Genomic DNA, 144,179 nt, shown 5'->3' with positions numbered 1-144,179 from the left:
AACCGGAGCTCACCCGAAGTCACAAAAGAAGATCCCACGACGCCGGAGGACAACTCAGGAGGTTGTGCACTGCAGGTTAGAGTGTCGGGGACCCAGGCTTGGCTGTGCACAAACGAAATCCTGGAATAGTGCACAGGAGCTGGAGCAGCTGCAAATCACACGGTACCCAGCAATGCAGTCTAGCGTGGGGAGGCAAGAACTTACCTCCACCAAACTTGGACTGAAGAGTCACTGGACTGTGGGAGTCACTTGGACAGAGTTGCTGAGTTCCAGGGACCACGCTCGTCATGCTGAGAGGGGACCCAGAGGACCGGTGATACAGACTTTTGGTGCCTGCGGTTGCAGGGGGAAGATTCCGTCGACCCACTGGAGATTTCTTCGGAGCTTCTAGTGCAGAGAGGAGGCAGACTACCCCCACAGCATGCACCACCAGGAAAATAGTCGAGAAGGCCGCAGGATCAGCGATACAACGTTGCAGTAGTCGTCTTTGCTACTTTGTTGCGGTTTTGCAGGCGTCCAGAGCAGTCAGCGGTCGATTCCTTGGCAGAAGGTGAAGAAAGAGATGCAGAGGAACTCTGATGAGCTCTTGCATTCGTTATCTAAAGAATTCCCCAAAGCTGAGACCCTAAATAGCCAGAAAAGGAGGTTTGGCTACTTAGGAAGGAGGATAGGCTAGCAACACAGGTAAGAGCCTATCAGAAGGAGTCTCTGACATCACCTGCTGGCCCTGACCACTCAGAGCAGTCCAGTGTGCCAGCAGCACCTCTGTTTCCAAGATGGCAGAGGTCTGAAGCACACTGGAGGAGCTCTGGGCACCTCCCAGGGGAGGTGCAGGTCAGGGGAGTGGTCACTCCCCTTTCCTTTGTCCAGTTTCGCGCCAGAGCAGGGCTGGGGGATCCCTGAACCGGTGTAGACTGGCTTATGCAGAGATGGGCACCATCTGTGCCCATCAAAGCATTTCCAGAGGCTGGGGGAGGCTACTCCTCCCCAGCCCTGACACCTTTTTCCAAAGGGAGAGGGTGTAACACCCTCTCTCTGAGGAAGTCCTTTGTTCTGCCTTCCTGGGCCAAGCCTGGCTGGACCCCAGGAGGCCAGAAACCTGTCTGAGGGGTTGGCAGCAGCAGCAGCTGCAGTGAAACCCTAGGAAAGGCAGTTTGGCAGTACCCGGGTTCTGTGCTAGAGACCGGGGGATCATGGAATTGTCTCCCAAATGCCAGAATGGCATTGGGGTGACAATTCCATGATCTTAGACATGTTACATGGCCATGTTCGGAGTTACCATTGTGACGCTATACATATGTAGTGACATATGTATAGTGCACGCGTGTAATGGTGTCCCCGCACTCACAAAGTCCGGGGAATTTGCCCTGAACAATGTGGGGGCACCTTGGCTAGTGTCAGGGTGCCCACACACTAAGTAACTTAGCACCCAACCTTTACCAGGTAAAGGTTAGACATATAGGTGACTTATAAGTTACTTAAGTGCAGTGGTAAATGGCTGTGAAATAACGTGGACGTTATTTCACCCAGGCTGCAGTGGCAGGCCTGTGTAAGAATTGTCAGAGCTCCCTATGGGTGGCAAAAGAAATGCTGCAGCCCATAGGGATCTCCTGGAACCTCAATACCCTGGGTATCTCAGTACCATATACTAGGGAATTATAAGGGTGTTCCAGTATGCCATTGTGAATTGGTGAAATTGGTCACTAGCCTGTTAGTGACAATGTGGAAAGCAAAGAGAGAGCATAACCACTGAAGTTCTGGTTAGCAGAGCCTCAGTGAGACAGTTAGTCATCACACAGGGAACACATACAGGGCACACTTATGAGCACTGAGGCCCTGGCTGGCAGGGTCCCAGTGACACATACAACTAAAACAACATATATACAGTGAAATATGGGGGTAACATGCCAGGCAAGATGGTACTTTCCTACAACGATTAGTTGTAAGAGATTTAGCATGATTCAAAATAGTTGATTCTGGTCTGGAAATTGCATGTACATCAGGCAAAAGTATAGTCTGTCCTACTTGGATGCAGTAATCTTCATGGTTTTTGTAGTGCAGTCACAGATGACAACTAATTGGGCATGTCTCACTCTATTAACGTCAGGTTTACAAGATCTTTTAAGAAAGGATGGATTGCCATATTCCAGCTCCCTTCAATTATAGCTCTTGTGGTACCGAATGATGCAAGTAGTTTTCTGATGTTGGAAAGAAATTTGAACTTCTTGTCTATCAAGGCATAGAGGCACTATTAGAGGCACTGTGTATTTGTAGTTGAACAAAAACATACCTCTTCATCTGACCATTTAGTGGTGTGAGAAATTTGGTTGAAGGTTGAATACGGTGTGAGCCCTGGTCAAGCAGCAACCACAATGCTTGTCAGGGTAAGGAACAAGCAAACTCCAAATTAACCTATGCTCACCCTCTGGTAGCTTGGTACATAGCAGTCAGGCTTAACTTAGAGGCAATGTGTATAGTATTTGTGCAACACTTCAAATAGTAAAACAGCGTAAACACCACACAAAAAGGATCCCACACCAAGTTACACAAATAAAACAAGACCAAAATGAAAAAAAATCCAATAAGTAGAATTTGAGTTATTAATTTTCAAGGAATAAACCATAAAATAGAGCTGAAAATCAAAAAGTGCCTGTAGCATTTTCCCCAGCCTTGGTACCCCTCAATGTCAATGCCAGACACAGAGCTGTAAATCACACACTTTAATTCTTCTGCGTGCACCAGTGAACTCCTACATTCTAAATCAAACTTTCTCCACACTCTATACTAGCGATTATGTCACACTGCTATGGAGTCCATTCGGAACCAAAAGTGTTCCATTGTAAAACTTGCAAGACATTACATCCCCCTTTCTGTTAAATGAAAAATTAAATTATTACAAAATCAATGGACACACACACACACACATATATATATTCACTTAAAAAAACAAAAGGTTACAGGGATGTTACAGTTAAGCTCACATTTTAAACATACAACAAAATAGAAATTCACCTGTTATCATTAGAGTTATCTCAAGTAACTATAACTCATGCCCTAAGGTAATTATAACTTGGGCCTCCGCCATGCAGTTTCTTTGTCAAAAATTTTACTGCAAATATTACATTGATATTATCAATGATGTTATCAAAGGTATCATGAGTGCCAGAGTTTGTGGGGTAATTAGCAGTGCATGATGTTTTAACCTGGGAGGGGGGCTAAGGGACCCCAGCACCAGAGCTAAGAAATCAAGGTGACTCTACTCTGGCCTCTTTTCTTATTTTCTCACTTTTTTTCTGGGACATGGCTGCCAACACTTCCTTGTTGAAGTGTTGCCAGCCAATCAGATCTCAGCAAAGATTGGGAGGGTTTGCGGAGACTTCCCGCCTCTATATATACAAACATGGATGCTTTCTGGATGAAGCTACCTTTCTGCCAAATTTGGTGTAATATAGTCCAGTGGTTTGGGCGCTATTGCTGTTCAAGATCAGGTTAAAACGACAAAGATCCAATAAGCACAAGTTGAAATATTGCTCTTGAAAGGGTTAAAATAGTGTCAATCCTTAGAAATAAGCAGTTGTCTCTTTGTTACATACAGTACCAGGTATGTGTCAAAAATAACGATACACGGAGACCGCAGAGGAGGAGTTTGCATTGTTTTTTGGCGCGCAGTCTTGGTTCCTCACTGTGATGCAGGAATACTTTGATGCCCAGGGACGATGTGTGAAAATTGTTGACATGCTGGAAGAAGGCACAGGCTCTGCGTCAATCCCGTAGGCGATGCACCTAATTTCCAGTCTGGAAGTTGGGCTGCATCATTCCGGTTGGCTGTGCAGCGATTTCTCAGTCGCAATGCAGGCTTTGCGTCAGTTTCGGCATGCGTTGCGTAGATGTTGGACACACAAAGAGTTGCTTGAAGAGGTGAAGTCGTTGTTGGCCCTGAGACTTCAGAAACAGGAGGCAAGCTTAATCCAAGCCCTTGGAGAGCACTTTTGGGGGAAGGCAGAGTCCTTCCAGCAAAGTCAGAGGCTGGCAGGGCAGCAGTCCTTTCCAGCAAAGCAGTCCAGATGAGTCCTTTTGGAAGCCAGGCAGCTGCTCTGACAGGGTTCAGGTGTAGGTCCAGAAGTGTCTGAGTTGGTGGGGTCAGCGACCCAGTTTATATACCCAAAAATTCCTTTGAAGTGGGGGAGGCTTCAAAAAGTGGTTTTGAAGTGCACAAGTTCCCCTTTCAGCCCTGTCCTGTCTGCCAGGGTCCCAGTGGGGGGGGGGTTATCGGTCTATTGTGTGAGAGCAGGCCACTGGCCTTCGAAATGTAAGTGACAGGTCCTCTACCCTTCCAGATCAGGAAGATCCATTCAGTATGCTGATGTGACTGAGTGTCCTGTGTTTGTGGTTGTCTGGGTGAAATGCACAAGGGAGCTGTCAAACAGCACAGACCAGATGTTGATAAGATACAGGCTGTAAGGCACAGATGGTTTTAAGTGCAGAGAAATGCTGACTTTCTAAAAGTGGCATTTCTAAAATAGTAATATTAAGTCCAACCTCACCAATAAGCAGGATTTTCTATTACCATTCTGGTCATACTAAATATGACATGGTTACTCCCTTCAAATCAGAACATACCACTCAAAAAGTATATGAGGGCAGTCCTAATGCTAGTCTATGAAAGGAGAAGGTCTCACAGTAGCGGAAAACACATTTAGGAGTTTTCCACTACCGGTACATATAAAACAAATATGTACATGACCTGCCTTTTAACTACATAGCACCCTGCTTATGGATCACCTAGGGCTTACATTAGGGGTGACATATATAGAAAAAGAGGAGTTTAAGGTTTTGTACTTACTTTTAAATGCCAAGTCCCAGTGGCAGTGAAACTGCACACAAAGCCCTTGCAAAGGCAGGCCTGAGATATGATTAAGGGGCTACTTATGTGGGTGGCACAATCAGTGCTGCAGGCCCACTAGTAGGATTTAATTTACAGGCCCTGGGCACATGTAGTGCATTTTACTAGGTACTTATAAGTAAATCAAATATGCCAAGTGGGGATGAACCAATGCTACCATGTTTAAGGGAGAGAACATATGCACTTTAGCACTGGTTAGCAATGGTAAAGTGAGCAGAGTCCAAAAAAAACAGCAAAAACAGTGTTAGAAAAGTGGAGGGAGGCAGTCAAAAAGTTGGGGGATGACCACCCTGAGGCTTTTATATATGTGTGTGTGTGTGTGTGTGTGTGTGTATATATATATATATATATGGAAAATGTCACTTACCCAGTGTACATCTGTTCGTGGCATGTAGAGTTGCAGATTTACATGCTATGCATTATTCCGCCATCCAGTGTTGGGCTCTGAGTGTTACAAGTTGTTTTTATTTGAAGAAGTCTTTTCAGACTCATGGGATCGAGTGACTCTTCCTCTCGGTCATACTGTGCATGGGCATCTACTCCACTGTTAGATTGTTTTCCCGCAAAAGGGTGTAGGAAGGAGGGCTAGAGTGTAAGAATATAAATGTTCTATAAAAATAGTAAGTAAAAGTAGATGTCCATTCAAATGCAAATATATATACATATGAACAAATAATAAAACTGCAATGACTACAGGCTTCACGGGAGGAGGGAGGGTGCATGTGAATCTGCAGCACTACATGCCACCAACAGATGTACACTGGGTAAGTGACAGTTTCCATTCAATTGCATGTGTAGCTGCAGATACACATGCTATGCATAGACCACAACGCAGTTACTCTCCCAAAAATTGCAGTGGCTAGCCTGTAGGAGTTGAAGTTGTTTGAAATAATGTTCTTAAGGCAGCTTGACCATCATTGGCCTGTTGCTTTGAAAATACATCTACACAATAATGTTTTGTAAATGTACGAGGAGTAGACCATGTGGCAGCTTTACATATGTCTGCCATTGGTATGTTTCCTATGAATACCACAGATGCACCTTTCTTTCTAGTGGAATGAGCTCTAGGTGTGATCAAGAGTTGTATTTTTGCCTTAATGTAACATGTTTGTATGCATTTAACAATCCATCTTGCTAATCCTTGCTTAGAGATAGGATTGCCTTTATGTAGTTGTTGAAAGGCAACAAAACGTTGTTTTGTTTTTCTAAAATCTTTGGTTCTATCTACATATTACATTAGAGCTCTTTTGAGGTCAACAGTATGAAGGGCTTTGTCTGCAATTGAGTCTGGCTGTGGAAAGAAGACTGGCAATTACATTGTTTAGTTTATGTAAAAAAGTGATACCACTTTTGGCAGAAATTTGGGATTTGTTCTAAGTATAACTTTATGTTTGTGTACTTGGAAAAAAGTTTTTTCAAGAGTGAATGCTTGTATTTCACTAACTCTTCGCAATGAAGTAATGGCTACTAGGAAGGCGACCTTCCATGTTAAAAATTGATTCTCACAAGAATGCATGGGTTCAAAAGGTGGGCCCATGAGTCTGCTGAGTACGATATTTAGATTCCAAGTAGGAACAGGTGGTGTTCTAGGGGGAATAATATGTTTTAATCCTTCCATGATGGCTTTTATAACTGGAACTCTGAAGGGAGAGGTGTGTTGACTAGTCTGCGGGTATGCTGATATTGCAGTAAGATGGATTTTAATGGATGAGAAATCTAGATTTGATTTCTGCAAATAAAGTAGATAGCATACAATATCTTGTATTGATGCTGTAAGTAGATCAGTATTTTTAGACTGACAGTAATAAACACATATTTTCCATTTGTTAGCATAGCATTGCCTAGTTATAGGTTTACATGCTTGCTTGAGCACTTCCGTGCATTCTAATGGAAGTTTTAAGTATCCAAATTCTATGACTCCAGGAGCCAAATTGCTAATTTGAGAGCACTGGGGTTTGGGTGCCTGATTTGTCCTTTGTTTCGCATTAACAAATCTGGTCTGTTTGGAAGTTTGGAGTGAGGTACTACTGACAGGTCTAGGAGTGTTGTGTGTCAATGTTTTCATGCCCACACTGGGGCTACGAGTATCATAGTGAGAGAGGTGTGACGTAGTTTGTTGACCAGAAAGGGAAGTAGTGAGAGAGTGGGAAAATTGTAAGCAAATATCCCTGACCAGTTGAGCCATAGAGCATTGCCCTTGGATAGAGGATGTGGGTATCTGGATTCGTAGTTTTGGCATTTTGAATTTTTGCTTGTTGCAAATAGGTCTATTTCTGGTGTTCCCCACTTTTTAAAGTACTTTTGAAGTACTTGAAAGTGAATCTCCCATTCGTGTGTCTGTTGGTGGGTCCTGCCTAGGAGATCCGCTAGCTGATTGTGTATTCCTGGAATATATTCTGCTAATAGATGAATGTGATTGTGAGTTGCCCACTTCCATATAGTTTGAGCTAGAAGGGACAGTTGAGATTAATGTATCCCGCCTTGTTTCTTCAGGTAATACATGGTTGTCATATTGTCTCTTTTTATCAGCACAATCTTGTGTTTGAAAACGGGTTGAAACGCTTTTATAGATCAAATCTGTTTATTGGCTTTCAAGTATAGAACATCGCATACGCAACACATCAAAATATTAGCATTACATTAAGAGACAGCTTACTCCATGCACAGCGGTAAAAAAAAAAAAAACTTAAATAGAAAATACAACTTTGTTTCCCCACTGCTGGCTCATAATACAAGAATCAAACGGTCCCAGGCCCCGTTACAGTATAGTCCCGGTCCTATATATACATCTCCACTATAGGCTCGCCCCCATGCACTCAGTTCAAGTTCAGAACCCTCAAATAAGTCGGACATGTCAATTCTGAAAACTCCCCAGACAGAATTTGTAAATATGGTTGCCACAGTTCTTTAAAGTCCCCACCCCACTGCTGAGAAGTCAGGGTAAGCTTTTCCATAGCGAGAATAAACCAGAGCTTGTGTAGCCATGAAACTACTGTCGGAATCTGGTCAGTCCCCCACACTGCTAACAACAACTGTATTGTAGCATTTAAAGCTAAGGCCATCTGACCTCCTTTCAATGATCTCAGGGGGAAAGTGAGAGGGTTAGGAAGGCCCAACAAGATATACGCAGGGAATCTAGGGACCCGAGTGTTAAACGCTGTGTCGATAATGTATATTATGTTCTCCCAATACCAATGTAATTTGGGACAGTGCCATAGTAAATGAACAAGCGACCCCCCTCACCCACACCCCCTCCAGCAGAGACTAGATTTAGCAGGATCCCAAGCAAGGATCCTTGTTGGGGTGTAGTACCAGGAGGAGGCCACTTTATAGGCTGTTTCGGTGCCTGCTGCGTTGTAGGCTGTGTGGTGCACCCTATAGAAGACACTCTCCCATTCCTCTTCTGATAGGTCTCTCTCCAGTTCCCTCTCCCATCTCAGTTGACTCTTAGTCTTGGGCGGATAGGCCTCCCCTGCAGGAGAGTGCAGAGCTCTGAAATCGCGCGCTTATCATCCTTTTTCAATAGAATCCATTTTTCAAACGGTGTTAACGGCCTGCCTATTAATATCCTATTGGCTGGAAGCAGGGCCCAGTGTCGTATCTGGTAATACATCATCCTGTCATCCTCAGTCAGGCTAAATGTCTCCCTCAGCTGGTCAAAGGGGATCACCCCCTGCTCATCAAATAAATATCCCACCCTTTTACAGCCCCCCTCGTACCATCGACGCAGAGCCTCTAACTGGAGGCCCGGACCAAAATCAGGGTTCGCACCCAGGGGAGTCATTGGGGACGGGAAGGTCGTCAAGCCCACCCTGCCAGCCACCTGATCCCACACCTTCATCGAAACCTCAGTGATCAGGATACATACAGCCCCGCGCTCTGTGACGGCGCATTAGCCAGGGTTCCTTCCATATATGAGAGCCAGCCCCTGCCTGGTCCATGAAGCACCAATGTTTCTCGGGATACGGCTGGCTCCATTCCAAGAGAAAATGCAACTGTGCTGCTTGGAAGTATCGAAGGAGGCAGGGGACTGCCAACCCGCCCTCCTGCTTAGGGCGGTACAGGACCCGTCGCGCTATCCGCGTCGCTTTCCCTTCCCATATAAATCTTAGAACCGCAGTTTGGAGGGTCGCTATCGTTCGCAGCGGGGGCTCTAGCGGAAGCGCCTGAAACAGATACAATATACGTGGCAGGATGGTCATCTTCACTGCCGCCACTCTGCCCAACCAAGACAATTTGAGTCTTCCCCATGTCTCTAAGTCACGCTGCACCTCCCGGATTAGTTTTGTGTAGTTCAGCGACGCCGTGCGGGCAACCGTGGAGCCCAACTCAATCCCCAAGTATGGAAGCCCAGAGGAAGACCATATAAAATGGAATCGGGCCTTCGGGTCCCTTTCATGTTCATCCCTGATGAACTTGCCCATAGCCTGCGATTTTTGCATGTTCATTTGGAATCCCGATACCTGTCCAAATTCCTCTAATACATCCATTAGCAACGACAATGAGGTCGTGGGATCCGCCAAAGTAAGAATGACGTTGTCCGCATATAGCGATATAAGATGCTCATCCCCCCCAAACTTCACGCCCGTGATCTGAGGGTTATCCCGGAGCCTCTGCGCCATAGGCTCCATATAAAGCGTGAACAAGAGAGGAGAAAGGTGGCACCGCTGCCGAGTCCCCCTTTGGACAGGGAATGGCAAAAAGAGTGTCCCATTAACTCGGACAGCCACCCGAGGCTCCCGATAGACGGAGCGAATCCATGCCATGAAACCTGGACCCAGTCTGAAGCGCTCTAGTACCCTGAATAAATATGGCCAGTAAACCCTATTGAACGCCTTTTCAACATCGATAGATAGAAAGAGCACTTCCCTATGAGAGTGTTCAGTTTTGTCCAGTAGATAAAGCAATCACTTGGTATTATCACTACACTGCCTATGCGGTATAAATCCCGCTTGGTCGGGATCCACAAGACCTGACATGTAATAGTTGAGACGGTGTGCCAAAATGCCAGTAAATAATTTGACATCGATATTCAAGAGGGAGATCGGCCTATAAGAGGTGCAATCCTCGGGGTTCTTCCCTGGCTTCGGAATAACCACAATAGTAACATCTAACATGCTAGGTGTGAGGGTGCCAGTGTGACGAAAGGAGTTAAAGAGTCGCACTAGAACGGGAACCAGTTCCATGCAGAAGGATTTATAAAAAAGCACAGAGAAACTGTCAGGGCCAGGTGACTTCCCAGTCTGCAGCCGTGCGATTGCTGATATAACCTCCTTTGCCCTTTCAGGTTGATCTAACGAGGTCGCCTCCCTCTCAGTCAGGGGAGTAATACCCTCTAAGAAGGATTACGGGGTTAAGGTGCCGGGCTCCTCGGCCCCGTATAATCCTCGATAGAATTCCGCAAAAGCCTCTGCTATTTGATCGCTCGTACGCGCTTCTACTCCCGAGGGAGAGCGAACCAGTTTTATCATTGACGCAGCGCGCTGCGCTCTCAACCTATGTGCCAGTAGCTTCCCGCATTTATTACTTCCCGCATAGTACTTATGTTTAAGGCGGACTACCGCATACTCTGCCCTGTCCCAGTCCAATCTCCGCAGCTGCTTCCTCACTTTCTCAAGCTCTTGCCATGTTCTAGGTGCGCCGATATGCTTATGTGAACCCTCCAACACCCTCACTCGCTGCTCTAAGTCCTCCCTGAGTCGTCTCCTTGCCTTATTGTCCCTAGCAGAAAGCGACATCACCTCGCCCCTCAGCACAGCCTTCAGTGCCTCCCACAGCGTCGCAATGCTTGTTGTCCCATCATCATTAAAGCTGAGATAATCTATTATTACCCCCCGAATCGCCTCTAACGTAGCGCCATTCTGAAGCATTGAGTCCCTAAAACGCCACCCCGATATGCCTACTCGCTCCGTGTTCATATCAATCGCAACTGTAACCGGGGCATGGTCTGACAGGGCTTGCGGCCCAATCACCGAGTCCCCAATCTGGGAGAGAAGCTCCTGCGTTGCCAGAAAGAGGTCCAATCTAGCGGATGTTTTAGTTGCTGCTTGTTAGAAATGGGGTTTTTGGTTGGCAGTCAGGTTGCCCTCTGTCCAAGCAAGAACCCTCACTCTAGTCAGGGTAAGTCACACACAATCCAAAATCAGCCTGTGCTCACCCACCGGTAGCTTGGCACGAGCAGTCAGGCTTAACTTAGAAGGCAATGTGTAAAGCATTTGTGCAATAAATCATACAACACCATAGCATAACACCACAAAAATACACCACACAGTGTTTAGAAAAATATATAATATTTATCTGGGTATCTTCAGGTCAAAATGATCAAAGTTGCAATACGAATTTGTAAAGATATCACTGAAAAGAGATATAAAGGCCCTCATTCTGACCTTGGCGGGCGGCGGAGGCCGCCCGCCAAAGTCCCGCCGTCAGGTTACCGTTCCGCGGTCGAAAGACCGCGGCGGTAATTCTGACTTTCCCGCTGGGCTGGCGGGCGGTCTCCTTCAGACCGCCCGCCAGCCCAGCGGGAAAGAGGCTTCCACGATGAAGCCGGCTCGGAATCGAGCCGGCGGAGTGGAAGCTGTGCGACGGGTGCAGTTGCACCCGTCGCGTATTTCACTGTCTGCGCAGCAGACAGTGAAATACATGTAGGGGCCCTCTTACGGGGGCCCCTGCAATGCCCATGCCAGTGGCATGGGCATTGCAGGGGCCCCCAGGGGCCCCGCGACCCCCCCTACCGCCATCCGGATCTCGGCGGTCCGACCGCCGGGATCTGGATGGCGGTAGGGGGGGTCAGAATCCCCGCGGCGGTGCAGCAAGCTGCGCCGCCGCGGAGGATTCAATGGGGCCGCGGTACACTGGCGGGACCCCGCCAGTGGTGCCGGTCCGACCGCGGCTTTACCGCCGCGGTCGGAATCCCCATTGGAGCACCGCCGGCTTGTCGGCGGTGCTCCCGCGGTCCTCCGCCCTGGCGGTCAAAGACCGCCAGGGTCAGAATGAGGGCCAAAGTGTCTTAAGTCTTTAGAAAGTAAACAAAGTCTCTTTCAAACACAAAGTACCTGGTTTCTGGTGGAAAATCTCCTCAGAGGGCCACAGGAGAAGAGGTACGTGGAAAACTGGTGTGTGCGTCGATTTCTCCTCAGCACACACAGACTTGCGTCGTTATTTTCCACGCGGGGAGTCGTGCGTCGTTTTCCGGCGCGCGGACAGTCTCTTACTGTGGTTTGCGGGGAGTACCAGATGTCCCGGGTCTGTGCGTGGATTTTCCTGCTTGTTTTCCGGCTGCGCGTTGTTCTGGGGGGCTGCGCGTCGAAGTTTCGATCTCACAGCAGGCGTTGTGTCGATTTCTCCCGGGAAGTCGGGCGGCGTTGTCCTTGTGAGGCCGTGCGTCAAAGTTTCGGTCGTCCCGAAGGCGTTGCGTCGATCAGCGTCGGTGTGCGGCGTTTTTCTTGCCGCGGAACAAGCTCTGCGTCGAAAAGTTCGGCGCACGGAGCGTCCAAGAGGAAGAGAGAAGTCTTTTTGGTCCTGAGACTTCAGGGAACAGGAGGCAAGCTCTATCCAAGCCCTTGGAGAGCACTTTTACAGCCAGACAAGAGTTCAGCAAGGCAGCAGGCCAACAGCAAGGCAGCAGTCCTTTGTAGAAAAGCAGACAGGTGAGTCCTTTGAGCAGCCAGGCAGTTCAGCAAGGCAGCAGGCCAACAGCAAGGCAGCAGTCCTTTGTAGAAAAGCAGACAGGTGAGTCCTTTGAGCAGCCAGGCAGTTCTTCTTGGCAGGATGTAGTTTCTGGTTCAGGTTTCTTCTCCAGCAAGTGTCTGATGAGGTAGGGCAGAGGCCCTGTTTTATACTAAGTTGTGCCTTTGAAGTGGGGGTGACTTCAAAGAGTGTCTAAGAAATGCACCAAGCCCCCTTTCAGTTCAATCCTGTCTGCCAGAGTCCCAGTAGGGGGTGTGGCAGTCCTTTGTGTGAGGGCAGGCCCTCGACCCTCCCAGCCCAGGAAGACCCATTCAAAATGCAGATGTATGCAAGTGAGGCTGAGCACCCTGTGTTTGGGGTGTGTCTGAGTGAATGCACAAGGAGCTGTCAACTAAACCTAGCCAGACGTGGATTGAAGGGCACAACAAGGTTTTAGTGCAAAGAAATGCTCACTTTCTAAAAGTGGCATTTCTAGAATAGTAATATTAAATCCGACTTCACCAGTCAGCAGGATTTTATATTACCATTCTGGCCATACTAAATATGACCTTCCTGCTCCTTTCAGATCAGCAGCTGCCACTTCAACAATGTATGAGAGCAGCCCCAATGTTAGCCTATGAAGGGAGCAGGCCTCACAGTAGTGTAAAAACAAATTTAGGAGTTTTACACTACCAGGACATATAACCACACAAGTACATGTCCTGCCTTTTACCCACACAGCACCCGGCTCTAGGGGTTACCTAGGGCACAGATTAGGGGTGACTTATGTATAGAAAAAGGGGAGTTCTAGGCTTGGCAAGTCCCTTTAAATGCCAAGTCGAAGTGGCAGTGAAACTGCACACACAGGCCTTGCAATGGCAGGCCTGAGACAAGGTTAAGGGGCTACTGAGGTGGGTGGCACAACCAGTGCTGCAGGCCCACTAGTAGCATTTAATCTACCTGCCCTAGGCACATGTAGTGCACTCTACCAGGGACTTACAAGTAAATTAAATAGTCAATCATGGATAAACCAATCAGTAGTACAATTTACACAGAGAGCATATGCACTTTAGCACTGGTTATCAGTGGTAAAGTGCCCAGAGGTCAAAAGCCAACAACAACAGGTCAAAAAAAATAGGAGGAAGGAGGCAAAAAGTTTGGGGATGTCCCTGTCAAAAAGCCAGGTCCAACACGACCCCCTACCAGCCTAAAGCCAGGGGAGAACAATCACTATCCTGATGTACTTCCCTGTTTGAGGCGACAGAACAAGGACCCAGGCCCACAACAGCAGGGGCATGCTCCAGTTCTTCGCCTTCCTGACTCCAATTGGATCCCTCTGTCCATACTCTCAGGGCCCACTAAGCCAACCCATGGGGAACCTTTCTCCTTACCTGCGGATCCCATCTGTGCAGCACCTAACCTTACTTTGCTCACAGATGTATCCCAGGAGCAGGATAGTACCACCATGACCAACACAGTGGTGTTGCCCACTCTACCCCCGGGGTGCGTCACTTGTCCCCTCCCCAGGGATAACTCTGTCCACCCGGACAGCAAGCAACAGTGATTACTGACAGCTGCCAGGGATGAGAGCCAGGCCTCTCAAAGCTCTCCAACCACTGTGGCTGTGGAGAGTGGGGGGCGGTAGCCCCAGGTGCTGGGCACCCTTTAACCACTCTCCCTTCCACCAGGTCAGGAATGTCAGCCTGAACCTGGTCCTCCCCTCTGGGGCTCTGTACCCTCCCTCCTGGAGCGGTACCCCCAGAGTCCAACATGGTCAGGGTGCTTACAGAAGTCGCCCTGTACCATTCCTCTACCAGTGCAGGGCTGTTAACCTGCAACTGGCCCTTCAACCTGGGGTCTGTACCTTCAGGTTGGACTAGGGCCCGGGGTGAGGCTTCCCTCCCCCTGCCCTCCCTTCTGGGGTCCAGCACCCTCCAACTAGGAGTGGCCTCCTCAGAAGACAACATGGTAGGGGCACTGTTATCAGTAGCCCCTCCCTCCAGGTCCGGGGGGACACACTGAACCTGGTCTTCCAGCCCAGGGTCTGTACCCTCAGACTGGATCACTGCCTGGCAAACCAGGACTTTCTGGGAGGCACACCTACCCCCCACCAGGTCAGAGTTTAACCTCTGCACCTGACCATTCAACTCAGAGTCACCACCCTGAAGTTGAACAATTGCCTGGCACGCCAGGACTTCCTGGAGGGCACACTGATCCTCCACCAGGTCAGAGTTTAACCTCTGAACTTGGCCATTCAACTCAGAGTCATCACCCTGAAGTTGAACAATTGCCTGGCACGCCAGGACTTCCTGGAGGGCACACTGACCCTCCACCAGGTCAGAGTTTAACCTCTGAACCTGGTTCTCCAACCTAGGGTCACCACCCTGAGGTTGGGCAACTGCCTGGCACACCAGGACTTTCTGGGAGGCACACCTACCTCCCACCAGGTCAGAGGTTAACCTCTGAACCTGGGTCTCCAACCCAGGGTCACCACCCTGAGGTTGAACAATTGCCTGGCACGCCAGGACTTTCTGGGGGACACACCTACCCCCCACCAGGTCAGAGTTTAACCTCTGAACCCGGTTATCCAACCCAGAGTCACCACCCTGAGGTTGAACCTTTGCCTGTCACGCCCGGACTTTCTGGGGGGCACACCTACCCCCCACCAGGTCAGAGTTTAACCTCTGAACCCGGTTATCCAACCCAGAGTCAGCACCCTGAGGTTGGACAACTGCTTGGTACACCAGGACTTTCTGGGGGGCACACCTACCCCCCAACAGGTCAGAGTTTATCCCCTGAACCTGGTTAGCCAACCCAGAGTCACCACCCTGAGGTTGAACCATTGCCTGCCAGGCCAGGACTTCCAGGGAGGCACACCTACCTCCCACCAGGTCAGAGTTTAACCTCTGAGCCTGGTTCCCCAACCCAGGGTCACCACCCTGAGGTTGGGCAATTGCCTGGCACAGCAGGACTTCTTGGGAGGCACATCTACCTCCCACCAGGTCAGAGTTTAACCTCTGAACCTGGGTATCCAACCCAGAGTCACCACCCTGAGGTTGAATCTTTGCCTGGCATGCCAGGACTTCCTGGGGGCCACTCTCACCCCCCACAAGGGACACACCGTCCCCAAAGGCCACACAAGAGTCTGGTTGGCGCAGGTCTCCCGACCTCTGCCCATCCGGCAGAGTCTGGGTTTCCCCCAAACCAGAAACGGTTTCACCTGGGTCATTCCTGGGGGGCTCTGCTCTCAGAGCTGTCCCCTGACTCTCAAGGTCATCCACTGAGGTCTGCAACGCCCTCTCAACCCTATGTCTGGACTTCTGCACCCCCTCACTAGGAGGGGTACTGCCAGACACCAGAACTGTTGGGATGCTGGCTACAGTCACCCCCCCAAGTTCTTCTGACACTGAGGGGCTTCCCTCAAAAGGTGGCCCTACGGTACAGGCTAGGCTTCCCTCCTGGTGTTCCCTCATGGAACCCTCTAGGACCTGGGACCTACCAGGGACACTACAATCCTTTCCCACCTCACTCGGTTGGGAACCACCTAGACCACTCCCTTCAGGAGCACCCCCAAATGCCTCTTCAGACTCTCTGGTACTCACCCAGAAGTCTGTCTCCATTGTAAGTTCCCTGGGGTCAGAGAACTCACACTCCACCTGGTGTTGGCGTAGCTCTGGAAAATAAGGACCGGACATATGCTCTCCAGTAATTACATCATTCTGTCCTTCACATGTATTAACCACAGTACCCTTCACCCAACCACCCAGTAACTCAACCTTGGAAAAGCACTCTACCTCACCCTCCTGAGACTGGTGAGACAGTATCTGTCTGTCCCTGACACTCAACCCATACTGTTCTGGGATGTCTCTACACTCTATATCCAGGACGTCCACCAGGGGGGAACCCTTTTCTCTGTCACTCTCTGCTAGAGTCAGTAAAGTGTCCCTCCCCCCAGTAGGAATATGACTCCCTGTGCCAGTTCCCCAATCCTTCTCAGGGACCCTGTGCATAACGGGAACTACCTCATACCCTTGAACCGCCTGGGGTGTGTCAACTCCCTTCTTCAAGTTGGGCACCACATCTCTGGGCTTGTGCCCTTCTTCAGCAGTACTAGATGCAAGATTTTTGCTGCCACCATCTGAACTGGACTCAGCCCTTCCGGCCTCCAGTTTCAGCTCTTTACAGCTCAGCTCTTGAGCTGCAATCTTTTCTTCTTCCAGGGCTAAGAGTCTTTTTGCCTCAACCCATGCAAGATACTCCTCTAATTGTTGCTCCTGTCGCCTTTGACTTCGGAGCCATTCATCTATCTCTGGGTCTCTTTCCTCATCTGAGTAGTCTTCCTCCTCATGTGAGCAGTCTTCCTCCTCATGTGCGTAGTCCTCCTCCTCATCTGAGGGGTACTTAGTCATTTGGTTTCTTGCTGCCTCTCTCTCTGCCCATCTTTCCTCCCCCCAGACTATGTAGTTATGTAGCATCTCCGCTTTAGTAGATCTCCTTGCTACAGGAAGGCCCCATTTTCTGCAAAGCTTCCTTAGGTCAGCCTTAGTGAGGTGGTCAGTACGAACAAAGAATGAGTAGGTAAGCAACCCCATTTTGATAAGATCTTACCAGTAAAAACCAAAATCCAAAGCCCAAAATATCAATAGTATATCCAGGAGGACATCAGAGAATCAAAAGCCAAAAAAGATGAAAAATCAAGTTGACCTTCAACTGTGGGTAGGTAGTGAAATACTTAGCTACTGTATGTCACTGCACAAACACAAGTCCTATCCTCACCGCTGATCACCAATGTTAGAAATGGGGTTTTTGGTTGGCAGTCAGGTTGCCCTCTGTCCAAGCAAGAACCCTCACTCTAGTCAGGGTAAGTCACACACAATCCAAAATCAGCCTGTGCTCACCCTCCGGTAGCTTGGCACGAGCAGTCAGGCTTAACTTAGAAGGCAATGTGTAAAGCATTTGTGCAATAAATCATACAACACCATAGCATAACACCACACAAATACACCACACAGTGTTTAGAAAAATATATAATATTTATCTGGGTATCTTCAGGTCAAAATGATCAAAGTTGCAATACAAATTTGTAAAGATATCACTGAAAAGTGATATAAAGTGTCTTAAGTCTTTAGAAAGTAAACAAAGTCTCTTTCAAACACAAAGTACCTGGTTTCTGGTGGAAAATCTCCTCAGAGGGCCACAGGAGAAGAGGTACGTGGAAAACTGGTGTGTGCGTCGATTTCTCCTCAGCACACACGGACTTGCGTTGTTATTTTCCACGCAGGGAGTCGTGCGTCGTTTTCCGGCGCACGGACAGTCTCTTACTGTGGTTTGCGGGGAGTACCAGATGTCCCGGGTCTGTGCGTGGATTTTCCTGCTTGTTTTCCGGCTGCGCGTTGTTCTGCGGGGCTGCGCGTCGAAGTTTCGATCTCACGGCAGGCGTTGCGTCGATTTCTCCCGGGAAGTCGGGCGGCGTTGTCCTTGCGAAGCCGTGCATCAAAGTTTCGGTCGTCCCGAAGGCGTTGCGTCGATCAGCGTCGGTGTGCGGCGTTTTTCTTGCCGCGGAACAAGCTGTGCGTCGAAAAGTTCGGCGCACGGAGCGTCCAAGAGGAAGAGAGAAGTCTTTTTGGTCCTGAGACTTCAGGGAACAGGAGGCAAGCTCTATCCAAGCCCTTGGAGAGCACTTTTACAGCCAGACATGAGTTCAGCAAGGCAGCAGGCCAACAACAAGGCAGCAGTCCTTTGTAGAAAAGCAGACAGGTGAGTCCTGTGAGCAGCCAGGCAGTTCAGCAAGGCAGCAGGCCAACAGCAAGGCAGCAGTCCTTTGTAGAAAAGCAGACAGGTGAGTCCTTTGAGCAGCCAGGCAGTTCTTCTTGGCAGGATGTAGTTTCTGGTTCAGGTTTCTTCTCCAGCAAGTGTCTGATGAGGTAGGGCAGAGGCCCTGTTTTATACTAAGTTGTGCCTTTGAAGTGGGGGTGACTTCAAAGAGTGTCTAAGAAATGCACCAAGCCCCCTTTCAGTTCAATCCTGTTTGCCAGAGTCCCAGTAGGGGGTGTGGCAGTCGTTTGTGTGAGGGCAGGCCCTCCACCCTCCCAGCCCAGGAAGACCCATTCAAAATGCAGATGTACGCAAGTGAGGCTGAGTACCCTGTGTTTGGGGTGTGTCTGAGTGAATGCACAAGGAGCTGTCAACTAAACCTAGCCAGACGTGGATTGAAGGGCACAACAAGGTTTTAGTGCAAAGAAATGCTCACTTTCTAAAAGTGCCATTTCTAGAATAGTAATATTAAATCCGACTTCACCAGTCAGGAGGATTTTAAATTACCATTCTGGCCATACTAAATATGACCTTCCTGCTCCTTTCAGATCAGCAGCTGCCACTTCGACAATGTATGAGAGCAGCCCCAATGTTAGCCTATGAAGGGAGCAGGCCTCACAGTAGTGTAAAAACGAATTTAAGAGTTTTACACTACCAGGACATATAACCACACAAGTACATGTCCTGCCTTTTACCCACACAGCACCCGGCTCTAGGGGTTACCTAGGGCACACATTAGGGGTGACTTATGTATAGAAAAAGGGGAGTTCTAGGCTTGGCAAGTACCTTTAAATGCCAAGTCGAAGTGGCAGTGAAACTGCACACACAGGCCTTGCAATGGCAGGCCTGAGACAAGGTTAAGGGGCTACTGAGGTGGGTGGCACAACCAGTGCTGCAGGCCCACTAGTAGCATTTAATCTACCTGCCCTAGGCACATGTAGTGCACTCTACCAGGGACTTACAAGTAAATTAAATAGTCAATCATGGATAAACCAATCAGTAGTACAATTTACACAGAGAGCATATGCACTTTAGCACTGGTTATCAGTGGTAAAGTGCCCAGAGGTCAAAAGCCAACAACAACAGGTCAAAAAAAATAGGAGGAAGGAGGCAAAAAGTTTGGGGATGTCCCTGTCAAAAAGCCAGGTCCAACACGACCCCCTACCAGCCTAAAGCCAGGGGAGAACAATCACTATCCTGATGTACTTCCCTGTTTGAGGCGACAGAACAAGGACCCAGGCCCACAACAGCAGGGGCATGCTCCAGTTCTTCGCCTTCCTGACTCCAATTGGATCCCTCTGTCCATACTCTCAGGGCCCACTAAGCCAACCCATGGGGAACCTTTCTCCTTACCTGCGGATCCCATCTGTGCAGCACCTAACCTTACTTTGCTCACAGATGTATCCCAGGAGCAGGATAGTACCACCATGACCAACACAGTGGTGTTGCCCACTCTACCCCCGGGGTGCGTCACTTGTCCCCTCCCCAGGGATAACTCTGTCCACCCGGACAGCAAGCAACAGTGATTACTGACAGCTGCCAGGGATGAGAGCCAGGCCCCAGGCCTCTCAAAGCTCTCCAACCACTGTGGCTGTGGAGAGTGGGGGGCGGTAGCCCCAGGTGCTGGGCACCCTTTAACCACTCTCCCTTCCACCAGGTCAGGAATGTCAGCCTGAACCTGGTCCTCCCCTCTGGGGCTCTGTACCCTCCCTCCTGGAGCGGTACCCCCAGAGTCCAACATGGTCAGGGTGCTTACAGAAGTCGCCCTGTACCATTCCTCTACCAGTGCAGGGCTGTTAACCTGCAACTGGCCCTTCAACCTGGGGTCTGTACCTTCAGGTTGGACTAGGGCCCGGGGTGAGGCTTCCCTCCCCCTGCCCTCCCTTCTGGGGTCCAGCACCCTCCAACTAGGAGTGGCCTCCTCAGAAGACAACATGGTAGGGGCACTGTTATCAGTAGCCCCTCCCTCCAGGTCCGGGGGGACACACTGAACCTGGTCTTCCAGCCCAGGGTCTGTACCCTCAGACTGGATCACTGCCTGGCAAACCAGGACTTTCTGGGAGGCACACCTACCCCCCACCAGGTCAGAGTTTAACCTCTGCACCTGACCATTCAACTCAGAGTCACCACCCTGAAGTTGAACAATTGCCTGGCACGCCAGGACTTCCTGGAGGGCACACTGATCCTCCACCAGGTCAGAGTTTAACCTCTGAACTTGGCCATTCAACTCAGAGTCATCACCCTGAAGTTGAACAATTGCCTGGCACGCCAGGACTTCCTGGAGGGCACACTGACCCTCCACCAGGTCAGAGTTTAACCTCTGAACTTGGCCATTCAACTCAGAGTCATCACCCTGAAGTTGAACAATTGCCTGGCACGCCAGGACTTCCTGGAGGGCACACTGACCCTCCACCAGGTCAGAGTTTAACCTCTGAACCTGGTTCTCCAACCTAGGGTCACCACCCTGAGGTTGGGCAACTGCCTGGCACACCAGGACTTTCTGGGAGGCACACCTACCTCCCACCAGGTCAGAGGTTAACCTCTGAACCTGGGTCTCCAACCCAGGGTCACCACCCTGAGGTTGAACAATTGCCTGGCACGCCAGGACTTTCTGGGGGACACACCTACCCCCCACCAGGTCAGAGTTTAACCTCTGAACCCGGTTATCCAACCCAGAGTCACCACCCTGAGGTTGAACCTTTGCCTGTCACGCCAGGACTTTCTGGGGGGCACACCTACCCCCCACCAGGTCAGAGTTTAACCTCTGAACCCGGTTATCCAACCCAGAGTCAGCACCCTGAGGTTGGACAACTGCTTGGTACACCAGGACTTTCTGGGGGGCACACCTACCCCCCAACAGGTCAGAGTTTATCCCCTGAACCTGGTTAGCCAACCCAGAGTCACCACCCTGAGGTTGAACCATTGCCTGCCAGGCCAGGACTTCCAGGGAGGCACACCTACCTCCCACCAGGTCAGAGTTTAACCTCTGAGCCTGGTTCCCCAACCCAGGGTCACCACCCTGAGGTTGGGCAATTGCCTGGCACAGCAGGACTTCTTGGGAGGCACATCTACCTCCCACCAGGTCAGAGTTTAACCTCTGAACCTGGGTATCCAACCCAGAGTCACCACCCTGAGGTTGAATCTTTGCCTGGCATGCCAGGACTTCCTGGGGGCCACTCTCACCCCCCACAAGGGACACACCGTCCCCAAGGGCCACACAAGAGTCTGGTTGGCGCAGGTCTCCCGACCTCTGCCCATCCGGCAGAGTCTGGGTTTCCCCCAAACCAGAAACGGTTTCACCTGGGTCATTCCTGGGGGGCTCTGCTCTCAGAGCTGTCCCCTGACTCTCAAGGTCATCCACTGAGGTCTGCAACGCCCTCTCAACCCTATGTCTGGACTTCTGCACCCCCTCACTAGGAGGGGTACTGCCAGACACCAGAACTGTTGGGATGCTGGCTACAGTCACCCCCCCAAGTTCTTCTGACACTGAGGGGCTTCCCTCAAAAGGTGGCCCTACGGTACAGGCTAGGCTTCCCTCCTGGTGTTCCCTCATGGAACCCTCTAGGACCTGGGACCTACCTGGGACACTACAATCCTTTCCCACCTCACTCGGTTGGGAACCACCTAGACCACTCCCTTCAGGAGCACCCCCAAATGCCTCTTCAGACTCTCTGGTACTCACCCAGAAGTCTGTCTCCATTGTAAGTTCCCTGGGGTCAGAGAACTCACACTCCACCTGGTGTTGGCGTAGCTCTGGAAAATAAGGACCGGACATATGCTCTCCAGTAATTACATCATTCTGTCCTTCACATGTATTAACCACAGTACCCTTCACCCAACCACCCAGTAACTCAACCTTGGAAAAGCACTCTACCTCACCCTCCTGAGACTGGTGAGACAGTATCTGTCTGTCCCTGACACTCAACCCATACTGTTCTGGGATGTCTCTACACTCTATATCCAGGACGTCCACCAGGGGGGAACCCTTTTCTCTGTCACTCTCTGCTAGAGTCAGTAAAGTGTCCCTCCCCCCAGTAGGAATATGACTCCCTGTGCCAGTTCCCCAATCCTTCTCAGGGACCCTGTGCATAACGGGAACTACCTCATACCCTTGAACCGCCTGGGGTGTGTCAACTCCCTTCTTCAAGTTGGGCACCACATCTCTGGGCTTGTGCCCTTCTTCAGCAGTACTAGATGCAAGATTTTTGCTGCCACCATCTGAACTGGACTCAGCCCTTCCGGCCTCCAGTTTCAGCTCTTTACAGCTCAGCTCTTGAGCTGCAATCTTTTCTTCTTCCAGGGCTAAGAGTCTTTTTGCCTCAACCCCTGCAAGATACTCCTCTAATTGTTGCTCCTGTCGCCTTTGACTTCGGAGCCATTCATCTATCTCTGGGTCTCTTTCCTCATCTGAGTAGTCTTCCTCCTCATGTGAGCAGTCTTCCTCCTCATGTGCGTAGTCCTCCTCCTCATCTGAGGGGTACTTAGTCATTTGGTTTCTTGCTGCCTCTCTCTCTGCCCATCTTTCCTCCCCCCAGACTATGTAGTTATGTAGCATCTCCGCTTTAGTAGATCTCCTTGCTACAGGAAGGCCCCATTTTCTGCAAAGCTTCCTTAGGTCAGCCTTAGTGAGGTGGTCAGTACGAACAAAGAATGAGTAGGTAAGCAACCCCATTTTGATAAGATCTTACCAGTAAAAACCAAAATCCAAAGCCCAAAATATCAATAGTATATCCAGGAGGACATCAGAGAATCAAAAGCCAAAAAAGATGAAAAATCAAGTTGACCTTCAACTGTGGGTAGGTAGTGAAATACTTAGCTACTGTATGTCACTGCACAAACACAAGTCCTATCCTCACCGCTGATCACCAATGTTAGAAATGGGGTTTTTGGTTGGCAGTCAGGTTGCCCTCTGTCCAAGCAAGAACCCTCACTCTAGTCAGGGTAAGTCACACACAATCCAAAATCAGCCTGTGCTCACCCTCCGGTAGCTTGGCACGAGCAGTCAGGCTTAACTTAGAAGGCAATGTGTAAAGCATTTGTGCAATAAATCATACAACACCATAGCATAACACCACACAAATACACCACACAGTGTTTAGAAAAATATATAATATTTATCTGGGTATCTTCAGGTCAAAATGATCAAAGTTGCAATACAAATTTGTAAAGATATCACTGAAAAGTGATATAAAGTGTCTTAAGTCTTTAGAAAGTAAACAAAGTCTCTTTCAAACACAAAGTACCTGGTTTCTGGTGGAAAATCTCCTCAGAGGGCCACAGGAGAAGAGGTACGTGGAAAACTGGTGTGTGCGTCGATTTCTCCTCAGCACACACGGACTTGCGTTGTTATTTTCCACGCAGGGAGTCGTGCGTCGTTTTCCGGCGCACGGACAGTCTCTTACTGTGGTTTGCGGGGAGTACCAGATGTCCCGGGTCTGTGCGTGGATTTTCCTGCTTGTTTTCCGGCTGCGCGTTGTTCTGCGGGGCTGCGCGTCGAAGTTTCGATCTCACGGCAGGCGTTGCGTCGATTTCTCCCGGGAAGTCGGGCGGCGTTGTCCTTGCGAAGCCGTGCATCAAAGTTTCGGTCGTCCCGAAGGCGTTGCGTCGATCAGCGTCGGTGTGCAGCGTTTTTCTTGCCGCGGAACAAGCTGTGCGTCGAAAAGTTCGGCGCACGGAGCGTCCAAGAGGAAGAGAGAAGTCTTTTTGGTCCTGAGACTTCAGGGAACAGGAGGCAAGCTCTATCCAAGCCCTTGGAGAGCACTTTTACAGCCAGACATGAGTTCAGCAAGGCAGCAGGCCAACAACAAGGCAGCAGTCCTTTGTAGAAAAGCAGACAGGTGAGTCCTGTGAGCAGCCAGGCAGTTCAGCAAGGCAGCAGGCCAACAGCAAGGCAGCAGTCCTTTGTAGAAAAGCAGACAGGTGAGTCCTTTGAGCAGCCAGGCAGTTCTTCTTGGCAGGATGTAGTTTCTGGTTCAGGTTTCTTCTCCAGCAAGTGTCTGATGAGGTAGGGCAGAGGCCCTGTTTTATACTAAGTTGTGCCTTTGAAGTGGGGGTGACTTCAAAGAGTGTCTAAGAAATGCACCAAGCCCCCTTTCAGTTCAATCCTGTTTGCCAGAGTCCCAGTAGGGGGTGTGGCAGTCGTTTGTGTGAGGGCAGGCCCTCCACCCTCCCAGCCCAGGAAGACCCATTCAAAATGCAGATGTACGCAAGTGAGGCTGAGTACCCTGTGTTTGGGGTGTGTCTGAGTGAATGCACAAGGAGCTGTCAACTAAACCTAGCCAGACGTGGATTGAAGGGCACAACAAGGTTTTAGTGCAAAGAAATGCTCACTTTCTAAAAGTGGCATTTCTAGAATAGTAATATTAAATCCGACTTCACCAGTCAGGAGGATTTTATATTACCATTCTGGCCATACTAAATATGACCTTCCTGCTCCTTTCAGATCAGCAGCTGCCACTTCGACAATGTATGAGAGCAGCCCCAATGTTAGCCTATGAAGGGAGCAGGCCTCACAGTAGTGTAAAAACGAATTTAAGAGTTTTACACTACCAGGACATATAACCACACAAGTACATGTCCTGCCTTTTACCCACACAGCACCCGGCTCTAGGGGTTACCTAGGGCACACATTAGGGGTGACTTATGTATAGAAAAAGGGGAGTTCTAGGCTTGGCAAGTACCTTTAAATGCCAAGTCGAAGTGGCAGTGAAACTGCACACACAGGCCTTGCAATGGCAGGCCTGAGACAAGGTTAAGGGGCTACTGAGGTGGGTGGCACAACCAGTGCTGCAGGCCCACTAGTAGCATTTAATCTACCTGCCCTAGGCACATGTAGTGCACTCTACCAGGGACTTACAAGTAAATTAAATAGTCAATCATGGATAAACCAATCAGTAGTACAATTTACACAGAGAGCATATGCACTTTAGCACTGGTTAGCAGTGGTAAAGTGCCCAGAGGTCAAAAGCCAACAACAACAGGTCAGACAAAAATAGGAGGAAGGAGGCAAAAAGTTTGGGGATGTCCCTGTCAAAAAGCCAGGTCCAACACTGCTGAATAAAAGGAATAGTCTCCTAACGTGGGGTGCACACTCCTCCACACATCCACCAGACCACATTCACTCAGCCACTGCTGACCAGCCTCTGACAAAGACCCCGTCTGCCCGTACCGGTGACCTGAACGGTCCAGGTCCCCGTCCATCACCAAATTAAAATCGCCCCCCAGCAGGAAGGCACTATCAGGGGATTGGAGCAGTGGAGTCAAAGCCTGTCTTAGAAATATTTCTTGCTGGGAGCTAGGCGCGTATAGGGAAGCAATCGTGAAGGAGAAAAACCCCAGTCTCAACCTCATAGCTAAGAGCCTCCCTGGAACCTCGTGCAATATTGATATCACTTCCCCGGGAAATGAGCATGCCAGAAATATCGCCACCCCTGCATGCTTTGAGGGTAACGAAGACCAGAACTGCCTGGGGAACCACTTAGAGCGCATACGATAAGTATCTTTTGAGACTAGGTGCGTCTCCTGCAGAAGGCATATATGACTCTCCGATCTCTCCAAGGCAGACAGGATGGCTAGCCTCTTGGTGGGGTTATTGAGCCCCCGAACTTTCAAGCTTAAACATTTAATAATCATATCCTATAATGAGGGCGACAAGCAACAGAGAAGGGAGCACGCCAGAGGGCCACCCTAGCATAAAAATCTAGACCCCCTACCTCACCCGGGCCTGGGAATATCTACAAAGAGCCAGTATCGCAGACCCAACAGCATTCAACTAACACACACAACAGGTGCATAGAACACAAAAGTCCTCGATCGTCCATCTTCAGGAGGTAAAGTCTCCACGGGGCATTATATCCAACCATGTCTAGTAACCAGGTCCATCGCCCCCGCCACCCCGACCCTCTTCAAGAAACAGCATGTTGTTAGCAGCGCGGCCAAAAGCAGACCGGGGCACCCCCGACTACCCATCCTAGGCTGAAGTTCCGGCGGCCGCGCTGTTCAAAACAGATTCTTTCTCAGACCTCAGCTCCGAGGCCGTTGGGTGTTGCAGCTTCCTTCTTTTCTCTTCCCGCTGCCAATGGGGAGGACACCCCGCAAGCAAGGTCACTTCCCTGCTCGCCCCGCGGCCTACGTCCTCCAGAATATGCCTGGCTTCCAAAACGGATTTCACCTGCTGGAGATGGTCCTCCCAGCGGAACGGGTGGCCCCAAGAGTAGGACACACTGTGCTTGAGACCATTGCTGTGAGAGGCACTGTTGTAGTGTCCTCGTGTTGAGTCTTGCAGGCAGTACTATTGCTATGCAGGATGCCATCATTCCTAAGATTTTCATGATAAATCTTACAGTGTATTGTTGATTTGAGTGTATTTGTGGTATGAGATTTTGGAAAGCTTGTATCCTTTGTGTATTGGGATAGGCTAAAGCTCTTTGCGTATTTAAAATAGCACCTAGGTAAGGTTGTACCTGTGCTGGCTGAAGATGAGACTATTGGTAGTTGAGAGTGAACCCTAGTTTATGTAGGGTCTTTATTAAGTATGAGTGTGTTGTTGGCATTGTATAAAATTGCTTGATTTTATTAGCCAATAGTCCAGATATGGAAAGACATGTATGTGTTGCCTTCTTAGGTAGGTTGCCACTACCATTAGACATTTTGTGAATAACCTTGGAGCTGTTTTTATGCCAAATGGTAGAACTTTGAACTGATAATGTTTTCCTGCTATCACAAACCTGAGGTATTTTCTGTGAGTTGGATGGAGGGGAATGTGGAAAGAGGCATCTTTGAGGTCTAATGCAGTCATGTAATCTTGTTTTTGTAGTAGTGGAATGACATCCTGCAGAGTTACCATGTGAAAGTGTTCTAACAGTATATATAGATTTAGAGATCTGAGGTCTAGGATGGGTCTGAGAGTGCTATCCTTTTTGGGAATGAGGAACTATAGTGAGTATACTCCTGTTCCTTGTTGAGAATGTGGAACCAATTCTATTGCTTGTTTTAGTAGTAGCGATTGTACTTCTTGATGTAATAGAGCATTGTGTTCTGGGGACAGCTTGTGGTAACGTGGAGGAATGTTTGGAGGGGTAGAAATCAATTCTAGTCAATAGCCATTGCGGATAAATGACAATACCCAATGGTCTGTGGTGATGTCTTGCCAATGGGGGTGGAATTGCTGCAGTCTTCCCCCCACAGGAAATGTGTGTGGTTGTGGGGTGGCAAATAAGTCACTGTTTAGATGGAGTAGTGGCTTGTTTTGAAGTTAGGAACTTGCCTCTGTATCTACAGTATTGGCCTCTGTAAGACCCTCTAAACCCCCTCTCTGGTATTGCTGCTGCTGTTGTCCCTGCTTTGCCTGGGAGGTAGATGCCTCAGTGGATTGTGGCTTGAATCCTCCTCTGAACTGTTGTCTGCGAAAAGAGCCTCTATAGGGTGTTGTGTATAATAGTCCCATTGCTTTGGCAGTGTCTCAGTTTTTCTACGGCCTTATCTACTTCAAGGCCAAACAAATGCTCCTTATACAAAGGCATGTTGAGCACTGCCTGCTGGATTTCTGGTTTAAAACCAGAACATATCCATGCATGTCTACGTATAGTAATGGCAGTATTGACACTTCTAGCTGATGTATCTGCAGCATCAAGGGCAAACCGTATCTGATTATTGCTTATGGTCTGACCCTCCTCTACAATTTGCTGTGACCTTTTTTGGTGTTCCTTTGGGAGATGCTGTAGGAGTTCCTGCATCTCGTCCCAGTGGGCTCTATCGTATCTCGCTAGCAAGGCTTGCGAGTTGGCAATTCTCCATTGGTTGGCCGCCTGTGTGGCTACTCTCTTGCCAGCAGCATCGAATTTCCTACTCTCCTTATCAGGGGGAGAAGCATCCCCTGATGACTGGCTGTTAGCCCTCTTTCTAGCCACATTTACTACCACTGAGTCTGGAGGAACTTGGTGTGTAATATACTCAAGGTCTGTAGGACCAGGTTCATACTTTTTATCAATGCGTGGAGTAATTACTCTAGCTTTGACTGGCTCACTAAATATTTGATCTGCATGTTTAACCATGCCAGGTAGCATAGGAAGGCATTGATATCTTGAGTGGGTGGAGGATAGAGTGTTAAACAGAAAATCCTCTTCTAGGGGCTCAGTGTGCTTAAGCACCCCATGGTATGCTGCTGCACTGGAAACAACCTGCGTGCATGCAGTAGACTCCTCTGGTGGAGAAGGCTTGGAAGGGTATAAATCAGGGTCATTGTTAGGAATAGGATCTGGGTCATATAGATCCCAAGGATCCACTGTACCACCATGTGAATACTGCGAATGAGCTGGTGAAGAAAAAGGTAGTGGGCTAGTGGGTGGAGGCAAAAAAGAAAGTTGTGGTGAATAAGGGGGAGAAGTATGGGCAGGTGTTGGCTTTTCCTTCTGTTTATAAATGTTTGCTGGTGGTTGAGCAGTGTCTAATTGTTCCTGAAAGGCCAGCTTCCTTTTGGATTGCAGAGGAAGTGCAGTAACTATTCTGCCGGTCTCTTTGTGGATGTGAATCTTGAACTGTCTTTCATCCATAACCTCAAGGATAGGCTGAATCTCAGTGTCCTTGTCAGAAGGTCTAAAAGATTGTTCATGCAGTGATTTTGAGCTCTGTCTAAGATGGCTCGAAAGTCCTTGCTCCTCTGAATAAGAAGATTTTTTTGGATCCAAAGATGGAAGCTTTTTGGGTCCCGAAAATGGAGTCGGTTGTTTCGGCTCCGAAGCAGGGCGTCGAGGCTTCGACTCCGAGGAGTGAGGACGCTTGCTCGAGTCCGCAGCAGAATTCTTCATGGACTTACCTGACTCTGATACCCACGGAGGAGTGGCCTTTTTCGGTGCCGAACCCGAAGGTCGGTCGACGATAGTCTTATTTCAGGTCAAACCATGGGTCTCTGGCAGTGGTGTATCCAAAGCCTTTGATGGTTTTTTATATGTGGGTGTAAGGGCAAACATACTCATGTGCTGTCCAGCAGTGATAGGCCTATCTTCTTCCGATTCTTGTTCGGAGTCGGTGTCTGTGATGGAGACCGCTGTCTGCGCCTGTTCTTCCTCATCATGTCGAGATGTTCTGTACTTTTCAATGCCATTTCCAGGCTTCTGGCTCTCCGATCATGCAGGGTCTTCTTGGATCGAAATCATCGACAGGCCTCACAATCTTCTTCTTTGTGATCGGAAGAAAGACACAGATTAAAAACAAGGTGTTGATCTGTGTGGGGAAATTTACCATGGCACTGAGGACAAAAACGAAATGGAGTCCAGTCCATCAGGCTTCAACGTGGTAGGCCCAAACGGGCCCGAGTCAGGCGCACGCGCCAAAAAGTGCGAAATCTAGTTTCCGGAGGTACTATCGGTTCGAGGCTAGGTGAAAGCGCAATATAAACTATACCGAAGATTAAGGGAGTTTTCTAAAGTTTCCGATTCGAAATCTTGGAGCGAGAGGAAACGCGTCCGAATCCGGCAGCTATACCTCTTCGATCAACCTTTTTGGCACGTTGATCGCTTGACCCAATCTGGTTACTGGCATCTGTGAGCTTCAGTGGCAGAGATTTCTAAGGATGAGGAAGAAATAACAGCAGTCACTGAGTTTTCAGGATTAGTCTTTGTTTCACCATTTTGAGTTGAAAAGCGATGATTCACCGGCCAGAAGTGAGAAGAGTCTCTGGTAACAGATTCCCCAGGGCACTGGGCAGTCATCATGTGTCTTTTGGTAGACACCACTTGAAACGGTTCAGCATCATATGGAGCATCAGATTTTCTTTTGTGCATCTGTCAGGTGATCACACAATCACCTTTTCTAAATGTGATGTTTTTTGCATGTCGCCTCTCGTCAGCATAAGCTTTTGTTTTCTGCTTGTTAACCAAGTCCCTTGTATGTATCATTTTCTCACTCTGGTCTCTTTTGGTGGTCCCTTGAGATATCTTTGTTGTCATTGCTCTTCCAGACATTAAAGTCGCAGGACTTTCGCCTGTGGTCGAGTGGGGTTTTGAATGATAAGCTTGTGGAGTAGAATTTAGTACTGTTGTCAAATTGAGCTTCTCAAGAGTTGAACGCTGAACTGCTTTTTTTAGTGTACTCATAAAACGCTGAACAAATCCACTGGCCTACGGCCAAAAGGTGTACTCTTTTCATCCTTTATGTTCACATACTTCAGAAATTCTTTACTGTTAAAGGGAGGGCCATTATCAGACTTCACAATGGCTGGAATGCCCCAAATCGTAAAGAAATTGGGCCTTTGGTTGGCAGTTGGGTTACCCCCCTGTCCAAGCAAGGATCCTCACTCTAGTCAGGGTAAGTGACACACAATCCAAATTATCCTGTGTCCACCCTCTGGTAGCTTGGCACTGAGCAGTCAGGCTTAACTTAGAAGGCAATGTGTAAAGTATTTGTGCAATAAGTTATGCAATAACACAGTGTAACACCACAAAAATACACCAGTGTTTCGAAAAATATATAATTATCTGGTTAAATGCATGTCAAAACGAATAAGATTCAAAACGTACACATTGAGATATCACTTAGAAAATGATATAAAGAGTCTTTAGTTCTTAAAAAGCAACAAAGTCTCTTGCAAGCATAAAGTACCTGGTTTGAGTTCAAATGCTCCGCAAGGGACTGCAGAGGAGGAGTTGCGTGGAAAACAGGGAGGTGTGCATCAATTTTTCCGGCACACACAGGCTATGTGTTGTTAAGTTTTCATGCAGGGCAGGCTTTGCATCGATTTACAGCGCGTAGACTGGGATCGTCTTCAGGTTGCTGGGTTTCGGACGCCCCGGCGACGATGCGTTGAAATCCTAGACGTGCAGGACAAACTCACTGGGGCTGCGTCGATCTGGTAGGCGAAGCGTGGAAATTACTGCTGCATGGCAGCCGCTGCGTTGATACCTCTCAGGAAGTCGGGCTGCATCGTTCCAGCTTGGCTTTGAGTCGATCCAGTGGGCCATGCGTTGAATTTCCAGTCGCAACGCTGGAGCTGCGTTGTTCTCCTCTTCGGGAAATCGGGCTGCGTCAATCCAGTTCGCCGTGCGGTGATTTTCTCACTGCGATGCAGGCTGTGCATCTTTCTTTCAGGCTGTGTGTTGGTTTTAGCCACACAAGGGGTTCTTTTGCAGAAATGAAGCCTTTTTGGTCCGGAGACTTCAGAGAACAGGAGGCAAGCTCTACCCAAGCCCTTGGAGAGCACTTCTTAGCAGAGCCAGAGGACAGTAAGGCAGCAGGGCAGCAGTGCTTTGCAGAAAAGCAGTCAGGTGAGTCCTTTGGGCAGCCAGGCAGTTCCTCTTGGCAGGTTGCAGGTTCTGGTTCATGGTTCTTCTCCAGTGGTGTCTTGTCCAGAAGTGTCTGAGTTGGTAGGGTCAGAGACCGTGCTTAAAACACCAAATGTGCCTTTGAAGTGGGGGAGACCTCAAAGAGTGGCTTAGAAGTGCACAAGATCCCCTTTCAGTTCCATCCTGTCTGCCAGGGTCCCAGTAGGGGGTGTGGGAGTCCTTTGTGTGAGGGAAGGCAACTGTCCTTGGACATGCAAGTGTCAGGCCCTCCATCCTCCCAGCTCAGGAAGACCCATTCAATATGCAGATGTGTACAAGTGTGACTGAGCATCCTGTGTTTGGGGTTGTCTGAGTGAATGCACAAGGGAGCTGTCAACTAAACCTAGCCAGACGTGGATTGTAAAGCACCGAAGGATTTAAGTGTAGACAAATGCTCACTTTCTAAAGGTGGCATTTCTAGAATACCAATATTAAATGCAACTTCACCAATAAGCAGGACTTTCTATTACCATTCTGGTCATACTAAATATGACCTGGCTACTCCTTTCAGATCAGGAACTACCACTCAAAAAGTATATGAGGGTAGCCCTAATGCTTTCTCATGAAAGGAGCAGGCCTCACAGCAGTGTAAAACAAATTTAAGAGTTTTACACTACCAGGACATATAGACCACACATTCATGTCCTGCCTTTTACCTACATAGCACCCTGCCCTAAGGGCAACCTAAGGACTACCTTAGGGGTGACATATGTAGAAAAAGGGGAGCTTAAGGCTTGGCAATTACTTTTAAATGCCAAGTCGAAGTGGCAGTGAAACCACACACACAGGCTCTGCAATGGCAGGCCTGAGACATGGTTGGGGGCTACATATGTGGGTGGCACAACCAGTGCTGCAGCCCACTAGTAGCATTTAATTTACAGTCCCTGGGCACATGCAGTTCACTTGACTAGGGACTTACAAGTAAATTAAATAAACCAATTGAATATGAGCCAATCTCACCATGTTTTAAAGAGAGAGCATGTGCACTTTAGCAATGATTAGCAGTGGTAAAGTGTGCAGAGTCCTAAAGCCAGCAAAAATAAGGTCAGAAAAAGAAGAGGAGGAAGGCAAAAAGTTTGGGGGTGAGCCTGCAGAAAGGCCATTTCCAACAGATGCCTCCAAGATTTTCAATTACTTCTTTGTAAGTAGATGAGAGATTTTCAACTAAAGGGAACCGTGAGTATTCCTCAACAATCACCATCAGGAGATACCCTTTGTCTAGTGGGACGAAGAAATCAATGGCCATTCTCCATGCATGCTTATGGAGTTCTGACATGTTCAGAGTATGTTGAGTAACATTGGTAGAAAAGCAGAGACATATATGAAGGCCATGAGTTCCTTTTTAACTCTTTCATCTAAGTACAGAAATCAAATTCAGTTTTGGAGAGCGCTTTTATGTCTCAATGATACTACGATGTTCTTTGTGAGCCACTTTAATTACTTTCTGTCATAGACTCTTCGGAATCAGGATTCTTGACATTCGTAGCATGACTCCTTGTTGAGTTATGGACAATTTATCCTTGACATTTTTGTATTTTTGATATTCACTATCATAGCTGAGAGGTTAAGTGTGTCAGTTCCATGACTGATATGTAATTATGTCCTTCAACTTCAGCATATCACTATCATGGCTTGTGGGAGTGATAACCTGAGCTAATGAGATATCACCTTGTGTATTTGACTTGAAGAGGGTCAGGCGTCACAGCCTCATCAGAAAAGATATGGCCAAAGAATTCTAGTTTTGTCTTGTTAAACTTACACTTGTCTGCATTCAAAGTCAATTCTGCATCCCTGAGTAAACAACATAGTTGTGTGAAGGCTGTATTGTGGTCCTTCTGTATAGATCCGAAAACTAATATGTTATTGCTATAGTCAAACGCTTTCACAACAGGCTGAAGGATACATCGAATGATGTCATGAAAAAGTTCTGCAGCCGATGAAACACCAAAACGAAGTCTTTGTTATCAAAACAAACCAACATGTGTAGAAAAGGTTGTAACGTAACTGCAACTTTCTTCAAGTTCCAACTGATGATAATCTTTATTAAAACCAAAGCAAGAAAAGATCTTTGCACCATTCAATTGTATTATCATTGTGTGGACCTGGATATCATTCTCGTTCAATTGCCGAGTTTGCCCGACATGTCAACGCAGACTGTCAACGCACTGTCCTTTTTGAGCACTACCACTATGGGAGAAGGCCATGATGTTTAACCAGTGGAGCGCACAATAATGTCATCTTTAAGTAGCAATTCGAGTTCTTTTTCAATAACTTCCTGTAAATGAAAATCAATTTGTCTATGTCGCTGAGCAGGACGGACGGACATTCTCATTATTATGCACTTTTACTTTCATAGTCCTAAGCTTTCCTAAACCATGAAACAGCAAAGGGAATTGACTTACTATTTTGTGAGGAGCATTCAGGTTGTAATTCACAGAATTCAGTCCCATATCAGCAGCCATATTCTGTTATCAATCTCTTCAAGTGCATCAATAAAGTCCTAAATGTCTCCAACCAAGCAGTCCACCTATCGCCAATGTTTTGCTCTTTAGGAGTTTTGAAAGGTGGTGGTTTCAAGAAGGCAGCAGCATTGTAACTGTTCACCAGATTATCTGACGCGGCGATTGGTGCTCTATCTGGCTCTCCTTGCAGGAATTCAGGATCTGTTTAATTCATGTCCCCTACCATTGGCCCTGCAATTTGTCTGCCTCAGGTTGGTCCTTGATGGGTCCCATCAGCAGAACGATTTTCTGCCAAATGTCTTGCCGCTACAGGTATGGCCAGCTTTGTAATCACATCCCAGGCACTTCACTTGGAGCCACTCTTAGCCACAGTCTGAGGACTCTGTTTAATTGGTTCAGGTAAGCAGATGACCCTTTTATGTACTTCATGTATCCTGTTTTCAGTCTTTCTTTTCACACCAGAATCATCTCGGCCTTGCAGCGCTTATGTTAGCAGCATTATTATGCAAATTATGATTATCTTTGACTGTGTTTTATTAACGTAGTTGTATCAGCCTTCAGAATTGATGTTCCGAACAATGTGTAACTTTATTTCATGTTAATTTTTAGCATGCCTTGGTCATATTTCATTGACCAATGATGCACAGACTTCTTTCACATGCTTCAAACTGGCTGGAGTTGCGCTTTGACTCTGTACTTTGACGCAGGCACACGTGACATGCACAAGTAGTTTGCTTGGACCACAGCAAACACTCCGGGAGAGCACCATCTTCAGGTTACTTATCCCGTTGCCAGTTGTAGCGTCCTCCTCAGCCTCAGTACCCTCCAATGTTGTAGCGTCCTCCTCAGCTTCAGTACCCTCCAATGACCCCTCACACAGAGCTGCAAATCACACGTCTTTATTCCTCTGTGTGTACCTTTAATTCCTACATTGTAAACCAAACTTTCATTCCATTCTATTCTACCCATTACATCACACTGCTATGGAGTCTAGTCAAAGCTAAAAGGGTTCCGTCCTAAAACTTGCAAGACATTACTGCGCCAACCAGTGATATCTGCTTGCACCAGAACAGGACAAAGCCAGAAGTTCAGGCTGACCACGATGGAGCGTGGCCTGGCTACATGGAACTCGTTAGGCCAGCTGAACAAAAGTACCTTAAATCAAGGTTGCAGCGTATCCACACATCCATAATGGTACTGCGTTAGTTGTGTCAGAGATAAAGTACATATACCTCGTTGGGCCTCCAAAGTAAGGTAGACTTCAAAGACATGCCTTTGAAGTGGACATAGATCCTGCCCACACTCACTGCAGGGAGTTTTGCAGCCCTTTGTGTATGGACAAGACACATTCTATTCAAGCGTAAGCAAGGCTGTGCCCAGCTCCACCCTCCTATCATACCCAGGTAGGCCCATCAAGTCACACCTTAGCTCCCAATGTGAATGGCAGTCTAGGAGGACTACACAAAGCCGAGCTGCCACCCCAGACGTGATCAGAGACAGGCAGAAAGCACCAAATGGTGAAAAAGGGAAGAAAAAAAAAGCCAACTGCCTAAATGTGCCATTTTCGGAATTGCAATTTCAAATCAGACTTCAAAATAAGTTGTGATTTTAAATTGTGATTCCAGTGACATCAAACTTGAAAAGTCTATCTCTGCCAGATTGTTAATTACACTTACAAGATGTTATGAGTTAATCCCAATGTTAACCTATGGGATAGACAGGGCCTGTAGTAGTGAAAAACCAGTTTAAGACCTTTTCACAAGCCGGACATGTAATACGTAAACGTACATGTCAATCTCTTTAGATATACTGCACCCTGCCCTTGGGACTGTCTAGGGACTACCTTAGGGGTGCCATATGTGTTAAAAAAGGAAGGTTTGGGCATGTCAAAAGATCTACTTTGCCAGGCAGGCATGACAGTTTAAAACTGAACACACAGGCTCAGCAGTGCTGGCCTGAGACAAGTTTAAAGGGCTACTTAAGTGGGTGGCACAATCAGTGCTGCAGAAGCACTAGCAGGATTTAATTTACAGGCGCTAGGCACATGTATTGCACTATACTAAGGATTGTAAATTTAGCATGCCAATTGGGAATAAGCCAATGTTATCACATTTTAGGGAAAGAGCACAAGCACGTTAGCACTGGTAAAGTGCACAGAATCCTAAGGCCAGCAAAACAGTCATTAAAATCAGGTCTGAAGGCAAAAAGTTAGGGTAAACCACGCCAAGGATGCCAAGTCTAACACACAGTTTAAAAAGGGAGTGATTTGTGTAATAAGATTGCCACAACTTTTTTCTCTGGGACTGTGTCCCCTTGGGTGCTGCCATCCTCATTTACATCACAAGCATACAGGACCAGGCCTACCCACTCCCACTTAAGCTTACATTCTTTTCTAACATAAGATGGGTCTCCTGTAATAGCTCTATGTCTGGTTTTCTGTGGCTTAAGAACATGATTTTTTCCTTTTTGTATAATCTGGTAAGCCATTGGCATTAATGGACAGTACTCCTAATGATTTTCATGGGTGGGGAGGCATTCTATTGCGTGGATTAAGTATGTGGCTCAAAGAGCCAGCATCAGGTAGCAAAACATTAAGGGGGTCATTACAACATTGGCGGTAAAAGACGCTTACCGCCGTGCAGAAGACCGCCAACACACCGCCACGGCCGCGGAATTCCGCCACGGTCATTATGGCCCACAACTGGGAATCTGCCAAAATCCAGACACCCACACAAGTCCGCCACACCAAAGGTCAGTGATAAACTGGCAATAACAAAACCTCCACCGTCACGGCAACAGGAATACGCCCACACTATCACGACCCATGAATCCACGCAGCGGTCTTTCAACCGCAGAATTCCATTGGTGGTACACACCGCCGCGCTCAAAATACACACTCTTACAAAACACTACCACATTGGACATTTCTAAATACACACACCTGATACACATACACACACCACTCCCACACACCCAATACAATATAAAACACATACCCACATCACCCACAAACCCTTACGTCAACAATTGCGACTGAGGACCAGAGAGAGACACCACCATCTACAAGCTAGCATCCACAGGCACTCCACGCCATCAATCACACACCATCCACGCACCTCACACAACACACCTCTAAATATCACCCCACACATCACAACACACACGACCCCACACATCACCCACACCACCCCATGGCCCCGCAAAGACACCCCAGGTTCTTTGAGGAGGAGCTCAGGGTCATGGTGGAGGAAATCATCTGGGTAGAACCACAGCTATTCGGATCACAGGTGCAGCACACCACCATAGCTAGGAAGATGGAGCTATGGCGCAGAATCGTGGACAGGGTCAACGCAGTGGGACAGCACCCAAGAACTAGGGATGACATTAGGAAGAGGTGGAACGACCTATGAGGGAAGGTGTGTTCCGTGGTCTCAAGACACCACCTTGCGGTTCAGAGGACTGGCGGCGGACCCCCACCTCCCCCCCCAGAACTAACAACATGGGAGGAGCAAGTCTTGGCTATACTGCATCCTGAGGGCCTCGCAGGAGTAGCAGGAGGAATGGACTCTGGTAAGTCAAACCTTTAACTACTTTATCCCCCACCCATCTGCATGCTATCACATACCCCCACCCTCGCCCTCACCCCCATCACTCCAACTCCTCACGTATGTCCCAATATCACAAACCACACATCCCAAACACAAGCCCTGCATGTAACACCAAAGCATGGACAACCATCACCAAAGCATGGCCACTACACATACCCATACACCCCCCTAAACCATTATCACACAAGGTCCTACACAGGAATGCAAGCACTGGGGTACACGGTCACCCACCCACTGCACACCATGGCACACACAGATGCAATAATCAAGCCTTTACATCCCTGCAGGACCCCTACTCAACGTCACAGGACAGGAGGGTCCAGATATGTCCACTCCACCCACAGAAGAGGCCCACAGTGTTGACAGCAACTCTGTCCAACTGGATCAAGATGACCAGCCCGGCCCACCTGGGACCTCAGGACAGTCGGTTCCCGTCACACTGGCACAGGCCACTACAGAGCTTGCCCCCTATGGAACCACCAGCGCAGCACCCACCCAGCGGGCCTCTGTCCCCAGGACACGTCAATCAGCAGTGTGTCCACCACTACAGCGAACCCAGGCTAACCCACCACCCCAACAACACCAGGGACCTGGGGGCAGTGGTAGTGGGCACACGGTTCAGGGGACAGAGGCCCAGGGAGACAGGGTAACTGGGAGGGCTGCTGTGCGACAGGGGGAGGACAGGCCCAGCGAACCCACTCTCCACGAGGCCCTCTCCAACTTCATGGGAGCCTACCACCATTCCCAGGAGACGATGGCAACGGTACTAGCCAAGTTTCAGGAGACCCAGCGGCTGCAGGAGGAACAGTATTTGGGGTTCAGGGAGGAACTCAAATCCATCAATTCCACCCTGGGCACCATTGTAGGGGTGCTGAAGGAACTCGTCAACACCAGGAGGGACCCTGTGGCACAACAAGGGGCCCCTGACACTAGCCTGGCCGATGAACTGCCCACCAACTCTGCCGGCGCTAGTGGACAGGAGGCACCGCCACAGGACCACCACACCAGCACCCCACCCCCTGCAGATGGAGAACCACCCCGCAAGCGGTCCCTGAGATCCAGGACAAAGACAGAGAACAATGCCAAGACCCCCGCCAAGAAATGAGACCACCCTGATTGTCATCCTTTTGTCCCACTTTGTCACCCTGTCCAGCCATCAACTGCCCCAGCTCCACTTCCTATGCCCCTTTGGACAATGCACCTGTGAGACTATTAGACTGGACTCTGCCAGGGACATTCCTCCACCATCACCCCTGACCATTTTACAACCCCCTCCACTATTGAGCACTTAAATAAACACCCTTAAATCACAAAACAATCTGGAGTCAGTCTGTGCTTTCAAAAATGTGTGTTTGCAATAACAGTGGCAAAATGCTATATCAAATGTAATGTCAACATACCTATGTCACAGGCTCTAGTCCATGCGGAAACAAAGCAGATGTCACACAGTGGGACCCACATCTGTGAAATCGTAAGGGAAAGTGACAACTCAGTGACCATACACTGGGTGAAAATGACAGACAGATGAGGTAGTAGAATTAAATCAGATGTAGCAGGCAGTGTTGTCTTCTTACCTGTGTCTCACTGGAAGTATTGCAGGATCACCGTGTTCCTGTTGTCTATGTCCTCTTCTTCTGCTTCCTCGTCTTCACTGTCCACAGGCTCCACAGCTGCCACAACACCTCCATCTGGACCATCCTCCTGCAGAAATGGCACCTGTCGTCGCAAAGCCAAGTTGTGAAGCATACAGAAGGCCACGATGATCTAGCACACCTTCTTTGGTGAGTAGAATAGGGAACCACCTGTCATATGGAGGCACCGGGACCTGGTCTTCAGGAGGCTCATTGTAGCGTTCCTCTGCCCTTGTCCTGGGATTCCTCACTGGGGTCAGTAGCCATGACAGGTTGGGGTAGCCAGAGTGACCTGCAAATGTCGAGGGAAATCTGTTAGACACACACTAACTCTTGGGGACACCCCTAGACACCTAGTCACACTGTATAGGCTCCATGTCCTCATCTAATAGCCACACACGGTGCCTCTGGAGTTGGCCCATCACATAAGGGGCACTGCTATTCCTCAGAATGTAAGCGTCATGCACTGAGCCAGGAAACTTGGCGTTCACATGAGAGGTGTACTGGTCTGCTAAACACACCATCTGCACATTCATGGAATGGTAACTCTTCCGGTTTCTGTACACCTGTTCACTCCTGCGTGGGGGGACCAAGGCCACATGTGTCCCATCAATGACACCTATAATGTTGGGGATATGTCCCAGGGCATAGAAATCACCTTTCACTGTAGGCAAATCCTCCACCTGAGGGAAAACGATGTAGCTCCACATGTGTTTCAGGAGGGCAGACAACACTCTGGACAACACGTTGGAAAACATAGGCTGGGACATCCCAGATGCTATGGCCACTGTCGTTTGAAAAGACCCACTTGCTAGGAAATGGAGTACTGACAGCATCTACACTTGAGGGGGATGGCGGATAGCTGACATCAGACCTGGCTCCAACTGGGCACACAGTTCCAGGATTGTGGTACGGTCAAGTCTGTAGGTGATGATCACATGTCGCTCTTCCATTGTCGACAGGTCCACCAGCGGTCTGTACACCGGAGGATGCCGCCATCTCCTCACATGCCCCAGCGGACGGTGCCTATGGAGGAGAACAGCGAGCAGAGAGTCAACCAACTCGGAGGTACGTAAACACAGCTTAATCAGAAAATATTTGCAAATCGACATATGCCTGTATCAGTGTTTAAGCAAGGCCTAGATTTGTGTGACGCAGTCCAAAATAATGCCATGTGGGCCCATGAAATGGCGGCTGCCTGACCTGTAAAATGGGACAAGGGGATATGAGGTAACTGCGCAGGCGTTGTACACCGTCACGGTAGGCGGTTGAAGACCGCTGTGCAATCCTGCATTGGTTAACATTGGACCCTATGGGTCCCAGGAGCCAATGACGATGTACGCCGGCGGTGATGGTACGCACCGCCGCGGATGTGACCGCCATTTTCTATCTGTTCACTCACTTGATACCTGATCTTCGACAGGAGAGGACCTGCACTGCAAGTGCTGCTTGGACCTCAGTCTGGAAGAGACAATGGCTCGTGTGGCTGGGGAAAGGGCCCCTGCCTTCAGCACGGAGGAGTTGGAGAGACTAGTGGATGGGGTCCTCCCCCAGTACACGCTACTCGGTGGTCCTCCAGACAAACAGGTGAGTACACTGTGAGCATGCTGTATGGGCAATGCCAGTGTGGAGTGGTATGGATGACAGATGGGGGGGGTGAGAATGAGGCGTGCATGAAACAACGGTGAGTGCATGTGCGTCATGGCAAGGGTAAGGATGCGGGCCAATGACTGTGACAGTGCGGACAGTAGTATCTTCTCCTTTTCCCCTGTACCATGCCTGTAGGTCAGCGTCCACCAGAAGGACATTTGGTGTGCCATCGCCAAGGAAGTCCGGACTCTGGGGGTCTACCACAGACGGAGCACCCACTGCCGGAAAAGACGGGAGGATATTTGCAGCTGCAGCAAGAAGACGGTTGAGGCCCAGCTGGGGATGGTCTCCTAACGTGGGAGGGGTGCCCGTCACACCATGACCCCCCTGATGTTCAGGATCCTGGCGGTGGCGTACCCGGAGTTGAGTGGGCGCTTGAGGGCATCACAGCAGCCACAAGGGGGTGAGTACACTCTCATTCTGCTGATTCAGAGTGCATTGTAGGTGACTGGGTGGGGGAGGTGGCCTGTGGGTTCCCCTAGGCCAGGGCGAGTTTAGAAGGCAAGGTCCATTCTTAAGGCAGGCCCTGTGGCACCCCACCCCACCTGTGTACAGTGCCAACTACACCTAGTCAGGATCCTGTGACATCCATGTGTGCAGCAATTGGGCATAGCCTTGCAACCCATGTCCCTGGGATTGATTAGGGAACTTCAAGTGCACTGCGTAGTGCAGGGGGCTTCTGTGTCTGTAGTGTCCTCCAACGGTAGCGGTATTGCATGCACTGAACATGTCTTTCTTCTTTCTTCCCCCGCCCCTTTTTGTGGTCTCCCTGTTCTTGTGTGCATTAGCATCATCAGGCGGAGGAGCACTGGCACCGGAGCAGGAGGGAGCTGCATCCCACATGGCCCTGGAGGGTGACACAACGGAGTCAGAATTCACCAGTGGGACAGAGGGCGAGGGGAGCTCCACGGCAGGGACAGGAGCTGAGACCAGCGACACGGACTCCTCCTCTGATGGGAGCTCCCTTGCGGTGGCAGGCCCCTCTGTGCCCCCGCATCTACAGGTACAGCAGCCAACCCCCATACCAGCACCGCCCTCCCAGCAGCCCCTCAGCGTTTGGCCCGTGCCCGCTTACCCAGGAGGGTGGGCATCTCCTTCGCCCCAGGCACCTCAGCCCCTGCCCTTGTCACCCCTGCTGCCCTCAGTGAGGAGGCCATTGACCTCCTCAGGTCCCTCACTGTTGGGCAGTCTACCATTCTGAATGCCATCCAGGGTGTAGAGAGGCAGTTGCAACAAACTAATGCATACCTGGAGGGCATTCATTCTGGTCAGGCAGCCCATCAGCGAGCTTTTCAGACTCTGGCCTCAGCACTGATGGCAGCCATTGTCCCCGTCTCTAGCCTCCCTCCTCCAAATCCTTCCACTCAGACCCAAACCCCTGTACCTCAGCCTATCCCAAGCACACCATCAGACCAGCATGCACACACCTCAACACACAAAGGAAGCGCTGGCAAACTTAAGCACCACACATCCCACAGGCACTCATGCAAGCATCACACACATGCAGACACAATGACATCCACTGCCTCCAGTGTCCCCCTCCTCCTCGTCTCCCTCCTCCCTCCTCCCTCCCTGTCTCGTCTCCACTCACACCTGCGTGCACTACATTCTCAGCCACTACGCCCATCACCAGCACACCCACCACCAAACCCCGCTCATGTGCAGTCACCACCCCCACTACCATTCACACGTCCCCTGTTTTCTCTCCCAGTGTGTCTGTGAGGCCACATCGCAAGGTACACAAACGCAGCCACAAACCCACCCAACAGCCATCCACCTCACAACAGCCTCCAGCCCATGCACCTTCACCCAAAGTCACCAAACGTACACCTCCTACAACCACTACCTCTTCCTCCACTCCCAAACCCCCTCCATCTACCCGTCCCAGTGTTCCTAAGAAACTTTTGCTGTCCAACCTTGACCTCTTTCCCTCACCTCCCCCACCCCTTCAGTCTCCTAGGGCCCGACTCTCCAGGTCCCAACCCAGCACCTCAGCCACAACATCTGCGGGACCAGTGGTGCCAGTAGTAACCGGCTTCTGGAGTGTTCCAGGCAGCAGGGCAGCCAGTGTGGCAAGGAGCCAGAGCATGGACAGTCCCCCACCAGTAAAGCATAAAACGTTGGCCAGTGCCCGGCGGGAGAGGGGAAAGAAATCAGCCACCAAAGCCGCTCCCAGGGGTACAGTTGGGGCTGTGGAGACAGCTGCGCCACCATCCAAGGTGGGGAAGGGGCACTGGAAAACCAGCAAGTCTGGGAAGATCTGCACGGCAGACAAGACCGCCAGCAGCACCACTGCCCAGGACACCGCCGCAGGCAGCACCGCTGCCCAGGACACCGCCGCTGCCCAGGACACCGCCGCCACCAGCCCCGCTGCCCAGGACACCGCCGCCAGCAGCACCGCTGCCCAGGACACCGCCGCCACCAGCCCCGCTGCCCAGGACACCGCAGTAAGCAGCACCGCTGCCCGGGACACTGCCGCTACCAGTCCGGCTGCCCAAGACACCACCGCCAACAGCCCCGTTGCCCAGGACACCGCCGCCACCAGCCCCACTGCCCAGGACACCGCCGCAAGCAGCACCGCTGCCCAGGACACCGCCGCCAGCAGCCCCGCTGCCCAGGACACTGCCGCCAGCAGCACCGCAGGCCAGTGAGTGCCAATGATTCTGACGCTACTGAGGCCACCACGGGCAGGATGAAGCACTCTGGGCACAAAGCCCCCTCCGGAACCAATGGAGTAAGGCATCCACTACCTCAGTCCTTGGCAGGATGAAGCACTATGGGCACAAAGCCCCCTCCAGAACCAGTGGAGAAAGGCATCCACTACCTCAGTCCTTGGCAGGATAAAGCACTCTGGGCACAAAACCCCCTCCAGAACCAGTGGAGTAAGGCATCCACTACCTCAGTCCTTGGCAGGATGAAGCACTCAGGGCACAAAGCTCCCTCCAGAAACCAGTGGAGAATGTTATCCACTTGAGAGACTGTGGCTTGGCACTCCCCAGGATTGAACAGTGGGCATGGAGCCCCCTCGTGGATCTGGCGTCGTGCACTCATCCGGCTGAGGTGCCCCCCCTCTTCCCTTCCCCCTGAGGTGCCTGTTTTATTTCTATCTGATGCCCCAGCAGTGTTCTCTCCATCTTGTTCGGGTATTGAGTGTGGGCCTCGCCCATGCCTTTTGGGCCCAGTGGTCCACAGACTAGGAAATAGTGAAATACCTTGGACTTGTATTCTTGGTGTATATATTTGTGTATAGTGTGAATATCTTAATATATGTATATATTTTTTATTACTGTCTTTGAATATATTACAATCATTCGACTCATTTCCTTTAGTCCTTGCATTCTTCCAGTGGGGATTGAGGGGTGTAACTGTGATGTATTAGTGAGTGTGTTGTGGTGAGTGAGGGTGGGGGTGGGAGTGTTGCGTCTGTGTGTCACTGTTTTTACCCTCCCCTTTGTCGTAGGTGCAGTACTCTCTGTGGTCTTCACCGCCAGCGTTCGCGCTTCTGGTAGAGGAGCAGGAAGATAAAGGCTGGAAGAATCTGAAGTTCCGGTTCCATGATGTCCTGGTTCCTCGTGGGGTGTGTAGAGGTGAGCGTTTTCCCTTCCAAGTCCTGTTTCCGACGTGTTTTTGTTTACGATGAATCTGCCCCGGAAAAGGTGGCGGATTGGCCTGTTGTGATTCCGTGGGTGGTACATTGTCTTCCGCCTGTCTGTTGGCAGTTACCGCCGCAGTGTTTGTTTGTTTGTACCGCGTTGGCGGTCGGAGTGTTAAAGTGGCTGTCTATGTTGACGGTTTTCGCCACGGTCGTAATTCAATTTTTTCCGCCGGCCTGTTGGCGGTTTTACCGCCGCTTTAACACCGACCGCCAGGGTTGTAATGACCACCTAAATATCTATGATCGTGGTGACAGAAGATATTATTGTCAAATGTTGGGTGTATTTAATCAAAAGTACCACACTCTAGAGTTGGGAGAATGGGTGGCATACTAAATCGAATGATAGCAGGTTAGATCTCAGAACTCACCAATCACAAAGCGGAAAGTGGAGGCCCAACGTTGTGATGAGGTCCAATGATGATTGTGACCAAGAATGGTCAGAGAATGTAACATAGAGGCGGTGCTATGTGGTTGTCTGATTCCATACTCTAACATCCTAGCACACACAGAGCTCAATGGTTGGGCGTCTAACTCCTTTGTTTTGAGGATTGGGGAGGTGGTGGATAAAGGTGATCGCAGGTCTGCAGTGCCCATGTGCAACAGTCTGTGTACTAACAGCCATTAGAAACATTAATATAAGAGAAATACATAAAAAGGAGTTCAATTGGGAATCAGGTGCCCTATGATGTAGGTGAAGGAGGTGGGAATCCTAGTAGGGGCATTGACACTAAACTAGAGGCAAGACCTTTCAGTGTATACTCCAGTCTCAATAAAACCTCCACTGGAAATGTAGATCAAAAAGATAAGGTAAGCTAGGTACATGAAAAGTCCCTTAAAGAGACCTTGATCAAGTGTTGGGGGATGATCTTGACTGGTCTCTCGCAGCCGTTGGTTTCCATGACTGTGGTTTAGTTCCCTGGGACCACTTCTATGTGACTGTCTACAATCAACTGTTCTTCCGGATCCCCCTCGGCCCTGGTTTCTAGACTGTTTATTCAGGTAGTTAAGAGTCCTCTTTGTGTTATGTCTGTTGTGCTATTGTCTAACTTATCCACAAAGGATTCCAGCGCTCCTGGACCCAAGAAGTCCACGGAACAGGATTACAATGTGATTATCATGATTGCAGGCTCTAAAAGTCTGTATTTATTCTTTTTCTTTCGGAATCTAGGTCGCACTGCTAATAATGGTTTCCTTTTGATGTTCATAGCAGTCAGTCGTCAGGACAACTTGGCTGTTAACATATTGATACATACCTAGTTTCTTCAGCATTAGGATAATCTGACTTGACTGATGGTGCCTTAAACAGCAGGCCAAAATATGTTGGGAATGGGTACTTCAGGAGGGAGTGCCGTACTGGGCTCAGTGTGCCCTGTGAAACTTTAGTCATTGATAAAATGTAGTATTTAGCAGGGTTGGGATCGGGTGCCCAGATAGGCTATCATGTCATCTTTTTTGGTGTGTTTGAGATCCCCATGATCCTTAGGTTGTCCTGTTGGTCTATGGTTTTTTTATGTAGATGCCCTATGTCTTTTTCCCATTCCAGTTGGTTATCTATTTGTTGTAGTAACTATTGAGTTCACAATAGCGATTTAACTCTTACTATCAACCAGTTCTTTCATAAGCATTGTTAGAGCCGAGTTGTGGGGTTCAGGAGAATTTGACACATATGATGATGTAGACAACTTGCAGTCGTTCTGTCATGGCTTCCAAAAAATTAGCGCTGTCATACATGCTTTGTCTTCAACATATGATGGTGTCTGAGAACCCAAATGAGAGGAGCCATTGAAGTGAAGCACAGTGTTAAAAGGACTTCTCAAGCTGATTCCTACCAGAAGAGGTCACAGTCATTTTAATAGTCTATGTACCTAAGCAGACAGCTATTATCCCCACAATTAGTGGCCTGACTCTGGAGTTTGTCTCTACTTTGTAGGTTATACAGTATGTATTCCTAATGACTGTGGATGAAGATGGGTATTGTGTGCAGTGGCCTCTTCAAGAAGGCTGCCGGGATGAAGTGATCACACAATGGCATCACCTCTGTCTTCTCTGATGTTAATACAAGTGCTAGCCACTTGGCTGGTAGACTCAAGGCATTGGAGCAGTGATAGTCAGCCGCCTTGCTCAGGGTGTGACACAGTTGTGAATTCTACAAGTCATTTTATCAAGACCAGGGCTAGGTGAACACTATGTAATTCTAATATGGGCATGTGGGGGTCAAGGTCATAACCCAATTATTGGCCCAGTTATAGAAGAAGCCCATGATTTATTAGTTTGCAGCACATGGGTCCCTTATAAGAAAGCATCTGCCAATGGATGTTTGTCATGACTCATAGGGTTAGGATTTTCTAAGATGGCCACTGGATTGGCAGCGTCTGTATTTTTGCAATGGTGGATCAAGTACCGGTCACCTGTACTACCGCTGGTCATTCCCACCACTGTTCTGATTCCATTCTCTTCCTGCCTGTGGTGAGTAATGCAGTGAAATATATGGCGTTTGGCATGTTGTTGCGAGGAATCTCCTGAAAATCACAAAGGAGGCCTGCAGCCTCACTTCCTCGCAAGTGCTCTAGAGATATTCCGTCATACTCGCCTGTGCCGAGTCTCGCCGCAGCCTCCCCCCCTCCACATGCTCCCACCCATGGTGCCATTTTTAATGGACGATATGGCAGAATGCTGGATGACAGGAAATTAGTGGCTTCCCACAGACTTGAGATCTTTACCTCACAGAAATGTGACGAAAATGAGTTTTCCAAAGCTTGAGGTTTGTAATGGCTTCTACGAAAGAAAACCTTGTGCGAGCTGCGAAAGTCATGCTACCCTGAACTTTCTCAGGTGTCTAGTTTTCAGACAATTGTGTGTTTGGTAGCTTTCCCTGGATTCTACGTGAGCTAGGGCCCAAAATCCACAGCTTCCCAAAATTCAAAAAAAGCGTTTTTTTAGTGGAAATATTTGATTTGTCTATGTAGCCTTTCAGGCCCTTTCCTGCTGCGGGCTCTAGGATCACCCATGTGAGAGGTACCATTTTTTATCGAAAGGCAATTGGAAGGGCACTGGGTGGTAGGAGACATTGTCTCCCGCAGCTTCCAGAACTTTCCTTCATAGAAATGTGATGTAAATGTGTATTTTAGCCAGAGATTAAGGTTGTCAAGAACTTCTGGGTAGGATAACCTTCTGAAAAGCATACAAGTCACAACACACTGATCTCTATCAGGTGTATAATTTTCAGAAATGTGAGGGTTTTGTAGGTTTCCCTGGGGCGTCGCTGAGCTGGCGTCCCGAATCAACGCGTCCCAAAATGCAAAAAAGGGTTTGTTTTGAGTTGAAAAATGTGATCTATGTTGCATTATGGGCTCTTTCCTGTTGAGGGTACTAGGCCTAACTGCACAAGTGAGGTATCATTTTTATCAGGAGACATGGGAACGCAGGGTGAAAGGACATTTGTGGCTTCCTGTTGATCCCTGTACTTTTTTTTCACAGAAATGTGAGGAAAATGTGTTTTGGGCCAGTGTGAGGTTTGCAAGGGCTTGTCAGTAAGAAAACCTTGTGATAACCCCACAAGTCACACCACCCTGGACACCCAGGTGTGTAGTTTTGAGAATTGTTCAGGAACAGTCAGTTTCCCTAGGTGCTGGCTGAGAAAGGGCCTAAAATACACAGACACGTTATAAATAATGTTGGTTCTGCTGCTTGAAATATGTAGTCACCAGTTCAGGCTTTGGGGTGCTTTGTCGCAGGTGCTAGACACAGCAGCACAAATGAGGTACTGTGTTTAAGCTGGTGGATGTGTGGAAACTCAGAATAGCACATTTAGGGGGTCATTCTGACCCTGGCGGCCGGTGACCGCCAGGGTCACCGACCACGGGAGCACCGCCAACAGGCTGGCGGTGCTCCCGAGGGCATTCTGACCGCAGCGGTTCAGCCGCGGTCAGAAAGGGTAAACCGGCGGTCTCCCGCCGGTTTACCGCTGCCCCATTGAATCCTCCATGGCGGCGGAGCGCGCTCCGCCGCCATGGGGATTCAGACACCCCCTACCGCCATCCTGTTCATGGCGGGAAACCCGCCATGAACAGGATGGCGGTAGGGGGTGCTGCGGGGCCCCTGGGGGCCCCTGCAGTGCCCATGCCAATGGCATGGGCACTGCAGGGGCCCCCGTAAGAGGGCCCCGCAAAGTATTTCAGTGTCTGCTTTGCAGACACTGAAATACGCGACGGGTGCAACTGCACCCGTCGCACCCCTGCAACTACGCCGGCTCAATTCTGAGCCGGCGTCCTCGTTGCAGGGGCATTTCTGCTGGGCCGGCGGGCGCTCTTTCGGAGAGCGCCCGCCGGCCCAGCGGAAATGTTTAAATGGCCGCCGCGGTCTTTTGACCGCAGTGCGGTCATTTCACGGCGGTACCTTGGCGGACGGCCTCTGCCGTCCGCCAAGGTTAAAATCACCCCCTTAGTATTTTCAATTGGATTTCTCTGCATTTGTAGCTTCAAAATATAAGCCAATGTGCAAGAAGAACAAGTTACTTACCTTCGGTAACGCTTTTTCTGGTGGATACACTAACTACCTGTGGATTCCTCACCATATGAATTCGATCCTTGCGCCAGCATCCGACGGAAAGTCTTCTTCCTAGCTGTCTACGTCGATGAGGACGTCATAATGGCACGGCTCCACGTGACTCCGTCTGACGTCAACGTGCCAATAAGAGGTCCTCGTCGGCGTACTGATGTCAGTTTCACCTCATTTTTTTCGTGCTCTTAAGGCAAACAGGTGTAAACCGACCATGAAAAATGATATTTAATATAGAAAGATATACGCACACAAAAACCTTGTCCATTTAAACCATATATCCTTGTTAAGAGCTTAAACACACGAATATACAAAAATATGTAGAGAAATATCACTATATATATATACACACACACACACATGTATATATATATATATAAATATAAGAAGAAATATTAAACCAAAAACTGCAAGATAACTGTGAAATCAGGCAGGCAATGGGGAGGCGGGAGGGACCGTGAGGAATCCACAGGTAGTTAGTATATCCACCAGAAAAAGCGTTACCGAAGGTAAGTAACTTGTTCTTCTGATGGATACTACTACCTGTGGATTCCTTACCTTATGAATAGAGTCCCAAGCAGTACCGCACTCGGTGGTGGGTGCCCGCCTGATTACACTAAGAAATATTGCAATACCGAGCGAGCAAAATGACCGTCCCTCCTCATCTCAGAGTCTAAACAGTAATGTTTCACGAAAGTATGGAGGGACGCCCAAGTTGCCGCTTTACATATATCTATTAATGGAACTCCCCTCGCCAGAGCCGAGGATGCAGATTTAGCTCTAGTAGAGTGGGCCCTGATACCTTCAGGAGGGACCTTTTTTGCCAAAGAGTAACAGATTTTGATACACAAGATGACCCACCTGGAGAGTGTTCTTTTCTGAACCGCTCTTCCCTTTCGCTGACCAGCATATCCAACAAACAGTTGCTCATCTAAACGAAAGTCCTTAGTCCTTTCTAGGTAAAAACACAGGGCCCTCTTAGGGTCCAACCTATGGAGTCTCTCTTCTTCTTTAGACGGGTGGGGAGGAGGGTAAAACGCAGGAAGAGTGATAGTTTGCCCTATATGAAAAGGGGTGACAACTTTCGGTAGAAAAGCAGCCCTGGTTTTTAGAACCACTTTATCAGGGAAAAACATGGTGAAAGGAGGCTTAACGGAAAGTGCCTGAAGCTCTACAATCCTTCTGGCAGAAGTAATTGCGATTAAGAAAATAGTCTTCAAGGATAAATATCTCAATGGACATGAATGCATGGGCTCAAAAGGCGAACCTATTAAGAATGTTAAAACAAGATTTAAGTCCCACTGAGGCATATGAAAAGGAGTAGGAGGAAAGCTATTCACCAAACCCTTAAGGAACCTACGTACAATTGGAGACTTGAATAAAGATGGCTGGTCCGGAAGGCAAAGGAACGCCAACAGAGCTGCCAAGCAACCCTTAACTGTAGCTATCGCACAGCCTTTCTTCGCCAAACTAAGAACAAACAAAAGTACATCTGAAAGATGGGCCTTTAAGGGATCTTTTTGGTTCTCTCCACACCACAGCACAAATTTTGCCCACCTTCCGGCATAAATAGATTTAGTGGAGTGTCGCCTGGACGATAGTATAACATCCACTACATCCGATGGGAGAGAAAAGGAATTCAGATTGCCCCGTTCAATCTCCAGGCATGAAGGTGCAGGCTCTGGAGGTGGGGGTGTAAAACCTGCCCCTGCGATTGAAAGAGGAGATCTGCCCTGAGCGGGAGACAGAGCGGGGGGCACTGAGAGAGTTGAAGCAGGTCTGTATACCATACCCTTCTCGGCCAGTCTGGTGCCACCAAGATGACTTGGGCACGGTCTTGACGAACCTTCCTCAAAACCCGAGGAATCAAGGGTATGGGGGGAAACGCATAAAGCAACTGGCCGGTCCAGGACATCTGAAACGCGTCCCCCAACGCCCCTTGCATCGGATACTGGAGGCTGCCGAATAACAGGCAATGCGCGTTCTCCCGAGTGGCGAATAAATCCACCTGAGGAGTACCCCACATCTCGAAGATGTGGAGGACTAGATCCGGATGGAGACGCCACTCGTGATCCAATGAGAAGTGACGACTGAGAACGTCCGCACGTACATTCAACACTCCGGCCAAATGATTTGCCATCAAGCAAATCTGATGGTCCTGAGCCCAGGACCAGAGTCGGAGGGCTTCTCGGCAGAGAAGATACGACCCCACACCTCCCTGCTTGTTTATATACCACATCACGGTAGTGTTGTCCGTCAGGATCTGAACTGACTGACCGCGTAGGGAAGGGAGGAAGGCCTTGAGTGCCAAACGTACCGCCCGCAATTCCAACAGATTGATATGCAACATCTGTTCTGCTGGAGACCAATGACCCTTAATCTCCAGGTCCCCCAGATGAGCTCCCCACCCTAGAGTGGAAGCATCCGAAATCACTGTGGCCACTGGAGGAGGCAGTGAAAACGGTTTCCCTTGGGAAAGGTTGCTGTCCTCTGCCCACCAAAGAAGATCCGCTACAGCGTTCTTGGAAATCTTTATTGTGTCTGAGATCCCCCTTGTGCTGGAACCACTGTCTGCGGAGGCACCACTGAAGAGCCCTCATATGCCAGCGAGCGTGAGTGACCAACAGAATGCAAGAAGCATACAGACCTAGCAGGCGTAAGACCTTGAGGACTGGAACTGCTGCTCCACTTTGAAACAAAGGAATCAGCGCCTGAATGGCCCGAACCCGCTGAGGCGGGAGGTAGGCCCGAAACATTGTTGTGTCCAGTACTGCCCCTATGAACAGGAGGCATTGAGAGTGCTCCAGGTGAGATTTGGGTACGTTTACCGAAAAACTCAGATCGAACAACAACTGGGTTGTCATTCGCAGATGAGACAACACAAGCTCTGGAGACTTGGCTTTGATCAACCAATCGTCCAGGTAGGGAAAAACCGCTACTTCCCTCTTTCTGAGATGTGCTGCAACAACTGCCATCACCTTTGTGAAAACCCGAGGTGCTGAAGTAAGTCCAAATGGAAGGACCGCAAACTGGTAATGTTGCGATCCGACCACAAAACGGAGATACTTCCTGTGCGACTTGATTATGGGAACATGAAAGTACGCGTCCTGCAAGTCGACAGACACCATCTAGTCTCCTTCGTTCAATGCCAATAGTACCTGCGCTAGGGTCAGCATTTTGAATTTTTCCTGCTTGAGGAACAAATTCAAAATCCTCAAGTCTTGGATCGGCCGCAACCGACCGTACACTTTGGGAATCAGGAAATATCTCGAGTAACACCCCGGACCCCTTTCCTGCAATGGCACAAACTCTATAGCGCCCTTTGCCAACATGGTTTCAACCTCCTGTTACAACAACAGAAGATGGTCTTCTGAACAAAAGGAGGGACGGGTGGGGGGAGGGAGGAGGGAACTCCTGAAAGGGGAGAGCATAGCCCTTTTCCACAATTCCTAGCACCCATGAGTCTGTTGTAATTGACCTCCATTTCTGTAGAAAAAGACTCAATCTTCCCCCTATAGGAGAAGTATGGCTGATAAAGTGGGGGAAACTAGGGCTGCTTCTGCTGTTGTCCACCAGAGGAGGATGAAGAAGAAGAGAGCTGCTGGGCTGGACCTCTAGCCCTACCCCTACCCTGCCCTCTAAAGGCACGATAGGGCGGATTGGCAGGTTGCTGGGCATAAGATTGGGACCTTCGAAAGGCAGAGTCTCTAACAAATCCTCGAAACCTACGAAAAGGTCTGTACGATGTAGTAGAAGGAGCCTGTAAACCCAGGGACTTGGCTGTAGCCCGACAGTTCTTAAACCGTTCAAGGGCAGAGTCTGCCTTGTCCCTAAATAGCTTTTCCCAATCAAACGCAAGGTCCATTAAAGTGGATTGTACATCTGATGAGAAACGCGAAGACCTTAACTAGGCATGCCTTCTCATAGCCACCGATGTTCCCATGGCCCTGGCAATAGAATCCGTTGTATCCAGGCCAGATTGTATAACCTGCTGTGCAGCAGCTTGTGCGTACAAGAAAAGGGACCCAAAAGATTTTTGCATTTCCTGTGGCAGATCTTTTCCCTCCTTAGCAGAGTCCATTAGGGCATGGATGTATCTGCCTAGCACACAGGTGGAATTGGTAGCTTTTAGGGCCATGCTGCATGAGGAGAAAATTTTCTTTGAGGACTGCTCCATCCTCTTGGATTCCCGGTCAGTCGGAACACCTGGGAATGTACCGGGGGCAGACTTTGCAGAACATGATGCCTGAACCACCAAGCTCTCCGGAGTAGGGTGACGAGACAGAAAAACTGGATCTCCTGGGGCACTTCTATGCCTCCTTGCCACTGCCCTGTTCACAGCAGGAGACGTAACAGGCTTTTTCCATAGGTCTAAAATGGGCTCCTTCAAAGCCTCATTAAAAGGCAGCAAAGGGTCAGCACTGGAGGAAGATAGATGAAGAACCTCTGTAAGCAGGTTAGTCTTTACTTCTGCTGTGGACAAAGGCAAATCCAGATAATCAGCTGCCTTCCTCACCACCGCATGGAAGGAGGCGGCCTCCTCAGTAAACTCCCCCGGAGACGCAATGTCCCACTCCAGGGAAGTATCCAAACCACTTGCAGTGGCAAGACCCTGGAAGTCATCAGAAGGCTCTGTCTCACCTTCCTCAAGCCTTCTGTATTCTTCCTCCTCCAGCAGTCTCAATGCCTTCCTACGAGATCTAAGATGAGTTTCCAGAGCGGGAGTCGACAAGGAATCCCTCGACGCCGATGATCTCGAACCCCGAACCGGTTCAGGAAGGCTCCTAGATTCAACCGGCGTCGGTGCCGGCGCCGACCCGAAGTCAGCAGATGACCTTCTTGAAGCCGAATGGACGGAAGGAGATGGAGCCGGTCTGGATGAGGCCATCAATGACGCCGGATGGTGCGGAGAAGGAGTCGGTTGACATGCCGACGGATCCACGGTCCCAGGCGAAGGACTCTTGCCAAGGGAGACCCCAGGCACCGAACCACCAGTCTCTGCAGGGCAGAAGGGCATGAATGGAGCAGCCCTGTACGACGCCGGCGAGCCCAAATTGAAAGCCAATGGCCCTGTGGGACCCGCCGGTGCACCAGCAGGGGCCATGGATTGAAAAACAGCATACATCGCATTCAAAAATGCGGCCGGATCCGTCCTTGGAGTCAGGAAAGCCGGGTACTGCTGTGCAGAGGTCTGCTGAACATCAGGATCCCTCAGCGCCGGTGAAAGGTGCGGACTACCTTGAGTGACCTCATAAACTGAAGGTGCCGGTGACAACCCCGGACTCTCCGGCTGAGGCGTGACAGTAGGACTCATCTCCCACGTCTTCTGGTGCCGTGATGAACGAGACCTCGACCGACTCCTCGATCGGCTCCGCTCCAAACGGCGCCGAGAGTCATGACGGCGCCGAGAGTCATGATGACGCCGCTTCTTATGTTTTTTGGGAGAAGCATGGGAGGAAACCTTCTTGTGTTCCTTCTTCTTTGCCTTGGCTAAGAAGAGCTTTGCCTCGCGTTCCTTCAGAGCTTTCGGATTCATGCTCTGGCACGAAGAACAACCTTCCACATCATGTTCGGAGCTTAAACACGAAATACAGTCCGAATGGGGGTCGGTCACTGACATCCGACCCCCGCATTCCCTACACGGCTTGAAACCGGACTTCTTCGGAGGCGACATTGTAACTTCGAGAAATCGTTACAGTTACCAACGGGCCAGGAAGAAAAACCGTTGGCGTCGAAGCACGGAAAAAAGGAAAACTGACGTCCGTATGCCGACGAGGACCTCTTATTGGCACGTTGACGTCAGATGGAGTCACGTGGAGCCGTGCCATTATGACGTCCTCGTAGACAGCTAGAAAGAAGACTTTCCGTCGGATGCTGGCGCAAGGATCGAATTCATAAGGTGAGGAATCCACAGGTGGTTGTATCCATCATAAAGAAGACATTTTGCAAAATGCCATCTGACTCCTGATAGTATAGGTAACCACAAATTCAGATTGTACAAATAACCACTGAACCTAAACTCAGTTACTTGTGTAAATTTCAGAAATATATAGGTTTCCTTCATACCCACTATTCATTATTTAAATTTTACCTTATGAATTGCTGTATAGAACTTAAACAATGAAAAATCATTACAAGGTGCAGCTCAGTTCATGACTCTGGGTATCATGTATGTTTTTGGGGAATCTAGAAAACCACACATGGTTAGGACGAGAAGGATCTGTCGGACGTAAACTGTGTATTGTTTTTGTAAATAGCCATCATGACAAGACATTACAGATAAAAACACTTTTACTAATGTTTTTCCTACCAATTTTCATTATTTGACCCCTTGCTGAATCTAGAAATTTGTCTACCTTTAAGAATGTACAGTTGTCTAGGCTCACCCTTGTGTTTCGCACCTGTTCCCTCCTCAAAACTGCAAGTATGTTGAAACCACCAAAAATAGGAAAAATGGGCTACCTCTTAGAAAAATACACATTGGGGGTAAAAACATTGTTTTCAGTACACCTGGGCTTGTTGCAGAAAGTTGGGATTATGGTGGTCCAAGCACAGAAAACCTTTTATGTAATTTTGAGAGAAAAAAAAAAGATTCTTTCTTGTGCAGTACTTTGTGAAATTTTTCCGAGGAAAAAAACAAAATGTAGGTACATTTTGGCTACTTCCTTGGTCCCTTCCACGGGATCCACAAAGAAACCCCATGATTTGAGGAAAAAAGGATGAAAGTTTGGTGTGAATACCTTATATGGAAAAAGGTTACAAAGGCATAAGCATGAAGTACGCCAAATAACAAAAAAACAGCTTAGCACTCTAGATGGAAAGACTTAACAGCCAATGGGATAAACCATTTAATAGAGCCTGCTTCAAATTTTCTCCAATAAGTGGCATTAAATGTAGTTCTGAATATGGATATTCAGTATGTGTTTACCTATCCTGAAACAGGTAAAATATAGGTATTGTCAGGATGATAACATGATCTGCCCGAAATCACATAAGAGAACTGTACACAGACTTACTTAGCCTTGGCATGCAAGTAGATTGATAAATGCACCTGGGTCCTTCCTGTATATGGTCCTATTTTCATTTAGGTGCTCTATGTCTGACTTTCTTTGCATCTGGATGCTATCTTATAGGAAGGTACTTGTATGCAGTCCTACTCTGCACTACAGTGCTGGCTATAAAGAGCATTACTTTGTACATCGATGCTACCTCTAAATAGTATAACATGCATTCAAGTTCTATATGTATAACTTCAAACATTTTGTCTGTGGGTATGTATTCACTACTAAAATACCACATATATACATCTATTCATCTGCTGTAGAATGCGAATCTCCACTGAAAAAATTAACCTTCTAACCATGATCTTCCTGCTTACCTATTACCGTCTCCCCGTCACTCTTCTTTGTAGAACCTCTGTTACTGAACCTCTGCCATTGTTCTTTACCATCCTGATCCATGCCTTATAAACTTCTGAAACTATAAGGTTTTGTTTGATCTTCCCAACTGTGCTCTGGACCTAGGCATATCAGCAGCATGTCATCAGGGCAAATCAATCGGCAGGACATACTTCGGATAACATCTTCTTTGAACTTCACATCAATCATAGTTTGGAAGCTTTACACTTTTCTAGAGTGGCCACCTTAACTTTTGGTTCATTAGCCAGAGGTCTTCTTCAAATACCCTGCCTTTGGCCAGCTCTGTTGGTAATTATACCTGACCATGGAAGAAGGTATAGCACTCCAAACTCAAGGTCTTCGACAAACAGCACATCACAGCTCAATTCTCAGGCCCGAGAACAAGTGTTATTAAAAATAGATTACTTCACAAACAATATTATTTTCTTCACACAAATAGCACACCAGAGACCTCTATCAAATCTCAAAATCATCACACCAAAATTAACGTCTTCAACATGACCTCTCGCATGCTATCCTGTAGGGATCTGCCATTGTTGTATGCTATCCAAAGTATGTCTAAAGCGTTGCTACAGACTGGATATTTTGGTTTGATCTACTATAATTATGCTAAATGGTCTTAGACTTATAACTACGGTTGGACCTTGATTCTTCAGTGTTTGGGTCCCATCTCATCACGATCAACAACTGAATGACCTGAAACCACATGAAGCTCAACACTAGCAAACCTGAACTTCTGACTGAAGGAATTTAGTAGTTTAGGCTGGCTGTTTCAGCGACTAGCGGGGTAGGGACCCTATCTTCACATGTAAAGTCAACTGTATTGAAGTAATCTTTTAAACTGAGCTGTCCCTTTGACTTCAAATTAACTGGTTGCCATGCTTTCCTTCTATCATGCTAGATGGATTTTTTTCCACTTTTTTGTTTTAAGTTACAGGAGGCAAGAGCCATTCTTGCAGGCTGCATTGATGGGCTTGTATACAAAACAATACTTCTAGCATTAACTTCAAATGATGCAGAATATACCACCAAGACAATGTGTTTAAGCAGCTCAGAACCTTTGGCAGGGTTGGCAAAAATGAAAAGAATAAAACAGAGATCATAGGTGGCTTCACTAACAGGAAAGGTCTACAAACAACCTTGTTATGTCCCTTGGAAGGTCAGATTGGGGGGGAGGGGGGGCTCCTAGATATAAACTGCAGCACCTAAACAGTTATTCTTATATTGTAGTGGAGCCTTGAAAGACAAATGGTGTGATCTATGACAAGAATATGGCTTTGAATAGATGGAATTGTATAGGTTAAAGAATGTTTGATGACTCAAGTTAGATGGTGAGCAATTGCTCCATTTACACAGGACCTGCCTTCAGTTAAAGGGGTTAACCGTAAACATGCCTCGATATAAACAAGGAACAATGAAAGGTACATGAAGTATGTGAAAAACGTAATCAAATGAATTTTTGGACCTTCCTTGGTAAGTGTACACACTGAGGTTAGGTGAGTCAGCTCTTTATATAATGCCATGGCTTCTGTTGCAAGAATTCTGCATTTTGCAACATTGGCTACCCGATTTCAAGAAACTAGAAGAACTAAGTAAATATTAGCAAAAGGATGCAAAAAAAAAAAAAAAAAACGTAAGTGTTCTGTGCTACATAATATATATATATATATATACTGTTGTTTTCTTGTGATCCTGCATCTTCCAGTATATATATATATATATATATATATATATATATATATATACATACACACACACACATACACACGTATATACGTGTATACACACACACACACATACTCACTGATTCTGTCCATACTAAATCAGATCCATAACTCAAAGTTTTCTACTTGGAATTATAAGGAAGACGTTTGGTATGCACATTATATTTATTTTTGGAAGGCGCATACATGCATTCATTTTAGTCAGCAGTAAATAACTTAAAGTTATGCAAAAATGTTCACAAAAAAATGCAGCAACAATTCAAAATTGAACCAATGAAATGCCTACATATTGTATAGTGAGGTAAAAACGTTTTTCTATTATCTGAAATTTTAAAGCCACACGTCTCCTGATCTTAATACTGCGGGTTATGATTACATTATTCATCATAACAGTTCTGTAGGTACACTTCAATGGAATAGAATGATTTAACGTTTGACAAGTATAAAAGTATATTTCAATTTCTCTTTCACAACCATTGCATAGAAGCAATAAAAGTATTATCATAATAAATATTACAAATTCTTGGATAACAACCCATGTAGATTGTAAACCATTACATTGGTGCCAAACCCCCCTTTCAAAATGGGCATATCCCATAATTCAGCATATTTACCCAAAGAAGCTGTGAACTGCAGAGACCAGAGACCCAAGTGCCACTTGAAATATTTTTTTTAACCAAGTCTGCATTGAGAAGCATGGAGAAAAAATAATAAAATTTCTGTTAGGACGGCTCCAGTGAGAGGCTACTGCACTCGCGAGGCAAACCATGACGGCAACACATGCCATAACACAGTAATACCAATTTCACTTGATGAATCTCACTGGAATAATGGAATGCGAGGATACTATAACTAGACAATAAAAAATGCTGCTAACTTTGCAAGTAATCACAATCTCATTTTGAGAATAAGGCATTAAAATATTGTTATGTACAAAATTTTGCAAAGCAATAGCTGGGGAATCATAAAAAAAATCTCTGGTATTTGTTTTCAATAGAAACACACAGCATGTAAACACTTTAATGTACATATTCTTCTTTACACCTAGTAAATCGACCAGAAAATAAAAGTCAATATCAAAACTATTTCAATTTGTTAAGGCACGTAAGTGTTCAACACAAAGATGGTGTCCGGGCATGTAGGGGCAATTATCCACTACGCAGTATCCGACCATCGTTAGCACTTGGCAGAAAACAAATTAACTAATTTGTTCATACAGTAGATCAGTGCACCCAGTCTACAGGATGGCGCAGGACTTCAAGAATTTCAGCTTCCTTTGAATTCTTTGGTGGTATGTGCATGTACTCCCATCTACAGAGAAGACAAATAAATGAAAGCATACAGGCATGTTAATAAAAACTCCAACTAAAACGATTGAAAAGTCATTGAAAAGGAAAACTCATCTACTTCAGCCAAAGACATAGGTCACAGAAAAAAACAATGTATACATTTAGAATTAATGTTTTAGCAAGAAATTAGATTAGGGTTCCACAAAATGGTACAGGGTTTTGCAACTTCCATAGCTTGTAATCAATATAAAAAAATGCATGGACTACAGGGCGCTCTTGATTCTGTCACTGGCTCTGCAAAGTAACAAAATTCAATGATGAATAAAAGAAACTACAGGCCAAATAACAATAATTGCTGGAAACAAGCCCTGATGATAACCCCTCTTAAAAAACCTACAGCGATTTCTTGGTCCTAAATGTTTGACCAATCTTGCTTCAACTGACAGATTAAAACATAATTGTTAGACCTGGCAGCTTTTTGGCGTGTCTCCCCTGTCTTTTTGCCTTTTGACCTCCTGGTTTTGGACTCAGTTTTTGCTGGTTTATTGTCTCTGTGCACTTTACCACTACTAAATCAGTGCTAAAGTGCAAGTGCTCCCCATATAAATTGTACTGTGGATTGGTTTATCCATAATTGGCATAGCTGATTTCCTAATAAGTCCCTAGTAACGTGCCCTAGAGGTGCCCAGGGCCTGTGAATCAAATGCTACTAGTGGGCCTGCAGCACTGTTTGTGCGACCCACATTAGTAGCCCTGTAAACATGACTCGGACCTGAGATTGCAGTGTCTGTGTGTGCAGTTTTAAACTGTCAATTCGTCTTGGCAAGTGTACCCACTTGCCAGGCCTCAACCTTCCCTTTTACTACATGTAAGGCACCCCTACGTTAGGCCCTAGGTAGCCCCAGGGGCAGGGCGCAGTGTATGTTTAAGGTAGGACATTTACTAGTGTGTTTATGTCCTAACAGTGAAATACTACCAAATTCGGTTCTCACTGTGCAAGGCTCTCATAGGTTAACATGGGGGCTGCCTTTAAATATCCCTAAAGAGCAGATTCCCTTTGAGATAGAAAAAATGTGGAGTTTGGGGTCTTCAAACTCACAATTTAAAAATACATCTTTTAGTGGAGTTGGTTTTTAAATTGTCTGTTTGAAAATACCACGTTTAGAAAGTAGGCATTTTCTTGCTTATACCATTCTCGGACTCTGCCTGGTTGTGGATTCCCTGTCTGGGTCAGTTTGACAGTTGGGCTGTTCACACCTCTCCTCTAAACAGTGACACAAAAGGGGGAAGGGGGTGTAGCCTGCATATCCTGATGAGCAATCTGAGCTAGAGAGGAGGAAGGAGTGGTCGTTCACACCTGTTAGGACTGTGCCTGCCCTCACACAATGCAGTCTCCGACCCCCTGGTGTGCATCTGGGGCCTGGCCTGGACAAGGAAGTATCTTGCAAACGCTTGAGACTTTGCTTTGAAGTTTGCCAACTTCAAAGGCAGAACTGCGTATAATAGACCCAAAACCCCAGACTTTTAGAATCTTTCTGGAATCAAGAGGAACCTCTGCCCAGGAGAAGAGCTGAAGGAGGAGTACTGCCCCTTTGCTGTGTTGCATTGCTGGACTGGCCTGCAGTTGCTGCTTCTGCCTGAAAAGAGCGCAAAGGGTGAACTTTGCTGTATGTCCTGCTTGAGAAAATTCTCCAAGGGCTTGGAGTAGAGCTTGCCTCCTGTTGGAAATTTCAGGGACACCAAAGACTTCAGTTTCCTCGACCTGCAGCAGTGGGAACTGTGTGTTTTGTGCTGTTCAAGAGGAGAAACCACTGCAACGCCGACAAAGACGCCGCTGGGCTGCACCGTGACCTGCCGATGCCACACGGAGTCGCATTGCCCCGCGACCCTGGTCTCCCCGACGCCGTCATCGGACGACTTCACTGAGCCGCTGCTCGCACCTCGACCTGTGGGACCCGCACTCCAGCATCGCCTGCTCACACCGCAGCATGGGCATCCCCAACGACGCCGCTCCTGTTGACACTGGCGCCGCTGCCTGCACCGTGGCCTGTGGACACCGCTCGGGAGGTACACGAAGCACTGTCCCATCCTGCACCGCAGCCCCGGTCCACCGATGCCAGCATCATCGACTCCTGTGTCGTCACCAGACATCCTGCCAGCACCGTGGCCTGTGGACACCGTTCGTGAGGATCACGAAGCACGTTCCATCCCGCACTGCTGGCTAGGGCCTAACGATGACAGCGCTTCAGCAACGACGATGACGCTGCCTGCACCATGACCTGTGGACACTGAACGTCGCACCACCCCGCAGCCCTGGTCTCACCAACACCGCTGGATGCCATCACCGAGCCGCTGCCTGCACCGTGACCTGTGAACACCGCACATCGCATTGTCCAGCTTTGCAACAAAGCCCCGACGCCATCCACGCCGGCGCACCTGACTTCATCAACCTGGAGTTCGATCTGCAACACGTGTGACCTCAAGGGCCCGACGACTCCTGCACCGACTGCGGAACCGCAACATCAGTGACGCCGCTCTCCGGAGCTCACCGCAAGGATCACGACACCATGCAAATCCAAGGTACTGTTTGCGGGTCTTCCAGACACCGTAGCTGGCCCGCAACGCCACGGCCGGCCTGAACTGTTGGTTTTGTTGGTCACAAAGCCGTGAGTAAATCTTGCAGAATTCATATTTTTCTTACTGTATGTTGGATTTTTATCATATTTGGCCTTGTTTTATATAGATAAATACTGGCTATTTTTCTAAAACTGGTGTGGTGCCCTTTTGTGGTGTTTTCACTTATTACTGTGTGTTATGTGCAAATGCTTTACACATTGCTTCTGAGATAAGCCTGACTGCTCGTGCCAAGCTGCCAAGGAGGTGAGCAGGGGTTATCTGAGCAGGTATCTCCCTTATCCTGACTAGAGTGAGGGTCCCTACTTGGACAGAGTGCAAACCGACTGCCAACTAGAGACCCTATTTCTAACAATAATCAAATATTTTGTAAACATCCAGCTCTCTTCTCATCTAAAAGCTATAGCAATCTTAAATTGCTACCAATCAAATGTCAGAGCTCAGTTATGCACTGAAACCATTCTGGTGTTAATCCTCAACAACATTTTGATGCAACAAGATGCAGTACAGTGCTGTTCTATTATTACTTGACCTCTCTGCAGCTTGCAGAAAACTCCATTCTGACTGATCGCCTGCATAACACCAGAGAAGGAGGCAGGGTCCTGGAGTGCTTTAAATCATGACTAATCAATTGTTTCTAGGGAGTATATTTGCCATCTTTTCATTCTGAAATCAAACCAATAATATGTAGAGACTCTTAGGGCTTCTCACCAAGTCCAACCCTTTTCGATCTGTATGTTGCACTGCTGGCTTCTCCCATTTAGTCCTTAACTTTTTTTTTTATCTTTTGTTTGTTGATGACATGCAATGTATTCTTAGTTTTGCTGGCAACAGCTCCATCCTGCAGGATCAGTTTAAACCTTTTATAGTAACCATTGCCTATTGGATAAATGCCAACCATCTCAGACATGACACATCCAAGACTTAAATACTAATTTTGGGTCTTGTCGCCTCACGAATACTTATTAGTGTCGCTGAGAATGAAGATCCCCCATCACCTGCGTCAACAGCCAAGAATCTTTGTGTCCTCTTTGATACACATCTTTTGTCTAAGCTTTACATTTCTAAAACTCATTCCCTCTTGTTTTTTCTACATCACATCTCTTAAAATAAAAAAAAGCTCTTGCTTCTTTCCCATGTACACTGTAAAACCATAGTCCAGCAGACCGTAATGTTTTGACTGGGTAATTGTAATTCTCTTTTCATCAGTCTTCCTAAGGCTCCATCAAATGGCTTATGTGGATACTGAATGTGGCTGCAAGCCTTATTGTTAACAAGAAATTTTACATCTTTCCCCATCATCCCGCCCTTCACTGGTATCCCACAGAAAAAGTTTGCTGGTGTAGGGCTGTTTTCCTATGTCTTAGGGCCGCTCACCCTTCTGGTTTGGCTCATATACAAAATCTTCACACTAAATCGCCCCTGCAAGACTTCTACGCTCTGCCACTGTCAACCTTCTAGTACTTTACTATATTTAATGTGCCAGAAAAGATGACTGTGCTTCCCAGTTTCTCAATTAAAAATTCTTGTAATACTTCCCAACCTTTCTTCTGGCTACTGCGTCATATTGCATCATCAGGAAACTGCTGAAAATGTGGTCTTTCTTTACCTTTCCTCTTTTTTACTGCTACTAGACAAAGTAATCTTCATCGCCAGGACACTCAGGACTGGGTAACATGACAGTGTGCTTTATAAATTAAACTAATCCATTCGTTCAAAATAATAAAATGATACAAAACATTTGATGAATAAGGGCTTTAGAGGCTGACAGACCTTATGTATTTTGACAAAGTGACACAAGCACATACACAGTTTGAATAAGTGCTTAATCTGATACCCTTCAATAGCTCAAATAGTTAGTCATTAAACCTGTTGTCCAAAGTCTGTTTCTGGTCTCCTCTTGGGACCCATTACACAAAGTCCAAAGCAACAAGCAAACACTGAAGAACATAGATGTAAGCTGTGGAATATGGGCTTTGAACGTATTGATAACATTTGTTGTCAGAGCTTAGGTGGATACTGTGAAATATGTTTATGCATGGCTATCAAAACAACAAATATAGGTTTATTGCTTCATTAGCTAGATCTTAAACATTGGTTTGGCTAATGAAAATTCTAGAAAAAGCAAACGGAAATAGGTGTAGCCGTAAAACTATGTGTTGGATATAATTTCAGTTAACAACTACTGAATCTTACCTTGCAGTCAGTGGCAAGGACATAAGTATACTTTCAATCCTAGATCCTGGAGTTGCAAGGCCAAACTTAGTACCTCGATCATAGACCAGATTAAACTCTACGTACCTGGAAATGAGAGGGTTAATTGTTAATAAGAAACACACCACAACAAACATAAGAGCCAATTTCTGATTGTCCAAGTCTTAAAATGAAGAGGGCAGCAGAACATTGGGTCGTTTTGTAATCTCATTTAAAATACCTTATTTGTGACGTCTAAAAATAAAAATTGGTTACATTAACCCAGATAGAGTGCATTAAGGGACATGATATACAGAGGACCTTTTTTGATCGCACAGCATTCGATTCAAAACATCATAGGTTTGCAGGCGTAAAATACATTTTTGCCATTTACAAAAGCTCTTTTGTGAGTAGTAAAAATCTTTCTGATCCATAACACAGGTTTTGGGGCCTGGTATGAAATTATGTATCAACGGTTTGTCACAGCAACTGCCATCACAAACTACTGATTAAATAGACACCTCGAAGGGGATGCTATCTGATTCACAAGGAGCAGGCTGCCTTTGTCTTCCTTTAGGGGGAACAGTGTTGGCCACTACCTAGTCCACCCAATTTCTTCCCAAATGGGAAATTGTTTTCCTTTTTAAGGAAAAAAAAAAAAACACCACTAGTTACTTTAACTTTAACTAGCTGCTTAAAAAAAAAATTGTTAGGGAATTCACATGGAGGGATGGAAGTCTGCTGTCCTCTGGAAGCATTCATTCCATGCATCGGCAGCCAATCACAGTGGGTCACAAACTATGACGTGCAATTGAATATTCAACGGGCAGTATATTGAGACCAAGTGTAGGTCACAGCGCAAACTGCATTCCCGTCTGAAAATCAGTTGGTGGGCAAACTGTAAATCCCTGGTCTGCGAATGGGATGAGCACATCAGGCCCTAAATATATTAAAAGACATGTTCACAGAGAAAACGCCTCATCAAGTAAGGATGCAGTAGTATTGGATAAAACGGATGAAAGCAAGTTTCTATTTTCAAAGCACATTTCATTGTAAGATAGAAACTCTTGATACAGCCACACGTATTATTCAATTCAATGTCGTCCAAAATACGTATTTTCAAAATTTGTGAACGGCAACTCTAAAAGAGAGGAACATTATGTCTGGAGATAAAGTTTGGAAGGTTTTGTGGGACATTAAAAGGGAGTCATCTTGGTATGTAGCTTTAAAGTAGATAGCATCATGAATGGAACTCAGAGTACAACGATGGAGAGCAGAAATGCAGATCGATGCACATTAAAAACAGTAATCACCTACGAAAGACAAAGCAGAAAAATATTTTCACCTTAAAAGATAATACATACACTTATGTTATTCTTTCTCAGTCCAAATCTAAGATCAATTGTGTTAAGTATTTCAAATACTCTTGTGGAGGTTTATTTTTTCATATGTCCCCTCAACCAGTAGTTTCTTCCCCCTGAAGAACCAGTTACTCCTGAACTATGTGAATATCACTAAATGATCTTACATGAGGAACAAAGATAAAGTTAATAACCTGTAACACAACATCTCAGTGATAGGATTTCCCTCTGGATTCAAGAGTAGAGTGATTACATATATACTATATAAACTATTCACTTAAAAAAGAAATGTTACAGGGACTTTCTAGTTAAGTTCTGAATTTACTCACACCAAACCACAGAAATTCAGCAGTTATTTTAAGTAACTACAACTCGTGCCCCAAGGTAAATAATACTCACACCCACGCCATGCACAGTTTTTTCTTCAGTAATTTGACTGTTAATGTCTCATTGATATTTTTTTATTGACGTTATAAAAGTTGTCATGAGTGCTGTAATATCTGGGGTAATTAGCAGTGCATGGCGAGGGTGCGAGCTATAGTTACCTTAGGGTGTGAGTTATAGTTTCTTGAAATAAGTAACTGCTGAATTGCTATGGTTTTGTGCAAGTAAATTCAGATCCCAACTATTAAGTACCTGTTACCTTTGTTTTTTTAAGTGAATCTCTATGTTTTAAAAAAATTCTGTTTCCTAACTATAACATCCCTCTAACGTTTGTGTTTTCAGTAAATTTCTATGTTTTTGTTAAGGCAAAATACTTTGAATTACTATACGTTAATCCAACCACTGCTGTGCACGTCCACAGCCAGGTCTTGCAGCCAACGCGCTATAACTACCCAAACCAGTGCCACAAGGGCTGTCCGCAGGGCCTAGCTTGTGGCCAGGCCCTTCGACAACCCCCTATACCTACACAACCCCACATGCATAAGTCTGAGTGGGTCTGAAAGTGTGTGCGTGAGTACCTCAGAGGGTCTGTCAGTAGGAGCATGGGTCTTTGAGTAGCTCTGTGAGTGGATGTATGACTGAGTGGGTATGTGAGAAGGTAACGCGATTGTCTGAGTGGGTCTGTGACTGGGTGCCTGAATGTCTGAGTGGGTCTGTGAGTGGGAGCGTGAGGGTCTCACTTGGTGCGTGAGTGGGTCTGTGAGTGAGTACATGAGTCTATGAGGGGGTGCATGAATGTCTAAGTGCATCTGTAAAAGAGGGTGTGAGTGTCTGTGTGGGTGCGTCAGTAGCAGTGTGAGTGACTCAGTCACAAAGAAACCTCACCACCCTTTTAGCCAACAAGAGTCTGCAGTTTTGCACAAAATGTCTACCCAGGTGTTTTTTCCTGCCTTATTGGGTAAGTGTCCAGTACGTATTCTACATTACAGCTGCATAGTGTACCACAAGGAAATAACTCCAGCGACCTTGTGTGCGTTTGGCAATGTGAATGGGACTCTGACTCGTGCGTCTTTCTGCAAAATTCTGTGATAACATGAATCTTTCTGCAAAATACAAAGATATACATCTCCAGCAAACCAGGTTCATTTCTTTTATCTATTTGACGTAAGTGCTTATTTGTTTTGTGGATGTGTTCTCATATCCCTAGGCATCAAGATCGTGCCACCAAAATCTGCAGGAGATGCACTGGGGGGGGGGATCCTTTGGTAAGCTGTCCATCCTGGCAAAAGGCGGCATGACCTTTAATTATTAGTAGAGTCCGTGCAGCCTCCTTCTCCCCCCCCCCCCCCCCCCCCGGGCAATTTCAGCCTCTGGGACCCCATCCCCTGGGGCCCGGTTATGTCTTCTTGGGTGCCCTGGAGCCTACCCAGGGCACCCAATGCGCATTGGGACTGAAAAGGGGGAGCCTCATGGCCCCTGTGGTTCCAGACGGCTCTCTGTCTCCTGCTGGAGGCATCATTGCTATTGCACACAAGGAGCTGCTAAACATGCAGCTCCCAGTGTGCAAGAGAAATAGTTTCATCTCTTTCCCTGTCCACGGACATGCGGGCAGGGAAAGAGATTAAACCTCTGCTTCCAGCCCTTGGGAGCATTTTGACAGCTCCTGCCCACTGGAGCAGGAGTGTTTGCTTGTGCTTGGTGGGAGCTGCCAGCTCCCACCAAGCAAAAGCAAACAGTTAAATCCCAGGATTGGCACCCCAGGACATAGCAGGAGTTGGGCTGGGGGGGGGGGGGGGGGGGGGTGGGGGGGGGGGGGTGTTGGCGATCCCATGGGCCATTATTGGCTCCAGGAGTGGGGCTACTACTTTTCAGGGCCGGAACTGGGGAGGTGGGGGTCCCTAGGCCGTATGAGGCCCAGGAGGGGGAGAGGTGCACAACCCTAGGGAGGTGGTAGGGAGTCCCTGAGCTTGTAGAGCCTCAGGAGGGGGGTCCTCACTTTGGGGCTCTTCTCAAAACAAGCACAGGAGCCCATGCTTGGTTTGTTTTGTTCTTTTTTCGCATTTGCGCCAGAGTCGCAGATTCGTAACAATTCTAAGCAAAAATGAAAAAACAAAAAAAATGCTTTTTTGCCATGGTGGGGCCCCTCTAGGACCCACGCACTAGCGATAAAGCATCAGAGTGTCCCTACCCTGGCCCCTTTTATTTTTAGCAGAGTCCCAAGATGGCTGCCAACACTTTCTGGTTGAGGTGATGGCAGCCAAGCAGATCTCAGCACGAGATCAGGAGGGTTCGTAGAGCCTTTGCGTCCCCACATATACAAATCTGAATTTTCTTTAATATCTCAAACTACTGAACAGATTTAAACCAAATAACAAAAAAAGGTGTTTGCTGGACCAAACACTACCTTTTTGCCAAATTCGGTGTAATTCCATCCAGCGGTTCAGGCTGTAGTCATGTTCAAAAACCCTATGGGAATGAACATGGAGGAAACACGTTTTGGGATCCTCACCCCCAGCTTTATGGATCACACAAAAAACAAAAAAAAATGTTCAGAGCGCTGATGAAGTGAGCGTCACATTTTTTGGGAACATTATGAAGAATTATTCATAGCCGCCAAAGATATAGGCAAGTCAAAAAACACTTAGAAACTAGGTCCTAAATGTTGAACCTGGCCCGGTTTGCAAGGTTATCCCCAAACTTTTTGCCTTCTTCCATCTAATTTTTCTGACTTGTTTTTGTTGGCTTTAGGACTCTGTGCACTTTACCACTTCTAACCAGTGCTAAACTGCCTGTGCTTTCTGTCTAAAATGTATTGATGATTTTTTTCCATGATTGGTAAATCTGATTTACTAGTAAGTCCCTAGTACAGTTCACCGGGGGTGTCCAGGACCTGTAAATCAAATGCTACTAGTGGGTCTGTGTAGGAGGCTGGACTGGTTTGTAGTGAGTACCAAGGGGTACTTACACCTTGCACCAGGCCCAGGTATCCCTTATTAGTGTAGAGGGGTGTCTAGCAGCTTAGGCTGATAGAAAAGGTAGCTTAGCAGAGCAGCTTAGGCTGAACTAGGAGACGAGTGAAGCTCCTACAGTACCACTAGTGTCATATGCACAATATCGTAAGAAAACACAATACACAGATATACTAAAAATAAAGGTACTTTATTTTTATGACAATATGCCAAAGTATCTCAGTGAGTACCCTCAGTATGAGGATAGCAAATATACACAAGATATATGTACACAATACCAAAATATGCAGTAATAGCAATAGAAAACAGTGCAAACAATGTATAGTCACAATAGAATGCAATGGGGGCACATAGGGATAGGGGCAAGCCCTTGGGAGCCCAAACCTATGTGACCTTGTAGAGGGTCGCTGGGACTGTAAGAAAACAGTGAGGGTTAGAAAAATAGCCCACCCCAAGACCCTGATAAGTGGGTGCTAAGTTCCCCAAAGAGCACAGAAGTCGTGATATAGGAATTCTGCAAGAAAGACCAACACCAGCAATACAACAACCATGGATTTCCTGACGAGAGTACCTGTGGAACAAGGGGACCAAGTCCAAGAGTCACGATCAAGTCGGGAGTGGGCAAATGCCCAGGAAATGCCAGCTGTGGGTGCAAAGAAGCTGCCACCGGAAGGTAGAAGCTGTGGATTCGGCAAGAACGACAAGGGCTAGAAACTTCCCCTTTGGAGGATGGATGTCCCACATCGGGAAGAGTCGTGCAGAGGTGTTTTCGTGCAGAAAGACCGCAAACAAGCCTTGCTAGCTGCAAGGGTTGCGGTTAGGGTTTTTGGATGGTGCTGTGGCCCAGGAGGGACCAGGATGTCACCAATTGCATGAGGAGACAGAGGGGGCGTCCAGCAAGACAAAGAGTCCACTCAGAAGCAAGCAGCACCCGCGGAGGTGCCGGAAAAGGCACTACGAAGTGGAGTGAACCGGAGCTCACCCGAAGTTGCACAAGAGGGTCCCACGAAGCCGGAGGACAACTCAGGAGGTTGTGAAATGCAGGTTAGAGTGCCGGGGACCCAGGCTAGGCTGTGCACAAAGGAAATCCTCGAAGAGTGCACAGGAGCCGGAGTAGCTGCAAAACACGCGATTCCCAGCAATGCAGTCTAGCGTGGGGAGGCAAGGACTTACCTCCACCAAACTTGGACTGAAGAGTCACTGGACTGTGGGAGTCACTTGGACAGAGTTGCTGAGTTCAAGGGACCTCGCTCGTCGTGCTGAGAGGAGACCCAGAGGACCGGTGATGCAGTTCTTTGGTGCCTGCGGTTGCAGGGGGAAGATTCCGTCGACCCATTGGAGATTTCTTCAGAGCTTCTAGTGCAGAGAGGAGGCAGACTACCCCCACAGCATGCACCACCAGGAAAAGTCGAGAAGGTGGCAGGATCAGCGTTACAAGGTCGCAGTAGTCGTCTTTGCTACTTTGTTGCAGTTTGGCAGGCTTCCAGCGCGGTCAGCAGTCGATTCCTTGGCAGAAGGTGAAGAGAGAGATGCAGAGGAACTCTGATGAGCTCTTGCATTCGTTATCTAAAGAATTCCCCAAAGCAGAGACCCTAAATAGCCAGAAAAGGAGGTTTGGCTACCTAGGAGAGAGGATAGGCTAGCAACACCTGGAAGAGCCTATCAGAAGGAGTCTCTGACGTCACCTGCTGGCCCTGGCCACTCAGAGCAGTCCAGTGTGCCAGCAGCACCTCTGTTTCCAATATGGCAGAGTTCTGGAGCACACTGGAGGGGCTCTGGGCACCGGGGAGTGGTCAGTCCCCTTTCCTTTGTCCAGTTTCGCGCCAGAGCAGGGCTGGGGGATCCCTGAACCGGTGTAGACTGGCTTATGCAGAATACCCTGGGTACCTCAGTGCCTTATACTAGGGAATTATAAGGGTGTTCCAGTATGCCAATTTAAATTGGTAAAATTGGTCACTAGCCTATTAGTGACAATTTGGAAAGAAATGAGAGAGCATAACCACTGAGGTTCTGGATAGCAGAGCCTCAGTGAGACAGTCATAACACAGGTAACACATACAGGGCACACTTATGAGCACTGGGGCCCTGTCTGGCAGGGTCCCCGTGACACATACAACTAAAACAACATATATACAGTGAAATATGGGGGTAACATGCCAGGCAAGATGGTACTTTCCTACAGTCTGCAGCACTGATTGAGCCACACACGAGAAACCAATAAGGTAAACACAAGGCAGCCCCATGGGCAGAGAACACTGTATGCGCTGGTGTGTTTTACATCTCCCGATAGTGAAATACTGCTGAATTCGGTTTTAACTACTGCACGGCCTATCTCTTCCTTAGGGTAACACGGGGATTGCCTTGAAGTATCTTTTAAGTGTAATTTCACATTGGGAGCACAGAGGGAGATGGAGTATGGGGTCTCTGAACTCACACTTTAAAAATACATCTTTTGGTGAAGTTGGGTTTTGAATTTTAAGTTTGAAAATGCCACTTTTCGAAAGTAGGCATTTTCTTGCTTAACCATTTTGTGACTCTGCCTGTCTGTTGACTACACGTCTGAGTCAGTATGACAGTTGGGCTGCTTGTGCATTCACTCTATACAGCCACACAAAGGGAGCTAAGGTGTTCCCTGCATATCCAGATGGGTCAGGCTGATGGGTCTCCCTGAGCTAGAGTGGTGCGGGGTGCAGACACTTGCACCTGAATAGGGCTGTGCATGTCTTCACACAAAGAAGTTCTCAACCCCATGGAGTGTGTCTGGCCCGGGGCAGGGAAAGGCAAGGTCTTGTGCACTACAAATACTTCTCTTTCCAATCTGCCTACTTAAAAGACAGAAATGGGTATAAGTAATGGACCTCTGACACCACACAGTTAAAATGCTTCTGGACGGAGAAAACTCTTCAAGAAAGTAGAGCTGGATGCTGTAAAATGGACTACCACGTTGCCTGTTGCTTTGTTGTTCTGGCCTGCTGCTTCTATCCTGAGAGTGAAAGGACTGGATTTGACTTTCGGCATCCTGCTTCCAAATGTTCTCCAAGGGCTTGGACCGAGCTTGCCTCCTGTTAAGGAGTCTCGTCTCAGGGACATCAAAGACTTCACATGCCAGTGTCTGGGCTCTCTTCCTGAGAGTCCTGACCTGTCAAGTGGTGCCAAATCCAGTTCCTGGGCCCTTTTGAGTGAGTTCTGGTGCTACAAGGAACAAACTAGTGCATCGACTTCCAGAATGACTTTGGAACTGGCACTGCCCTCTGACCACCACTTCCCCCATGCTGCTACCTGCACCATAGCAGTGGTCCTCACTGAATGCAACGACCGTGACCTACAATGCAGTCCGACATGCTGCAGCACCTCCGACAGCTCACCACAGAGGGAGTCCAGTGAGCCATGTCACTGACACCTGTGGCACCCGACTGCACCGCAGCACCTGTGGCGATAGAGACACCACAAAGTCAACGCCTTGTGTCTTGACCTGCTGGACTAATTGAACCTGCATTGTCGTTGCATCACTGGGCTGTCAACACTTCATTTTTTTTTTGTTTTTTAAAAGAAAACGGGTCAGGGTAGGAATACCCCAAGCCCCCGGTCGGACCCCGCCAGGGCAAAAAAGCATTTTCTTTTTTTTATTATTCACCGCGAAATTTGAAAATTTCACAGAATTTTTTTTTTTAAACATGCATGTGGTCTCACGCGCTTGCTTTTAATTTTGCCCACAAGTTGGCCAGTTTCTGGGTGCATATATATGTTCCTGGAGCTGTTAAAAACCCTGGGTACCACCTCCTCCCCAGCTACGTTTAAAAACTAAACCTCAATGGGAAGCATTTACAGATATAACCCATTATGTCACGTAGTGACTGATCTGTGGGTTCTTTCTTTCACGTCAGCTGCGGAGTACACATATTGTGTTATCTCTTTTCAAAGGAAGATAGCTTACTAAAAGGATCCGCCCCAAACTCGTTTCCCACCGATTTTGGAGACTTGTTCTTTATGAACAAGAATATGAACACACCTCCAAACAAAGAAGCACTTCATGAGTGCAAAGGGGTTGCAGGACCTTTGGCCACACCCCACTGCGCACGGCCGAAAGCCTTGCGCAGTGCGGATTGGGTGGTTAGGGAGTTTGCTGTAGGGCCTAGATGTACAGCCAAAGGCCGTGCATGACGCAGGTCTGGGTGGTTACAGGGTGTTGGCTGCAGGTCTTGTGGCCAACTCCTGCCATGCCATGCGTGGCTGGGCCCTGCAGCCAACCCCCACTGCACAAGGCCGAAGGCCGTCAGCAGTGGTGGTTAGATTAAAATACAGTAACTAAATTACTTTAAGTTAAAAAAAAAAAAACATAGGAATTCACTGAACAACCCAAAGGTTACATAGGCATTATTGTTAGGCTCGTATTGTAAACGTACAAAACCACAGAAATTCAGCAGTTATACTTAGTTATTTCAAGTAACTATAACTTGTGCCCTATAACTCACGCCTTCGCCATGCACTAATTACCACAGATATTACAGCACTCGTGACTTCTTTTATAGTATTATTGATAATATCACTGCAACATTTGCTGTAAATTATTCATAAAAGAAATTGTGCATATATGATTATGCATGAGGGATATTTATGAAAGAAAGTCGTTTTGGGGCCTAATGATATGGATATAAAAAATGGAAAGGCCTATTAAGTTCATATTGTTTTTTACATGGATGTAATATTTGATGCAGATTGCATGAGACTGTCAATAAATACGGATTACTTTTATAGATACCAAAAGTATTTTTTGTTTGTTTGGACATATATGGTTTAGAATTGTTTGAGCATTTTCATCATTCCCCAATATGTAGAATAAACCCCGATCTTCTAAAGAAAGAATTTTAGGACGAAAGGGAATTCTTTTTTGGTTTCCGTAGTCTCATTACAACCAGTGTTCTTCCTCAGTAAAGTCAAGTTACTTTATTGTATGGTTAATATAAACCATTACAAAAACAATTTCTTAAAATGTGTAAAAACACAATGTGCAATACATACAAAACTGTACTTGAACCACTCTTATGGCTAAACGGTCTTCATATTTATTTACATTTTAACTTAAGGGCACTTTAATGATTTTACTCCGTTAAATGAGATAAGCCACTGTGCTAATTCTTGTGTCTGTTCATCCCTTTGCAAAGATCAATACAAATTAATAGGTAACTTCCCACTGCTCATGATGATTCTTTTATATATATGTGTTAGCAATGGCCAGTAGCTATGTTTCACTCGTTGGTTAAATGACAGGTGCATGTTTGAGTTTCACTTTTTCATTTCTCTGTGGTGCTGGCTGCCCTTGTCCAGCTTGTCCAACTTGTGATGCACCATCTTAAAAAAATAAAAATCCACTTGCCAATTGCATAGGTCTTAAATTGAAGCATTCTTTTACTGCTAGTGTGGATGATCCCATCACTAAGCGACTAGAATATGGTACTAGAATGTTAACCACTTTGCTTTAAAGTCTTGACAGCTGCAGATTACATGAAAAAGTGATTCTCTTCAGTATTGACAAAGCATTAATTTTGCAGTTGGCGGGTGTAATTCTAGGTTTCTTGTATCTCTCCTATGTCAAATAGACTGCAACTCAATTCTAGAGCCTTTTATTTATGTTTTGTTTAAAACGGTATTGTGGTCAACAGGTAATGTGGAGTTTCATTTAGATTGTAGGGGTTCAGTAAAGAGGCAAAGTGTGTTCTTCGCATGCACAAATGCTCATCAAGTGCATAGGGGCATAGATGTTGCTATCCTTTTTTCACTATTGCTTTGAACTAGCTCCTAGCTCTTTGAAAGCTCAAGAGCCCATATATGTGACATCTGGAAAAGGGTAAAGGATTCTTCTATATTCTTCTGGTGTTTTCTGTTACAAAATCAGACTTCTTTCTATAGTGCTCCACTAAGTTTGTTCTGAGGGGCTTAGCTGCAGTTGTACCAAAATTTTAGAAAGCACTGAGCTTGATCTAGAAACTGATTTAATAGGATGGTCAATACTGCCATCTTGAAAACACCATGTTGCATAGTGGAGCGTAGCTTCTTTGCTTGGGATGTTGGAAGTCCCCCTGGAATTGGAGAGATTTAGTCAAAGCTCCACCAGATGCTCCATATCTACAATAATGTGACATCCCAAAAAAGATACCCATTGGCCAATAAGGAGACAGCAGCATGGAGCTTGGGGTGTAACTCACATGACCTCATCCCTATAGTTTTTTTTAATCAAGCATTTAGCCTGTTCAGTCTAAATATAGAAAGGGCAAGAGTTATTTAAAACTCTGATTAAAAACAATGGAAAGAAAGACAGTCGTGTAAGTAAAATGAATGACTGAACAGGGAGGTGAAGGGAACATGATCTGAATAGGAAGTGCTGTGATTCTACATTTAGGACACTTATCTTTTGACTTTGAGCAGCACAGAACCTTTTGGTAGATATGGGTTTCATAGTCCAATCTGCCTACATAAAGGGCACACATTTTGGGACTGCAGTGGCCCTTTCATTTTGAAATATGTGATCAGATTTAGTGTATGGCAAATGGAGGGGTTGGCATATATTATGAGGGAAAGAAATTTGGAACCAATAGGTGATACATACAATCTAGTGTAATATTTGCCTTTTCCAGTCTCCTGCTTGTTGTGAGCTTTTCTAGAAAACTGGTGTAATTCTGACACTGGTGTTGGCGAGGTTTGTTTTGATCATTATTTCAACTTGATTACCTAGAGATGGACTTCCCCGCAGTAAGACCGGTACACCTTTTTCAGTTCCTGCAAGGTAATTATTGATATAGAACTGATTTTGAAGTGTACTGTTGAGAGTTTGCATATGACCCTTCTCCAGCCAGATTATCTTGCATATTTGAAAGATTGTGCAAAAAGGTTGCTTTTTTTCTTATTGATTCTGGGAAATGATCTCCCAGCAGATACTGGTTTGACTCTTCATATTTCATGATATGTAAAGATCTCATCTCATACTTGAGTAGCTCTTTCCTTTCATCAGCATACGTGGACATAAATAAGTATGCTTTCTGGAATATTTGCCTTTTCATATTATGTCCATCACTTTTTATTCTATTGTATTTACCATGTTCGTGTTGGGAGACGTATACTTCATTCTCATATCTGTATTTGGAGTGTATCTAAGGTACGCCAGAATAAAGTACTCAGGAACTAACTAATGTGTTTTAAAGATTTCCCCCATCTGGAAATTTCAGTTTAACAATATGATCTTGTTAGAGTGAGATTCTCAGCTGCTCCTACTTCTTGGCTAGTATAATCTTTGTCTGCGACAGAGGTGAACTGTTCCTAACAGACAATATGGTTCCTGTGAGAGGCTGAAAACATTAGCCTATGTTACCTCAGGGCCTGTTTTCGATTTTATTGCTTGGTCTAAGACTGCTTTAATCATACCCTTTGTCTCTGAACCACTTATTTTGCATAGTACTGCACTGTGAATTTTCTTGTTAGGTATTCCACTTTGCAATGTGCACAGTCATCCGGAGCACTTCTTATGCCTTTGCCCAGGGCTAGTGTAAGAGCGTAAAACTTTAGATTTATTTTTCACATATGTAACAATACTCCTATTTGGATATATTAATCATTAAATATTAATTTTATGTAAACCCGAGATTTGTGATCGACTTAATGGCCACCATCTTATATAAAGGCCTACTTTTTGTTTTCCATGCTAACTTAAGCTGATGAAATGATTCTGTCTTTTCAAAAAAGTGTGTTTCTTTACTAAAATAAATGTCAGAATTAAACGTGTATTTAGTGGCCCTTGCTGGACTGAAGTATTAGCAGATGCAAGGTCACTGTAAAATGTTATCTGTATCAAATGTTTATAGTGAGTTCTGTTTCCTTTCTGCATTTCCAGAGCCTGACTGACTTAATTCATTGTATTCATATATTGTGCTTGTAGTTATGTTTCTAACCTATATTCTTTTCCTCGATGACAGAATGGCGCGAGGAGAAAGGTTTCCATAATTTGTAATCACTATCTGGTGTCAACGGAATTGGAGTTATAGAACAAAAGAGTCTACAGATGCAACGAAAGAAAGGAAGAAGAAATAACAAATGTATTAGTTTGAGTTTCGTCAATGGAGTAACAGCAAATAGAAAAGCTTAGATATTAAAATGTATAAAATGTTAACTCTATTAGAGTTCTGATCGGACATAATGATCTCTCACTATTTCGCTGAACCAATCAGTGAGTTTAATAGGTTTAATTTAATTTTCAGTCACCACTGATTAGGGTAATTTATTCTCTGTTCGTGATTTGATGTGTATCCTGAGTTCCAGAGATCCTATTCTTTATGATCGGTCACTTTGACATTTCGTACTTTGCCAGATAGTCTACCGACAACAATGCTGGTGTTCGTTATTTTCTGAGTTTACCTTGTCTGTTCATTATTGATCAAATACATTAATGGTTTAGTAATCTTAACATCCAAATTCTGAACCATCCCCCTTACCTTATTCCTGTACTGATCTTGATGTCCCCTTAATGAAGCAGACGTTGTTGCTGAATTCCTTAGTGATTGGGTAAATGTATGCAATGCGTATGGTTATTTGTCTTTTGTTTTTCAGGTACCAACTGCTGATATTATAATACTGCTGCTATTCTTTTATAGTGCCTTAAGCTAGATGTTTTCTAAATTTAGGTTACTAAATTATTTTTACATGAACTCCAACATGTTGATGCTAATTAGTTGTTAGTGAGGTGTTATTATCATATTTCTGGATGGTTATTGATGTCCTTTCTTTATTAAATCAAATGTATTCAATTTCTCTTGCTCAAATTCTATTGCTATGGTTTTGTGTAATAATCATTGAGATATTGTGTTTGTTTGCGTTGCTTAAACTGAGATTCATGCGCCGACTAAATCAGCCATTGTTGTTTCTAAATAAATAGTTAACTTCTTAATAAACTGGTGTGGTTATTAACGTACTAAATGAATATTATATATTTTAATTTGTATTGCCTATGACGTTTTATTGAGATGTTTTCTTTAAAGTAAATTGAATTCGGTTCATCGGCCTAGAGTATGAAATCCGCTATATGGTCTGTTATGACTGAATAGTTAGGATTTTCTGCTTTAGCACTAGTGAAGTAATGTTGTACATAGTCCTCTTGGGGTTACACCTGTTGATTGACCTGGGCTTCTCATGGCTATTGTTCATATTATATGATTAAAACCATAGATCTATCTGCCGCTTTTTTTTTAAAGTTTCTTGTACGATGGAATTATGTTATTTCTCATAGCTAATTGATGGAGATGGATAATATATATTCCCCATCATTTCATTAATTACCTTCTCACCTACCCCAGCTGATATCAAGGATTTAGGCCCGGGTAGTGGACTTCAAGACCTTATTTCAACTTCTTGGGTCTACAAGCACCTTATATGAGACTCATTTGAAGTGATGTGTCCGACTTATATGTCTTTTCTATTATTATCACATTTTCTATGTACCTCTAAAACGCTATTGTTTCAAAGAAAAAACCTGGGAATTATATACGTTTTCAGTTATTGCCCAGTAGTTTTTATTATGTTATTTCTCATAGCTAATTAATGGAGATGGATAACCTACATTCCTACCATTTCATTAAATACCTTTTCATCAACCCCAGCTGATATCAAGTATTTAGGCCCAGGAGTATTTAGGACCTTATTTCAGCTTTTTGGGTGACCAAGCAACTTATAGGAAACTCATTCGAAGTGGTGGTCCCAACTAGATTAAAACCATGTTTTTATGAAGTATACATCTTCTCTAGGAAATACATACAATATCCCTTCAGTATTAACCTCATCGCTTATCCACTCCTGGTATTACTCAAACTGTCTGAAACTCACTCAGTTTCCTATGAGATAGGAATCACTTTAATAAAACCATGTCTCCTACTCGTAGCCTTCAGAATCCCATATGGCCCAGCTCAATTCTTACTCATGACGGGTATGTTCTATCTATAGAGATCACATAAGATATATCTTCAAGGATGGAATCATTATGCATTCTCTCCAAATATTACCCACGCTGTCTAATACTCACCCCACGTCAATACTTGTTTGGATCACTTAGATAAGGCAGCGCTTCCTACTCATTTCATCCACCACTAACTGTTGCCAAATTGAATTAGGTTAGTATGCCCTTTCTTTAAATTCGAGACACTCTGCAACATTTTCAAATTCTTGTGAACTACATATATACATACTTTTGTGATAATTTATATTATGTCTGAATATAAAACTGATAAGTTGCATCTGATCTTTTGTTTTTTAGATATGTGTATTATTTTAATGTATCTTTGTGGCCTAAGGAAGGTGGGGTGCACCATCGCAAATACCTCCGAAACACCGATGTCAACCGTAATTTTGATAGTGCTTTGATAGCATTTTTCATAGTGTTCAGACACGTGTTTTATTGTTTTTAGATATATGATTATGTATGAGGGATATTTATGAAAGAAAGACTCGTTGTTTATGGGCCTAATAATCTAGATATAAAAAGGAAAGGTCTATTATGTTTATATTGTTTTTAACATTAATGCAATATTTAAAATATTTAATGCAAATAGCATGAGATTGTGATTAAATACAGATTATTTTTTACATACCAAAAGTATTTTTTTGTTTGTTTGGACATACATGGTTTGGAATCGTTTGTCCATTTTCATCATTCCCCAATAAGTAGAATAGTCCCTTGTCTTATTAAAAAAAAAAAAAAAAAAAAAAAAAAAAAAAAAAGTTAGGACACGGTAGGGCATTCGTTTTTGGTTTGCTACACATTGACCCTGTCCCTTTCAGCTGAACAGGGCACCTCTCTTCTTTTTAGTTGGTGTAATGAGACTACCATAGTGATTCTAAGTGGAGGGGATTAAAAACCGCTGAGGAGGTGCACTCCTGTGCAACTAGAGGATGCAGACTACTGTTTCAGCTTGGCACATCACACCTCAAGTTTGGTGGTGCCTGGAAAATGTTTAATCCCCCTGTTATCCCTCACCTTACTGCTGACCAATTAGCCGTTCTGCCCAGACTGGTGCATGCTTACTCTTGGGAGGAAGTGGGATGTGATCTCATTGGCGCATTATACTATAGGTAGAGGTTGTGTGATGCATGACACAATCCAGAGTTCAAAAGCTGGTCATGAACAAGGGGCGACTCAGAAAGATCCCTATGCAGATGTAGCACAAGTTGGCAGTGCGTTAACTCAATCCTGGAACTCAAAGCTTTTGCTCTGTGTCCATTGGTGTGGAAACCTTTGAACTAAGTCCAGAGAAATCCTGGCAGAAAGATTAGTGGTTTCTGCCCAACAGACTTCTACATAGTCCTTCCAGACTTGTCACGCCACAGTCTTTGTCCTCTAGTGTCAGCACGATTGTGGGAGAAGACTGTGAGCCCCCCTGTCAGGATAGACCAAAAACAAAAGCACAAAAGAGTGAAAGACTTCCTCACTCAGTCTCCTCACAGTCTATTGTATGGAACACATCTTCAGAAAAAAACAGATCAGGAAGGGGGGAAAATTACTACCCCTAGGGACCTTCTGTCTCCATGCGCTAGAGTCTGTTCCACTACAAAGGACCTTAGGAATAATTTAGAGAAGCCATGCTTTGTGACAGGATTTCAGCACTCTATTATATTAACATCATTTGAGTGTAGGAAATTAAGAGAAATTCATTTAGCTGCCACAGTCATGCGCACTCAACTGCACATAAAGATAGTAATCATACCTAATCCAAGCCCTCTAAAGATGGCATAAAGGACCTGGTTGTGGAGCTTAAACAGACTATTTTTAAAAGGGAGGAGTTAGGAGGCAGAACTAGTGGGCAAGTTACTCATTTCAGCATGGAATGCAAGTGATCAGACTAGCTGGCAGTAAAAAGATGATCTTTTAGGCACCATGCCACGATGGAAAGGATATGTGAATTCAGAATATCTATAAATAGGTATACACGCACACACACACAAACATATTTTTATTAACTGAAAAAGAAAGGTTAAAGTAATGTTATAGTTAAGTGAACTGTTGAGTAACAATGTAATGATTTAAACTTCACAAAACACAGAAATTTGTCAGTTAAAGGTAACGATGTAATGATTTAAACTTCAAAAACACAGAAATTAATCAGTTAAAGCTAACTCAAGTAATTATAATTTGTGTCCCCTGCACAGTTTTCTTAGTAATAATTCCACTGCTAATGTTGCAGTGATATTATCAACAATGTCATAGAAGATGTCACAACCGATGTAATATGTGAGGTAATTAGTAGTGCATGGCGAGGGTGTGAGTTATAGTAATCTTGGGCCACGTGTTATAGTTTCTTGAGATAACTATAACTGCTGGATTTCTATAGTTTTTGTGTGTGTAAATTGTAAACCTTATTATAAAGTCCCTATAAACTTTAGTGAATTTCTAAGGTTTTTTTTTTATTTATTTTTTATCTATTTCCTAACTTTTATTTATTTTTATCTATTTCCAAACTATAAAGTCCTTGGTTTATTTTCAGTGAATTTCAGGTTTTTTTTTTGTGCGCAGTGTGGGTTGTTCCCAGGGCCTAGCCTACAGCCAGGACCTGCAGCCAACTTACCGCATGGGCTTCGGAAGGGAGGATGGCCGCATGTGGTGGGGGGGGTTGGCCAACACCCCAAAGGCAGCCAACTTGGGAGGGGGGGCATGCAGCTCCCTCCCCAGGACCAATTCTGTGCCTGGGGCCCCAACCTCTGGAGCCCACTATTTTTTTTTAGGGGAGGGGAGGTACCCTTGGCCATTGGGACCTCATCTCCAGGGGCCCGGATCTATTGTAAATGGTGAGGGGACATCCAGACCCCCCCTCCCTGGGCTGATTTCTGGCCACAGGGACTCCATCTCCTTGGTCCCAGCCTTATTGTAAATTAGGAGGAGGCATGCAGTGGGTCTGCATGGCCTTCCTCCCATTTGTTGACAAGGTCGGGCCCTGGGGCTTTGGATTCCGGGTGACACAAACTGCCCAGGGAAGGGAGCCGCACAGACCACCTAACCCTTTTTGTCCATGGATGGGTCCAGGGGGGATGTTGAAGCACAATCTGCCTATAATTTGTTTTGCATGTAAGCAACAGATGTGCAGTGGTTTCTAGGTACCATGCTCAGACCTAGACTTTTTTCACGGTTATGATTTATGCCTTCCTTTGCTGAAGCTGTTTTTGTTGGCTTTTGGGACTCTGTGCTCTCTCCCTTGCTATGTGCATTTGTAAAGTGCACCATCACCCTCAAGGGTATCCTGGCACTGAGCAGGTGTTTGTGCTTAGTCTTGCTCATTGTAGGTTGGTTATTTGAAAAACCAGGTCTTCAGCTTCTTGCTGAATTCAAGATGAGAGGAGGAGACTCTGATGTGGAGTGGGCGGCAGTTCATTGCTTTAGGAGCGATGTTTGAGAACACCTGTCCTCCTCATCTGGTTCTGTGTATGAGTAGGATGTGTGTGAGTAGGAGTCCTCAGCGGCAGACGTTTCTGAGTGGTTGGTGGAAGGAGATGTGACTGTTTAGGTAGGTGAGGTCTAAGTTGTGTAATGCCTTGAATATGTGTTTGTGGAGTTTGAAATGATTGTGGGTGTGCACCAGGAGCCAGTGGAGCTCTCTGAAGTGTGGTGTCATGAGAGTTCTGTGTGGGAGGTTGAGGATGAGTCTGGCTGCCAAGTTCGGGATGGCTTTTATGCTTCTAGTAAATGTTTTGTTGATACCAGCATAGAGAATGTTAACATAGTCCCAACTTGCTTCTGACTAGGGCTTGAGTAGCAGTCTTTCTAGCTTTGGTTGGAAGTAATTTGATGATCTTCCTCAGCATCTTCAAGGTGTGGAAGAAGGATACATGGATGGCACCAGCTTGTGCAATCAGGTCCAGTTTGCTGTCCGTGATTATTCTGAGGTTCCTGGCATGTGTGCTGCATGTGGGCCACAGCTCATCCAGCCACCAGTTTCAGTCCAATGAAGAAGTGTTCTTGCAGAAGATCACTACTTCTGTCTTGTCTGTGTTGAGCTTGAGACAGCTGGCTCTCATCCAGTTAGCAATGTTGGTCATGCAGGCGGTGAGCTTGTTTTTTACGCTAGGTGTCTTGTCCGAGAGGGAGAGCAAGAGTTGCATGCAGCCAGTGCAGGAGAGGAAATGTCATGCATGCAGAATATGTTGGCCAGGGGGTTCTTGTATGCTTTGAAGAGGGTGGGGCCAAGAAATGAACAATGCGGCACTCAGAGGAGTTTGGGGGGCTTCCTCTGTGACAGCAATGTTGGCTGTTTCTGCACTGTGGCTGGACCTGAATCTGGGGTGTGAGGCATTGAAGATATAGTAGCTGCTTTGTGGGGCATTGAAGTGTCGGTTGATTAGTTTCTCTAAGTCCTCTGCCAGGCATTATAAGAGGGAGAGAAATCTGTGGTTTTAAATTGCAACGTGTGCCTGGGGTCAGTGGACGGTTTCTTGGGCAGGGGCATGACAGTCGCATGGTTCTAGGTGTCCGGGAAAATGGGTAAGTCGATGGAGGCACTGAGAATAGGTGCTATTTCTTTGCTGATCGGTAGGAGTCCTTTGGTAAAAGCGTGGTGGGGGCAACTTCTGGGCTTGTGCAGACGGTGTTGCCTGGGAATCTTGTATCCGGTGGGGATGGCTGTAGTGATGTCCAGTGCAGAGGCTGGGTTAAGCCATGTTTCTGTGAGAAAGAGCAGGTCTTGAAAGTGGTTGTGCAGTACTTTTCACATCTCTGTGGTGTGTTTGGTGAGAGTGCAGGTGTTGACGAGCATACATGCAAGTGTGGCATGTTGTGTGTGTGGTGTATGGTCTGTGGCTGGCTTGCATGAGTGTGAGCAAGTAGGATGCTGGGTGGTGCTGCTACATGAGTGGTGGGTGTAGGGTGCGGAAGAGTGCATATGAACTTGCAGGATGCACATGTGAATGCTCCTTCCAGGTTGTGTGGTGTGCTGTAGGTAGCAATGCGTTGAGCCACAGCAGGCAATGTACAGACAGAAAAGAGCAGCAGGGAAGAGGTGGGGAGGGGGAAAACCCTGCCGCTGGCCTCTGCTGGAATCTTGATCCCCCTCCCCAAGAGGTGCCTCTCCCAGGTTTTTGGACCACTGGCTGGTTTCAGAGTGTACTCATCCCACCTCACAAATCCAGGAACTGGACTACAGGTCAAAATCCAGAGGTTCTGGCCTCTCCGCTTTAAAAAGAACTTTCCCCAGTCTCCTAGTGACTGTGAGTGGACTTCACTGAGGCCAACACGGGACCTGCATCAGACTGCTGACGCAACCTCCCCAGCTACAGACTCAACGCTTCACCCACATAGTGTTATTTGTGTCAGCAATGGGAGCCAGATATGAGAGGTCCAGGAAGGTGCTGTGAGGGTATGACTATGAGCTATGCTGTGCAGTTAGTAATGAACCACACAGCCTGGCGATCAGAGCAGGATGTCTGGAGGTGTATTCCTCACAGGTCCTCCTTAGTAGCTTTTTCCTGCTCTGTATGTCCTGGCCCCTGTTTCCTTTCTTGTATACATTGAGCATATGCACTATCTTATCTGCTTGACTTGGTGCAACTACAGTTCATTTCAACCCTGCTGCTAGGAGCACGCAGCTGCAGGGCAACCCATCTTTTGCTCTCTGACTGATGACTGCAATCTTCTGGTCCTGGATCTTTTAAAAGCTTGCCCAATCAAAGAAAGAGGGAGTGGGGCAACAGAAATTGGGAGTTCCAATGCCAGTGGAAGGATTTTCTAATTCCCATGCATGATCATCGTTCTCAGTTATCCGTTGGCAATGGCCAAGATCAGCTATTCCTCTTGCTACAAGTAGTCTGAAACATCTACATTATCTCGCAATTAATGGCAGTATGCACCATTAAGGTCAAGCCTTTAGTTTGACCTTAATGGCGACTTGCCTTGGTGATCTGTATATTTAATGACAAATTGACAGGTGCTATTTACCACTGAAATCAGCAGACTCACTGTTGCTCTACTATGGTATCACCAGATAAAGGGGCGTTTGGTAGTTGCTGTGATGTACTTACCTCCCTCTGCGAAGCTGCTGCCATAACTTTTCCTCAGGTGTAAAGGAATCATTGCGATGCTTTTCGACAATAGGAATGTAGCAGGGCACAATGGCTTTAGCACAACTCTGGACAAACTCGAAGACTTCTTCTTTCGATGGTGAATCTAGGTCATCAAAGAATATTCCACCCAGTCCTCTTCGCTCTCCTCGATGCTTGATAAAAAAGTACTCATCGCACCTACAAGGAAACAAACGGGATTAAACCAAAAATGAAGAGCGTTATTAATAGGAAGGTGCCGCATTCAACCAGTGAATAAAATGAAATATGTTGACAACAGTGACTATTATCCATTTTAAAACAGTGTAACGGTAGACTTGTTGCTACAGCAACTGCACCGGAAAGTCCAGACGCATGTGAGGCGCATGTTCCCTTCTTTTCTACAAGGAACGTGCTATATTTACGGGCACAGAGAGGGGAATTAGGTGATGCTGTAGTCACAGCATTTGCCACATAAATCTGGTTTTGCCTCACGTGCTTCACAGTCAATCTGGTTAACAATTTGGAATGTAACAAAACAAGTTTTAAATAAAAAAAAGACATCTACAGTTACTTAGTACTTTCGAAGTGGGGTACAAAGCCGTGCTAGATTAGTGACAAAAACTAACGCTTGGCCTTTCGTAAATTGATTGCTGTAGTCTGGATTCTGAAGAGGTGACAACCATAGCAGACAACTAATAGTTTCTGGCACGCGCTTTTGAGTGCAGCTAGAAAGAAACATCGTACTTACTTCAAGATAATTCACAGTGGAAAGAACGATTGTTCTTTACAGTTGAACTGTTTTCTTACACGGTTTATTAACTATTTACACTGCAGGTACTGTTCTAAAATCATTACTTATTTCAAAGGGGGACTCTGCGTTTAGAAGAGTCCCAGCCTAGTGTCAAATTCAACAGTACTTCGAGTGAGAGATGCATAATAAATATGAAATGTACTGCATTGTTCTGCAGGGATATTTACCTCGGTGGAGAAGGGCTTCTAGAGGCCCTCAAGTCTAGATTTAAAACGTAACTTGGGTGTATGGAGTAACAAGAAGCCTGTGGATGAACGCATATTTTCTGCCGAGTACCACACTGCACATATGTAACCCAAACTAGTCAACTTTCAGAGGCAAAAAGTCCGGTTTTAATGAAATAGCGTTCCTGTGCTTCATTACATAAAAAAATCTGGTTTTCTTTTGTTACATAATTCCGACGTCTCTGGTCAAGCGTTCTGTCAACTTGATGGAAATTAAAGTTAACTTTTAGCAAAACTTACATGAGGTGCCCGGCTATTGCGCACTTTGTTGCTTTAACGAGTTTCTCTATGGTGGGATATGTCAGGTAGGGTACAGTAAAACAATAAACATGATCAAAATTCGAAAAACAATCGTTTAGATTAAGGGATTTATTCTGCCAGTCACCAGGGGCGTAGTTTGGAATAGCAACATTTAAAAGTGCGTGGGTGTGGTGGGGGGGGGGGGGGGGGGGGGGGGCGACGAGTTGAGGGTTGCGACTTCAGATTTTCCGACAATCAGAGGGGCATATGTTTAAATACATTATACCACAAGCAGGGTGTATGAGAGGGGCTTAAACGGCAGTAAAAAGGGAGAGAAATGCGGATTGGTAGGCATAAAAAGAAACAAGCATTTGCAATGCAATGGGTCTCGCTTTTGCTCGAGTAGAAGCTATTAGAGTTGAAATTCCTAACTTGACTTTTCTTTCCACGTTAAATGAAAAGGAAAAAGGAAAATAGTTGACATAATCTGGTAAATTCAAAGCACCATAGCTGCCATGAGCGTGAGTGACACACAAAAGGAAAAATGCATAAGTGGACTTTTCTTGCCACAAAAATTGGTCAACCATGTTGCATAATGTGGTCCTCCTCTCTGCCAAATAATTCTAGTGGTCTTGCATATAACTAAAGCACTTCCATTTACCGTCTTCCTCTATCTGCAGCAAACAAATGAAAATATTGTATTGTTTATTATATTTTGTTATATTATTATTTTGTGTTTTTTCACAGTACTCCTCAGATTAAGTTTTCAGACTAACTGTTAATGTAGGTATACAGTATATTAACATGCTTACAGCTGAACACGAATAGACATGGTGCCAATAAGAACAAAAACATGACCAAATATAAACCCTAATACCTCAGCCCATCTACCACGTCAATCGCATGCATACACTGTCTCCCTATCTCATCACTGGTAACACTAGCTGCAACCAGGGACTCCCCTGTTCCATAGAAGAGGGCAGAAAATAATAGTTATTTATGTTTATATGATAGTCTTGTTTTGAAGCTCAGTACTTAAAATAGCAGAATTAAAATAAGCACAAGCTAGGATGTTAACTCCACTGCGACTCATAATTGGCTATAAAATGACATCTTGTTAAAGCAAGACAAACATGTCTATTTCATATGAATAACGCCATTGTGAATGGTGACAAATCAATGGTGACTCATACTTGAACACGAAGATTTACAAAAAATAGTGGCGACTACACAAGGTCTAAAGGAATCACATTTTGCACACTGATCTGCATGGAGGAAAAAAACGACTTGCAATTTTTGCCTACAAAGTGAAATGTACATTTTCAAGTAACAGATTAAAGCAAAGTTTGTTCTCGCCTGTTGCACTCGGTGCCATCCAGCCATAAAAGTCAAACAAACAAGTAAATGGTAAAAGCTGAAGATCGACTGGGTATGGGGGGCCGGTAGCAGCAGTTAATTAAGCAGATTTTATCAGATGTCTGCAGGTTTGTATTACAGCACGAAAACGATAATGCAAGCATTTGCTCGAGTTAGAGCTATTAGCGTTGTAAATTTCGAACTGGAACTTTCTTGCCACACAGACTGAAAATAAAAAGTAAAACAACTGATATAAGCGTGCCGATTCAAATTGCGTTTGCGCAAAGAGAGACACAAAAGTAAAAAGAAGTTAGCTCACAGTCAAAGTTCGGCAAATGTGCAATTATCCATGTAACAGGGGCGATAGCCATGGAGGTGCTATGCTCAACCTAAAAAGTAGTCCAGAAACCATGCGGAAAACAAAGAGCCTCGTATGTATTCAGTAGTTGGTCTGTGTGCTCGAGGAAGGCTAAACACCAGAAAAGGCATGACATATGCATGCCTTTTACAAATTAAATCAAGCAAACTTTAAAAGGCAAGCCCAGGAACCAAGTGAGGGGTGTGACGTGGGGGTGGTTAAAAGCCCACAGAGATTACAGCAGGCAAGAGCGCTTGCGCGCTGAACCCTAAAGAATAAACTTTTATCTGTGCCATTCCTGTCCAGATACACTATAAATCGAATAATTCCCTTATATGCTACATTCCATGCTCCACTCATAGCTTAGCAAATGACATAATCACACCCCTCTTATTGAGGTCATGACCGCCATTAAGAGGACCAGCTGCTCCACAGAGGCTGCATTCTTTGGCCTTTTGTCTTATAGCTGCAACTCAGAGGTACCCTCCTTTAGCAAACTCGAGTATTCTATTGCCGCAATTACCCTTTGGAAGTTGTGGTCCTGGCTGCCTTCATTCACTCTAGTGCACAGAGATAAGAGTTTTCCTTCGCTCGTGGCCATTGCCACTATTCTTTGCAGGGACGGGTTGGCTTCTCAGCTGCCAATACCACCCGTAACCCGCATGTGACTCGCTGCCATCCCAAATCTCCCCGCACTGAGTGTGGTTCCCTTTTTTTCCTTGTGAGGCATCACCAGGAGGGCCAGTGTGCTCCATGGAAGTTGGTTTTAGACAGACTGCTGTGCCTGTAGGCACTCTGCCCTTTGCCATGAGGGCTACAATAGTAGGAAAGCCAAATCGAAACACTCACCATGCACGACAACCCAAAGAGTCATAGTCTGTCTTTTGCGGTGACCATTAAGTAAAGGGCACTAATACTGCACGTAGACCGTGAATACGCTACACTATCCTATGGAAACTGCATTGGTAGCTAACAAAATAAAGCTGTCCTACAAATATATATCGCACATAAATCATCAACAAAACAGACAAGCGAAATCACGCTGCGAAAACAGAGAAAAAGTAGTCCACAAACCTGACAGGAAACAGCGAGCCTCACATGTTTTCTATACTTGGTCGCTGAGCTCGAGGAGGGCTAACTACCGGAAAAGGTATGACGTATGAGTGCCTTCCACTAATGAAAGCAAGCAGATTTTAACAGGCAAGCCCATGAACCAATGAAAGATACTGACGTGACGTGGACGGGGCTCCGGGCCCTTTTCTAATTCCTAAAGTGTCTCGCAAGCGATACGCATGCAACGCAGGCTCGACCCTAATAACACAATATTTTGTAAAATAACCAATATTTTTAAGGACTTTAAGGGCAGAAGGTGAGAGAATGTGTTCGCGTTTTTGTCTGTGTGTATGTACAAATACCTGCTGAAATTCGAATGACATCTCACAATACCCGACTGAAAGCACCTGTACCCAACTATTTGTCAGCAAATACATTTTATGAAGGGGAGTAACACCCCAAACAGTCCCCTGAAGCTACGCCCCTCCCAGTCACTACCTACACTGTACAATATAAAAATAAAAGTTGCAGTACATTCTGGGAACAAACAGTTTGAAAATAGTGTCTAAAAACAAAAAACGTCATGGCAAGAACGGCTCTAAATGCATAAAGCAAAACGGGGCCCACTTTTTTCCAGTTTGTTGCCTCAAACGCATTTCGAGAGAAAATGTAGTTACGGGTACTCCTTCGAATCACTGAGCCCAATTCTCCTTTGGGTTTTGGCTGGTGCCAGTATCATGACATAAACATCATTGTGGAGGGTGGGCTTCAAGAGGCAAGGGATGCGTTGAACAAACGTGGTACAGATGCGTTTTAAAACACAGTACTGACAGGTACGGTCTCCGTGGTGAAAAAAAAAAAGGAAACTGATTTGCAAAAGATCTGATACATCACGAATGGCATTGAAATGTGACCCTAAAAATATTTATAGTCACCAAACACACTGGGTGTGGTTTAATAAGACTTCCAATTGACGGTTTTTACCTCTATCTCTGCGAACCCTTTCCAAATGAGATGTTAATTTCCTAAAGATTTCTGCAAAAAAACTCAAAATGACAATGCAGACTTAAAAAAATGTCCCGGCAGGAGACACGGAACTCGTTTCAGGTTACTGGTGTGTCCCACTGTCTGCGCTCGATAAGAGCATACCCGGACTTGCCCTAGCGCCATGGGCTGCTCTTTGAATTACGCCACCCTCGTTATCTCTCAAATTCAGACAAATGGGCGGGAGAGCAGCCAATCCAATCTTACCAATGAAAGAAAGGGCATATTAGTCGACAGGGAACGTGACATCTATGAGATAAACGGCACAGGGGGCAGCGCCACGAAGACGCATCTCCGGACGTCAGCATTACCTTTGAAGTAGAAAGATAATTTACTAAACGTCTCCCCTTATCTAGAAAGAACATGTTTTCCTCTTTTTGCGACTATGGTGGCAAACGTTATTAGTTCGTTTATGCCTTACTTGCCAAGGGACGTCTTCAAGGCAACGTGGGGCTTTGAAGAAAAGTCCAAACCCCCGTTTTAAGCGTTGTCGAGTTAAAAAATATTAATCTATAGTATAAAGCACAAATAAAACGTACGGAATTGAAAATGTAGTCCTCCGTAGCCTCTCACAATTAAATCGCATTCCAGCCACCCCCCAGCTCCATTACCTCAAAGCATCAGTAGTACTCAGCCAAAACATACACCAAAACATACTGATTACAATCTAGGGCTACTTAGTGAAACCTGAATTCGTACTCTTACTTAATCAATATTTTTCTAGCCACTCTTTTCTTCCCCCAGCTGCCCAGGACCTTCTGCTGCAAGCAGGGCCGGCCTTTGCACGTGCGAGCTGGGCCCACGCCCAGGGTGCTGCCCTTAAGCAGGTCGCAGGAGCTGCCTGCAATATCCTCCCTTGCTATTAGCCCCAAAGAGACTTGTGCTTAAACACTTTTTAGGACGGCTTCTGGTTACAGTGTCCTTATTTGGTTTGGATTTCTCCTCGCGGAGATCCTTAACCTTCTACGCCACCTTTTACCCCTCCAAAGGTTTTAACACACGTATAATTAAAGACGAGTGAGAGAACACAAAATTTAGTTAAACCCAGGGTGCTAGTTAAGAAAACTGTCAAACAAGCGAAGCACCATGATTATTTAATTCCTCCATTTCGCTTTAGCTTCGCCTCTGAAATCGAGGGCGACGGTCTGGCTAATCTACCATATTTGAATGTGCTGATCTGAAGGCCCTTCTAGCAGAACTGCTTAACAATATGGCCCCAGTTTCTAGAGATAAAGGCTTATTTTTCATCGGATTTAGACATGCAGCAAGTGAGAGAAGGCAGGAAAGGGAGAAAGGAAGTCGATTAAGACAGAAAACAGACACAAAGTGAAAGGAAGGTCGAAACAGAAACTTCAAGATTGAGATAAAGAGACTAAGGGGGTTATTCTAACTTTGGAGGAGGTGTTAATCCGTCCCAAAAGTGACGGAAAAGTGACGGATTTACCACCAGCCGTTTTACGAGTCCATTATATCCTATGGAACTCGTAATACGGCTGGTGGTATATCCGTCACTTTACCGTCACTTTTGGGACGGATTAACACTCCTCCAAAGTTAGAATAACCCCCTAAGTAAAGGTTGGTGGAAGAAAGAGGCACAAGGTGGAATCAAGACTAGGCAACCTTAGATTAGGCAAACCTGGCATCCCACCGTGCTGATTGTGGGTTTAGGCCTCTTCACATTCCTTTAAACAAATTAAGCACTGAGTACAAATGAACAATGTAGGGTGGGTGTTAAATGGAGATTACACGATTAGAGCATAATACTTTTTCAGATAGACTCTTGTACACTGTACCTTTTCAAAGACCCTACTTTTGAATTCAGAAGAATATAATCGTAGCTGATATTGCAATGTATCACAATCCATTATCTCTATAGGCAGAACATTCATAACATCCAATCAGAATTAAACTACGAAAGAACATTTAAATTCAAAACCATTTCATTTTAACTGATGACATTAATAAATGTTACAAAAATACATTTTTCATAGTGGACTGGGCCTGCAATTCAATCTGAATATTGCTGAAAGACAAAACCTAAAATATGTTGTACTTAATAATTTGCACTGTATATACCCACCATTTTTTAAACTTGAAATACAGTTCAGGCCCATGTTTATCACAAGCTTCCTTTAAAGTTTTATGGAAATGAACAGCATCTTCTTCGTTTAAGTAGGTTGGAGTGAGATCCGTTCCACCACCAAACCACCACTGCTTGTTACCTGTGGAGGCAATCGTGAGTGAAATCATAAAATGTAGATATATATACAGTTAAGAGCCAGTCAGTATCGCATTCCTTGTCTCTCATTAACAGATCTTTGACAGAACAAGAACATGTATATTTGTTTCACCATATCAAGCACAAAAAACGATTCAAGAAATTAGTCACAAAAATTGCTAGTAAGGAAAACTTACTTGGCAGATATACATGCCAAAATTCTAAACAAGCAAAACAAGGGATCCCCGGCACTCTGACCAGCAAATCAGAAATGTGCTTCTTGAACCTGCATATTTTCTATGAGGTACTTATAAATCATAAGATAATCAATGAAATAACTAGTTATACCTTCTTTTGTCTGCGTCAATGCAGCATGCATTTGAACAAACTCATAATTTGAGTTATAAAAGTATGTATTCATATACTATTAGAGTTAACTTTCCAATGTATCCGGAATAAACAATTAACTGATGGAGTTGGCATTAGGTGGCAAATCCACTAGTGTGGGTGCCATGCATGCAGCATGTGTCACTAGGTCATCACTATTATTATAAATATTTAAAATGATGGGATGTTTAAAAACACATGTAAACACACAAGTGGGTTATGCACATTTATGTGCCTGCCTCTAACCGGTGCATTCCATGTGCCTCTTCTCATTCGCTCTGGGGTGGATCCAATGGATATTTGTCTAATAGTCAGTAATCACTACCTGCCATGTGCTGCTCCTCTGCCACTCCTGGGTTGACTCCAGATAGTTTACTGGCGTTTTTACAGCCACTCCAGAAGTTGGATTCTAATCATGCCTGAGAGGACTCCTTAAAGTGATTTACTGAGGTTTAACAGTGCCTCGAGAAGATGGACTTCATATATGGTTCTTTGTGGAAACCCATTTCTTGAACTGCCATGCAAACCATGTAACTCACTCTCATAAAGAATTAAGGTTGTCAAACTCCCTGGTACTCAGGTCACCAACAACGGCTTAAAAACTGACAGTCTGAATATGCTGTATATGTTAGGAGCATACTCTTTTGGGATAGCACGCACATGAAAACTCTACACTTCAGCTGAAACTGCAACCTATACCCTTCTAAATCTATGCTCCGTTAGATTTGGTTGTACCTGTCCGCACACTTAGATAGCGATTTTAAGCATCAGCAAAGGGTATGGAATGTTACATAGAAATGCTACAGTACAATGCAATACCAGCGACTGACCCCTGTCTGAAGCATCTAAAGTTCTCAGAATTTATGTCACATGTCAAATTCTGGCAACCCTGCGACCTATGATACATTTTTGGCTTGTACTTCAAAATTGACTCTTGTCTCCCTCCCCATAAAGTTGTCTTCCTTACCCTCAGTGTCCTCAATTTCGAAGTATCTGTAGTTGAAGTGGATTGTTGGAATGTGAGGATTCTTAGGATGGATAACCGAGCTCACTCCCATGGCACAAAAAGGCAATTTACCTATAAAAGAAAAAAGGACAAAAAGCCACATAAATAAGGTGTTCTTTAAATTAATAAAAACAAATGCCAGAGGACAAGCTAATACAATTTTAAAAAATGTTGGTATTCATAGAGACAGAGACTTGCACTGAACAGCAATTGAACACTATGATCAGCAAATGGATAGCAACAGTTGACATGCGTTTCTGGTGTGGTAGGTAGGTGTGTGGAAAAGAAGCAATTCACATTGGAGAATAATCTGTTATGTGCAAATGTCCGTATCACGCAGGTTGTTGCAATACAGATTTAAAGTCAATAGTATAGTTTCGGAGCAGAGCTGCAGCATTTTGGTGCACTGACTGCAGCCCCTTGGACTAGTCATTTCTTTTTTCATGGATGGTAGCAGCCAGAAAGCCAGGTTGGGAATGGAGGTAGTTCCAGAGTTCGGAGGTATAGACTAAGGCTTCCTCAGAATTTTTAGAGTTCTCTTGTGTAATCCATGACTTGAAGCCCATCTTGAAAGTAAAGAGAATAATGTTCTGTTTTTTGCTTTGCCAATGCTGACAATTCTACAGGCAAGGGCAGTGGGTATGGAGAGACAGGGGATGGAAGAGAGAGACCAAGCCAAAGCAGTGATCTATGTCAGGGAAGAGGGAGCGAGCGGTCTCAAGACACTGGGTATCGGGGAGTGGGTGATGGACAGGAATGGCTGCTAGTGTATGGAGATAGAGACGGAGACGGAGGAGAGTGGAAAGGAATCAGAGAGAGAGAGAGAGATGGAGATAGAAAGTGAAACAAGTTGGTAGCACTCAGTATGATACATCTTTAACGGCACAGAAAAAACAGGAAGAAAAATACTTGATGCTAGCAGTGGAAGGATACACATAAACCAATCAAAAAAGCAGAGAGAAACCTAAACTCTACACAGACAGGACAAGCACAAGAATAAGGAGGAAAGCCACTGAATCAAGAGCAGGAAACTGAAATAGTCAAGAAAGTCATCCAATCATAAGCAAGGGGCAGACTCAAAACCCATGCTAAACATATGTCTGAGTGTTAGTTGCAATGCTGTTTGTGAAAAACATTTAAAACTGTCTGCAGAAAAACCACAAAAGGGTCAAATTCTCAAATTAACATCATTACGTAGTTGTGTTGGCCTTCCATTTATAAAGTAGGAGCCTTTTTGACGGGACAAGCCAGAAGTTAAAGGGAAGGGTGAACAGACCCATAATGACAACATAGGATTGTTGACCTTCAGAAAAGAAGCTCAGACACTGGACACTGTGCCCAGTTACAAACTAAGTATTTGCATTTAAACCCCCTCTTTTTAGCTTAAAGGGTTTTTAACAATCAAAATGGCATGCCAGGGTTTATGGGGGTCAATAAACTGAAATTTGGATATGCCTTTATAGCTGCAGAAATGGATGAATGGAGGCAGGCAAATTCCTTTAAAGGCATTTGAGCAAGTAGAAATGTAGGTAAGGTACTTCCGACATGTAGTTCAACAGGAACTAACACAAGGCGATTCTAACAAGGCACAACTTTACGCATATCAGGAAAAGACAGCATGGTGTCTTGCTTATGTTTTGTTGCTTTAACTGTCAGGCAAAGTCTCAAATATGAAACGGAAATATCACACCTAATCATATTACAAATGGGAAAAGGCCGCAGAAACTGAAAACTTGGCAACTCTCAACTGTATTTAACTCAGCTTGACTGAGCCATTATGATCTATATTGTGCCCGACCTTCCTTCCAAGTCCTATTTGGTGTAGTACTTTAATAGGGAGTACAATGCAATTGTGTACATTTTTGTTAAGTGCTCGTGAAAGTCTGCGTTGATAGCACTGGTACAGAAACAGTTTTCAGAGCAGAGTTTTGGACAGAATTGTCAATTTGCCAAAATTATCAAGGGCTGGAAAACCCCTTGCATTATCGATTGAGCAAACCTAGAAATGGAGTAAAGTGGGAGCATTCAATTTTTGTGTATGGTCTCTTGCAGCAACCAGAGATTGTTGACTCCTGCTCCAAGGGATCTTCAGGCACCAAGTAGCCCCAGTCTTGAGCACTTTATTCTTCCAAGGACAGTCTCCTCTCTGCTTCTCCAGGGACATTTGACTCCTCTCAAGGTGTGCTTAGTGGGCCTCACTGAAACTTACTGTGCCTGCTGGCAAAGGGTTGCCTGTGGGGGGTTGGGGGGTTACAATTGCTTCTGCTGTCTCTTCTGACTGCTGAGGGTGAGCCCAGACTCTCCTCCAAGGTTCGAGTCCCCTGGGCCTTGTTGGTCCTCTTCTGCTCTGCAAATCCTCCCCTGTCCAGCTTTGCACTTGCCAAGGCTTATTGGTGGTCCTCCTGTCTACTGACCAGCCTGCGACCCGGTGACTGGTGTGGGACCACTTCTGCACAACTTCAGGGACTTATCTGCAGCTCCTGGGCTCCACAGCTGATCTTCATCTTCCACTGTCGACCCAGATCTTCACCCACAGAAGGGTGACCAGTGGCTTCTGCCCCACCTGGCCACTCCTGGGTGGACTGGACTCTGTCCTCTTCTTTTGCAGGTCCTTCTCTTCCAGAATCCACCACTGGGTTCCAGTGGGCTGGTACTGTTCTTGCAATCTTCCTTTTCCAAGTCCCCTTGTTAGTCTTTGGGAAGACCAGGTAACTTACCTCTTCTCTCCAGGCCCCTGGGTGTCATCTAGGTACTCTCCTTTGGGGGTCCAAAGTTCTTCCAGCTCCCTTCTAACTATTCCACACCCTTGGGTGGGGGGACTTCATTTCGCATTCCACTATTTTAGTATGTGGTTTAGCCCCCCCTATGTTCTGCTATTTCTTGCCAATGCCTGTTGTTTCTCTATGCTAATTCTTAATACTTATTGTCTATATATAGTGTGTACTTACATCCAGCTGGGGGACTGCATATAAGTAATACAGATCAGTGTTACTGTAATAAAGTACCTTTATTTGTGCAACACTGTGTGGTTCCTTTCATGTGAGATATGTTACTTTGTGGCTACTGTGGTATTGCAAGTGCTTTAACCTCCTCCTACATAAGTCTTGGCTGCTCACCACAGCTACCAGTAGAGAGTCTTGGCCTCCTAGACACTGTCTCACTAATAGGGGCTGCCTGGACCTGGTATAAGGTGCGAGCACTGGAGGTGCCCCCTACATGCCAGACCAGCTTTCTACACCAACTGTGGAGAAGACAATTTTACCATGTTTAGCGTACGGGGGCACCTGCACTTTAGCACTGGTCAGCAGTTGTTAAGTACCCTTAATTCTCACAGCCGTCAAAAATGAGTCAGAAAAGTAGGAGGTCAGAGGGCAAAAAGTGAAGGGAAACCACACCAGAAACAACACAGTGGCAGTCATGCAGACAATCCACTTAGGGGCCCCAAGGTAACCATGCCCCCACCACATCTACAAGCTAGGAAACATCTCCAATCAGCACCATCCTGACCCACATCATTAACACCTCCATCATGTCCACCACCTTCCCAGATGAGTAGAAACTTGCAGATAACAACTCCCTCAAGTAGCCTACAACTGACCCAAATTAACTAAGCAATGTCCGACCCATCTCCCCACTTCCGTATCCAGCCAAAGTGATTGCTAAGGCCACCAACAAGCAACTCACAAACCACCTCAAACTTCCCCAAATTCTGGACAACACTGAATAAAGATTCATGAAGAACCACAGCACCGAAACAGCACTCATCACAGCCACCAGTTACATTAGAATCATCCTAGACTGAGGAGAAACATCAGCCATCATCTTGCTCTACCTTGCTGCGACCTTCGACAATGTTACTGAATGCACATAGGAAAATGTTACTATTACTTGTGCGTTTTTCCTGCCATACAGTAGTATGCTCGTGAGTTATAGCTAGGTTGGATACCTTATTTACCTGAATTTACGCTTACCAGAACCTCAGACTTCTAGGCTCCAAAATATCCAATATCTGTAAGCAAAACTTGTCTGTAAACTAAACAAAGTATGAACATGTGACAACTGTAAGGCACAAGCTTCACTGATTGTCCTTGGACCAAATCATCAGGTTTAATCCTTCTACTTTACTCCTACTCCTAAAATCTGCTACAATAAAACACCATCGGACTCTGATAACGGTCTAATGCACTACTATCCACAAAGGCCACCCAGATCCTCTGGTAATTCTCTTTTTCAGATTCCCAAAATAAATAAAGCTTGCAGTTGGGTGCTGGTCATTTCATTTTCAGGACCTTAGGCTTTGGAATGAACTTTAATCAACCAAGCCTTTCCTATTTAAATAACTGAGGCACTGTTTATTTCCTTTACTTTCAGTAATGCCTGCTTTGCATCAACATTTTAGGTTTAGTTCCCAAACTATATTTTTTGGAGTTTAAATTATATTGCATATTTTGAGTGAGGTTTGGACAAGATGATGAAAGCAAGGCTAGGCATGTGCCAGAGCGCATAATGATGGGGTGTAGTAGAGCGGGTGAGAACAGACATTTAATTATCAGCTTTTGTGTAAAAAAAATTAATAATAATAATTCATATGCAGAGCAACAGAGTGTCCGCCCAATGGAGACGATGTTAAAACACCAAGGACCTAATACAGTGCAGGGGGACATACCACATTTTGTGGAGAAAGCTTCTCTTTAAGTACTGTTATTTTTATGTATAAACAAAGACATGACAGGCATTTTTGTCGGGTGTTCATTCACGCCGAGTACGCCTGTTGGCACTATTGAGAAAAAACAGACGTTGTTTCCCAAGTCAATGTTACTCATTTTGTCGTCCTCAGAGGGATGAAAGGCTAAGCGGTACAACCAGGATTTGAAAATATGACTGTGGCATTAAACACGAATTCCTGAAGTGGATACATAAGCCCACTGGACTACCATGTATGGCTGTTGTGGTCTCTGTACTGTATCCATCAGTCTAATCGTTTTTTTTTTTTTTAATAAAACAAATGTATTAAAACTTGAGTTTTATGCATCAGTTGCTATAGAGGATGTTGTCATTTTAGCTCTAAAATAGCAAATTTCCATCATCTCCCAGATACCGATTTCATAATTTTTAGGATCAAATGTTGAGACGCCTTTCCTACTATTCAGACCCATTTCTGCCAGGTTACATACACATCGATCACTGCATGAAGCACAAAACTAGCACACAAATCCAACTATATCCACACATATATTGTTTGCACTAAATAGAACTATAGAATTTGATGCCAGAATTCAACATGTTTTGCTTTGCGTTTTGAAATTCTTCAAAGCACTATGTACATAACACACTTCTCCTAAATAAAGAAGGCCAGAAATGTTATTTATCTTTTACTTTGATAGATAAAATTGTTCTCCTCTCCTAAATAAAGAAGGCCAGAAATGTTATTTATCTTTTACTTTGATAGATAAAATTGTTCTCCTCTTGTTTCGGTTTCATCTCTATCTTGTTATTTTAACAAGCTGATGAGAGTTTATACGTCTGGCTGTGGTTGTACTCAGAGCAAGCGTGCAGGGCACCGCTGCTGTTTTTGTCTTTTATCTATCCTGGTCTCCCTTGAATATGGTTACCTTGCAAGAAGACTGACCAGGCTGAGAGCAGGGAGGTAGGAGGCACAAAAGCCAATGATAAAATGGCCCCCGCCCCCCTTGTCCAGCTTTAATGGACGTAAGAACGCTGGAGGAATACTTCATGTGAGACTGACCTTCAGCCTGGCAGCTCAGCTGCAACCTAGCCCACGGAGAATGACGGGGCGGGGGACCTTTGCCCTTTTAGACCAATGGCTGTTGTGCTCGGTCGACCGTGGATATATTTCGAAGGCCATATTGCAAAACACGTCTAAAATGTGGTATGGTAATGTAAGATCATTTTAGTGGACATGTTTTCCTTCTCAACGATGTCTTGGTGCTGGTAAAGAACCATGCGACTCAACCTGAGAACAGCTGCTTCAGAGCCTCGCTTTGGGAAGAGTTCTTTCTTAAATAGTTTAGTTGTGTGGAACGCGATAGTGTGTATCGGGATCAAGTGCTAAGAAAACGTTGTTCTTAATACTGGCGCCAGATCACAGTCACATTACTGGGCCACAGAATTTGGGTTCACAACCATGTACAATTAATTAAATCCATTTCAAAGTTATCGAGTGAACAAGGCTTTAGCTCTGTACCTGTGTTATAAACTCCAACAGGTCATTCAGTTGGTGATTTCCTGCTCTTTTATACTGATGTTTAGATAAATGGCAAGTCTCTGCAAGGAACCACACTATAAGCATATTATGTGTATTTGTTCTTTTGGATTTAATGATTTGGCCTAAAAGAAGCTACTCAGTCAGCCTGGAGCAAAACTATCACATTTGTTCTAAAAATTAAAAAACTTTAGACATCTGGTAATGATAACACCTCCTCACTCAGAGTTGTGTTTTCCTAATATATCCCAGGTTCACATCACCCAAAGTCACTCAAAACTATCTGATGGATAGAACTCTTTGCGAATCTGATTGATAACACCAAATTATCTGAATTCAGCGGTATGTGGACTAAATAACTACAATGTGGAGTTAATGCTTTTGACAGTATCCAGATTAATGATTCTTGTGAGCTCTGACCTCAATTGGTTACAGACTCAACCACAGCTCTGTTCTTAATTGTAAGAGGCTGGACTGGCTTGTAGTGAGTACCAAGGGGTACTTACACCTTGCACCAGGCCCAGGTATCCCTTATTAGTGTATAGGGTGTCTAGCAGCTTAGGCTGATAGATAATGGTAGCTTAGCAGAGCAGCTTAGGCTGAACTAGGAGACGAGTGAAGCTCATACAGTACCACTAGTGTCACTTGCACAATATCATAAGAAAACACAATACACAGATATACTAAAAATAAAGGTACTTTATTTTTATGACAATATGCCAAAGTATCTCAGTGAGTACCCTCAGTATGAGGATAGCAAATATACACAAGATATATGTACACAATACCAAAAATATGCAGTATAGTCTTAGAAAACAGTGCAAAGAATGTATAGTTACAATAGGATGCAAAGGGGACACATAGGGACAGGGGCAACACAAACCATATACTCCAAAAGTGGAATGCGAACCACGAATGGACCCCAAACCTATGTGACCTTGTAGAGGGTCGCTGGGACTGTAAGAAAACGGTGAGGGTTAGAAAAATAGCCCACCCCAAGACCCTGAAAAGTGAGTGCAAAGTGCACTAAAGTTCCCCAAAGAGCACAGAAGTCGTGATAGGGGAATTCTGCAGGAAAGACACAAACCAGCAATGCAACAACAATGGATTTCCAGACAAGAGTACCTGTGGAACAAGGGGACCAAGTCCAAAAGTCACGATCAAGTCGAGAGTGGGCAGATGCCCAGGAAATGCCAGCTGTGGGTGCAAAGAATCTGCTACTAGGCAGTAGAAGCTGAGGATTCTGCAGGAACGACAAGGGCTAGAAACTTCCCCTTTGGAGGATGGATGTCCCACGTCGTGAAGAGTCGTGCAGAAGTGTTTTCCTGAAGAAAGACCGCAAACCAGCCTTGCTAGCTGCAAATCGTGCGGTTAGGGTTTTTGGATGCTGCTGTGGCCCAGGAGGGACCAGGATGTCGCCAATTGCGTCAGGGGACAGAGGGGGCGTCCAGCAGGACAAGGAGCCCTCTCAGAAGCAGGCAGCACCCGCAGAAGTGCCGGAACAGGCACTACGAAGTGGAGTGAAACGGTGCTCACCCGAAGTTGCACAAGAGAGTCCCACGCCGCTGGAGGACAACTCAGGAGGTCGTGTAATGCAGGTTAGAATGACGTGGACCCAGGCTTGGCTGTGCACAAAGGATTTCCGCCGGAAGTGCACAGAGGCCGGAGTAGCTGCAAAAGACTCGGTTCCCAGCAATGCAGTCTGGCGTAGGGAGGCAAGGACTTACCTCCACCAAACTTGGACTGAAGAGTCACTGGACTGTGGGAGTCACTTGGACAGAGTTGCTGGATTCAAGGGACCTCGCTCGTCGTGCTGAGAGGAGACCCAGGGGACCGGTGATGCAGTTCTTTGGTGCCTGCGGTTGCAGGGGGACGATTCCGTCGACCCACGGGAGATTTCTTCGGAGCTTCTAGTGCAGAGAGGAGGCAGACTACCCCCACAGCATGCACCACCAGGAAAGCAGTCGAGAAGGCAGCAGGATCAGCGTTACAGAGTTGCAGTAGTCGTCTTTGCTACTTTGTTGCAGTTTTTCAGGCTTCCAGCGCGGTCAGCAGTCGATTCCTTCGCAGAAGGTGAAGAGAGAGATGCAGAGGAACTCTGATGAGCTCTTGCATTCGTTATCTAAGGAATTCCCCAAAGCAGAGACCCTAAATAGCCAGAAAAGAGGGTTTGGCTACTTAGGAGAGAGGATAGGCTAGCAACACCTGAAGGAGCCTATCAGAAGGAGTCTCTGACGTCACCTGCTGGCACTGGCCACTCAGAGCAGTCCAGTGTGCCAGCAGCACCTCTGTTTCCAAGATGGCAGAGGTCTGGAGCACACTGGAGGAGCTCTGGGCACCTCCCAGGGGAGGTGCAGGTCAGGGGAGTGGTCACTCCCCTTTCCTTTGTCCAGTTTCGCGCCAGAGCAGGGCTGAGGGGTCCCTGAACCGGTGTAGACTGGCTTATGCAGAAATGGGCACCATCTGTGCCCATGAAAGCATTTCCAGAGGCTGGGGGAGGCTACTCCTCCCCTGCCTTAACACCTTTTTCCAAAGGGAGAAGGTGTAACACCCCCTCTCTGAGGAAGTCCTTTGTTCTGCCTTCCTGGGCCAAGCCTGGCTGGACCCCAGGAGGGCAGAAACCTGTCTGAGGGGTTGGCAGCAGCAGCAGCTGCAGTGAAACCCCTGAAAAGGCAGTTTGGCAGTACCCGGGTCTGTGCTACAGACACGTGGGATCATGGGATTGTACCAACAATGCCAGGATGGCATAGAGGGGGCAATTCCATGATCTTAGACATGTTACATGGCCATATTCGGAGTTACCATTGTGAAGCTTCACATAGGTAGTGACCTATGTGTAGTGCACGCGTGTAATGGTGTCCCGGCACTCACAAAGTCCGGGGAATTTGCCCTGAACCATGTGGGGGCACCTTGGCTAGTGCCAGGGTGCCCACACACTAAGTAACTTTGCACCCAACCTTTACCAGGTAAAGGTTAGACATATAGGTGACTTATAAGTTACTTAAGTGCAGTGGTAAATGGCTGTGAAATAACGTGGACGTTATTTCACTCAGGCTGCAGTGGCAGGCCTGTGTAAGAATTGTCAGAGCTCCCTATGGGTGGCAAAAGAAATGCTGCAGCCCATAGGGATCTCCTGGAACCCCAATACCCTGGGTACCTCAGTACCATATACTAGGGAATTATAAGGGTGTTCCAGTATGCCAATGTAAATTGGTGAAATTGGTCACTAGCCTGTTAGTGACAATTTGGAAAGAAATGAGAGAGCATAACCACTGAGGTTCTGGATAGCAGAGCCTCAGTGAGACAGTTAGTCATAACACAGGTAACACATTCAGGCACACTTATGAGCACTGGGGCCCTGGCTGGCAGGGTCCCAGTGACACATACAACTAAAACAACATATATACAGTGAAAAAATGGGGGTAACATGCCAGGCAAGATGGTACTTTCCTACATTAATACTCCAAACCACTTAGATATCTGCTCCTTATGATAACCAGACTTCAACAGAGCTCTGCACTTGATAACAAGGACTATTCAGAGCTCTTTATGTAATAATACTTAGCATAACTCCTTTATCTCATGATATCCAGTAACAATGAGCTCTTTTCAATCGTGACCCTGCACTTGAGAACACAACAGATGCTTTCAGAACTCTTCAACTGATGTTACATTATCGTCCAAAGCTCTGATCCCTACAATACCAAGACTACCTTAGAGACCAAGCCCTTTGGTAGAGGAGTATCCCAATGTCAGAATAACCACTGTGCAGCAACTAGATATACATTCAGGCTTCCCATACATAGAATCACTTGAGTGATTTTCCACGATAACAGTATTCTAAATCAATGTGGAATCAGCACAACTCCAACACCGCTACTGTTTGTTTTGTATAACAAAGGTAGGATTGGTACCCCTAGGTGTCTACATTCCTTGATCAGGGCTATATGTGATACGCTTAGAGACTAAACCTATGGGTGACATCCATAAGGGCCCACAAACGTTTTTAGGAATTAATCAAAGGCACTGTGTATGTTATCATCCAAATAACGGTGGGGTTATTTTAAGTTGAAGCAAAGAACAAAATAGCTAACAATCCAATTGACAATTTATTCTTGTAATCCTTAATGTGTATTAGGCATTGTTGACAGCTACAGAAGTTTGTGAAACAAAGCCAAGCAACATGTGTTTTATACACTCCCCACATCCGCTTACACCCCTACCCCCACAATGGTGCACAGGCCTGGAGATTTTTAAAGCCAAATTTACCCATGGATTTGGAGACATATTCCAGGGCAGGGCCTGGAGTTGGTAGTGCAGAGTCAGCCTGAGAACTGAGAGATAGTTTTTAAGTGTCCGAGGCAAGAAGGTCTTCGTGAGACAAAGTCTAATGCTGGTATGTCCGGTCTAGGCTGAACAGGGAGCAGACCTCGGAACGGTCACCTAGATTTAGCAGCTATTGCTACCTTGGTTGTCTAAAAGACGCAATGACATTTCAGAACTCTGCTCCTCCTCCACCATAGACCGAACATACCAGCATTACCCTACCCATCTTGGGCATTAATATGGCTAAAGTCTTTGGCTACACTTAACATGGGTTCTGAATATATATATATATATATATATATATATATATATATATATATATATATATATATATTAAATCTAGTTTTAGGCAGTTCCTGTGCCCCCAGAGTCAGATGTCTGGCAAAATTAAAGCTGAGCTTCCAGCAACCAGACAGTGGATACACAGAAAGTGTTTTGGCATTTGGTTTCCCTCTTTTGAAGTGCATCTTAATGTTATATGTCAACCCAGCAGGCCTGCCGAGCCGGAGGTGACACTGTAATGTCAAAGAGAGTCCCACTATGACTGGGGCCAGACTTACTGAGATGACAACAGAAGGTACCCATCAAAGTGCCAGCTAACATTTTCCTGTGGCAGGGGAGCCCTCTTACAAGTGTGTCCCAATTATCACAGAAAAGCTCCAGCAGACCCGTCAAGCAGGATGTGACAATCAGGCAGGATGGGCATTTTAAAGACAATAAGAACCCTCCCAGTACCCTCTTTCATATTTGGCCAGGCTCAGAGCAGTCATCTCAGATCATTCAGGTCACCTTATTTATTGTTTTGTTTCTGGGAGAAAGTTCACACCTATTTAAATGATAATTACTGGCTGAAGTGAGGGAACAACATGCAGAATATGTTTCCAGGGACTTTAGGCTGACCAAATCCAACTTCACTATTGAACTTGGTTTTTAACAACTATAAAAAAAATATATATTATTTTTCTAGCTAGTTCCATTACTGATGTACCTGATCAGTGTTTAATAATGCATCCCAGTGTTTTTATATGTAACACTAAACCTGCTACAGTGAAAATAGCTTTGAGGGCATTTTTTCTATAGGAACATATTGAACATTAAACTTCTGTATGTTCTACTTTTAAATACCATGCACCCTGCCTTTAAGGAATAAGGTCTACTTTGGGCTGGCTTATAGCTAATTAAAAGTATAGCTAACCTGCCAAATGGGGTTATATTAACTGTTCATATGTTCACAGCCAGGCTACTGGTGGCAGGGCTAAGATCACGCTTGTATTGTCAGTGCAGTGGATACCATAATGGGTGCTGCAGTCTACTTGTTCTATACTAATTTCATCATGTTTAAAGGTGAAGCAGAGGAACTTTATCAGGGGTAGGCAGGGGCAATGTGGACACCCAGCAAAAAAATTAGGTTCAGCAAAAAAAAAAAAAAAATGAAAAACCCAGGTGACCCTGCAGAGAAGGCAAATTTCCAAACAGCCACCTGGTGAGAAAGGGGAGAATCAGAATAAAACTGCTGCCTTAATACTCATTGACTCACTGAGGCAGCACAACAGGATAGAATTAAACATGCTGTCAAAAGCTGGTGAACAATCATACAAGATGACACTGTTCTCGGACTTGTCCATGATTTTGCTATTAGCACTACGGGACAGAACAATCCATTTTTGGTAATAGTTCAAAAGGCTATTCTGTTTGGTGTACACAGGGAATTGAGGGGAAACCACGGTTTCTAGAATTTCGCCCGTGGATGACAGTCTTGACAGGTATCTGTTGTAAATGGTGTGCTTTTTATGCTGCAAGATGATGGGTTTGTAGGTAATGACCCTTTCCCTAGGTTAGATGAGATGGAGAAATCAGTTGAAATGATAGCAGGGTGAGGCTTCTTGTATATCTTTGAGTTGTAGGAAGAAAGCGCCATATGTTTGTAGAAAGCTGTTTACATAAAGTTCCCTGACTGAGACAAACCACTAGAAAGATGTGCTGAAACGCAGCACAGATAGGGCATGGCACAACAATAAAGCGGTAGTATGGGTGCAGGATACTGAGTTTTATTCAGAGGACAAGTACTCCATCACTTTCTTGCAAACTAGTTGGGGGGAACAGGCATGTTTTACACCAAGGAGGAAGGGAGGTATAAGAAGGAAACGTCCATTCACAGCTTACCTTGTGTGACTAATTAGAGATGCAGCTATGGTAGAAGGATCTTTCTTTCATGAGACCAAGCTTTCATCCTGCACTGTGTGAGAAAGTAGCCTCTTTCTAGCATGGTTACCCCTATTTTTGACCTGATTGTCAGTGTGTTTAATTGTGTCACTGGGATCCTGCTAACCAAGACCCCAGTGCTTAGGCCCTCTCTTCTTCTAAATTTGTCATTACATACTGGTAACCCAGTATTTCATCCCAAAGTGGCATACTGGTGCCCCCTTATAAGTCCCTAGAATATGGTACCTAGGTACCCAGGGCGTTGGGGTTCCAGGTGATCCCTATGGGCTGCAGCATTACTTTTGCCACCACTAGGGAGCCCATGCAAAGGCTTTTGCAGGACTGTCATTGCAGCCTGCGTGAAATGGTGCATGCACCCTTTCACAGCCATTTACACTGCACCAGGCCACTTGTAAGTCACCTATATGTCAGTCCTTCCAACCCTGAAGGCTGGGTGCAAAGGACCTGTGTGTGAGGGGACCCCTGCACTAGCAGAGGTACCCTCACATAATCCAGAACATTTTCCCAGACTTCGTGAGTGCGGGGATGCCATTTTACGCATGCACTGGACATAGGTCAATACATATGTCCAGCTTCACAATGGTAACTTTGAATATGGCCAAGTAAGGTGTCTAACACCTGGGAATTGTACCCCAATATTGATTATAGTATTGGTTTTACAATTCCATGCACTCTGGGGGCTCCACAGTGGACCCCCAGTACTGCGATACTGGCCTTCTGAGGTTTTCCAGGCAGCCCCAGCTGCTGCCACTACACAGACAGGTTTCTGTCCTCCTATTGCTCAAGCAGTTCGAGCCCAGGAAGGCAGAACAAAGCCTTTCCTTCGGGGGAGGGGTGTTACACCCTCTCTCTCTGAAATAGGTGTTACAGGCATGGTAAAGGTTGCCTACCAGAGCCTCTGGAAATGCTTTGAAGGGCACATATGGTGCCCTCCTTCCATAATCCAATCTACACAGGTTCAGGGACCCCCACTGCCTGCTCTAGTGCAAAACTGGACAAAGGAAAGGGGAGTGACCACTCCCCTGTCCATCATCACCCCAGGGGTGGTGCCCAAGGCTCCTCCATAGTGCCCCTGGATTTTGCCATGTTGGATTCCAAGGTGGTGGGGCACTCTGGGAGCATCTGAGTGGCCAGTGCCAACAGGTGACGTCACAGCACTCCCCTGATAGGTGCTTACCTGTGTAGCTGACCAATTCCCCTTTCAGGGCTATTTAAGGTCCCTCTCCTGGGTGTTTCCTCAGATTCGGATAAAAAGACTCCAGCAGGAATCCTCTGCATACTTTACTTCATCTTATACCGACGAAACTGCATCTGGACCCTTTAGAACCTTTACAAACTGCAACAACGAAGCAAAGATGAATTCTGCAACATTGTATCGTTAGCTACTGCCAGCAACTGCAACTGTTTCCAGGTTGGGCATCCTCCAAGGACTGCCTGTCTTCAGCCTGCACCAGAAGAAGCAAAGGAATCTCCCTTGAAGTGAAGGAGTCACATTCCTGCTTCAGCAGGCACCCCTCTGCAACGACGACCAGTGGCATAGGTCCCCACTCCTGACGACAAGCGTAGATCCAACAACACGGGTGGTGGACTAAAGTGACCTCGACTGTCCAAAGATCCAGCTGTCCAACTCTGGTGGAGGTAAGAGCTTGCCTCCCCACGCAAGACCGTACCCCAGTGCACCGCGCGATTTACAGGTGCCAAGGCTTGTGTGCGACCTTCCATGAAGTTCTTCGTGCACAGCACAGCTCAGACCCGGAGCACTCCTTCCTGTGATACACAGCTTCCTGAGAGGTTCTCCGGCGGCGTGGTATCCCTTTGTGTCGTGCTATGTGGGCCTCCATATGCACCTTCTTTGTCCCCGTGCTCTGGAACTCCTATGAGCGCTGTCTGGTCTTTTGAGGGCATTCTGAGTTGCTGAGAGCCCCTTCTGCCCCCCCTCCTTGGTAGAGGCTACTAGGTCCCTCCTGGTCCAGGGCAGTGCCATTTGCCACTAACCACGAGCTTTGCGTGTGCCAACGCTTGTAGGCAGAATCCAGCGACGCAAACCAGACTGCAATCATCCATCCGGCGTGGGACATCATCTACACCAACTAGGACCCCACATCCGTCTTCTTGGGTGCAGTACTGACTGTTCTTCACCGGTGGTTCTTCTTTTGCACCTTCATCCGGGTTAGCAGGTGCTCCTGTTCTCCCTGGACTCTTCAGTGCTTCTGGGACTTGGTCCCCTTCTTCCACAGGTCTTCAGGACCAGGAATCCATTGTTGGTGTCTTCTGGTTTTTGCATTACATTCTATCACGACTTCTAGTGTGTTCTAGGAAACTTACTGTGATTTACTCTTTTTTTCCTGGGCTCTGGGGTCGGTTCTATTACTTACCTTCGGTGTTTTCTTACACTCCCAGTGCCCCTCTACACACTACACTTGCCTAGGTGGGAGACAGACTTTCGCATTCCACTATTTTTAGTATATGGTTTGTGTTCCCCCTAGGCCCATTGCAACCTATTGTGATTTTCACTATTTGCACGGTTTTCTAACCATTTTTACAGCTATTACTACATTCTAGTGTATATACTGTGTGTATTACTTACCTCCTAAGGGAGTATAGTCTCTAAGATATTTTGGCACTTGTGCCACTAAGATAAAGTGCCTTTATTTTTTAACACTGAGTATTTTCTTTCGTGTGTGAGTACTGTGTGACTACAGTGGTATTGCACGAGCTTTGCAGGTCTCCTAGAGAAGCCTTGGCTGCTCAGCTACAGCTATCCCTAGACAGCCTGGCTTCTAGACACTGACTACATTTCACTAATAAGGGATAACTGGACCTGGTTTAAGGTGTAAGTACCTTTGGTACCCACTACAAACCAGGCCAGCCTGATGAATAAGGTAGGCTGTGCGTCAAAGGATAATGTGGACTTCCTCCACCACCTTTCCAGGAGTCTACCACACCGGTTTATTCTGCCAAAATTAGTTACTGAGACATAATTTGGCTTCAGCATTGAAACACTGTTGATGCTAGTATTTGAAGGTGGGGAAATGCCAGCCAAGCACACGTTAATTGACAAGTGGTCGGACAAAGACAGGTTGACACACAGAGATATGATGCAGGGTGTGGCGATGGTCATGTGTAACACACTGAATCATATGAGGGGGGTCCCCACCTATCCATTTGGAGGCTTACCCTCCAAGTGGTTGCATTTGTGGAAAATATGACCACGATAATAAGGTCACCTAAGATGTACGGAGGAAAGAATGGGGTGGAATGGAGAGGGGGGGACAAATAGAGGGAGGGAGAAAGGAGGAAGAGGGAAAGGACTGGCAGACGTCGGAGGATAGACATACAGACAGACTGAATATACCTATATTTAAGAGCTTGTACCTACTGGCAACCATTGCACCATCATGTTTATCATGTCCCCTTCCCTCTATCGTTTATCTAGCACCACTTTTGATTTTCAAATCACCTTCACTAAACAATGGAAAGTAATAGAGCTGGAGCATGACAGTCAGTGAATAAATTAATTTCCTATAAATTAAACAATTTGTTATTAACTCTGAATGAAGATGACGCACAGATCTTGTTAAAATTAGAGGACAGTCTGGTAACCTTCACTATAACTGCCTGAAAGTCCTTAAACAAGATATGAATTGTAATTAGTTTTGGCTCAAAAGTAAAAGAAAGAGATCCTGCTCCTGGCTGCCAGTTAACTGTTTTACAGGTAGTGAAAAAGAGGATTTTGCAACATGGAGGAACAAATTAGGAAGCAAAAATGCAAATGATGCTGCACATTCTGTATTATTTGTATCCATAATAGAGACAATTGTTAGTGAAATTTGTATATGATGTGGCAAATGCAGTAAATCCTTAATTGTGATTTACATGCTTGTGCTGTACATGATGTCACCAAATACCTAAACCCACTGACCCTCGCCATTGTCTAAGATTGTATTAACAATTTAATCAAGAAAGGTAAACATTCAGATCTCAATCAGAGCCAATTTGTAGCTGCACTTTGAGGAAAACAGCTTTTTCAAGCTAATTCACCCAAAATAAACAAACAAATCCTGGTCCCAATGACTCTCTTCATGTTAGCTTTTAGCCGATAAGACACAATGCTTCCCACCAACTTAATGCAAAAGAAATGCAAACTATGGGTGGTTTAACAAACGACCTCTCCAAGAATACATCCACTACTTACAATAAACCTCTCCCTTCCACACAGTTTTCCCCATCTTGATTCTTCCTCACAAAATAATCCTGGCTTTCATGGTGCTCAATGCTCAACTGTGGTAGTGCAAAACCATCTACAAAATACAGGTCTTGCATAGCTCCAAAGGTGCCAGCAAGCTCTGCTCAACGTAACCAGAGTTGTCAAGTGTATATTAAGCCCATCCTCAAACCGCTATACTGTCTTCTTGACAAAAATCACAGTTCAAAATACAGTCCCTGGTCCACAAGGCATTCAAAACCCTTGCACAAAGATCTGTCGCCAGGATCTACCAGTCATATCAGATTTTCAGGATCATGAGCAGTCAATTACAAAATTTTCGCCACTCAGCTATTCAGAGACCTTCACTGTGGAACAACCGGCTGTCTTTCAAGAAAATATACAAATATTTATTGAACACCAGAAAATCTTATAGAACTGCCTCTTCTACTCAGCCAGTGGAATCATGGATAATACCTTGGAACTTTCTAGCTGGCAATTCGTAATAACAACCTAGTCTCCTATCTTTTGAGAAGCTTTTAAAAACCTAATCAAACTTTGTTATTGCGTATTATGAGTGAAAGTTTCTGCTACTTAATACATTCTTTCTATGTCCATAATGTACACTAATATCTTACTAGAAAACAGTTAAATAAATATAGTTCCAGAATCTTCAATGCTCTAACACACACTTCAATATGCAAAGGCCCCATCCGACCAAACTCCTCAGGCAACAAAAGGTTTGTTCAAACCCATTTTGGTCCAAACGATTGTTTCTCCATCTGCAGCTTCAAGCAGTATTGTAGTCATCCTAGAGTACAACTGTATTTATGTCCCTACTAAAGAATGTATACGTGAATGCAGCAATTCGCCTGCCCCATCGAAAGCATTCCTAGATAGTCTCAGGTGTATGACCTGATTTACAAATACCTTAAGCATATAAATAATAACAAATCCCATGTAAGCTGGATATTTTGCAAATTGTAGCAGAATTTTTTTCATACATCAAGGGGAGAAAGGACAAGTGAAAAATCATATATGGAGTCATTGGTCGAAGTTGTGTCCTAAGCTTATAAGCTATAAATGTTTGCGCTTTCTATACTTTACCGTCTTTAGTTTTGAGAGATTTCCCGCGGCTTTTCATCTGTTGAATAGACTCCTCTGAAAGATAGCCATAAACTACAGAGACATTGACTCCAGCCTTCTCAAAAACATTTCCATCTTGAAGCACACAGCTGATGCCTCCACCGCCTAAAAAGATCAATGGAAAACAAAAACAGTTATAGTAATGTTTATTATCAAATAATGCTGTTCCTGTGAATTTACAGGAAGATATTAGTGCTTGAACCACAAAAAAAACGTTATAGCTAAAGAGAGAGGGGTATCACAGCTATGGGATGGAAATATTTACACAATGGAGTTAAAAATGAAATCAAAAAGAAGGTTGAGTTCAGACATATAAGAAAGGGCTCGATTATAGGTGAAAATATTTGCAGGACTGGAGAATTCCTATCACCAGATGCCCAGGACGTACTGTTCAACTCCACAACAACAAGCCTTCATGTTTATTTTGTGCTGTGGAGAAGTAGGCACAACCGCCTGCAGCACAAACCTTTGGCTGACAGTTAACTCTGTTACGGTAGTGAAAAAGAGGACTGTCTGCTATGGTAAAAATTTGTATCACAATTTATCACAAGTTTTGGTACTTTAAATGCACAAAATGCAGTGGTGTAAAATCCCGTATTTCACAGGGAACCATGAAATGTAGTACATATTTCATGGGTGCCTCTGAGATATGGGTTTCATCATCATGGCAGGCCTCAGGCTGCTCTGGCGAACTTTAACACTGTCACGGCTACGAATATTATATAGCATGGAGGACCAAATTATAAGGCAAAAATGTAAATTATGCTGCACATCCTGTCTGTATTATTTTAATCCATAGTAGAGACAACATGTTTTAGTGAAATCTGCATATCATGTGGCAAATGCACTAAATCCTTAATTGTGCTGCAAATGATGTTGCCACAGAAGCGCCTAGATCCACAAACCCTCAACATTGCCCAAGGTTTTATTAACAATTTATTCAAGAAAATGTAAAAATCCTCAACATTCAGATCTCAATCAGAACCAATTTTTAAATGCTCTTTGAAGAAAACAACTTTTGAGCTACTTCCCACAAAATAAACACATAATAGTCAAAAATACAATTGTTACTTTTTGCAGTGTTACTATTTTGCCTTCGGCCTTATGGTGTTTTTCACTAGAGCCCCTCAATAGCAATATTGAACCAAGTTACACAGTATGTATTCTCTATCTGTAATATATTCAAACTTCTGTACGAGATTCATGAAAAATCGTTACGGTTGGGAAGAGTACGCTTAGGAAATACAACACGATTCAAGTTTAGTTTACTTTACGGACCACAGTTCCAGTATAAAACCATTTACACATATTTGCAAAATATAACTATTTGTGGCTGTTTTAATACTCCCATAATGTGCCTTGTATGTGTGAAAATACACGCAGAGGAGTGAAAGCAAGATTGGGGATTATATTTTGAATGCAAACAACGTACCCAAAAAATATTTGGAACCTGAAAAAAGGTGATTGTTGCAGATGGCTTTGATAAACTATTGTGCAATTTGTTTGCTTTCAAACTAAAATGTTTCGAAAAAATGTGCAACTGGGAAAAAAATGAAGGTTATAGTTTTGCTATACTATGCTGTAAACATTAAGGTCAACAGTATGACGTTTCTCTAAAGCATCATTTATTAAAGTGTGTTATGCATGCCAATATTTTTTTAATTAGTAACGGGGATGTGGATTAACACCATTATGGCAGCAAGCAAAAAAAAATATATATATATTATACATCAGGAGCCCTGTTCTAGAGAAAAGCGTCCCAGCAGGTCTAAGCCCTTGCACGAGTGCAAATATTCGACTATGATGAACAGAATTTTTTTTTTTTTTTTTTTTTTTTTAAACAGAATTAGACCTGGAAACTGGCTACAGTTGCAGGTTTCTAGGCATTCTACGCATTTTCCTAGCAAACACTTGTAATTTCCAATTCTGGATGGGAAACTATTCAAACGTATATTCCAAAACATTTTTGCCCCTCCATACACACACACACACACCAAAAAGAGAAGCTTCTTCCATACATCAGACCTTTTGTGACTGGTTGGCGTCCCTTTTCACTCAGCAAAATGTTTTACTCCTGCCCTTGTCAATAGTAAATCTATGACCTTTTCCAGCTTTTCTAGTGTAGGAATGGGCTGGAAAGGATTTGGTGAGTACCCTTGAACATGAAAGCTTTTGAGAAAAACACACAGGGGATTCCACCCCTGAAACTACCACCTCTTGCATGCTTCCAGTCCATGTAAGCAGCTTTATTCACACAAAAATCTTAGGCCCTCATTATATACTTGGCTGTCAAGACAGTCATGCTGGTGGCGGTGGGATTTACCGCCACTGGCATGGCGGTCTCGACCGCCACATAATGAAGGCAGTGGAGACCGCCAAAGGCAGCCTTCCACCACTGCCAGGCTACCGCCGACAGGCAGCCTGACGATGGCAGAATTCTTCATCCGACAGGGCAGCACTGTCCTGCAGATAAAGAACCCTTGTTCCGCCAGCCATTCCCTGGCGGGTTCACCCACCAGGGAAAGGCTGGTGGAAGGAGTGCTCTGGCATGGGCAGTGCAGGGGCCCCCGTGCAGTGCCCCGTCACGCAGGTCACTGCCCGATTTACGGGCAGTGATCTGCGCGACGGGTGCTGCTGCACCCACTGCACATCGGCATGGACGACGGCTCCATGTGGAGCCATCTGCAATGTCCCGGCCCAGCAGAATGTTTATTATCTGGCCGGCGGTCTGTGATAAGACCGCAGCATGAACACAGCGGGAATCCCCGCCGTGTTCATAATGACCCCCTTAGAGTTTGGCAAATCCTTTTATGAGTGTGAAACCAACTAGTGTCCTATATGCCTTACAGCACTGAGAATAAGGCCTGTAACATTTGACCCTCGGACCTTGAAGAGTGCATTTAGCTATAAAATGTATAAACATCAAGGCACTGATATGAATCCAAATAGATGCTCACAATTATGCTAACGTCAGAACTGACGTCCAGTAAAAATAAAATTATATGATCTGGTCAAATGAAGGTCAGACTGAGTGGTAGCGTTAATCTTCAGCTGGAACCTGAGGCACTGGAAGGCAAGTATATTCGTTACATTTAAAGTAAATTTCGTGAAATCAAAACAATTCATCCGCAACTAAAACAAGCAAAAAGGCAATGGCACAAATATAAAAATGATATATTCCCAACTATGCTATTATCAGATTGCAAGTATAATGAAAAAAACTTGAATATTTTAGTGCCCTGCTGTGATAAGAAAGCTGGCCTAAACAGATCCCATTTCCTGAACTGGAGTCACTGCAGTTACAGAGTCTGTGAAAATTAAAAGACTTGATACATCTAAAGCACAGGTATATTCAGAGTACAGTTTAATTAGAGAGGTTTCACTATCAAAGCCATGCTGGAATCCAAGCTCCTTGACTTAATATGAGCCTTGGTATCATCAGAGAAGCAATGATCACATCTCTGAGCTAATGAGAACGCTACTATGACTTGTAACCTCACTGCATGGCTCTAAATGGAACACAGATTATTAACTGAGCAAGTGAATTTCCTATATATCTCGTCCTATTGATAACTAATATATATATATATATGTATATATATATATACACACACACATACACACACACATATTTGTTAGTTGTACAATAATCCAGCAAACCTATTAGATGGTAAGTGTGCAAGCACAAATAGAAACACTGCATACCGACATCAAAACGTATTTTTCTGTAGGTTATGTTGAAGGTGGAAATTAATTAAATAATTTCAGGTATAGAAATCAATATGGCTAGTGGTTCCACATCTCTTCAACTTATGCATTTGACTTAGATAAATAATTACAGCTTCCTAATGCAAATGAACTCAAATCAGCGAAGTGGCAACTTCAAACTGATGGCACTGTTATTGGCTATGACTGAGAAAGTCCTTCAACATCATTTATGGAGGAAAACGAGTTGGGAGCTGCAGCTAGGGTTCACAGGCTAAACCTATATCACATAAAGAACCGATTCTTAAGCTCATTATCAGCTACAAAGGCATGGTTTGATCACTGTTTGCTAACTTAGCCTGCTCCGAAAAAATTGAGTCTTTCACCCACAAATACTTGCAACGAGGAGTCACTCCATAAAAATGGTGGCAGCACATCTGTGCAACTCATGCTGGATTTGTAGCTGTTGAGCCTGCAATGGCGCCATGAATAAATCATGCTTGGTATGAAATAAAGGTATTTTCAGAAGTTATAAACGGGTTTGGCCACCAATTGTTGACACCAACTCTATATTTTGCAATTACCTCACAGATTCTATCAAAGTCCATACTTTTTGGTCTGTTGCCAAATATGTGAGACCCTTGAGCTTCGACTATTAATTGGTATGTACCCTTGCATCATTACATTACGCATCATGCAGATAGTTCGATTTTCAAAGCATATATCTATATGTATCGTCCCTAAAATGTAAATTAAGTTTTAAATGAGTTACTGGATTAAAAATATTGCTTCTTACAATAAGTAGATATACGTTGTGCTAAATTATGGATATTGTTTTTAAAAAAAAATGTAAACTGGTTAAAAAGTTTTTTTTATTTTTTATTATTGTTTGTACTGGTTGAGTCAAATCTCAGTACCAGTAACTATGAAGGCTGTTATTAGAACCTTCTTTATTTTAATGTGATGTGATCCATTGCAGTATTTGTTGAATGGTCGCAAATCCAGCAGAAGATAATGTACTTGGCTTGGTCAATTTCCTTTTGTACTTGCTTCAATTACAATAAAAAGGAACCCCACCGAAATATTTAATCTGTGCGTGAACCCCATTTTCCAAATTCTGAACACGTGCTGAGTCACAAATTGTGCTTCAAATGGCACCAATGTCATGAATTTACTCAATAGAGAAGAGATCCTTTACATATTAGCACAAATCGGTTATGCACATTTCTATTTCCTTCATAAAATATAACAGTTCGTGGTGGGGGTTAGTCGAGTGAACAACAAACTAACAAACTGTATTAAGTAACTGAGTCACTGGGTACATTTTAAATACAAACGTGCGTGATGAACGATATTTTGCTTTAGTATTAGTTCTGTGGTGCTATCTTCCGGTGCATTCAGTTTGACAGAACCCTAGAATGACCTTTACAACAACTCAAAGTCCAGGACACTGAACAAACACGACTCCTTAGTGGATTTACACTGTGTACATTACCAATATCATTTTATGGTCCGTGGTTATATCCTGCCAAATAATCGAATCCGTTTAGTAAAGCTGCCATTTGTTTTTTAGTCATTTTCTTTTATTCGTGCATTCTAATAGTGTTAAAATCCCACATTTTGATGTAAGAGAATAGTTATTTGGCCTCGTGCATTTATCTCAAGGTAGGGACTATTGCAGGTTCCAGTCATATTGAGATAGATCTCTCCCTACAAATCCAGCAACAGTGAGAGCTCTGTATCACGAGTCCCAGTGCTTTAAATGGGCCGGTACTGTCCGGTACTGAGTACCGACACTTTTTTATTTTGAGAGAGAGTACCGGCCCATCTCAAGAAAAACGTAATACTTTGAATTGGAGAGTACCAGCACTTCTCAGAAACAAGCAGGTACTCTTGCACAGAGTACCTGCACTTTATTTTTTCCATTTCAAGCACTGACGAGTCCTACGAATAAGGAAGTTAGTGAAAACAAATGAATTGTTTACTCATGAAATTCACTAATACTACACCAAAGACCAGCTCAAACTCTGATCACCCTAAGCCCAGTTCCTACTCTATGCCACACCCAAACCTGGGGACCAGCTGCTCTTACCTTTGGTGTCTTTTCACTTTAACCTGCACAAAGACAAGAAGCACCAGAGACTCACAGGCAGACACATCTGTGTCATCATACTGCTTCCTATAAGCACACACATAACTTCACTGCAAGCTGCACTTGAGGATGCTGAGAAAGGGACATAAAAGTAGTACCACAGCGGGTGCAAGTCAGGGATCAGGGGACAATGGATGCTGGGGTGCTTTCCAACAGTGGTCCGAGAATAAGGCTGGACATAGTGCTGCACTGCAGACGTTGGTCTACAGAACAGCTAGGATTAGTGCAGCATGTACTGCAATTTTGGTGATGCTGCATTCATAATGGTACAATCATAGAGATGTGGCCCCCTGAGGGACGGATCATGTGCAACATAATTTAACATGACTAAGTAATGAGTAAATAATTACTTTAATTACTAGTGGATTATATCAACTTGCCTTTGTGTTAGTTATTTAGTTCTGATAACGTACCAGCCAACCAATGAGCAAAATTTGATATTCATTACACATTTATTTACCAAAAACAATTTTGTAAAAGTGGATCCAGTGGAATAAGCATAGAAATGGGTGATGTGTTTCAGCCTGCGCTGCACAGTTATGCATTACATACTGGGACACTGCAGATACCAGCACGGTATATGGCAATCAGATTAAAACTAGTCTTGGGGAGGCGCTTAGGAATTGTTATTATTCACCCAGAGATACTGCTTTACACACTAGTGTGCAGTAGAATCATGCTTCACTTTGGAGCTATCCATGCTGTTGAAACACTGGCCAGGATTTGGGGCTTCACCTACTTGGATATCAATTTATTTAGGAGTTTTGTAAAGTGCTATGTGTAACCTTTAAGGTACTTCAGAGGGCTGGCAAGCATTACATAATACACAACCAGAGAGGGAGAAATGGGACGTCAGAATCCCATTGCAAGGTTTGGAACCAAGGTCTGCAAAATGCTCTCCCTTGAGTATGAGCATTATTCGGTCAATCAATTCTCCTTCAGAACTTCCCGTACAATCTATTTCATCATAAGTAGGACATTTCTTTTATTTTTTGTGCTGTAAAATACATTGTTTGGTCCCCTTTCTCTCAAGTTTTTTCAAGGTACGAGATATTCTCCAAAGACTCTTTTGGAATGGGATGTCCTTGATCTACGCTTGCTTGCTAAGTGCAATTATGTCCTGGAATTAGAACAATAAACAAAGAACTGGGCTACTTTTACGGTCCAACCATCGTTTGGGGAAGGGTTTTGTAATGATGAGGCTTATGAAAAGAAGAGATAATCAAGAAGACCTGAGACTATGGAACAAGGAGGAGACAATATAGGGAAGCGTAGCAGAGAGCACTAAAGATAGGGTATCAAAGAGAAAGTAATCTCTAGAAGGGCGGGTGGAGAATCAAAACGAAGTTAATCCTGGGAATGTGAAGTGATGTGGGGAGGAAGGAAAGGGGGGCGTTTGAAAATGGAATATCATTAAAGGAAGCACAGGAATATTGAGGCATGAAGCAGGGAGGCCTTGAAGAAAAATGGGTGATGGGGGCTGTCGGTGAAGAAGGATAAAGATGGAGACTTGGGTAAAATGAAGGTAGGTGCTATGATGAGCCGTATTAGTCGGGTTCGTAGTAGAAATACTTGTTTATTATGCTCTAAGTTCTTGCCGGCTCCTCGTAACTGCCGCACTCACCGGACCGAACTCCGTAGCAACAGAAAGTAGGAACCGTCAAGCGTTCGCTCACCCGCTGGAATCAGTAATGACAACAACCATATTACAACAGTAAGCATGGGCGGAGAGACACGAGTGATAGCGCGACTTGGGACAATAAGTTAAGGGGTATGTGGCTCGGGAAGATCTCAGGATGGTATGAGAAAATACGTGTGGACGTGAATACCAAATAGTAAGTGGATAGGAAAGGGGATTGGTATGAGACGTGGATAAAAAGAGTAAAGTGACAGGAGAATAGACTGAAGAAGGAAATACTGGGAGAAAGTCTACGAGATTAGACTAGGTGCCGCAAAATACAGAAGTGGGTGGCAGGCATGGGAATGGAACTGATCAGCTTTGATATGGGTTAGAAATACTGTGTGTGGATATTTCTAGGATACTAAGTGAGACACAGGCGCGAGCTAACGAAAGGTACAGGCTGATAACTCCGTTCACTACTCACCTTCTTCTCGCTGCCAGCGGTGCACGGTGAATTCGGCCCCGCCGTCGGCCTCCTGGAGGGCCCGGCACACCTCTGCCTGGGTACCCAGAATCAACAACTCCATTCGAGTCTTCATGTCCCGAGGGGCGCTAAGAAGAGTGGACAGAGGGGACACCGGCGGCGCCATGAAACCAGTCATGCCCTCGAGCAGCCTCTCCTCCTCTCCGGGACTCTCAATTCGGGCCATGTATGCTCGCTGCAGCCCGCCTCCTAACAGCGCTGCCCCAGCCAAAAGGGCTGCACCTCTTAGCATCCAGCCAACTCTACCGGATCCTGCATCGCCGCAGCTGGGCCCCTCCGCCGTGCAAAGACACCGGCAGGCAGGCACCGGGGTTCGGACGGGACAGCGTCGGGAAAGGGCGACAGCGGACCAGGGGCTACCACAGAGGCTCCGGGAAGAAAGGGGCAATAGCGCCCTGGAGGCACCCACCCGCAACAGGAACATGACAAGAAGAACAGACTCAAACAACCGTACTACACCTAACAACTCCGGTTCTGGACTGAGCGCACCCGCTGTATAACACTGGGAACTGTCAACGTGAAAGAGGCGTGGACCACTGGCGGTGTTACACCGAACATCTAGCCCGGCGCATGCGATACAACACGTCCTGTCCGGCTGCCATCTTAAAATCAGGCAAACCTGGCGTTCAGAAACCAAAAGATGACATTAAAGTCAACTTCCGCCTGACCCAATAACTGCTGTAGTTCAGCGACCATCATGGAAGCGCAGCTAATAGTGACCGGACCATGGTGTATGTACTTTACCCACTAAAGATCTCACGATACATTGGACTTTGTAATGAGCCTAAAACCCTAGTGACTAAGAAAGTGGTTTCGACAGTGAGAATTAAAGAACAATCTTTTGGCCGCGATCACGAAGTGCTTGCTCTCTTGTACAGCCTCAGTAATGACAAAGTGGCGGACGAGTCACTTTCAGGCCAATCGTTTTAGGCAGTGTATTATGGCCTTAGCAGTTCATCATAAAAGACCCGGCCTTTCGGATTACAGGATCTTCTAGTTACAGTACAATGTGAAACTTAGAGCGATCTTAAAAACTAGAAGTGGGAGAGCATCTGAAAGCTCGAGCCAAAAGATAGTCTCTGGCTCAACTCGAGGTCTTCTTGGAAATTTGAGTCTGGTAACGCGTCCCTTTATGATAATTTATTACACATCAGGACTCGTTTTAGGCAAATTAATCTTTTGACCCAGTTGAGAGACACCTTAGGACGAGATAGCTAATCAAAATGTCAATCAATACTTCAATAATGTCATCAATATTTATCATGACAATACATTTCACTTTAGTCAAAGTGATTAATCAGTTCAAGACTCTACCATGACCTTGCAGCCATGAATAACCACACCAGTTTAGTAGAATTTTATAAGTTTTATTCCCTATTGATTACAAATCTAAGAGAGAAAACCAAGAAACATAATAGCATAGTCACGATATGGCAACTTTGGTAAGATTTCATTAAGGCGAGAATCAAAAACATCAGAACATAATACGGCGTGAACATAGATCAGTTTAGCAGAGTGTCAATAATGCGTCAGTTCAACAAAGCATAGATTCAGTCATTTGCCAATTTGCGTCAGTTAGTGAACCCCTGTCCTAACCACTGATTAGCATTGGCATGTTGGGCTTCATGCCAAACAATTTAGAACACCAATTTGGAAAATATATAACTATGGTCCCTGTAAAAAGTAAGCAGTTGGTACCTAGAAAGGAAAAGCAAACAGACAAATCACAAATACATTGTCATAATTACCCTCCAAAGTTTAGGTCAGTGCACAGGTTCAGTCTTCGTCTTCAGGACATCAGTCAAATCGCCATCAGTCAAAACTCAGCTCTGGGGCAAAATGGGGCACTTCCCCCATAAGGAGGCAAAGTGTAAAATGGGCAAATCTAAGGACAAGGATGGTTCTAAGCGAACCAATAAGTCACCAAACAGAGTGACAAAGTTTCTGGATAAAATCAATAGCATTCCCTAACCCACCTCAATGGCTCCCCGTGTCATGGGTTTTTATCCCTTTTTCGTTGTACATTCCCCCCAAAATTCTATTGGACATTTGTTATACCCCACTATCTTTAACCTATCAGAAAACACATTAGATCACCTATCTTTCACCCCATATTATTTTACAAGTCCCTGATTGGTTCTCTTGTTCGATATCTTCAGAGGTTGCACGTCCGGTATGATTTCATCTTTCTGTAATTCTTTGCACATCTTTTGGTCAATAGCTCCATTGTCTTCACCTGTTTGAATGACCTTGTACATTACATTAATCTACACTGTTTAATTTTGTTTTAATATCACCCTACAAGCAATGAAAAAAAATACCTGGGAACGGATCTAGCATGGTTACATTCGTCTTCTAGTTTGAAGAAAAATAAAAGGTCGTGTCCTTTTGCGAGTCAGCACTCTGCAAGATAGGAAAAATACATTTAATATGAGAGCCAAGCAGCTAAGCTTCGGCTCATGCTAACTTAAGGCCTATAAGGATTTCAGCACACATTTAATAATACAATTATTAATAATTAGTATGAACCTATTCAATATGACAATACATAAAACATTTTAGTCATCATTATTAGTTCACGTATACATTGGCGGCCCCTCCCCGTGATCACATTTCAGGTGCACGTTTAAGCAAAATTACTATTACAGTTTCTATGCGGCATTATCACACATTAATTCATAGATATTTATGTTAATAGAGATTATATAAGCTACGCTCTCTCAGTCCCTCCTCTGATGACGTTCGTCATCACACAAACCTTTCCCTGCAGCCTTTCACTTAATTTTTCACTTTACGCACAATGCGCATTTCAACATCTTATCCCTTGTGTGAACTTTCCCAAATTTCATTAAAATTTTTCTCCCTTTCACTTTCTTCATTCTTCTTATTCCTCTTTTTCCAATTTCGTTTAATTTTATCATTAATTTTGCATGCTCCCCATAAACTTAATAAACAGGCCAGAACAATTAATAGACCCCCTAGTATTTTTGCAAGAATCCCATTCCAAATGTTGCTAAACCAGCTGCCTACTCTGGCAATTCCTTTTCCCTTTTTCTCCCACACTCCAGGTTCCTTCAAATCCTTCAAATCTGCACTATCTTTAGTTAGGTTAGTAAGCATACCTCAAATCTTTTTACTATTATCGGGTATATATGAGCAACAATGACGCTCGTTGAGCATCTTGCAGACTCCGCAGCTCTTTGCTAAAAGAATGTCTAAAGCAAGCCGATTTTGAAGAGTCATAGCTCTTTCCGCAGCAAGTTCAGTATCCATCAGGCGTATAGCCCCTGTAAAGTTTGTCAGCATGTTATCCACAATAGTAGACAACTTTCGAATCTTTATAGAGTTTAAGATAACCCCTATTGAAGGAATTATGGCTCCAAATATGTCACCAACGACAGCAGCTGCTGTCTCTCATTTTTGTCTAGCATGTTGTAATTCAGACGTTTTAGGTATTTGCTTTAAGTCATCAATCTGGTAAATCTTTGGGAAAACTATTCCCAAATAACATGTTCCATACCATCCCTTAGGGAGACAGTAATAAGCATTAAGTCCACAGATATAATAGATTCCAGGGTTCGCTGGGTCCTGTCCATTTAACATGAATGTCCATTTACTCTGAAACAAAAACACATGCCTGCATCCACTCGTTCCCACAAATAAAGTGTCATGTTCAGATTTCGGCCTATATATACAAAGCCTTCCCACATGTAATGCATCTATAGCTAATTTGCCTTGCGTCTTTATTGCAGTGTAAGCATACTCATTTGCATATGTGCGTTTCTCTAGCCCTTTTTCCAGTCGCTCTTTTAAAGCTTTGCGTCTATCATCAGTATGATCTAAGAAGCTTTTCTTCACAGGTGTCAATAAGCAAGTCAGATTATTGCGGTGTGCATAAGCTGTCCCAAATGTAAGTGTCGGTTCAAAGAAACCTCTAACTAATTTTATACTATGCTCCTTAGCTAACTTGTTCAGAAACTCAATCACAGGCACAAAGGAAAACACTACAGCCAAATTTGAGTAAAACTATTGCACATGCTATTGATCATAGAATCTTGTTAGTAACAAACTACAACTTATCCCATAGGTTAATGGAAGACTATGATAGGTGACCCCCTCTTGTACTGATGAAAGAATCTTTGTGCATACATAACAGTTTTTCGCATCCATGGTCTCAACATACTCATTCAGCAAGCAATAGAAGACATTAGTGGAGAGTTCCCCTTTTGAGTTAGTTCCCTCATGCAAGTGTTTTGTGTCCTGCTCAAACTTTTCCCATGGTGTTAGTGTTGTAGTCTCAGGTTTTGAAGCATTGTTAGTCGCTTTCTTATCCAACCACGACATTCCCACAATCACACCTACAATTGTTACTGCACATACAATACCTAATATAAGACTTAACCAACCACACACCTTACCCTTCTTGTTACTACCTCTATTATAAGCCATGTCTGTAAAGAATCAGATAGCAAAATAACTCAAAGCAAACAGTCAACTTGAGGATGATATAAAAGCTCTCTTCTTTTTTTTTTTTTTCAAAGTCTCTCTTTCTTCTTGCGTGTATTTACAGCGTTCCACTCACTCCAGGTCCCCTTTTGTCAAATCAGGTTAGCAGCTTGTCATACTCGGGTTTCATAGTCAATTCAGGTTATCAGTGTCACATCTGGTAATTTATAAGTCCCTTTTTTAGCTTTTCAGCTTTTTTCCTTTTCAATTTCAGTTTTAACACAGTCTCTTTCTCTGATTGAATTCAGGTACCGTAGTATTGACCAGGTACTTCTCGATGAAAACAGAATTCTAAGAATTCTTGTTGCCGTTCAGATGCCGTTGCATACGCCCAATCAGGACCTGTGTACCTTCTATCTGCAGTTCTTTTTCTTTTCAATCTGCGCTCGCCTTGCAATTCTCCTTCACTTAGATCCTCTATTCGGGATGTATCAGTTTCTTCTGTTATTGTTTCAACAGGTGCTATCTTTTCTTTTGCAGCCTGCTTCTCTGGCCAGTTATCTACCTTATGTGTTTTCTTCTTGCTTGTCCTTTCAGGACGCTGAACAGCACCCTTCTCTTGTGCTATGGTGTTTTCTCTTGATGGACCTGCAACTGGCTCAGGGGATGCCGGTGTGCTTTGATCTCTCTCTGCTATTTCCCCTTCCCCTTCTTCTTCTTCTGGATCTGTAACTAGTTCAAACTCTAACCCGTATCCGTCTACTTCTGGGAGAACCTCTCCTTGATTTAGTTCTCCTGTTGCCTCTACTGAGATAGGCACACTGTCGCCTCTCTCTAACTCGTTTACTGTTTGAGGGACTAGGCTGTTCTCAGTGGACTCTCCTACAGTCTCAGTTCCTCCTTGGCTATTTTCTGACCCTGAGACTTCCTTCTCTGGAACTGCTGAGTTAGAAACTTCAAGTTCCTCATCAGTTGGACATGTTACCTTCTTTGTGTGACTGGCATGTATCCAGTTTGGAACGCCTGCACATTTCACAGCAGTGGTTGTTGTCAGTATTACTTGATATGGCCCCTTCCAAACACGACTTTCTCACGTGATTCTTGACAACTACCCAGTCACCGGTTTGCAGGGTGTGACCTGGATCACTGATCGGTGGCAATGTGTTGGCTTCCACCTGGTGAGAAAAAGAGCGAACCACATCAGCCAAACCTTTGCAATAGTCCAACACCATATCATCCGTGATATTCACAAGAGCATTTGCAGGTATTGCGGGCAGCCTCATAGCTCTGCCCATAAGGATTTCATGGGGTGACAGTCCTGTCTTCTTATCAGGGGTGTTCCTCATCGACATCAGCACTAAGGGCAATGCATCTGGCCATTTCATATTGGTAGCTGCGCACATCTTTGCCATTCTCGACTTCAAGGTACCATTCATTTGTTCTACTAGTCCTGATGCTTCAGGGCGGTAGCTACAATGCAGCTTCTGTTCAATGTCTAACGCTAAAGCTTAATCACCTCATTGTCGAAGTGTCTGCCCCTATCTGATTCTAAAGAGACCGGAAAACCGAACGTGGGTATTAGTTCTCTAAGCAACAGCTTTGCAAATGTGAGACTGTCATTTCTATGTGTGGGGTAAGCTTCAATCCAGTGGCTGAAAACACACACAATCACCAACAGGCACTTCAATCCTCCACAAACAGGCCTCTCAATGAAATCCATTTGCATCCTGCTAAATGGACCGCCAGTTCTCCCTATGTGGCTCAAAGTTACCACAGTCCCTTTTCCTGCATTAATCTGTTGATGCACCTGTGACAAGTAACTTCTGCGGCTTGTCTGAATTTTGGGTTAAACCAGTCAATCTTGAATGACCTGATCATTGCATCTCTCCCAAGATGTGCTTGTTCGTGATAAAGCTTTGCGAATTGTGACAGAAGACTATTTGGCAAAACCAGTTTCCCTCCTCTGAGACCCATAAGTCATCAGCTCTTTGTACACATTGCATTCTCTGCCAGGAGCGTTTCTCCTCTCTGCTAGCACGACCTTGTAGTGTTTTTAGCTCATCTAGTGTATCAACCACCCTTAATACAAAGTTTAAGCATGTTTCATTTTCAGTTTGCGGTAACAATTCCCACTGATCCTTGAACGATATACAGTTCAATGCGCAAAACCTCGAGACTTGATCTGCATAGCGGTTTCCCATGGACACAAAGGGGGTCGCGAATGACGGAAGCGCCGCCAACAGGCTGGCGGTGCTTCCAAGCCATTCTGACCGCGGCGGTAAAGCCGCGGTCAGAAAACCGGGGCCGGCGGTTTCCCGCCGTTTTTCCCCCGGCTGGGCGAATCCGCCAGGGCAGCGCTGCAAGCAGCGCTGCCCTGGGGATTCTGACCCCCTTCCCGCCAGCCTGTTTCTGGCGGTTTTCACCGCCAGAAAGAGGCTGGTGGGAACGGGAGTCCTGGGGCCCCTGGGGGCCCCTGCACTGCCCATGCCACTGGCATGGGCAGTGCAGGGGCCCCCTAACAGGGCCCCATGAAGCTTTTCACTGTCTGCTTAGCAGACAGTGAAAAGCGCGACGGGTGCAACTGCACCCGTCGCACGCCCGCAACACCGCCGGCTCCATTCGGAGCCGGCTTCTGTGTTGCAGGCCTCCTTCCCGCTGGGCCGGCGGGCGCTAACATGGTTATCGCCCGCCGGCCCAGCGGGAAGGTTGGAATGCCGGCAGCGGTTTTTTGTCCGCATAGCGGCCAAATGGCGGTTCCCGCCTGGCGGGCGGCAACTGCCGCCCGCCAGAGTCAGAATGACCGCCAAAGTCTTGTGACTTAACATGAGCATTGCATTTCACCACAGCAATTTCAAGAGGTACCTGAATTGCATGTAACAAATCCTTAACCTGCTCGCCATTTTTCACTGGGGAACCAGAAGAGGTCATGAAACCTCTCTTTGACCACAATTGGCCAAAATCTTGTACAATGCCGAATCCATATCTGCTGTCAGTATAGATAGTGACTCTCAGATTTTCAGCTGCGTGGCATGCCTTAGTAAGGGCAATTAATTCTGCCACTTGTGCGGAATATACTCTCTCGAGCCAGGAAGCTTCAATGATACCGGCTATGGTACACACAGCATAACCAGCTCTCAGCATTCCGACTGAGTCTCTCAAACAGGATCCGTCAACAAACATAATGCAGTCATTTTTTTTTAACTGCGTATCTTGGATGCCATGTGGTACTGCGGCACCTGGGGAAACACCGCATTTGGCTTAACTTGAACTTTAACTGGTTCCACACTCCTTTTATTAGTCCCACTTCCTTTCCTGCCAAATCCCACACCTTCTCCGTCACCGTTCCCTGTTATTCGGTTGGTAAGTCAGTCACTGTAAGCATCAGGAATAATGTTATCAAAGGGTAATCTTCATTCGTGTTTTGTGTCTCTAACTCTGAGAACTGACCATCTTCTCCTTCATCATCACTGTTTGTCTGCACCTCAATTCCATCATTGGAACAGGTAATCGAGCATTTCGTTTTGCATAATAAGTCTCTTCCCAGTAGGGACACAGGGCTTGAATCGCAGACTACAAACTTATGCAGTCACTGAAAGTTGCCAATTTCAACTTGCACCGGATTTGTAATCGGATTTGTCAAGTACCGGTTTGCTACTCCTACCACTCTTATGGGACGCCCTGAAAGTGGCAATTTTGTAACTTCTGCGCTTCTGACTGTAGAGCGTGTAGCTCCGGTGTCAACCAAAAAGGAAACCTTGTGACCCATTACCTTCCCCTCTACATAGGGTCCCCTCTGATCTACTTCTAGGGACGCTGCAAGCCTGCACTCGTCAGTGTCTGAACTGTCATCCGACCATTCATCATTTATTCCATCTTCACCACCCAATGGGAATTGCTGTACTGTATTATTTTGGATCATCACTTGACCTGTGACCTGCTGAGGAAGCATCACCTGCTGCTGACCCATTGGAGCTAATGGTAATTGCATTTGCTGTCTAGGTACCATGGGAACCTGCTGTTGTACGTGCTGCATTTGCGCTGGTTGAACACGCAGCATTTGCATTTGCTACATGGGCTGTAGCCCCTGCATCTGGACCATGTTATTCTGGAAGTTTTGATTTTGACTTCTCATTTTTGGACCTTTCACATTTTGTATTGTACCGACATTTGTGCTTTGTTGAACGACACCCTCCTGTACCGCGTTCGGACATTCCCGCTTCCAGTGCCCCACGCCCCCGCACGCGTGACATGGAGACAACTTTTTCATCCCTTGTACGTCATTTTGAACCACAACAGTATTCAAATCTGGACCGCGATTCACAAAACCTCGACCTCGGCCTCTCGGTTGTGCCTGAAACACACCATTCCCTTGCGGTTGCTGCTGTATCATCTGCTGAATTCCATTTCCCAGCATACCTGCCTGCGCTGCCCTTATCTGCATCGCCATCACTTTCTCTTTCAACTTTCTCTGCTTTAGCTCAATCTCGTCACTACAGTATTTCGCATATTGCAACACTTCATCAATCGGCTTTTCTTGCCAACAGATCAAATGATTCTTAATCATCTGGCTGACCTCTGGTCTCAGCCCTTCAACAAATCTGAACACAAGATTGTTCATGTCTTTCGGCTCAATAGTCTCAGTACCACTGTAATGTTTAAATGCCTTCAACAACCTCTCATAGTAAGCATGTATCGATTCTTTATCCTCCTGTGAGGTCCGGTCGATCTTCTGCCAATCTGTCACTTTCGGCGACATTTTCTGCTTCAAAAAATCAATTACTTTATGATAGTACTTCATCACCTCCTCAGAGGGTGCTCCAGTCGCCTTATCCCTTGCTGACTCCTGTGTCGGCCAGTCTACACCTCTCTTGCACTCAAACCATAAGTCAGACGGAACAATGATCTCAAACAAGGTATTCAAGTCTTCCCAGAGACACTTCGCAAGCTTCACAAACCTATCTGTTTGCTGGTACCACCCGATCAGTTTCTCCCTCAACCTGGGATAATCATTTGTGAAAGATAGAATGTCTCCCCTGGACCACAGTACATGAACTAAAACCCCACCAACTGTTTCTCTCATTGGTATCATCTTTATTGATTCCATATCTGGTGAAGCTTTAGCCTGACTTGATCCCGGACTGTCCCTTTTCTCCTTATCTCTTTTCTTTGCCCATCTGCCTTCCCACTTGTCTAAAGCTCCCCAGATCTGAGCACTTTGCAGTATTTCTTTTAGATGTGCTTTCATTCCAGCAGACCTCATGTGCTCAAAGTCCTTTGAGTCAAAGTCTAATCTGTAGCTACTTTTTAAATGTTTAGTATTCTCAATATCGATATGGTATTTGTCTGCCAGGTTCGCCAACCTCTGATGTACCTTGCCTACTTCTTTAGTGATTTTAGGACACAGATTCCTCAATTCTGCTTCTGCGTATGACTCTAATCTGTTCACCCCCATTGTTCCTTCCACTAGTTCAGCAGGTTCAACGCCCAGTCTTACAAAATTCAGGTAATCATTTTCCTCCGACTTTTCCGCTTCCACTGCAGTTACTGTAGTCTTTTGTGAAGCATAGGTTTTCTCTAATCACTCATTTAACTGTTTTACCGTAAAACCTTGCAGTGAAATATTCCCTGCATACATCATTGGCGACTGTGAAGCATTCATACTTATTGTGTGTGGGGTTAGCACTCCTAGCCCGTCTCATTGCCTCCAATGGTGCTTCAACCGGGCTAAGGTCTAGCAAAGACCTCGGTCTTTCGACCGCTTGCTCTCCTGGGGCCATTAACTGGGGAATTCCTATGGACACTCCTCTTATTGCATCTTGTGTCATTACCCCCTGATCACGCATGCCAGGCTTACCTTGTGCATACAATGGCACCGGTGGACCAACAGTAATTGGCAATGATATGGCCGCAGGTGTCTGACCTGGTCCAAAACTCCGTGAAGCAGCGACTCCAAAGGTCTGATTCTCTGAAGCCGGGGCAAGTATTAATGGAGGTCCTGCTGCTGGATTATACCCTGGTATTAGTTGTGGCTGGGGCAGCAATTGTGGAGTTGGCTCAATCTGCACTAACCTCGATTTTGTATATTTCGGGTCTGGCGGCAGTATCATATTTGTAGTAGTCTCTAGTACTGGGACATCTGGATAGATTCTCGATATCTGCGGTGGAGGTTGCAACTGTATCTGCATGTCTGGTGCAGTGGGTACACTGACACTATTCTTTATCGAACCCATATCACTAGTCTGTACTGTATCAGTAACTCCCTTCTCCTGCGACTGGTTCCCAGGACCCATACTAGTGCTCAGGACATTGTTGCTTACCGTATAAGGTGGCGGGCGATCATATAATATTTGATTTAGAAATTCCTCATCGTCTGAGTCATCTTCTTCTATCCAGCACCTATTGGTCTCTTTAGGCTTACTAGAGTCTTTGTCTGTCTTACAGGTGGCCTTCTTCCCCTGCGTCTCATCTCCCTGTGTTACTGCTGGGAATAATTTGAGTCCGTCAAATATTCCCCGTCTCCACATTTTGCTCTCATTATCCCACCTAGCTTCCGCTAACGTCTTTTCTGCCCTCTTTATTCTTCTTTGGAATTTTTCTTGTCTTTGTTTAATAGCCATTAAATCCCAAATTGCTAAAGCCTCGTACTGAGCTGGCCTCGGAGGTGGTTTCTGTACACTTAACATCCACCTTAAATTCTCTAGAACTCTCGTATTGAACGTCCCGTGTTCTGGAAACGCCAAACATCCCTCTTTTTCTGTCAATTTGTGCCACTGTTTCATCCATAAACAAGGCGCAACACCCTTTTCCTCCATGACTATATAAGCTGGAGTACCCTCAGGTGGTGTAGGCTCCCCTTCACTCACCATAATGTATGCGTCTCCTTTCAGAGCGCTCTTAAAAGCTTTGATAAAGTTCATCTTTACGTTTTTTCCTTTGTTGTATTTAATCAGAAATGACTTTAATTCCCAGGACACTCTTCACCCACCTTTCTCAACCTATTGCCTCTTACGGACGGCAGCCAATCTGTGCGTGACCCCTCTCGACAACTGACCTATCTCAGCGGGCACCACTGACGTCACACTCACACACTGCAGCTGACAAAGTCTTGCGGCTTGTCCGCCCCTCACTGGATTCACACCAAACTAATGCAAAATTTACTGCGAGCACCTTAACAACAACAACAAGATAAATTTGCCGGTTTACTACAGGAAGGGTACACATTCGCTTCAGAACTTTACAGAGATTTCACTTGAAGCCTCGGCCGCAACTCTTTCCTTCTTCATTCCCGCACCCGCAAGCAGAAGTCGACCCGCAAATCCTACTCTCGACTTGTCAATGGCTTGCTCTAGTGCACTTTAGAACTCACCAAATCTCCATCGAAGGTTTCACAGATACAATTTAACTCAAAATCGGCTTGTCAACCACGGCCGATTGACCTAATTAAACCGCACAAATTACAACATAAACCCAAGTGTCTCCTACACTTGTCAATATACTCCGGAGTCTTAGACCACGACGGGTCCATAAATTAACAACCAACCATGTGGATAATTTTTTAGCACAAAGCGCCACACTCATATGAAGTACGCCGACTTCCCTACACTCATACTGCAGAGTACGACCTAAAAACAACATTTACCTGGCCTAAATACACACAAACCTCACAAATCACCTGCAAAATGCATGAGCTGAGCAAGCGCAAATCCTACACCACACATACTAAAACGCCGAGAACATCCCCAACTCACTTAGGCAGGCTCTGAGATCCCGGGAAAGTCATGGTGAATTTAGAAACACATCATACCTCCAATTTTCATTATCTCAGAAAAACAAATTAAACAATAATACTCCGTCCTAGGGCCCCCAAAGGTCCAAACCGTCGCTCCGCTACCAGAACTGGTAACGCGTCCCTTTATGATAATTTATTACACATCAGGACTCGTTTTAGGCCAATGAATCTTTTGACCCAGTTGAGAGACATCTTAGGATGAGATAGCTAATCAATATGTCAATCAATACGTCAATAATGTCATCAATATTTATCATGACAATACATTTCATTTTAGTCAAAGTCATTAATCAATTCAAGACTCTACTATGACCTTGCAGCCATGAATAACCACACCAGTTTAGCAGAATTTTATAAGTTTTATTCCTTATTGATTACAAATCTAAGAGCAGCTGCGTTAATCTCAAAACCAAGAAACATAATAGCATAGTCACGATATGGCAGCTTTGGTAAGATTTCATTAAGGCGAGAATCACAAACATCAGAACATAACACGGCGTGAACATAGATCAGTTTAGCAGAGTGTCAATAACGCGTTAGTTCAACAAAGCATAGATTCAGTCATTTGTCTATTTGCGTCAGTTAGTGAACCCCTGTCCTAACCACTGATTAGCATTGGCATGTTGGGCTTCATGCAAAACAATTTAGAACACCAATTTGGAAAATATCTAACTATGGTCCCTGTCAAAAGTAAGCAGTTGGTACCTAGAAAGGAAAAGCAAACAGACAAATCACAAATGCATTGTCATAATTACCCTCCAAAGTTTAGGTCAGTGCAGAGGTTCAGTCTTCGTCTTCAGGACATCAGTCAAATTGCCATCAGTCAAAACTCAGCTCTGGGGCGAAATGGGGCACTTCCCTCATAGGGAGGCAAAGTGTAAAATGGGCAAATCTAAGGACGAGGATGGTTCTAAGCGAACCAATAAGTCACCAAACAGAGTGACAAAGTTTCTGGATAAAATCAATAGCATTCCCTAACCCACCTCAATGGCTCCCCGTGTCATGAGTTTTTATCCCTTTTTCGTTGTACATTCCCCCAAAATTCTATTGAACATTTGTTATACCCCACTATCTTTAACCTATCAGAAAACACATTAGGTCACCTATCTTCCACCCATATATTATTTTACGAGTCCCTGATTGGTTCTCTTGTTCGATATCTTCAGAGGTAGCACGTCCCGTATGATTTCATCTTTCTGTAATTCATTGCACATCTTTTGGTCAATAGCTCCATTGTCTTCACCGGTTTGAATGACCTTGTACATTACATTAATCTACACTGTTTCATTTTGTTTTAATATCACCCTACAAGCAATGAAAAAAAATGCATGGGAACGGATCTAGCATGGTTACATTCGTCTTCTAGTTTGAAGAAAAATAAAAGGTCGTGTCCTTTTGCGAGTCAGCACACTGCAAGATAGGAAAAATACATTTAATATGAGAGCCAAGCAGCTATGCTTCGGCTCATGCTAACTTAAGGCCTATAAGGATTTCAGCACAAATTTAATAATACAATTATTAATAATTAGTATAAACCTATTCAATATGACAATAATTAAAACATTTTAGCCATCATTATTAGTTCACATATACATTGGCGGTCACTCCTGTGGTCACATTTCAGATGCACGCTTAAGCAAAATTACTATTACAGTTTCTATGCGGCATTATCACACATTAATTCATAGACATTTATGTTAACATAGATTATATAAGCTACGCTCTCTCAAGTCCAAAACAAACCACGAGTTCAGGAGAGGTGATGCGGCACAATGGCCTCTGCTGACAGTTTCGCCTTCTGAGGTGCCATTCTCGAATCTGTCCGGGGCTTACCCTCGTATGAATTCCACAAATGTCACTATAAATAATAACCTTAAAGGTTTACGTTGTCTGTTTCTTCTCAAATGTATTTGGGCAAGGTTTGAGCTCTGTAAAATTGTGGACTCTGCCTGCCATCCCGGCTCCGATCTCACCCTTCTTGAAGTAAGGACAAAGTATTAACATTTGATGCTGAGAACCCATCCAGTGCTTGCAGTGGAAAGTGGGAAAATTGGGATTGATCACTGCTTCCCTGTAATGTAGAGCTTTCTTTGGTCTTGCTAGTACAGGTGTTTTTTTTAAATAAAAATTATTAATGAGCGTTCATGTATTCTGAGTAGTGGATTTGTGTAGAAAATATAACAACTTAGATAAAAAATAATGCATGCATTTGAAAATGTGATTACGATGAGTGGCCGTCAATGTTCACAAAATGTTTTAATAGTCTAATGCTGTGAAAAGTGGAGCATATGTTTGACTAGTATAGTGATATGTCTATTAAAGGTTATGCAAAATGTATTAGCTTTATTGATTGTAGGCCTTAACTTAGTGAAGATCTTGGCCTAGTTGCCAGGCCTCAGGTCAAGATGTATTTCTTAACGTTTAATAAATGGCTGTCCTAGAGAGTTAAACTGTGATTTTCTATTGTACTGTGTAAACGTGCTCACAGCTGAGAATCATTTCTCATGAGAACTGACTGCTAGAAGATGCTGTTCTTGCTAAATGTAACATTATGTGTGTAATGTGTAAGACTGACTTTCTCAGGAGGAGAACAACTGAGACATTGACTGGAATAGAAGCTGCAACAATATTGTTACCCGATGAGCCGGATGATGGGGACATTGCTGGAAAAAAAGAAATCAGCGACATGTGAACAGAGTAATGGTAGAATTCATAGATTCGGAGTTTTAGTTTTATTGGACAAAGTGTGAACATGCAATCCCTTGACCAATAGGGATTTGGTAATTAGTTTTAGGGAATTTAATTTAATGAGACTGCACCAAGGGAAGACAGCCCATTGCCCATTTTCTTGCTGGGCGAAAGGTCAATGTTTTCTTGTCCGTCTTAACAAGAGATGTGCTTGACTTTATTACTTAAAGACTTTCCGTTTTCTGAACTTTGATGCTGAATCCTGATGCCTTGCTGATTGACTGATGTCCTAATGGCGAAGACTATTTTGTCTTGGCGATCCAATTGAGGAGAGGTATTTATTTGTACCCATGTGTCTGTTATGCACATTTGCTTTTTCTTTCTAGGTACCTACTGCACTGTTTGCGAGAGCCATAGTTAGATGTTTTTCCAAATTCATGTTACTAAATTGCTTTGCATGACGCCCAGCATGCTGATGCTAATCTGGTGTTAGATAAGGATTCTCTCTAATGAAAATCTGCTAATAGGGAATAATGCTTGATTAATTTATTTGCTGAATCTAAATGTATGTGATATCATTTGTGCAATTGTTCTTCTTATTAATTTGCACTGTTACCTTAGAATGTGAAATAGTTTAAGATTTGATTAGATTACGTTTTTCCGTCGCTTTGGACAGCCAGTTTTGTTTCTGTATGCATATCATATCATTTTGAGGTTAATTTGCATGACGTTAGCATTGTTAATATAGGGAAATAAATATTCTAACTTTTACTGAAAGGTGTGGTTATTCATGGCTGAAAGGCCATGGTGTGGGACTCTTACTGACTATTGATTATTAATGTTATTGATTATTGTTAATTATTGATATTGTGTATTGGTTATTGATTATTGATCTGCATGTACTGGAATTATGGTAGGATCATTTTAATTGTGAGTCAAAGGGTTCATCGACCTATTCGCGTCCCCTTGTAAGTTTACTTATTAAGGTCAGATGCGCTAACAGCGATGGTAGCAGAGGTGATGGTTAGTCTTCTTAAGAGCCCATCATAGACGTCCAGAGATAGTAACAGAGGTAAAGGGTTGTCGCCTAAAGAGCTCACAATAGATATCCGGTACAGAGAAGACAGCAGAAACTGATGGTTCATCTCCCTAAGAGCTTGTTGTAGGTGTTCCCGGAGATGGTGGTAGCTTGATGATTTGGTCCTTTGAGAGTTCATCATTACTGAGATTTGGATTTTACTTTTCAATGATGCTAATTGGAGAGAAAATGTTTCCCTAAGTCCAGAAATGACTTTCCCAGAATTTCGGATCTTGCTAAGGATTGTTTGAGGATGTTCTCGGCGTTCTAGTGACAGTGTGAATGAAGTAGGTTGCGCTTGCACAGCTTATGCAAATCGCTGGTGAATTGTGAGGGTTTAGGGAGTTTGCGTACTCCAAATGAAGTTGTAGAAGGAGTGTGCATACTCCGCAGTGTAGAGAAGTTGTCAAACTTCACATGTGGTGGTGGTTTGTGCTAAAAAATTGTCCACGTGGTTGTTGGTGTACGGACCCTTCGTGGTCTAAGACTCCAGAGTATATTGAAAAGTGTATGAGACACTTGCTTTTATGTTGTAATCGATCTGGTTTAGTAGGTTGATTGGGCGTGGTCAGCAAGTCAGAATGTGAGTCAAAGTGAGTGAAATAATTTTCAAATGAGATCCGGCGAGTCCTATGTGCACCAGGACAGACCCACTGATCAGTTGAGAGTAAAATTTGCAGGTCAAATTATGCGTGCAAATCTGGGAGACTGAGAAAGAAGGAGTATCTGTAAGTGTGCTACCTTTCCTGTAGTAAACCAGCAGATTTGGTTTTGGGGTTTTTGATTAGTGCTCGTAATCTTTGCATTAGTTTTGTGTGAATCAAAGTTTGGGAGGACAAGCCACAAGACTTTGTCAGCTGCAGTACCTGTGAGTGTGACATCATTGGAGCCGTGCTGGGATAGGTCGGTTAGTGAGAAGGGTCACGCACAGATTGGCAGCCGTCCGTGAGAGACAATTGGTTGAGAAAGTGGGTGAAGGGAATCCAGGATTAAAAGTCACTTCCTGATTTGACTTTGAATAACAAAAAGGTCGAAAAGATGACATTTTTAAATGCTTTAAAGAGTGCTTTAAGGGGAGATACTTATATTACAATGAGTATAGGCGAGGCTACACCGTCCAGAAGGTACACCAGCTTACATTGTAATGGAAGAGAAGGTTGTTGCGCCATGTCTCTGGCTAAAGCAATGGTGCAAAGTGACAGAAAAGGATGGGAACTTAGCATTTCCTACAAGTGGGACATTCGATTTGAGGGTTTTGGAATATTTAAGGATGGTGGTATATGAATCACAGCCCCTTCAGAGACCAGCACAGTTTGAGACATTAGCAATTTGGGAGCTAGTAGCCAGACAGTAACAGAAATTCGAGAGGAGGATGAGAAAAGCAGAAAAGACTTTAATAGAGGCTAGGTGGGACAGTGATCAGAGAGTTTGGAGGATGGATACTTTGCATGGAATTAAGTTGTTTCCGGCAATTACACAGGACAATGAGAAGGAAGGAAGGAAAGCTGCTAGAAAGACTAACAGAAGTCTGTCCGAAAGTAGGGAGGCTAGAAAGTCTTCAACAGTGGAGGAGGAATCAGATGATAAGTTTATTTTACAGTTATAGTGAAATCGCCCACCACAATATGCACCACATGAGAGTAGTCCGAGTACCAGTACTGATCCCACAGCTCCGGCACAGGTTAAGTGGACAATTAATCTGATATAGGTTAAAGCTAGCCTGACACAGAAAGCGATGCAGAGTGGTCTTAATGTGCCTACTACTCCTGTAGTCCAAAGCCAGCTGCAACCGCCACAGGTTCAGAGAATTTACCCTGATGTGCCCATTATGGAAAAAACTTCAAATTTAATGGTGCCTACAGAACAGGTTTTCCCGAGACTGCACCAACTCCACTTTTACTGCCCCAAGTGCAGCCACAGGTAATGCCAAGATTCACTCCAGTAACAGGGACACAGTCAGCTATGACTTCAATGATGAATCAGAAAGTGGGAGTTACTCTCTCAGAGAGCGTAAGTGCCAGACCAACCCCAGATGCTAAATGTTATGTTATGTTATGAAAATTTATAGAGCGCATGACTACCCGGGGGCCTCCGAGCGCTATATCATTACCTTTTACTGTTAGTCCAGCCGTACCCCTATTTGCACAGAAGAAACCTACTGTAGGTGAGCAGGGTGTCATTTCCCAGAATATAATGAGGGGAGGATATAATGAAAATGCTCGGGTTGTCTCTCCTGTGGGACAGACTTTTGACAGGTTAAGATCATTGTTAGACCTCAGTCCATTTGTAGCACTTCCAGATACAATAGTAGGGTCAAACGCTAGCCAGAGTTTGAAATTGTTGACACCGCAGACCCCGAATGCAGTTGCACAGCAGGTGTCACCAATACAAACCAGTAACATTTTGTTACAAGGATTGATAGCTCAGCAGTTGACTGAATGGTTAGACAAGATGAATACCCCGCAGAGTGCTCCTAAAGGAGAGGAGTGTTTGAATTATGCTAGGCTAAGCATGGAAGCAGGTGAACTTATTGAGTTAACTATGAGTGTGAACAGTTTAGAATCCTACACAGAGGCAGAGTTGAGATATTTGTGCCCGAAGATTACGAGAGAAGTGAGCAATGTGCATCAGAAACTAGCAGACCTGGCAGAGAAATACAGCGTAGAAATAGAGAAAATGAAGCGTTTGAAAAGGAGTTACAGATTAGATGTGGAGGCTAAACATTTTGAACCCATGAGATCTGCCGGAATGAAGGCACACCCTAAGGAATTGCTTAAAAGTGCCCAGACTTGGGGAGCATTAGACAAGTGGGAAGGTAGATGGGTAAAGAAAAGAGACAAAACAAAAAGGGATTCTGCGGAGCTTACTGCAAATGTGCAGCACGGCCAAGATCCAGTCAAAATGTTTCCAATGAGAGAGATTCCGGGGGGGGGGGGTTTATTAATGTCCCTTGGAGCCGAAGTGACATTCTATAATTTACAAATGATTATCCAACATTGAGAGAGATGCCAGTAGAGTGGTATCAGCAGACAGACAGGTTTGTGAAACTTGCAAAGTGCCTGTGGGAGGACTTGAACATGTTACCAGAGCTAGTGGTTCCAGCTGATCTGTGGACAAAGTGTAAGAGGAGTGCAGATTGGTCAACAAGTGAACCAGAGAGAGACAAGAATACAGCTGCTCCATCTCCTGAGGTAATTAAATATTACTATAAGGTGATTTAATTTTTGATAACGACAATTTCGCCCAAGAATATTGATTGGCAGAGGATTGACAGGACAGCTCAGGAAGCAAAGGAGTCAATACATGCGTATTATGAGAGATTGTTACAGGCGTTCACGCAGTACAGTGGTACAGAGACAATTGAGGTGAAAGGCATGATTCATTTTGTGTTCAGATTTGTGGAAGGGTTGAGACCTGAAATTAGCCAGATGATTAAGAGTCATTTGATTTGCTGGCAAGCAAAGCCGAATGATGAGGTGTTGCAATATGTAAAGTACTGTAGTGATGAGATTGAGTTGAAGCAGAGAAAGCTGAAAGAGAAGGTGAGGGTGATTGTAGGAAAGTACCATCTTGCCTGGCATGTTACCCTCATTTTTATTTGTGTGTCAGTTTGCTTTTGCCTGTGTCACTGGGATCCTGATAGCCAGGAGCCCAGTGCTCATAATTTGTGACCTATATGTGTTCTCTGTGTGGTGCCTAAATGTATCACTGAGGCTCTGCTACCCAGAACCTCAGTGTTTATGCTCTCTCTGCTATTAAAATTGGCACTGCAGGCTAGTGACTATTTTCACCAATTCTGATTGGCACACTGGAACACCCTTATAATTCCCTGATATATGGTACCTAGGTACCCAGGGTATTGGGGTTCCAGGAGATCCCTATGGGCTGCAGCATTTCTTTTGCCACCCATAGGGAGCGCAGACAATTCTTACACAAGACTGCCACTGCAGCCTGAGTGAAATAACATCCACGTTATTTCACAGCCATTTTACACTGCACTTAAGTTACTTATAAGTCACCTATATGTCTAACCCTCACCTAGTGAAGGTTAGGTTCAAAGTTACTAAGTGTGAGGGCACCACATTGTTCAGGGGAATTTCCCCGGACTTTGTGAGTGCGGGGACACCATTACATGCGTGCACTACATATAGGTCAATACCTATATGTAGCTTCACAATGGTAACTCCGAACATGGCCATGTAACATGACTAAGATCATGGAATTGTCCCCCCAAGCCAATCTGGTATTGGGGTGCCATTCCCATGCATCCCCGGGCCTCCAGCATGGACCCCGGGTGCTGCCAATCTAACTCTCTGGGGTTTCTCTGCAGCTACCGCTGCTGCCAAACCATAGACAGGTTTCTGCCCTCCTGGGGTTCCGGCAGCCCACTCCCAAGAAGGCAGAACAAAGGATTTCCTCTGAGAGAGGGTGTTATACACTCTTCCTTTGGAAGTAGGTGTTAAGGGCCTGAGAGGAGTAGCCTCTCCTGGCCTCTGGGAATGCTTTGAAGGGCACAGATGGTGCCCTCCTTGCATAAACCAGTCTACACCGGTTCATGGATCCTCCAGCCCCTGCTCTGGCGCGCAACTGGACAAAGGAAAGGGGAGTGACCACTCCCCTGTCCATCACCACCAAAGGGTGGTGCCCAGAGCTCCTCCAGTGTGTCCCAGACCTCTGCCATCTTGAATGCAGAGGTGTGAGGGCACAATGTAGACCTGAGTGGCCAGTGCCAGCAGGTGACGTCAGAGACCCCTCCTGATATGCTGGTACCTGGTTACGTAGCCAATCCTCCTCTGAGGGCTAATTAGGGTCTCCCCTGTGGGTTCCTCTTCAGATAACGAACGCAAGAGCTCACCAGCGTTCCTATGCATCTCCCTCTTCGACTTCTGCCAAGGATCGACCACGGACTGCTCCAGGATGCCTGCAAAACCGCAACAAAATAGCAAGACGACTACCAGCAACATTGTAGCTCCTAATCCTGTCGGCTTTCTCAACTGTTTCCTGGTGTTGCATGCTCTGAGGGCTGTCTGCCTTCACCCTGAACTGGATGCCAAGAAGAAATCTCCGTGGGTCGACAGAATCTTCCCCCTGGTAACGCAGGCACCAAACTTCTGTATCACCGGTCCTCTGGGTCCCCTCTCATCTTGACGAGCGTGGTCCCTGGAACACAGGAGCTGGCGCAAGTGACCCCGACAGTCCAGTGGTCCTTCTGTCCAAATTTGGCGGAGGTAAGTCCTTGCCTCCCGACGCCAGACAGTAATCCTGTGTACTGCGTGATCTGCAGCTGCTAGGGCTTCTGTGCACTTTTGCAAGGATTCCTTCATGCACAGCACAGCCCAGCTCCCCAACACTCCACCCTGCATTGCTCAACTCGCTGAGTTGACCACCGGCTTCGTGGGACCCTCTTTTGTTGTGTTGAGATGACCGCCGTGCTCAGATTTCTTGAATGCCTGTTTAAGTGCTTCTGCGGGTGCTGCCTGCTTCTGTGTGGGCTCTCTCTGTTGCTGAGTGTCCCCTCTGTCTCCTCCTCCAAGTGGGGGCCTCCTGGTCCTTCCTGGGCCCTGGCAGCACCCATTATCTTCAACCGCGACTCTTGCAGCTAGCAAGGCTTGTTTGCGGTCTTTCTGCATGGAAACAACTCTGCATCCTCCAGCACGCCGTGGGACATCTTCTGATATAAGGAAAAGTTCCTGGCACCTTCCGTTGTTGCAGAATCTTCGGCTTCTTTCACCCAGAGGCAGCCCTTTTGCACCTTCATCCAGGATTTGGTGGGCTCCTGCCCCCCTGGACACTTGCGTGACTCTTGGACTTGGTCCCCTTCCTTTGCAGGTCCTCAGGGCCAGAAATCCATCTTAAGTGCTTTGCAGCCAGTTATGGTCTTTGCAGAATCCCCTATCTCGACTTTACTATCTTTCTGGGGTAGTAGGGTAACTTTACTCCTACTTTTCAGGGTCTTGGGGTGGGATATCTTGGACACCCTTAGTGTTTTCTTACGCTCCCAGTGACCCTCTACACACTACAGTAGGCCTGGGGTCCATTTATGGTTCGCCTTCCACTTTTGGAGTATATGGTTTGTGTTGGCCCTAGGCCTATTGTCTCCTATTGCATTCTATTGTGTTCTACAGTGTTTGCACTACTTTTCTAAGTGATTTTCTTACCTGATTTTGGTTTGTGTGTATATTTTGTCTATATTACTCACCTCCTATGGGAGAATATCCTCTGAGATACTTTTGGTATATTGTCACTAAAATAAAGTACCTTTATTTTTAATAACTCTGAGTATTGTGTTTCTTATGATATAGTGCTATATGATATAAGTGGTATAGTAGGAGCTTTGCATGTCTCCTAATTCAGCCTAAGCTGCTCTGCTATAGCTACCCCTATCAGCCTAAGCTGCTAGAACACTACTCATCTACTAATAAGGGATAACTGGACCTGGCACAAGGTGTAAGTACCACAAGGTACCCACTATAAGCCAGGCCAGCCTCCTACAGTGATGCAGATTAAAGCTGCTCAGATAGGCATGCAAGGGAATTTTCCACAACAGTTACCACAGTAGCAGCAGGGAGACATGATGTTTCAGCCCCAAATGAGAGGTCGCAGACATAATGTGAATCATGGTCCAGACTTGGGTACTGGGCTGGTTCAAAATGATATGCAGGGAATGAAGAAGTTATTGCCATGTCACATTTGCAGAGCCATTGGACATTGGAAACTGGAGTGTCCTATGATGGTGCAGGAAGGTGTCGGTCAGCTAAGTAATTACATCAATTCGTTCTAGAACATGAGAGGGCAGAGAGTAAGAGGTCCTAATCCAAATTTTCAAAATAATGTGAATCAAGTGCAGAATTTTCAACCCATGCAGCAGGTGCAGATGCCACGTGTACAAATAACACAGTTGCAGCCAATGCAACAGCAGGTTCCCATGGTTCCTAGACAGCAAATTCAAATACCTCAAGCCCCAGTGGAACAGCAACAGATGAGGCTTTCTCAACAGCTCACAGGCTTAACCAAAGTAATAACACAGTGCACCAATTCCCGTTACACAGTGAGAATGGAATAAATGATGATTGGATGAGCGACAGTTCAGATGAGGAGCATGTGTGCTTGCAACTTCCTTAGAAGTAGATCAGAGAGGTCCCTATGTGAAGGTAAAGGTTATGGGTCACAGAGTTTCATTTTTGGTTGACACAGGAGCTACACGCTCTACAGTGAGAAGTACATAAGTTTCAAACTTGCCCCTTTCAGGTAAAACAGTTCAGATTGTAGGAGTAGTGAATCAGTATTTGACCAACCCAATTACGGAACCAGTTCAGGTTAAAATTTGCAACTTTCAGGGATTGCACAAATTTGTAGTCTGCGAGTCAAGTCCGGTATCCCTACTGGGAAGAGACTTGCTGCGTAAAACAAAATGTTTGATTACTTGTTCAAATGATGGAATTGAGATTCAGACAAATAGTGATGATGAAGATGATCAAGTCCCAGAGATAGAAGGTGAAACTGCAAATGAGGAGTACTCTCTGACTGAATTTTTCCCGATGTCCACAGTAAAGGAGCTTCATCCTGATTTGCAGGGAGTGGTTAAGGAGAAAGTGTGAGATTTGACAGAAAAAGAAGTAGGTCTGATAAAGGGAGTTGAGCCAGTTAAAGCTACTGTAAAGCTGAATGCAGTTTTTCCTCAATTTCCTTAGTACCACATGCTGCAAGATGTCCTTCTGAAGGTCACCCAGATCATTGCAGACTTTGTAAAGCAAGGGGTCTTGAAGGAAGTATTGAGAGGCCCATGTAATTTACCAATAATGGGTTTGCTAAAGCCCTGTGGGAAAGTTTGAATTGTCCAGGATTTGAGAAAAAAAAAAAGAGATTGTGGTCAAATGTTGTCCAGCGGTGCCAAATCCAGCTGTGATAATGTTTCAGATTCCATGTCATGCTGAGTGGTTCACTGTCATTGATTTGTCACAAGCCTTCTTTTCTGTGACTCTTCATGAGGACAGCCAATTTCTCTTTTGTTTCAAACTTTGGATCAAGTTTATTGTTGGTGCAGA

The 144,179-nt window shown here is 45.3% G+C and overlaps 1 protein-coding gene across 1 annotated transcript; it reads right to left on the bottom strand.

Moving 5' to 3' along the window:
• Nucleotides 1–58,552: 58,552 nt before the first annotated feature.
• Nucleotides 58,553–120,725, bottom strand: CPOX (coproporphyrinogen oxidase). Its single transcript, XM_069204909.1, has 7 exons — nt 120,074–120,725; nt 112,073–112,216; nt 93,951–94,061; nt 92,459–92,600; nt 85,272–85,490; nt 64,526–64,630; nt 58,553–59,717 (listed from the first exon to the last, which is right to left on the bottom strand). Exons 1-7 carry the CDS (start codon nt 120,555–120,557, stop codon nt 59,630–59,632), a joined length of 1,293 nt encoding a protein of 430 aa, XP_069061010.1. The 5' UTR covers nt 120,558–120,725; the 3' UTR covers nt 58,553–59,629.
• Between the last annotated feature and the right edge of the window lie 23,454 nt (nt 120,726–144,179).

Source organism: Pleurodeles waltl, chromosome 8 (assembly GCF_031143425.1).
Source record: "Pleurodeles waltl isolate 20211129_DDA chromosome 8, aPleWal1.hap1.20221129, whole genome shotgun sequence".
Taxonomy (NCBI): domain Eukaryota; kingdom Metazoa; phylum Chordata; class Amphibia; order Caudata; family Salamandridae; genus Pleurodeles; species Pleurodeles waltl.
The sequence above is the reverse complement of the archived record's forward strand: the minus strand, read 5'-3'. Positions and strand labels throughout refer to the sequence as shown.

Bases quoted from the DNA above. Each gene is read 5' to 3' on its own strand.
- CPOX (XM_069204909.1), bottom strand. From the start codon at position 120,557: ATGTTCCTGTTGCGGGTGGGTGCCTCCAGGGCGCTATTGCCCCTTTCT. The intron at 64,631-85,271 runs GTAAGTACATCA...TCTCATTTCCAG, and splicing joins CAGCAGCTTCGCAGAGGGAG to GTACGTAGAGTTTAATCTGG. The intron at 59,718-64,525 runs GTAAGATTCAGT...TCTTCTCTGTAG, and splicing joins TCCTTGCCACTGACTGCAAG to ATGGGAGTACATGCACATAC.